Source organism: Lytechinus variegatus, chromosome 9, assembly GCF_018143015.1.
Source record: "Lytechinus variegatus isolate NC3 chromosome 9, Lvar_3.0, whole genome shotgun sequence".
NCBI lineage: Eukaryota > Metazoa > Echinodermata > Echinoidea > Temnopleuroida > Toxopneustidae > Lytechinus > Lytechinus variegatus.
Genome location: NC_054748.1, coordinates 4,555,069 through 4,699,247, shown reverse-complemented (window position 1 = coordinate 4,699,247; position 144,179 = coordinate 4,555,069). Strand labels below are relative to the sequence as shown.

The 144,179-nt window shown below is 37.6% G+C and overlaps 8 protein-coding genes across 8 annotated transcripts; 2 read left to right on the top strand and 6 right to left on the bottom strand.

The window, feature by feature from the left end:
* Positions 1–7,246: 7,246 nt before the first annotated feature.
* On the bottom strand, positions 7,247–21,330 carry LOC121421784. Its single transcript, XM_041616582.1, has 8 exons — positions 20,906–21,330; positions 19,410–19,600; positions 17,828–18,027; positions 14,094–14,253; positions 11,191–12,262; positions 10,422–10,622; positions 7,915–8,296; positions 7,247–7,441 (listed from the first exon to the last, which is right to left on the bottom strand). Exons 1-7 carry the CDS (start codon positions 20,984–20,986, stop codon positions 7,952–7,954), a joined length of 2,250 nt encoding a protein of 749 aa, XP_041472516.1. The 5' UTR covers positions 20,987–21,330; the 3' UTR covers positions 7,247–7,441; positions 7,915–7,951.
* A 4,358-nt stretch (positions 21,331–25,688) lies between these two features.
* On the bottom strand, positions 25,689–62,801 carry LOC121421228 (serine-rich adhesin for platelets-like). The gene is made up of 13 exons (XM_041615891.1): positions 61,665–62,801; positions 56,671–60,675; positions 51,966–55,676; positions 50,266–51,045; positions 49,294–49,436; positions 47,704–47,941; positions 46,466–46,522; positions 45,373–45,512; positions 43,141–43,381; positions 41,635–41,854; positions 40,122–40,299; positions 28,607–28,672; positions 25,689–26,844 (listed from the first exon to the last, which is right to left on the bottom strand). Exons 1-13 carry the CDS (start codon positions 62,773–62,775, stop codon positions 26,800–26,802), a joined length of 10,935 nt encoding a protein of 3,644 aa, XP_041471825.1. The 5' UTR covers positions 62,776–62,801; the 3' UTR covers positions 25,689–26,799.
* A 1-nt stretch (position 62,802) lies between these two features.
* Positions 62,803–66,627, bottom strand: LOC121421227 (mucin-2-like; the record flags this gene model as incomplete). Its single annotated transcript, XM_041615889.1, has 2 exons — positions 65,268–66,627; positions 62,803–63,830 (listed from the first exon to the last, which is right to left on the bottom strand). Coding segments are annotated over exons 1-2 (2,388 nt in total), but the record flags the coding sequence as incomplete, so codon positions are not given.
* A 44-nt stretch (positions 66,628–66,671) lies between these two features.
* LOC121421226 lies at positions 66,672–71,770 on the top strand. The gene is made up of 5 exons (XM_041615888.1): positions 66,672–66,679; positions 66,711–66,724; positions 66,795–68,265; positions 69,025–70,586; positions 70,677–71,770. The coding sequence occupies exons 1-5, from the start codon at positions 66,672–66,674 to the stop codon at positions 71,768–71,770; spliced, it is 4,149 nt and encodes a 1,382-aa protein (XP_041471822.1).
* Positions 71,771–72,103: 333 nt separating this feature from the next.
* On the bottom strand, positions 72,104–73,957 carry LOC121421225 (putative GPI-anchored protein pfl2). The gene has a single exon (XM_041615887.1). The coding sequence runs from the start codon at positions 73,955–73,957 to the stop codon at positions 72,104–72,106; it is 1,854 nt and encodes a 617-aa protein (XP_041471821.1).
* A 2-nt stretch (positions 73,958–73,959) lies between these two features.
* Positions 73,960–74,989, bottom strand: LOC121421224 (putative GPI-anchored protein pfl2). The gene has a single exon (XM_041615886.1). The coding sequence runs from the start codon at positions 74,986–74,988 to the stop codon at positions 73,960–73,962; it is 1,029 nt and encodes a 342-aa protein (XP_041471820.1). The 5' UTR covers position 74,989.
* A 31,237-nt stretch (positions 74,990–106,226) lies between these two features.
* LOC121421665 (CD63 antigen-like) lies at positions 106,227–112,134 on the bottom strand. Its single transcript, XM_041616430.1, has 5 exons — positions 111,936–112,134; positions 111,314–111,487; positions 109,177–109,302; positions 108,723–108,806; positions 106,227–106,508 (listed from the first exon to the last, which is right to left on the bottom strand). Exons 1-5 carry the CDS (start codon positions 112,017–112,019, stop codon positions 106,422–106,424), a joined length of 555 nt encoding a protein of 184 aa, XP_041472364.1. The 5' UTR covers positions 112,020–112,134; the 3' UTR covers positions 106,227–106,421.
* A 7,722-nt stretch (positions 112,135–119,856) lies between these two features.
* Positions 119,857–124,045, top strand: LOC121421444 (carbohydrate sulfotransferase 1-like). The gene is made up of 2 exons (XM_041616136.1): positions 119,857–120,234; positions 121,939–124,045. The coding sequence occupies exon 2, from the start codon at positions 122,003–122,005 to the stop codon at positions 123,467–123,469; it is 1,467 nt and encodes a 488-aa protein (XP_041472070.1). The 5' UTR covers positions 119,857–120,234; positions 121,939–122,002; the 3' UTR covers positions 123,470–124,045.
* Positions 124,046–144,179: the final 20,134 nt, after the last annotated feature.

Genomic DNA, 144,179 nt, shown 5'->3' with positions numbered 1-144,179 from the left:
TTATTATTATTAATTCTTTATTTTTGTTACTGTTATTTTCATTAGTATTGTCAGTGTCACAGTAATCGTCGTCATAATTTCTATGAATTTCGCGAAATTCTGTGATATTGTCTCTTCTTGTTGTCACCCAATTCCTAAAGGGGTACTCCAGGCTGAAGTAAATATGATGTGAACAGATAAAGACATTTCAGGGAAACAAAACACTTAAAAATTTAATCAAAAGCGGACAAGGATTAACACAATTATGTCATTTTGTTTTTCCTTTTTTTTTATTTTTCCAGTGAAGCAGTTCTAAGCATGTCTTCATAATATTCAATGAGCAAATTTATGATGTCATATCCCCTTTTTGTTCTTTTGTATTTTATTATATGAAGTTAGGTTTAATAAGATTCATCCCTCCAAGAATTAAAATACTTGGAATGACATTTGATTTAGTGCATGAGATATGCAGTACTGTAACTTGTTTCATCACAAAGGAAACATATCACTCACACATGTATGAAATGATGAAACAATTATGATTTCATGTAATAACATAAGAAAAGGGAAAGTGGGGATGTGACATCATCAGCCCACATAATGAATATTCATGACGATGTCAATATTTGTTTTTACAAAAAAATTGCTAAACTTGAAGATTCAATAACTTAAGTATTTGTTTTCCGATTTTGATGAGATTTTACCCTATGTATTCAGATATAAATATTTTCAGCCCGTAGCATCCCTTTAACGTTCTGATTACCAATTACATGTTGCGCGAAACATTTAGTAGCATGTTCATTTTCGTTCTTAGATTTGTCATCTGCCACCCTAAAACCAACAATAAGTGGCCGGGAGAATCCGTATTAATAGCCAAAATAGTAAGTTGGCATTGAAGAGGTAAACATTAAAAAAATAGCTTATCTAAACGAGTGAATTCTTATTCATACTGTCAATCTTTGAAGTTGTAGAATTAAATGATGGACGACATACGAGATTTGTAAACACAACTTTTTCCTGACTGTTTATAAATCTTGCATTGGGATTGTATAGTGAACCTATACCATGCTTGAGGAAACCTTGCACTCGACAAAATGAAGTGAAAAAAATTACCCAATATTGGGTAGAAATGGAACATGTTTGCCCAATATTTTCCCCAATATTGCTAAAACTGCAATTTTAAAGGGTATATCTAAACGCAACACTGCCTAAGGTTTGCCAAGTATTAGGTTTCATTTTACGCAAGAAACATACATGTCCCCATTTTACCCGATATTGAGTGTTTTTTTTAGAGTGTATATTATTTTTTTAGAATTATATCAATCAATCCCTGTTTTCTCCTTATTTTTGTACCTCTCTTTGGATTTCTTCTACAGTCAAGCAAATACATGTGGGGGTTATTGTTTGTCGAGCTTAGAAGTTATACACACGTATAATTTTAAAGCTTACGTGTTTTCTTTGTTCTTTCAAGCCCAAGGGAAAATCTCTCAACTCATTTTGTGCGACTTATCGTTGGTTTCGGGATGGCTGATAGCAGTTGTCTTTTTAACCATTTTCTTAATATTATCAGCAAAATTCGATTTGGTTTTATTTCAATTATCACAGTTATTAGATAAATTTATATGAGATCGATATTCCTAAGTACTAAGTGTGTATCTATTCATTATGATATATATACTGTAATTCACATGTATAAAGGTCTTTTTGTTATACCCCTTGTACATAATTCGGACATGTTGTGTCTGATTTATACACTATTTATATAAAAGAAAAATACAAGTAGTTAATATAATATTATATTATCAAATACCATTGTAACAGTAACAATGACTATCATACACAATTATATATCATGCTTGTTGGTAAATGTTTATCGATACTACATAAAGATGCATATACAACAAACTATTAGTCTGTGAGCATGTTGTTATTTTACGATGAAGAGTTTTTTTAACGGTGGAATAGTTTATTAAACAGTGAATTTTAGAATGTTTGAAGTTGAAGTTCGCAGCAGACACCTGCCCATTTTTTATAAACAAAAGTACAACAGTGCGTGTCTGGCTTTAGGCAATTGAAAATTGCATATTTAAATAATAAATTTGAAAATTATCCTTGATACAAAAAAAATGCTCTTGCTCAACCTCATTTTCAGGGAAATAAGAAAGTAAAATGCGTCAATAACCCCCCCCCCCCCTCACTTATCATACAATATAGAACAAATTGTAAATTGAGTCTTTAAATACATGTAAAACCATATGATTATTTTGGCTTTGATCTGTGCGATTTCGATAAAGCTTTGTCCATGGCAATTCAAGTATTAAGAGTGTGTAGATTTTGAGATGCCTTCTTTTTACATGCAATCCTATTTAATGATAGTGGCAAATTGACAAAATGGGAACAAGCAAATTCTTTCATGATTAAGTACCATAGTTTTGGTATTTTGTTTTACATTTTCAAATGAAATGGAACTATTCTAAAGTCCATGATAGAAATAAATGCCAAGGAAGTAGTAAATGGCAAAATATATTTGTAGCCGCTAGCCTTTTTGCATAACAATGTTTTGATGAGTGGAACTAAGTTTTAAAATTCCATGGCTTCATTATTTGTTTAATCAAATTTACTTATTTTCTTTTTGATTTAAATAATCTTCTGGGTTGGACTTGACTCTTTCAGAACTTGTGTTAGTTTCTTTCATTCTTTTTTAATTCCTTTCTTTCTGATTGCCTTTCTATCAATTTTTCTTCATCTTTTTTTTGTCATTTTTCTTGTCTTTCTTTTTTTCTTTCTTTCCTTCTTCCTTTCAATAATTTTATTACTGTCTTTTCTCATTTTCCCTTTTATCATTATTGTACTTTCTATTTTTTTCTCTTTTATTTAATCTTTCTTTCCTTCCTTTTCTTATCTGAGGGTGCTGATTTTGCAGGAAAAAATCGTGTTAACTTTTCCATATTTCTTCTTTAATTAAAAAATTATCAAATTTTGAAGAAAAAAAAGAGTTGATAGATATACTGTACATTTATGAAGCACCTCCCAGGATAAGGGTAGCATTTGTTTAGCGATTTGTGAGATGTTTTATTCAACAAATTATTATCCTACAGTTACTGTAAGAAGTGTATTCTCAGCCAATCAAAATTAAGAAAAGATGCAGATCCGACAGGATCCTGTCCCCCCCCCCCTCCCATTGTTTTTTTTTTTTTTTGGGGGGGGGGCTTGTCCAATTTTTTACTTGTGTCCTCCATAAATTTCAGGTGGACTCCCTAAAGTGTTTGTGGTCCCCCCTCAAATTTTTGGTTGATAAACTTTTTTTTTCTTTCTTTTTCTTTTGTTTTTCTTGTCCATTTTTTTTTACCTGTATCCATCCCCAAATTTAAGGTGACCCCTCCCCCTAAATTTGTTGGCTTCAGCCGAAATTGGTTGAGCCCCGTCTCACAAACAGTTGCGATTGTCCGATAAATCATAACCATGATAAGCCAGCAACGCAAACATCTTAAATAATATTTTGTTTAGAATATGGTCCAGATATCACGTATCACTCGTACATTCCTCGTTCATTTGGGAACCCAGTGTGCTCCACTTTATTTACAAAGGACTTGATGCAATTGGCTGTTGGAAAAAAAACATGAAAACTATAGTTAAGGTTGATTGGATCGATCACAACTCTTTGTAAGACGGAATCCTGGTAGTATTTCTAGAAAAAAAATCATTATTTACTTAAATAATATAAATGAGATACAATACATCAGTGCCTTTACAGATGTCCATGGAAGTTAATGGCAAAAATCTCCACAAAAACGCTACCCTCGTTTTGAAGTTCATTTTCTAAATTTGAACGATGTGCATCTGGAAGAGCTCCGTCTATTACGTATTTAGTTGCCCGGCCAAACTGCAAGTGGTTCTGACAATTCATCCTTAAATGAAGCGAGAGGGCGTTCTACAAAGGGAAGCAATGTTTGTGATTGAGTATTGTCCTCAATACATGGTTTAAGACACAGCTCTCAGCGTAGTGGTTGCCAATTTAAAAGGGGCATTACCCCCCCCCCCCACACACACACACACACTCAAATGGGGAGAAATCGCAGCAGACAACTATGGTGTAATTCTATCCATGAATTTGACTGATTAAAAAAAATAATTATCTTTTATTACCAATAGTATATTTATTGATTGAATGTATTTGTTTTGGTTTTCTATATATAAGCAGTCTCAATTCAATTACGTTTGAGACAATTTATCTTTTTTTCCATTTGTTTTTGTTTAATTTTGTATTTATTTATTTGTTCGTTCATTTCATTTAATTTCGAAATCAATTAAGGAAGATCGGCATTTGAATAAACAAGACCCCTATTAATATGCCAATATCGAAATGATTATTATGAAAATAATTGCACTGCGGTGTCACTTCTGGAACTCTAGCTCCCACCACCAGTTCGGTCGGCCGTACATATTTGTTCAATATGTCTTCGTTTTTAGATCGGCTTGCCCAATCCCAACCAGAAATATCCTGACACCTGCCATAATAAAACAGCCCATAACTAATAAGAGCGAGAGAAAAAAAGGCCTATTTACATACTCATTGAATTAAAACTTCGATGAGGAACATTTCCTTTGCTATTTCACATGAAATCGATAACAAAGCAAAAAACATAGATATGACACAGGCTTATTTCTTTCAGCATAAGATATGAATATATACACAATATTATATACACATATATACATTAGAATGAAAAAAATCAATAAGGCAAATTGATGCAATGAAATTGATAAGAAAAACAGTCTGAAACACAAAATTAAAATCTCAACAAAAATTTGTGTATCGGCATTTAAAAAAAATCAATAAATTGAATGTTACAATAAATGCAATTTTCGCTGTTTTAAGGTATTTTAGCACCGTCTGCAATCGATTTAACTCCTTAGAGTGATTGAAATGAGGTACTTCATATTCAGATTCACATTATATACAGTTGAAAAGAGCCAGAGACCTGCAAACACCCAAGTTTCAATATTAAATATTACATTTTGAGAATACCCTCAACAAAAATTATTCTCATAAACCATTCAGTGTTGTACTTTATCTTGTTATCGACTTCCATTCCAGGAATTATAGATTTGACAGATTTTGGAAGTTTGGAAAGACATTTTTAGAATTGCCGTTTTCGTTTAGCGGAAATGTAACATAGCACAATACCCATGTACATCGTTTTTAACCTAGATTTAATGAATAATTGAAATTGGTCATAAAAATATTGGTTGCATAAATACATGAAGAGGCCTATTGCACATCAGAACACCTAAATCCGACATTTTCAGAGCTCATAGATCGGGATATAATGGGAGGGTATGAGCAAGGTATAGCTCTAAACCAGAAAAAGTGCAGCTTTATTTTGTAGTATCTAATCAGACTTTAAAAATCTTACTCATTTCATTTACAAAACAAATAAATAATAGTGTGTCTAATGTTGCCCCTTGGGGAACTCCATATCTCGCCGCCATTATATCTGATCGACCACTACCAAATAATAGATACTGTTTATGATAATTATTCCATAACAAATAATTATATACAAGAACAGCTTTCTAATTCCATGACTTTCTATTTCTAGGTCTTCATAAATCTCAGAAAAGTAATCTATAAAACAAATCAATAATAAAGGGTCTCATTCCCGATCGCTCTGCCATCATTTTAATAACCGTTAATGAAATAATAGATACTATTATTTCATAAGCAAATAAAACATCCCTCAATCTGTAAGTGTGTAACTTGCTATTAAAGACAATACTACTCTCTTAAAATAGTTGGGGAAAAAAATCCAGATCTGCCCGAATTGGGTGATATAAACTAATAATTGAGTAATACATGTGCTCAATTGGATAATAATTACTCAAAATAAAGATATATTTTCCCCAACATACATCACCCAACTTTATGTGGATTATGTGATGCTATAAGCAGTGTGCTACATAACTTTTTACAAGCACTTGCCCAGTCGGGCAAGTAAATTTTAAATAGTTGTTATATACTTGCCCAAAAATCTATTTCACTTGCCCGAAAAAAAAATCATGAAACAATCTGAGGTCTTTAAAAAAAAGTACAAGTATTGCGGTTGTATAACCATTGACCTTTTCTCTCGAATTGACATGAAATGATCTACCATGTTATTGCATTTCTTTTTCCAAAGTTAATTTATCTTGCCTGCCATGAACAAAATTAGAGTCGATATCATATCATATTGACCTTAATTTTTGTCATTTTACTGTGAGAATTTTGTTTGCCCAATACGGGCAAGTAGTTTTGATCTTTACTTCAAAACACTTGCCTGACTCTAACTTTTACTTGCCCCGGGCAATCGGGCAATTAAGTGCTTATGTAGCACCCTGCTATAAAAGACGGTTTTAGCAATGACACACACTTTTGAAAGTTCCATGAACCTATTATCCCTGATACAATAGCACTTGCTATGAAATATAATAAAGGTTGTTCACACATCTATACGATTCTTAAAAAGAAAACAAAAGTGGAATGTAAAATTGTTCTTAAGTGGAAGTGTATATTCGATATGAATGACAAGCAATGGCAGTCGTATTGCTCTATTGGATTCAGTCGTACTACCGATGTAAATTTACGTTGGTTTCAGTTCAAAATAATGCAACGCATTTTATCTACAAATGAAATGTTGTATAAAATTAATTTAGCTCAACAAAAAGAATGTACTTTTTTAAATGTACATCGTGAAACAGTTACTCATCTGCTTAATGAATGTACATGTATAAAACATATATGGGACAGGTTTGAACGATGGATATTTCTTAACACTGGAAATAAAATACTTTTTTCTCTAATAAAGAAAAGATATTTTGTTTAAGCGGTTCAAGTAATTATGCATTACATTGTTTATTGATAGTGATACGGCAGATGATTTACACTTCCAGAGTAAAACATCAATTACCTGTTTTTGATAATATTAAATTTGCACTTCAGAATTATTTAAAGAATGAAAAATATATCGCAGAGTCGAATTGTAAAATGGTAAAGTTTACAAAGAATTGGTTTCAATTACGTGCCATGTTTACATGAAATGATCTGTTCAGTTTCCCTTCCATGTACAATGATACATATGAATATTATTGTTCATTTACTCCTTGCTCGTTCCTTAAACTGTTTACTATTATGTGAACCTGACAGTTCAATTTATATATTTGTTGCAATTACTGTTGTACTGTATTTCGTTGTTATTAATTTGATTTGTCAATGAAAATATATCTTGTTATGTTTGAATAATAATAAATCCTTGTGGAAGGGAAACAAATTAAAAAAAGAATACATTACCCAACACAGTGGACAGTGTGTTGCCCAACATTTAAAGTGTGTATGTTCCAGAAAATCAAATGCCTAACTATAGTATCCGGTTTCATAAATCGGTAACTTGCTACACAAAACATAATGATCAAGAGAAACAAATGCCTTAATGCTGATGTGGTTTACGGTACACCATGTGGAGTGTTATAGAATCAGTGGATAGAAGAAGAGAAGGAAGAGGATAGGCGAGAAAGTGGGGATTTGAGAATAGAGTATTCTTTCTTCAGAATAGTCCTGAAAAGGACTGTAAACCAGAAGGAATGTTGAGTGAGAACAGCTTGAGTAGTAGAGCTGATGAGGAGATGCTGGCTTGCGTCGGCGAGTAGAGATGATGAGTAGTAGAGAGACTCGACGTTTCGGACAGGTTGACTGTCCGTCTTCAGGACCGTCTTCTTCTACTACTCATCATCTCTACTGGCCGACGCAAGCCAGCATCTCCTCAAATCCCCACTTTCTCGCCTATCCACTTCCTTCTCTTCTTCTATCCACTGATTCTATAACACTCCACATGGTGTACCGTAAACCACATCAGCAATTGTACATGCCACCATGCAAACCTTCAAACAACATCCAAATGCCTTAATATTTCCGGCAATACAGGATGTAATAAAGTCGCTATACATCCGACAAACTTTGCGAATCCATATCGACATCGAGGGAACCATCGTCTACATTTTCGGCAATGTTTACAAGACCACACGCCCTCAACGACTGACTCAGTTTATAGCAGGTGGCATCCTTCCCTTTCATTTGACGCCACGTAAGAAGCATCTGGTACTTCACCTCGCTGACGTCATTATGCTTCGTCTGCAGCTCTTCGATCAGGGATTCGATGTGGTTATCACCGACGAGGAGACGGCGGCATAAATCTTTCCACTTATTCAAGGGAATTTGAACAGCCACTTTTCTCACGAGGGTGGGACTGATGATGCCAGGAGTTGATGACACTGATGAATGGGTCTGGGAATTTAATAATGGATTAAAAGTGAATGCAAGAATAATGAGAGTGTTGCTATCTGTAATGATAGCACTCATAACAACAATGAAAATTGTAATGACGATAATAATATTAGCAAATATAACACTAGTAATGATAATATCAATAATGATGATAATAGTAATAAAAATAATAGCAAAAATAATGATAAAATTATAATATAGCTAAAACAACAATAATTATAACGATGATCAATGATAATGATAATAATAAACTATAGTACCGCTGTTCTCTTAGGATCTACCTAACGTTGACCCCCGTCACATATCACAAACAAATGTGTTTTCAATCATCGATTTCAAATCATATACAAATCATTCACTGGACCCCCCGCCCCCCCAAAAAAAAAGATAATGATATTAAAATAAAGATTAAAAACAATAAAGGCCATCACATAGTTTTGGCATCACCTGTTCATTAGTTTTGAATAGTCTATCAACATTTTGCTTTAAATTATGATATCTATTTTTTGGTGTTGATAGCTATTCTGAAGTCTGAAGTCATGGCTCTGTAGTCTTATTTTCCGAATGCATTGAGGAAATGGGGTTTGTTTATGCTTGAGCAAGCAAGGAAAGTTTCAATCGTCGGTTCAAAAAGAGGCTTGCGCCAAAATGGCAGTAACAATGTTACCATATTAAAGGCTTCTTGTCAATTATCATAGCAGTTTTCCTCTTAGAATTTTAAGAATCTTTGGCATAATTTTCGATGAAAACGTTTAGTGTTCGTTCATGCACAAACAAACCCTATTTCCTTCATGGCTATTGAAAGATAATACTTCAAAGCATCTACCAACACCAACAAGGCAAAGGCCAAGCGTTGTCTCGCCTACATATTGCAGTCATTATGAAGAGACTGCATGTCAAGTCTGAAGGGTGACATTTAAGAAACTTTGACAGCTTTTCTATTGTACCATTGGCACATTTGTGTGATTATATATGGTGCCAAGAACTATGGCTCATCAAATAAATAACAACAACAACAATAGTTTTTAAAGAATAAACAAGCAAAATACAAAATCTGGTTCAGGTATAATAAGTATAACATTATAAAGTTCATGTCATTAGAGGAACAAAGTAGTGGGAAAGTTCATTGACCTTTGATCTTAATCAAATTCAACTCACATTCGAACCTGACCTGCACCCTCAAGAGATGGACCTCTGTTAAAAGTTTGGCGATCCCACCTCGAAGCTATAGAAAAATATTGTGTGTAAAATACAGCACAGTGCCAGTCATGGAAAGTTCATTGACCTTTGACCTTATTCAAATTCGGCCCACAATTGAACTTGACCTGCACCTTCAAGAGTTGGACTTCTGTTATGAATTTGGCAATCCTACCTCGAAGATATAAAAAGTTACTGTGTGTACAGCACAGCACAGTGCCAGTCATGGAAAGTTCATTGACCTTTGACCTTATTCAAATTCGACTCATATTCGAACGTGACCTGTGCCTTCAGGAGATGGACCTCTGGTATAAATTTGTGATCCCACCTTGAAGATATAGCAATTTGTTATGTATACAACATAGCACATTGCAAGTCATGGAAAGTTCATTGACCTTTGACCGTATTCAAATACGAATCATATTCGAACTTGACCTGTGTCTTCAGATGAACCGCTGGTATGAATTTGGTGATCCCACCTCGAAGCTATAGAAAGTAAATGTACAACACAATTTTTGACAACGACGGTGGAAATAGTGATACCTATGTCTCGCTCCGCCGCGCAAGCGAGACAAAAATGAGATATCATAATTTGAAACAAAGTTTTGATATTCTTCTCAAAGCTGTTCCGTTTTTACACGCACTGTTCTATTGCTAGTTTGATAACAGTAAAGTGTCGTTCTGTTTCGCACCCCCTCCAAAAAATAAGAAATAAATAATACGTTGGATATTAGGGGTGTTACATCTGGACACTAAATTCAGGCTAGGTCGACGTTATTTATCTCCTTAAACCATTTTATCAACCATTCCATTCTTGAGAGGAAGAATTTGAAAAGTGGTAATACGAGAACACCTCGCCATAACCTTATCAAATCGAACTACGCTGGCTACAATTTTCAGGTATGGCAGACCCCTTGCTTCAACTCACATTGCAGGCGTGCCCTCTCAGATCGAAGGCAATTGTAATGGGTAGGTCCAAACCGGTCTCCTTCTGTTTGTAAGAAACCGCCGACTCGAAGAGATGCGATGTCATCGACGGGCTGTTTGATGTCTTTGGTCTCAATGAAAACGTCACAAAGTACGGCACGGCATCGGAGCAACATCGAACAATATTCCGCATTGGAATCGCCTGGTTTAAATATATATATATACAAAAATAACAGGTGGGTATGTTTCCATGTAATAATGGTTTAGAGGGAAAGATAAAACATGAATACAATATGGAATTATGCAAGTGACGATGCCTGAATCATTATAAAGCAGCCTACTGGGACTCGTGGCCTGATTTCGTCATTGGAAACTCTTTAAACTACCACTAATACATAATCATCATCTATTCAACATCATGGATTCTAAGGGCGCTACTCCTAAAGATAATGTTAATACTTGATATCCGAATGTTTTCAAGAGGTTAATTATTCCGAAAGGCCATTAATAGGACAATGAACTATTTTTTCAGACGGTTCGTTAGGCCGCCAGTGAATAAAGGATTCGGTCAGAGAAGGCCCGAGAATATAATTAAGAAACCATTGGAAACTTTCTTCGTGTTTGAATTCAAAGAGTAACGTAACGTATTTTTGACAATCGGATTAACGAATAATCTTCAAAATCAGAACTTGCAGTAGTTGAACCTTGTGACTAATCAGTTTTCGGAATGCGAGCTGTAACAATGTAGAGCTTTTAGAAAAATTGCTTACCACTGTTGTTGGCCTATGTCCCCCCAGAGTCCATGGTACCCATTCACCACCTTCTCGTTCAGACTCGCTTTCCGGCAAGAGAGAAACTACAAGTGGCTCTTTGCTCTTTAAATGAATAGGATGCCTCTCCGAGCGAGGGCGCTGTCCTTCGTTTTCATTGACGCGATGCCAGTAGTCTTTGATAGTATCCGCAATGTAGCAGTTCAAATCAACCTGTTGGCGGTTAGGTAGATTCAAATATTTTGCGGAGACCAGCGCCTCTAGATTGAGGTGCCGTTTCTTCCCGCAACCGGAGCAGGCGTATTTCGAGAAGTGCGTGGTTTCTATGACAAAGTGAGTTTCGTTCGTCCGAAAAGTAACATCTGAGTGGAAAGGCTTTAAGGAAAAACTGCGACGGTTCTCAACACCTTCGTCGATTGTTTTCCAAGGTTCTTCTATCTTTCCGTGAGAACGGGTATAGTGAACCTTAAAATTCCAATCAGGGTCCATGCGCGCTCGATGCGGTATGTGGATGACTACCCTGCTCTCGAAAGAAGCAAGTCCAGGCGAAAGGAGTTCAACTACTGGAGACAGGGACACCTCATCCTTCTTAAGCTTGAAGTCGAATCTGGATGTGACCAAAGCCACTTTTGCTACTATCTCTTGTCGCTTTATATCTTGCGGTATGGCCCCGGGTGGAATTTCTAAGAAGACATCCGATTCGTTGCATCGGAGCACGCCACCTTGGGGAGTGAACCAGCCACGCATCACTAACCAGTAAGGGTCCTCTCCATCTGTATTTACATTAATATCTTCAGCCAAAGGAAGATCTAAGGGCTTCATCAGTTCTTCATCTGCCATGAATGAATCCCAATGTCGAATACTAGTAACCGTCATCTGCAAATTCATGTTATCCGTAGGAGTTGTTTCCCAGTCAGTGCTCATTCTATCCATGAAATTTCCGCACCCGTTCGGAACCAAAGCCGGGGGAGTAAGTGTATATTTATAAACCTTCCTTTGGTTTATTGTACTAGGTTGAGGTGGAGATGTCCGTGTACAGCAAAGCTTGTTTGGGGAAGCATTGAGATAACCTCTAACAGAGAAGATTCATAGGGAAAGAGACAAGAGTAAATATAAAAAACATAAGCAACCATGTTATAAGAAAAATCAACACTACCGATATGTATATACAGTTTATGTTTATGTAAATGTATATATATATATATATATATATATAATATATAATATAAAGAGAGAGAGCATGAAAAGGGATTAAGTCGATTTGTTACATTTGGCATTTTTGGACATGTTTGAATAGATATTAATCATAATAATAATATATATAGCGCTAAATGCATCAGAACGACGTCTCTAATAAAGCTTACCCACGTGCATCCAACTGATACATGTATATTTGGACTTTAAAATATTATGTTAAAATAATATATTTATGTACATGTATATATCACTAATTTTTTCTAAAGAGTAGATAGCTCTGGGGAACCTTGATTTAAGCTACGCCTACCATTGTTTTCTTCATCCGTTTCTTGACAATATTCAAATAAAAGAGTTGCCAAAGCTGCTGTACATGTATAACGTCACACATTTGTATATTTTCTCCCATACGTGTACTGTATCAAAGCAATACCTTTGATCCAGCTGAGGCATGGCGGCTTGTCATTTTTCAAAACCCACTTTCACCCGACAAAGTAAATTATAATTGGTAAAGTGTCAAAAATCTGTTTATCTGACGGTCAATCGGGTCGGGGTCGCCCGAGCCACTAATCCGTATATGTGGTCTAGTGGTTAAGGCATTGGCGTTCAAAGCTGGAAGCTCGGGTTCGTTTCCCGGCAGATACATGTGTTTTTTGCATCACCAATTTTTCCAAAGGGTAGATACCTCTGGGGAACCTTGATTTAAGCTACGCCCACCTGTTCTCTTCATCCATTTCTTAACAATATTAAAAAACAAAAGAGTTGTCAAAGGTGTTGCACATGTATAACTTCACACACACACACACACTTATAAACCCCTCAAAAAAAGTTTGGAAATCTGTTTTTGACCATCAATTTCTCCCAACTCCTAATTTTACACAATGCATATTTTACATCATTCAAAAGATCATTCAATTCTATTTAAAATGATACCATTCCTGTTATGATCATGTCATCATGAAAAGAGCAGGATTCAAAAGTGCTGGATCAGGTCTGAACTGAAAAGCGGCAAAACGAGCAGAAATGGTCATGAAGGGCCTATACCAATGATACAGAACATGATTCTTTTGTCTGTGTCAATAGAGATGAAAATCTATTCAAATCAAGCTCCTGCTTCTGTAGTGATGGTTCTGTGAGATAACATGGTTTGAGTTGTGATTTGAAATACCCATGCATGTGTGTTTGTTTGTTATGTTTTTGCTTGGCCATAGGTGTGTTTAATTCCAAGTTAATGTTGAATTTAAGGTGCATGAAAATAATTAAACGAAACCGCTGAGAAACTCACTCATCACCACGGAAAAAGAACAGTGACTGTCAATATTGTGTCATTTTGCAACTTTTAAATTTTGACCTTGCACCACATTTCAAGGCACTGCACCTCCATGCGAACCATAATCATATCATGTAGGGTATCATTTTAAAGAAAATTAAATGCCTTATTCATTATTAGTAATTATTCCATTGATATTGAATAAAATCGATGAGGGATCATCGATAAAAGTCAGATTTCCCAAAGAAATTGAGGAGTTTATATATGTAAGATATAACTGTTGGCAAGTATACGGTTTACGGAAAAGGTTGAAACAGAGATAGACAACTGAGAAAAAGAAAGAAACGCAGGTATAATACATGAATTGACGAATGAGTAGTTTAATATAAATAAACAATTGGTAAAAATGTAATATTGTAAATGAGTTCTATTCGATTACCTTCTACGGGCAATCAAAATGATCGCCGCTGAACCGAGGGCGATAAATGTGACGACTCCCGAAGAGATGCCGAATGCACGAATGGGTGATATATTTCCTTTTGATCTTGCAGTGACGTTCTCCAAAGTAAAGGTTGATACTGTCATTGTTGTCGGGTAATCTGCAGATATTTGAATAAAAATAGGAAATTGGAGTAGATGAGTGACGGACAATTGTATATTAAATCGGTAATGTAATCAAATCATCATTTTTATAATGACCAATTACATATTTTTTCCAATTACACACTGAAAACTTATTCACACAGTCATGACAGTTAAACACGACTCCAACTTGCTGTATTCTTGGCAGAGTATTATGAACATTTCCACAAATGCCAAAAAAAAAATTGAATGACAGACATTTGCATGTAAATATTTGTTTGCAAATTTCCTATTTTATTTGACAATTTCTAACTATACACAACAAAAAAAGTAAGTCCCCCCTAAATCAAATTGATGTAACTTTTGAACCGAATTATTTTGAGATATGATATTTCATGGGTGGTTTTCTACACTCATTGAGCAACTCGTGGGGAAAAATGAGATTGATTGGCTGAGTCATGCATGAGTAATTAAAGATTGAATTAAAAATGACCATTTTTGAAAGTCACAAGAGTCGTTTTTCAGATTGTGCAAATACAAAGTTGGGCAAAAATATTTTTTAGGTGAATTTTATGGTGTTTATGCTGTTTTACTATCCATCATTTAACCACTTCAGACCAAATTTTGATATCGTATGTTCATGGTTGAGTGAGCACGATGTATTGCAGGGGCCGCGGAAGCGGAGGGGGGGGGGGGCTGGTGGCCCCCCAGTTTTTTCCATAAGCAAGTACAAAAATGTAATACGATTGTGATTTTGGGCATGGCCAGCCCCCCCCCCCCCACTTTGAAAACTGCTCTGCGGCCCCTGTATTGTGACATATCATCATAGGGGTTTATTGGTAGTATCTTCTACAACCTGTTAGACCATGTTAAAATTTGAAAAAAGTTGATGGCTCCCCCGATTATAGGCCCCTCCCCCATTTAAAATTCTTGATCCACCACTGATCTGTCCATACATTCAACTGATCCTGAGAAATTGTTAGGAAAAGAATACATTTATGCAGTATAAAGAGTATTCATTCCTAAGTTTTCGAATGTGCTCGCTCAACCATGAAAATGGTTAAAGTTCGGAAAGTGTTTGGTGATAGAAATGATGGATGATAAAACAACAGCAATTAAAGACACATTTTAAACAAAATTTGCCCCCAATATTCACTTTATTACCCTTTAAAATGAGTCTGTGTCATTGAAAATACCAATTTTCCCACTTTGATGCGTGCTCACTCATCCATAAATTTAACAAATCGATTTCATTTTTGCACAGAATTATGCCCATAGGTTGATAAACATTACTGCCAAACGACATTGCTAAAGACAGCCTTGAAAAAAAGTTTCACTACATTGAATAAGGCATTACGTATGCTTAAACATATGCACCCATAATGTACACAAGTCTATGAGAGAGGAAGTCAAAAATTTTAACAAATATGAAATGAGGGTTTCTTTCATGGAGGGTTTTTGTTACTTCTGCCAACAGTTATTTCATGAAACTTCGCACATGGCTTCAGAGTCACACTATCCAAAAGGTGCGCACACCAAAATGACCATTCGATACGGTACAGAGTGGGGCCAAGGCCTTAAACTTTCTTCTCATTTGCATAATTTTCGAATACTGTGTGCTCACTGATGCATTAAACATCGGGATTTTCATGAAAATGAAATCAAATGAACTGTGCAAGGAGTTTTGTGACAGATATCCATAGTTACAAATTGCATTTTTTCCAATAACGTAAAAAAGAGCTAATCACATTCCACATGTTCATTCAAGCGTAAAAGTTTAATTTGACACCTTTGAATCATTGAAGCATGTTAATTGGTCATGATCATAACGAAAAAGTTGAGAAAGATCATTTTCAGTGACCAAAATGAAGAAATACTTGCCTACGATATTTGAAAATCGCATTTTTTGTTTCCAATAAATGTTCATTGAACCGTGAAACGATGAATATTGTTGAATATAGTCTTCCCAAAAATAACTGTCATCTTATTCTAGCATTTTTATTGATAGAAATGTGTAAAAATCCATTTATAGCAAATTTGGACTTGAGTTTATTCAACCGTGAAATTTAGCTAAAAAAGTTGTACCGTCTTTTAGAAAGTACATTTTACAAGCCTTCTGACTATTTTTCATGATGAGAATGTGGAATTAGTTCCAATAAAATGGAATCAAAGTCATGATATTTTGCTTGTGACTTTTGAAAAGTGACATTTTTGCCTTCTGACGGTGCTCACTGAAGCATGACGTAAGATACGTCCACAAAATTTACTCAGAGGGTAGCTTATAAAATTACCTACACGTTCATGTAAAAATATATCAAAAACTCGCATTGGTTCGGAAATTATTGATGTTTGTTTAGGGGGGGACTTACTTTTTTTGTTGTGTATATATTATGTAATGTATGATTGTACTATGCCTCTATGTGGTGTTACCGCAGTTTTAACGATTTATTGAAAATGTGTGTGTGGGGGGGGGACTTACCACTTTAGGTGCCAAACAAAGGTGTCCTAACTTCAAATGGAAAACATGGACCCTAATGACGTATTCAACATAATGCAACATTAATGAAAAATCCCATAAAGGCCAATGAATCCCTCATAATGTCAATATAATATACAAAATATCATAACGTTGGGATTGGATTAAGTTTAATTCATTTGTTTACATTGGTGACTGTATCGACTTGAATATTCTAATATCGACGCCTCTTTAGTGTTGAAAAAGAACCCTTTTTACTTTCAGTTATATGATTTAATATTAAGAGTACACTCACCCTCACCCCCCCCCCCCCCCCCCCCCCCCGCTTGAAGCAGACCAGGCAAAACTGAAACAAAAATAGAATAGTACAAATGAAGAGAGAGTCAGTTTGATAAAATAAGGATGGTTGGCACGTCCGGTTGATGTGTAAGTAAAAGCCTAATTTTGCTAGCTTCTAATGGCATAATCATAACAATAATGACAAAAAAAAAATAATAGTACTATTACTAATAATTATAGTAGTAGTAATAATCATAATCATACTATGTAATAATAATAAGCAATGGACTACTATCGCATTCTTATCAGAAGTCGCAAAGTACTCTACGATTGGCGCAGCCGAATTACCCTGGCTTATGAAACGCAGCTACTGTGTTAAAAAGCGTATGGCGTGCCAGGAAATAATTACCTGCCAGGTGCTCATTTACATGCATCTCTCCTGGGTTGAGTGGAGTACAATTTTCGCCAAAAACTTCTTTTTTTCGTTTTTTAGGGAATTGTAATTGGTTTCAAAATAATTTGATCTTCGCCAAAGGTGTAGGTTATAGCCATATCAATGAATATAGTACGCAGAAAAACCGTGGTGTTACCCGATGTACATGGAGGACCACACCAGCTATTTTACACCGGTGCTTAAATTGGTGGTGTTAGTTTTACACCTATAGGTGTTATCACAGCACCTATGGTTGTTACATTTACACTCTATGGTGTTATGTTTAATGTCTAGGGTGGTATTTTAACACCGCAGGGTGTGGTCCTGTATTAACACCAATTAGTGTCAGTTTTAACACCACAGTTTTTACAGTGTACTATTTGATTGATGTAATGATAATTACCATTGCTCTGGTTGACACTTTGTTTGCTATGGGAGCACTTTTCAACTTCTCCAAGCAATGAGACACATGCCCACAGAGTTCGGTTGATGACAGCACTTGGATCTTCACACTGTTGAGCGCATACAGTATCCATCGTAGAGTTACACTCTCGCATTGTTCTAACACCACATGGGCAGTTTGAACACGGCATACACTCGTGACTACACAAAGATAAGATAAATGCAATGAGTCTATGGGCCTTTTCACACGTGAATCTTGAATCATCATCGTAATGAGATTGCTATTGTAATCGTGAATGTGATTAGCGTTCATGCTCTAAGCATTAGTGTGGTTTCACACGTGCTAATTATTTGCCATAGGCCCTTTTCACTGGAATCATTCAAATTATGATTTTTTTTCTACCGTGTGAAAGGTCGGTTAGATAATGCAAACAAAACAAATAATAATTTCAAACAACAATAATAAATAATTTCGTATTATTTTTGGCAAACAGTAACAGCTCGATGCATAACAAGTTTGAGAGATGAAAGGGCTTTACAATAGGTATTTCATTTATTAGCAGATTTGGCAGAAAGGGAACTATTCATTGAAGCACAATATGGCATGAAGGGCAAATCCACATGTTCAAGGCAAGAATCAAATCTAGTTTCACATCATTATGAGAAAAACCAAATGTTTCCCAGTGAAATGCAAAACATAGTGGGCGGGGTGACGTCATCGACACCGTCATTTATTTATCAACCAATATTTGCTTATTACTATTTTTTGTTAAGATTGTGCAAAACGTAGAAAAAAATTCTTTCATCAATATTGATGATACAAAAATTCTTGTTTATTAAGGCTCTGGTGCACCGCCCCCAGGAGAGAAGGAAAGAGAAAGAATTATGTTTATTCAATGAAAAAAGGACATCAACATAACATCCGAACTGGAATCAGACAAAAGGGGGTATGGCAGGCCCCCAATTTTGTTTGATTCTGGTTCGTATTGGTCTGCCATTTCGGATGACGAGACTTGAATTCAGACTTTGGACTTTGCGCACAAAGACGTCACACTTATATAGGCAAGGCGGGGGAATCCCCTTCAAACATTATCGCGCGGCCTGCCCATTCGTTTCGTTTCTCATGTTGTAAACACGTATTTTTTTTGTTAATGAACATCGATTTATTATATCGTATTGTTCCTATGATAATCGCAGTGATGACAGAGGAGGCACAAGGGGGGGGGGCATTGGCGGTCACCACTTTGACTGACATTAACAGTATTGAAAAGCGATAGCACATATAAGAGAGAGAAAAGGAAAGAACGGATAAAGAACAGTATAATAACTCAGATCTAACATCCCCGGAAAAAGAAAAAAAAAGAAAAGTCACATTCTGGTCATCTTGCAGCTAAAATTTCCGCTAGAGGTTTTTAATTTCCTTTTTTTATTTCTCATCCATCGCATGAAATCTTTTGATTTATGGAAATCTGCCTAACTGCGCATTAAAGGGGGGGGGGTGACGCAGCGTCGAAACAGAAGAATCCCCGTCAGTGGCTGTCGCAAAAAAATAAATCTCCCTGATAATTAAAACGAGAACTTACCTCTCTCGTCCCGATGCCAGGTACGTGATTTTTCTGTAGAAACCTTTGCCACATTCTAACGAAGTTCCATTTTCTCCGAGCGGGATCACCCCCGCTGTAGCCGGGTACATCTGTCTTGAGAATCCGAAAAGAACGATTATGAGAAGCGAGAAGCGGCTCAGCAATTGCACCATTTTCAGGACTTGCGTGGACTATTATAGAATGAGAATGGGTGAAATAAAATGGAACGTTTTTAGTCTTACAGTTGGTGCTCTAATGAATAGCAAGTACAGCTCGTTAGACCCTTCATATTTGAAATTTCCTCCTCATGCCCGGTGGTGTCGAAATATTTTTGTGCCCTGTATGGGGAGGGTGGGTGGGTCCGAGGGGTTGGCCAAGATGACCCTTTCTCGTAGGGCTTGCTCAAAATTGATGTTGAAGGGAGGGATGGGGCGATTTGTATACAATTCTATTTGCCCCCCCCCCCCCCACAACAAAAAATCAGTCACTTGGGGTAGGCTAGCAGTTAGTCTCATCAATGACTTTTATGGCTGCATCTGTTTTCATTTTATTCGTTATACGTGGAATATATTACCCTTTCGCCACTTATTATTATTTCCGACTTATCCATATTTGTTTTCGTTTCCTCTCCATACCATTGGGACCCGTTGTAAATAGCAATTAAAGTAACAGCTTAAAGCTTCTGATATCGTTAATTTTGATTGGTTAATAGAGGAATCTTGCATTTCTTATATCAAAATTAATTTAAGAAACATGGCCTTGTTGATGAATGTCAATTTCGTAACATTTTCATTTTTTTTTTAATTCATATGAACTTATGTATACTCGGATAAAAAGACATAATGCAATTAAAAACATACCTATTGAACTGGGGACGTTTCATTAAAGGACTTGTCAAACATTTTATCCGACAAGTACTTCTTTATCCAACAGTTACCATAGGAAATGTACCTCTCAGCCAATCAAAATCAAAGAAATCTGTCAGATCTGACAACTTTTGAGATGAAAATATTGATGAAAAGCTTCCTTCATTTCAAACTAATATCAAAACACCATAATGAAAATAGTAATAATAATAATAGGCATTTATATAACGCCTCACCTGGGTTGAGTGCGCAGCACAGTGTGGATAAATTTCTTGCTGAAGGAAATTACGCCATGGCTAGCATTCGAACACAAGACCCTCTGTTTCAAAGTCGGAAGACTAATCCACTGGTCCACAACGCTCCACATTGTGCATAAAATCTTTTCAATGTTACTGTCATGTGTAAATTCATTTGGTAAAAATTACAGAAAGTTGGTTTACCTTATAAAACCTTACAAATTCCTATAATTTCTTTTCTTATTTTTTCTCTTTGGTATAAAGACCTGTTTAATTAAATGACGACAAATATATGTTGGAAACATTCCTAGAAATTCTTATTTTTTCTGTAAAGTCTTTTAGTGTATATCATTTCTGTAAAATTATATTTTTTTTATCTCATGTGACTAATCACCTTCTTGGTAACAAGAACAGAACACTCTCTTCGCTGTGGCCAAATGCTGATAAAATCGAAGTCAGAGATCATGCGCCGCATTCGACGTTCTGGTGTCCGTAATGTATAACCAAAGTTTGTTGTATGTTACTTTTGATGTAGACAGTCCTTTAAAAAGGTTTGCTATAATCATGCTAGAGGATACGGTGAACGAGGATCAATTATTTTCCGCAGTACGTGATTGGGTGGAGTCAGCATAATATATACTCATCCACTGAAGCGCATTTTATCCCAAGCTTCCGTTTGAAAACGAAAGCTACTGGTATTGTTAATGCTCTATTTCTCCGCCCAGTGTGCGCACAAACTGGACATACCGGGGAGATTGGCATCCTAAAATAGATCTGGGGGATTTCTGAGGTGATTTCGAAAGACCAGGGTGAAATAGGTCGTCCCGTTGACGTGATAAAGTTATTGTTATTCCAATAACAAAAAAGGAAAATAATTAATAACATGGAATCACCTGACTTTCAATAATTCCCACATTCGCTGAAATTTTGTTGACCGAGCTAGCGGGTTGGTTAAAATTTGAAACTCACATCTGTTGGTCAAGGAAATTCTGCATTCATTTGCATGCACTAAGTTTCTTGTCACCAATATTTTAACTAGCCACATATATTATTGTCTTGAGAGTAAATTAACTCACTTGTGATCAAAGATTAAACTTCAAAGCACTATGAACAAGAATTAGCAAGAGAAATATAACATCTTATTCCAAACAAATAAATCCCTCACACCTTCCCTAAAAATTCTATTGATTTGATTTTAGTTAATGTAATTGATTTGGACGTTGAAAAATGGATATGAAAATACAATTAACAAAAAAAAGAAATAAACTCAATTCGAACAGCCTCTCCTGTGCAACCGGGGGTATATCTTATTAATTTATTTTTTTTATCTTAGATAATTAATTACATATCTCAAATGGTAGACATATCCTATAACATTTATTACGGGAGCAACAGATGGATATGAGAAACCTGAAATCGAAAATTCTCTGGCTGCAGGAAGCAATATTACACTGCAAAAATTCCGGTGTTGATTTACCACCAGCCCGAAATCTATATAAATTCACACCAGAGAAGTATGAAAACAACACCAGTTTAGAATCAAATCGATACTGTTTTAATACTAACTGGTGTTGTATAAACACCTATATGATGTTAGACCAAAACCAAACTGGTGTTTGGTTTAACACTTTTCTGGTGTGGACATAATAGATTTCGAGCTAGTATCAATTCAACACCAGCGTGTTTTGCAGTGCACACAGCGTAATTTATATAAGGTGCACAAACACAGAAGAAATCAATGGTACATGTATGCCATTTGTAAATGTGTTATATTTACTCAGTCTGGGTTACTAGGTTCACCAGTGTGACTGTGACACAAAAGCTATAAGGTCAGATAGTTGACAATAGTTAGATAATGATACATTTTATTTGGATTTGGGTCTGTACATCGCTATTGAAAATCGATTGAAAGGGACATGATGATAAAGCATAAAGATAACACTAACAAAAGCAATACGAATAGCAGAAGCAGTTATAGCAGTATCACTAGTAGCATACTTGGTGGTGGTGTTAGTTGTAGAAGCAGCAGCAGTAGTACTAGTAGCAGCTGGAGTAATACTCACCCTACGCACCCTCCCCCCATACACACACACCCACTCGTGTGCGCGCACACGTGCGCGCTCCTCAAACATACACACAAAAACGAATAAAATAACGATACACTTTTGCAAGATCGCAACAATCTAACATGAAAAAACAACATGAACTGAAACGATTCCTTGAGAAAATTTCATCATAGCAAAAGGTTACACCCAAAGTGTATAAGGTCATTCCCCCCCAAAAAAAAAAATACAGGCAAAAAAAAAAGAGGATAGCCAATTCTTAAACTGAACAAAATTATTTCACCACATATTGCAATATACTACCGTTCACCGAATTGAACTTTTACTTCTTTATCTATTCTTCATCTTTCAGGCAAGTTGGGGATTCCCCTCTGCTGGTAAAGGAGTAATTGTGTGTAGAAACCAAATATGCTCACTGCCCGAAATCGGGCAGATTATTTTGGAACTTTCTAGGCTATCCTTCTTTCGCTTTATCAACGGCGTTATATTAACATATATATTTGTCCTAGCTCTACAACAGTTAATGATTATGGAACATTGTGAATAATTGAGTATTAGCAATATTTTCTTCTTTATTATATAACGGGAACATCAGAGCTTTGTAAAGCTCTGGACATGCTGGATATGGAATGCTCATAGCTATTCCTCCACCATTCCTTCTACAAAGAAAGAAAGAAAGAAAGAAAAAAAGAACAAAGAAAAGGAAAAGAAAAGGAGACATAATATATGTTTTTAAGAGAGGATAGCCAACAGTCACTAGCGTACCTATGGGGAGGGGTCAGGGGGCAGACCCTACCCCCCCCCCCCCCCGACGAGAAGTTGAAGACCTTCTTTTTTTGCGCTTGTCAATTTATTTCCTGCTGCAAAATGACCTTTGTATCCCGTCGAGGACCTTTTTTTTTGTCAATTTTAAATATTTACTTGTGGTTGAATACCTTTTTGGGGGTCATTTTTTGGCGGGCGATTCCCCCCCCCCCCTGTGGTAAATCCTAAGTACGCTACTGCCAACAGTGGTAAATAACCGAGCAAATTATGTCACCGCATATTTGTCTAGCGTTGTGTGACGTCATCTTCCAGGCAAGTTGGGGATTTCCCTCTCATGGTAAATGATGAATGACGCATTGTATGTAGAAACCGAATATGCTCCACTGCCAGAAAGCGGGCAGATTATTTTGGAATTTTCTAGGCTATTCTTCTTTCCCTTTATCAGCAAGCCTTTAAGAGATATATTTGCACAAGCTCTACAAATATCTAACAATTATGTATAATTGTGAATGATTGTAAGATCTTTTTTATAACGGGAATGTTAGAGCTATTTATAGCATTGGTTATGAAATGTTCATCGCAATATACCATTTTAATCCTACAAACCAGTCTCTAACAATTACATCACTTTTCCCTCATCAAGATCTAAACCAATTTTCTTTTTAGTAAAGTATTTTAGAATAATTGCGAAAAAAGAACCGTTTTGGGGGAGGGGGTTAATAGCCCCATTTCGTAATACTATCGATTTTCCGTGGCCAAGTGGTCTAAGGCGAGCGCTTATAGATAAAAAGTCTGTGATTCGATCCCCGTCCGCGACAACTATGCCTGTGAGCAATGCATTTAATATGCAATGCTCTTTTATCCTGCTTTCAAATAGATAGAAATGCTATAGGCATTATTGGTAACTTGGCGTGCAAAAAAGGATCCTTTGAATATTTGTTTTTAACACTCTAAATGAAACGAAAATTGGCTTGTGATCACTACTAAGAACGCCATGATTGAACTTTAAGCCCAAATTAAATGTATGAAAAAACGTTTTGTAGTTTGTTATTTCATAATTTTTTTTCATTTTGATATTTATTTCAGTTTAGTTTTATAGCTACCCGATTCCCTTATTGACACTTTGCTATTGGGTATTGATAGATGCCTTGATGTATCGTGTCTCCTACGTGGGTTTTATGACGATCTTTCATGATGCATATTAATGTACTAATCAAATCTAAATTTGAATATGAGGTTTGTACTGGACAGGTTTCTACGGTATCTCTCTCTCTCTTTCAACCCCCTCCTCACGCCTTCTTCCCCTCGCTATCTCACTCTACACACATCTATCGGTTTCTCTCCCTCTACCCGACTCTCTCGGTCTCTTCCTCTTTCCCGTTCTCTCTCTCTCTCCTATCTTTCCTTTTCCCCAACTTGTTTTCTCTTTGCCCCCCCCCCCCCCCCTTAATCACTTCATTAAATAGCCGCTCTTAAAACCTTGACATCAAATAAGCAATATGCGGCCATCTGGCTAGTTAAAATTTAATTTGAATTTATAGCTAAAGAACAAAGATTGATCAAATGCATTCCAAGACTGATTTTCATTCCAATATTTCTATAACTCGAATGTCCCCGTTTTAACACTTCTACAAACTTCCATTTGCTACCGTGGCTTTAAAGTGATTGGTTAACATTGGTTTGACTTTTAAAAAATCTGAGCTAGAAAGTCACACTTGTCTCCTGTGTCTGTGATGTGTTCCAAAAATGAAGCCCAGAAAAAATTGCGTTCAAAAATGATCATTTAGTGCTTCAAAAATTGAAATATAAAGTGACCGGAAACACCATCTTCATTTCATCCCATAAACTTATGTGTACTATTTAGGTGTCTATAAGACGCCTATTTACAAAATCGGGGTTTGCCTTGTAGTTTTAGCTTTTCATTCTCAATAATGGTTGTTTTCAGGGTTTATTAGTTCTAATACATGCAATTGTACACATGTTTCATCTTGGTTTGAGAATTTTTTAAATCGGCTGCTCACAAAGTTAAACAATACCTTTAAAACCTGTTATAAGCTTTGATAAAGATCAGTAATGCTAATGAGAATCAAGTACCATCTAGCATTACAATATTACAAGACGAAGGTAAATTAGACAATATGGACATTAGACCTACAGTAATGCCAGTTAGACCAAATGAGCATTAGACAATTAATAAATGGATAAACTGCTAGAGAAAGAGAGTTTAGCCATAATGGCTCTACCCCCTTTACATGCTTTAGAAAGCCGTCTAACTGCAGACCATGTAGATGTATATTATCTTTAACATACTGCACTCATTTGAAAAGAAATTAAACAAAAAGTCACGATGGAGAGAAAAAAATATCTTTATTTAGAACGTAATATTACAAAAGAGAACAATAGTTGCATAGCACATAAAGAAAACACAAATATATCAGTTCTAGAATAAATAAATAAGTTTTAACATTTGATACGTAAACCGCTTCGGTTCATTATCTGACATTACCGGCTGAGTCTAAATAAGCCTTACCTAAGTTTAAAACGATGTAGATTGAATGTAAAGTAATTCTAAGGATGTCGTAAAACGATTCCACATTTTCATTAAAACTAGAGCAGTTCACGAATATGAATCATTATACAAAAATCAATACTGTAGTAATTTTTTATTGAACCAAAATTATTGTCAATAACATGCATCAAATACATGTTTTTTATCATTAAAGCAGCAATTGCCCTATTCGGAACATGAGCTTTTTGTCAAGAAAATAACACACAGTCATTTCATAGATTGCGATAATAAACAAACAAAAGAAAACTACAAATTTTAAAATCATAAATTCATGATCATATATTTTTTTTTCTGAATAACCGTAATGCCCGAAACTTGAATACAATTAAGATAGAAATAACACGTAAAATTATATTTTGTAATCCTCAGGCGATATAACTTTAAAAAATATATGAACTCATGTTTTTTTCTGGAAGTCCTTTACATGAATTTAAGGTCACTCAAAGACACAGAAAATAACTTCAGTGTGTGGAAGACTTTACATTTAATATGGAGTAGCTTTTTGATCACCGATAATTAAGTATACTATTTAACGATTCGTTTTTCTGTTTCTAAATGTGTACACATATTTACTACCAGGTTTGCATAGACATATACTTATTTATTATCAGAAGACTATTACATTCCATTCATTTTCATGGTTTCATGGGAAAGAAAATCAACTTACAAAATATTATTAGAGGAGTGTTGTATATATTACCCTTATTAGATAAAGAATACAAAATATTATTCAATAAACTTTCAGTCTCTATTGACATATATTTCATCACTTCATATAGCGCATCATTGGTCTAATATTTATCGCATTATGTACAGTATCAATAAATAATTACACATCCCTCTCGATGTATGGTAGGAATAAAAATCGCATTTTGGCACTGCGTATTCCAATTACCACATGTGTGAGGCAGGTAGTGGGTTCCTTTCAATGGCTTCCTGTAAAGAAGAGGGTTTTAAAATGCAAAGGTCGTTAAAATAATTTTGTTGAATATGAAGACTTAACAAGTGGAATGCCTCTGGCCGTCTCACCTGCATCACGCGGTTCAATATAGCAGCAGTGCTGACTTTGAATACTACTCTAACTCGCACAAGATGTTCAGCGATACATGGTTACTCTTATGTCCACTTTTTATGAACTAGACCAATAAACTTACAGAGATATGATGGTTATTCAACAAAAAACCCCAACATGGCCAAAGTTCATTGACCTTACATGACCTGTGACCTTGATCATGTGACCTGAAACTCGCACAGGATGTTCAGTGATACTTGATTACTCTTATGTACAAGTTTCATGAATCAGATCCATAAACTTTCAAAGTTATGATGGTAATTCAACAGATACACCCAGTTCGGCCAAAGTTCATTGACCTTTGACCTTGGTCATGTGACCTGAAACGCGCACAGGATGTTCAGAGATACTTGATTACTATAATGTCCAAGTTTAATGAACTAGACCAATAAACTTTCAAAGTTATGATGGTAATTCAACAGATACCCCAATTCGGCCAAAGTTCATTGACCCTAAATGACCTTTGACCTTAATCATGAGACCTGAAACTTGCACAAATGTTCAGTGATGCTTGATTACTATTATGTCCAAGTTTCATGAATCAGATCCATAAACTTTCAAAGTTATGATGGGAATCCAACAGATATCTGCAATTCGGCCAAAGTTCATTGACCCTAAATGACCTTCGACCTTGGTCATGTGACGTGAAACTCGTGCAGGATGTTCAGCGATACTTGATTAACCTTATGTCCAAGTTTCATGAACTAGGTCCATATATTTTCTAAGTTATGATGACATTTCAAAAACTTAACCTCAGGTTAAGATTTCGATGTTGATCCCTCCAACATGGTCTAAGTTCATTGACCCTAAATGACCTTTGACCTTGGTCATGTGACATGAAACTCTAATAGGATGTTCAGTAATACTTGATTTACCTTATGGCCAAGTTTTATTAACTAGGTCCATATACTTTCTAAGTTATGACGTCATTTCAAAAACTTAACCTCAGGTTAAGATTTGATGTTGACGCCGCCGCCGCCGCCGCCGCCGCCGTCGGAAAAGCGGCGCCTATAGTCTCACTCTGCTTCGCAGGTGAGACAAAAATGAAATGAGAAATTATTCTAGTCCCGGTGTTTGGATTCACCATGACCATGATGACGATCCACTCCCTCCCTTCTCCACCCTCTCTCCCTCTATCGCTTTCCATCTATCTGTATAACTATTTCAACAGCACTTTGAATATTCAACACTCACTCTAAAAAATGGAATGTTAAATCAACATTTTGAAAGGTTGGAGGAGTGACAACATTTTCTAAATGTTGCATTTACAACTTTAAATGGTTCTACCCAACACTTAAAATGTTGGATTTAGCTTTATACAAAGTTGGATGTAACATTTGGAAAAGGTTGTCACTCCTCCAACCTTTTAAATGTTGATTTAACATTCCATTTTTTAGAGTGAACTAAATTTGAAGACAAAGGATTGATATTTCTTACTCCGCTATAAGTCATCCTTATCATTGATTTAACCTCATTCCTAAACAGGGATTTGGATTAAACACCTTAAACAAACACGATGGCAAGGTATTCCAGTAAACATGAAAACTGATGGCATGATGATTATTTGCTTTATAATATTATTCTAATATCTCTAATTATTTACAAAGTTACTATGGAAGCACTCACCCCATCCATGCCGTCCGTGACATAAGGTCTTATGTAATTCTGAGCTCCAAATCCTTCCGATGTATCCTGCAAAAAAGCATAATAGTTTTTAAAAAAATATTACTGATAAATTAAGAAAATAGGTGTCAGAAAGCACATTTTTTACTTATCAACTATGCAAATAGTACGTGTTTGAAGTGTGTCTGTGGAAATGATTTTAGATTTTTGTTTACAGTGTGAAGACATTGTAGAACGCAGCGTGTCATGATATATTATTCTAAGCAGGAATTCTCAGCACACCACAACCGGGCGCTGTGGCGTGCGCCTGTAATCCGAGCTGTGGGGAAGTTACAAATTGATGCAGAGGTTCGAGCCCTGATCACGTCTATCGGATGGTGACGTTAAAGGTCTGTCCCAGACGTAAGTAATCATACCTGATTGATACACGTCTGACAAAACTTTAATACACACATACACAGGGATACAGATAAGTCCTACAGGGGGCTAAAACGCATGGTGTTCTACTATGTATTCAAACTGTGGAACAGAATATGAAATCGCGTTCACATAGTTAAATTTGAACCTTACGACAGTGTGAATCGCATATTTACTTAGTCGACCATGTGAGCACGCTGTGAACAGTCCCACTGTTTACGTGCTCAGAGCATGGGCGGAAATCCAAGAGAGGGGGGGGGGGGCGTCCTTCCACCATAATTGTAGGGGGGAACAAATATCAAATGTCTTCCACTTTTTTAGGATGGAAAGAAATACATCATTAAAAATGGAAAATGAAACATATATTTTGAACGAGATTACTTTCTTTTTTGGGTGATAACCTTTTTATCTATTTTTTTTTTTTTTGGGGGGGGGTGTTACACCCACAAATGTAATAATCGCCCACAAATGTAATAACGCCCACAAATGTAATAACACTTTACCCACAAATGTAATAACGCCCACAAATGTAATAACACTTTACCCACAAATGTAATAATTTCACCCACAAATGTAATAATGCACTTTACCCACAAATGTAATAATTTTTGATCGCCCACAAATGTAATGACTTTACCACAAATGTAATAAATTTGAAGGGATTTTTGGCAAATCCGTTCTAAGCTAAAATCGTATAGTAATGCGTTCATTTAGCACAAACGTGCAAAGTCTCATTTCCCGACCCGGTTAATTAACAAATTATAATAAAAATCCAAAGTCTTTATTCCAGACCCGGTTGTTTCAAAAATAATAATATGAGCCCAAAGTCTTTATTCCAGACCCGGTTGTTTCAAAAATTATAATATAAATCCAAAGTCTTTATTCCAGACCCGGTTGTTTCGAAAATAATAAAATGAGCCCAAAGTCTTTATTCCAGACCCGGTTATTTCAAAAATAATAATATGAGCCAAAAGTCTTTATTCCAGACCCGGTTGTTTCAAAAATTATAATATAAATCCAAAGTCTTTTTCCAGACCCTGTTGTTTCGAAAATAATAATATGAGCCCAAAGTCTTTATTCCAGACCCGGTTGTTTCAAAAATAATAATATGAGCCCAAAGTCTTTATTCCAGACCCGGTTGTTTCAAAAATTATAATATAAATCCAAAGTCTTTTTCAGACCCTGTTGTTTCAAAAATTATAATATAAATCCAAAGTCTTTATTCCAGACCCGGTTGCTTAGAAAATAATAATATAAGTCCAAAGTCTTTATTCCAGACCCGGTTGTTTAGAAAATAATAATATAAGTCCAAAGTCTTTATTCCAGACCCGGTTGTTTAAAAAATAATAATATAAGTCCAAAGTCTTTATTCCAGACCCGGTTGTTAAAAAAATAATCATATGAGCCAAAAGTCTTTATTCCAGACCCGATTGTTTCAAAAATGATTATATAAGTCCAAAGTCTTTATTCCAGACCCGGTTGTTTAAAAAATAATAATGCAAGTCCAAAGTCCTTTTCCAGACCCTGTTGTTTCAAAAATCATGATATGAATCCACAATCTTTTTTCCAGACCCGGGTGTTTAAAAAAATCATGATATAAATCCAAAGTCTTTTTTCCAGACCCGGTTATTTCAAAAATTATAATTTTAGTCCCAAATGAGATACATTAATGATATTCCAGTGGAATAAAAATGCTAATGGTAAATTGAAAATCAAGCATAGTCTTTGCTCCAGACCGGTAACTAAAAGCTGAAACTTTATAGTAATGTGTTTATATGGCACATAAATGCGAAATATTTTTTCCTGACCCGGTTAATTAAAAAATTATAATATAAGTCCAAAGTCTTTTTTCTAGACCCATTTATTTCAAAAATTATAATAATTATAAAAAAAACAAAGACCCACGATCCTATTTATGTTGAATAACATGGAAATGTAGCTTAGTCTTTCTGTCAGACCCAGTTATAAAAGTCATTAGAAAACACAACAACAACAACAAAACAAAGACCCTGCAACCATTAAAGGTCAAGTCCACCTCAGAAAAAATGTTGATTTGAATCAATAGAGGAAAATCAGACAAGCACAATGCTGAAAATTTCATCAAAATCGGATGTAAAATAAGAAAGTTATGACATTTCAAAGTTTTGTTTATTTTTAACAAAATAGTTATATGAACGAGCCAGCTACATCCAAATGAAAGAGTCGATGATGTCACTCACTCTTTCTTTTGGTTTTCATTGTTTGAATTATACATTATTTCAATTTTTACGAATTTGACGATTAGGACCACCTTGCCTAAAGCACAAAATGTTAAAATAATAAATTTCCACGTGTTGCAGGGAGGAATGAAACTTCATTTCACATGACAATGACGAGAAAATAAAAATATTTCATATTTCATTTAAGAAAATACAAAAGAAATAGTGAGTGAGTGATGTCATCAGTTCCTCATTTGCATACCGACCGAGATGTGCATATAACTGTTTTGCGAAATGAAGCGAAACATTAAAATGCCATAACTTTCTTATTTTACATCCGATTTTTGATGAAATTTTCAGTGTTATGCTTGTTGATTTTTTTTCTTTTTATTCATATCAAGTTTTTGTTGGGGTGGACTTGTCCTTAAAAAATAATTTCTTGTATATTCCTTCCTTTTTTCTTTGAAAAAACCTAAATAACAAAACATTAAAAACATATATGAAAAAAAATAGGAAATAAGATATCAGTAAAGAATAGGGGATTACTTCCCGAAAACGATAAAGTTGTTGATTGACGATCTATGATATATTATATAAAAGAAAAACATTCTAACAAGAGGGGATAACCATTGCATTCCATGTTTTTATTTGGCAATAAGTCATGATTGACTATTTTTGCCACCCACTGTATGAGAAGTAGGGTAACAATTTTATTTAGTATTATTTGTATTACTTCTTTTTGTCTCACCTGCATAGCAGAGTGAGACTATAGGCGCTGCTTTTCCGACGGCGACGGCGGCGGCGGCGTCAACATCAAATCTTAACCTAAGGTTAAGTTTTTGAAATGACATCATAACTTAGAAAGTATATAGACCTAGTTCATGAAACTTGACCATAAGGTTAATCAAGTATTACTTAACATCCTATTAGAGTTTCACGTCACATGACTAAGGTCAAAGGTCATTTAGGGTCAATGAACTTAGACCATGTTGGGGAATCAACATCAAAATCTTAACCTGAGGTTAAGATTTTGAAATATCATCATAACTTAAGAAATATATAGACCTAGTTCATTAAACTTGGACATAAGGTTAATCATGTATTACCAAACATCCTGCATAAGTTTTACGTGACATGACCAAGGTCAAAGGTCATTTAGAGTCAATGAACTTTGGCCGATTTGGGGGTATCTGATGAATTACAATCAAAACTTAAAAAGGTTTTGGATCTGATTCATGAAACTTGGACATAATAGTAATCAAGTATCACTTAACATCCTGGGCAAGTTTCAGGTCACATGGTCAAGGTCAAAGGTCATTTAGGGTCAATGAACTTTGGCCGAATTGTTTTTTTTTTGTTGAATTACCATCATAACTTTGAAAGTATGTTGGTCTAGTTCATAAAACTTGGACATAAGAGTAATCAAGTATCACTGAACATCCTGTGTGCATTTCAGGTCACATGACCAAGGTCAAAGGTCAATGAACTTTGGCCATAATGGGGGTATCTGTTGAATTACCATCATAACTTTGCAAGTTTATTGATCTGACTTTTGAAACTTGGACATAAGAGTAATCAAGTATCACTGAATATCCTGTGCAAGTTTCAGGTCACATGATCAAGGTCAAAGGTCATGTGAGGTCAATGAATTTTGGCCACATTGGGGGTATTTGTTGAATTACCGTCCTATCTCTGTAAGTGTATTGGTCTAGTTCATAAAACGTGGAAATAAGAGTAACCAAGTATCACTTAACATCTTGTGCGAGTTATAGTAGTTTTCAAAGTCAGCACTGCTGCTATGTTGAATCGCGTGATGCAGGTGAGACGGTCAGAGGCATTCCACTTGTTTATTGTTATTATTTCTTGTATATTCATTCCTTTTATTATGAAAAAAACACACAAAACCTTTAAATACATATAAAACAAAAAACTGAGGAATAAGATATCTGCACACAATATGGGGATTACTTCCCGTAAACGATAAGGTTGTTGATCGACGATCTATGAGATATTATATAAAAGAAAATCATTCTAGCAAGAGGGGATAAAGTTTTAACAAGTTCTTCGGTACTTTAAATTTTCAGTGTACCAAGCACCATTTGTAATATATTCAGCATTTTTTTTTATTAGTTACAATTCCAATAATCTCAGTGGCCTAATATATATTTTCTGTGGTTATATTGACCCGTTAAGTAAAGAGAGAGAGAGAGAGAGGATTTATGTGATCAAGAAGTGATAAGATAGGAAAACAAGTGGAATGCCTCTGGCCGTCTCACCTGCATCACGCGGTTCAATATAGCAGCAGTGCTGACTTTGAATACTACTCTAACTCGCACAAGATGTTCAGTGATACATGGTTACTCTTATGTCCACTTTTTATGAAGTAGACCAATAAACTTACAGAGATATGATGGTTATTCAACAAAAAAAACCCAACATGGCCAAAGTTCATTGACCTTACATGACCTTTGACCTTGATCATGTGACCTGAAACTCGAACAGGATGTTCAGTGATATCTGATTACTCTTATGTACAAGTTTCATGAATCAGATCCATAAACTTTTAAAGTTATGATGGTAATTCAACAGATACACCCAATTCTGCCAAAGTTCATTGACCCTAAATGACCTTTGACCTTAATCATGAGACCTGAAACTTGCACAAAATTTTCAGTGATGCTTGATTACTATTATGTCCAAGTTTCATGAATCAGATCCATAAACTTTCAAAGTTAAGATGGGAATTCAACAGATATCCCCAATTCGGCCAAAGTTCATTGACCCTAAATGACCTTTGACCTTGGTCATGTGACGTGAAACTCATGCAGGATGTTTAATGATACTTGATTTACCTCATGTCCAAGTTTCATGAACTAGGTTCATATATTTTCTAAGTTATGACATTTCAAAAACTTAACCTCAGGTTAAGATTTCGATGTTGAATCCTCCAACATGGTCTAAGTTCATTGACCCTAAATGAACTTTGACCTTAGTCATGTGACATGAAACTCTAATAGGATGTTCAGTAATACTTGATTAACCTTATGGTCAAGTTTTATTAACTAGGTCCATATACTTTCTAAGTTATGACATCATTTCAAAAACTTAACCTCAGGTTAAGATTTGATGTTGACGCCGCCGCCGCCGCCGTCGCCGTCGGAAAAGCGGCGCCTATAGTCTCACTTTGCTTCGCAGGTGAGACAAAAACTGATTTGAAATGACTGAAAGAGAGACAGGCAAAGAAAGAAGAGCCCCCTCCCACACCCGTACCAGAGTTACGGAGTTAGGCTGTCCCCTCGGTGGATTCAGGTCCATCAACATCTTGAGGTTTAATCTTTCCAGGGGGCAAACGTGTGTGGGTGTGTGTGTGTGTTTGAGTTTTGTCAGACGTGTCTCAATCAGATATGATTATTTACGTCTGGGACCGACCTTTAACGTCACCATCCGAAAGACGTGACAAGGGCTCGAACCTCTGCATCAATTTGTAACTTCCCCACATAGCTTTGATTACAGGCGCACGCCACAACGCCCAGTCTTTAAATATGGTGTAGTCTTTGCTCTAGACCCATGCAGTTATTTCAAAATAGGAAATTATTAGAAACGATAAAAACAGACAAACAATATTAACAAAGACGCCACAATATCATTGATGTAGAATAACGTTTTTGTTGTTGTTATTTTGGGTTTTTAAGGCGCGTACCATTCAGATCTGAATATTTACACCTTTTATTAATTTGACGTTTTCGTGGTATTCAATTCAATTCAATTTTATTCATTTCACTTCCATCAAACAAAAACAAGTTGTATACCAACTTACGGTATGCCTTATCAAAGGGCTTTATAGTTTGAGAGATGCTGGTGTCTAAGTTTTTAGATTAATCTTTTGCTTAATTTGTATTTTAAGAGAACTGGATGTGGGGTAAAGACAACTCTCTAAACCCAAGCATTTTAACTGGGTTTAATTTTAAAGATTGGTCTTAGCTTTGATTTTTTCAATATTTGTTTATCTTATAAATAGCTGGGTCTAGACGAAGGTCTAAGCATAATAATAATGATATTCAACAGGAATAAGAATATGACAAAGTCTTATGTTTTTAAGATTGTTTGAATTAATTTGTAAATGACTGGGTCTGGAATAGAGACAACGCTCTAAACATGTGCTTTTGTACTTGGTCTTAATTTGGAGGATTGTTGGTTCTTAGATTCGTTGTTGGGGGTTGGGTTTTATTGTTTTTTATTCTTGAAATAATTGTGTCTGGAGGAAAGTCTACAATCGACCTCCATGTTATTCCACAGTAGTTAGATTATTGGGTATTTGTTTTAGACAATTTTATTTTTAAATAATAACCAAGTCTGGAAAATGGACGTTTTCTTTGCAAATGCATAACTACAATGTTTTGTAGGGGTCTTAGTATTATTATACAAAAGAATCTGGGTGTGGGGTACAGACATATTTTTTACTGGGTATAAATTTTAAAAATTGGTTTTAGATTTGATTTTGTTTTTTAATTAATTTCTTAGATAACCTGGTCTGGAGGAAAGAGTACGTTTTACAACTCATGTTATTCCAAGAGAATATGATAGGGTCTTATGTAAGAAGATTTTTTTTCGTAATTTTTGTAATGATTAGGTCTGGAATAAAGACAACATTCTAAACCTCTTTTTAAGAACATGTTCTTAGGTTCAAGGATTGCTTGGTATTAGATTTGGAGTTATTTATATTTTTACTCTTAGCCTTATTTTGAAAAACAAATGACTGGGTCTGGCTGAAAGACTACGCTATATATCCATGTTATCCAGCATTAATAAGATTATGGGGTCTTTATACGGTTTTTGTTGTTGTTGTATTGTTATTTACAATTTTTGAATAACAAGGTTTGGAGAAAAGCTAAGCTCGATTTTCCTTTTTTCCACTGGAATATCATTATGGTATCTTAGTTTGGACTTATATTATAATTTTTGAAATAACTGGGTCTGGAAAAAAGACTTTGGACTTACATTATAATTTTTGAAACTACTGCGTCTGGAAAAAGACTGGACTTTTGTGCTATATGAAGGCATTACTATATAGGGTTTTAGTTTTTAGTTTTAAATAACCGGGTCTGGAGAAAAGACTATGCTTGATTCTCAATTTACTCATAGCGCGTATATTCAAAATACGTTCAGTATAATTTAAAACAACAACAAAGACTTTGATTCCACCAGTTTTAATTAACTGGGTCTGGAGAGAAGACTAGGCTCGATTCTCATGTTTATTCCACCGGAACATCATTATCGTATCTTAGTTTGGACTTATATCATAATATATGAAACAATCGGGTCTGGAATAAAGACTTTGGACTTATATCATTATTTTTTAAACAACCAGGTCTGGAATAAAGACTTTGGATTTATATTATAATTTTTGAAACAACAGGGTCTGGAAAAAGACTTTGGATTTATATTATAATTTTTGAAACAACCGGGTCTGGTGAAAAGACTTTGGACTTGTAATATCATTTTTGAAACAATCTGGTCTGGAATAAAGACTTTAGGCTCATATGATTATTTTTTAAACAACCGGGTCTGGAATAAAGACTTTGTACTTATATTATAATTTTTTAAACAACCGGGTCTGGAATAAAGACTTTGGACTTATATTAATATTTTTTAAACATCCGGGTCTGGAGAAAAGACTTTGGACTTATATTATCATTTTTGAAACAATCGGGTCTGGAATAAAGACTTTGGATTTATGTTATAATTTTTGAAACAACAGGGTCTGGAAAAAGACTTTGGATTTATATTATAATTTTTGAAACAACCGGGTCTGGTGAAAAGACTTTGGGCTCATATTATTATTTTTGAAACAACCGGGTCTGGAAAAAGACTTTGGATTTATATTATAATTTTTGAAACAACCGGGTCTGGTGAAAAGACTTTGTACTTATATTATCATTTTTTAAACAATCGGGTCTGGAATAAAGACTTTAGGCTTATATGATTATATTTTAAATAACCGGGTCTGGAATAAAGACTTTGTACTTATATTATAATATTTGAAACAACCGGGTCTGGAATAAAGACTTTGGGCTCATATTATTTTTTTTTAAACAACCGGGTCTGGAATAAAGACTTTGGATTTATATTATAATTTTTTAAACAACCGGGTCTGGAGAAAAGACTTTGGACTTATATTATCATTTTTGAAACAATCGGGTCTGGAATAAAGACTTTGGACTTATATTATTATTTTTTTAAACAACCGGGTCTGGAATAAAGACTTTGGATATATATTATAATTTTTGAAACAACAGGGTCTGGAAAAAGACTTTGGATTTATATTATAATTTTTTAAACAACCGGGTCTGGAGAAAAGACTTTGGACTTATATTATCTTTTTGTAAACAATCGGGTCTGGAATAAAGACTTTAGATTTATATTATAATTTTTGAAACAACCGGGTCTGGAATAAAGACTTTGGATTTATATTATAATTTGTTAATTAACCGGGTCAGGAAAAGAGACTTTGCACTTTAGTGCTATATGAACGCATTACTATACGATTTTAGTTCAGAACGGATTTGCCAAAAATCCCTTCAAATTTATTACATTTGTGGGTAAAGTCATTATTACATTTGTGGGCGATCAAAATTATTACATTTGTGGGTAAAGTGCATTATTACATTTGTGGGGTGAAATTATTACATTTGTGGGTAAAGTGTTATTACATTTGTGGGCGTTATTACATTTGTGGGTAAAGTGTTATTACATTTGTGGGCGTTATTACATTTGTGGGCGTTATTACATTTGTGGGTGCAACGGGGGGTCTGGTCAAGTTTTCCAGCCCCTGGTTCCCCTTCCTTTTGGGAGATATTTCCGCCTATGGTCGAGAATATGAAACTATCTTTAAACTGTGGAATTTAATCGTTTCAAAAGAGTGAATATTTTCGCCTTATCCACTCTGTGCTCACATTGTATTCTTTTCAGGAAGGATAGAGATTGGAGTATCGATCGGCCCACTTGTTATAAAAATAAACACAATAATTGCACTCATGTATGTGCACGATATCGAATACCCAACTCTATACCTTTAATTACCAACGATTGAAATATTTACTTCAATTTATATCTAAAAAGGGCTTGCCAATGCAAGTTCTTCTCTTTAATAAGTCAATCTTGTTTACTTTCTCTTTTGTTTTGTTAATTCTAATCTTCATTCGTCCTATTTATCCAAATGCAGAATGCAAACAGAAAACTGTAATATTTTTTAATTTTTCTACGGTACCATTTACAATTTAGACACTAATATGTCTATATTCGTTTGTGCATTCATATAATTTATCTTTGTCAGGATTGTGGTCGTGGCCGGCCCAAATGAAGGGTCGGAAATCTCTCCCAAAAAGTAGGGGTACAAGGGGCTGGAAAATTTGACAAGCAAAAAAAAAAGGTTATCACCGACAATTTTTGGTCATTTCTTCGACGAAAATGATTTGACGGGCAAAAAAAAACGGTTATCATCCCCAAAATACGGTAATATCTCGTCGTAAAATACACGTTTTACATCGATTTTGAATGATGTATTCCTTACCATCATGAAGGACCACAAATAGTAGGGGGACACTGTATATTGTGTCCCCCCCCCCCCTATTTTGAGTAGGGGGACCTGGGATTTCCGCCCATGCCCAAATGCCAAAATCTGCCAGTCATGGACTTGGCCTCGGGCCGACTCATGACTATGGGAGAGGATTTTATCTAGCTTCAGCGTGACTAGGTAATCAGGTAATCCGTGACTAGGCAATTATTTACCACGGGGGAAACTCTCTACAAAGCACCGTTTCCTTGGAAGATGCAATTAAAATCACAACGGAGAGCTGACAGGCTTGTCTAAAGTTGGTGGACGGGGGAAGCAGATTATCCGAAGATATGCACCGGACGAACAGTTGCAAACATGTTATACTGAGTCAATCCCAGTCCACCAACTTTCGACAAAAGCCTCTCAGCTATCCGTTGTGATTTGACTTGTATCCCGTTTAGATCTACCACCAAATACGCTACAGTGCAGGTCGCCCTTGTCCACTTTAGATCTTAACGGTTTCGGCAAAAATCACAGAGCACGAATCTCAGGTAAACGCAAGGTAAATATTACCCTAGACAGTCTATCACAATCGCGAGGTCACACGGCGTGATCCTCTTTTGGTCTGTAGATCTAAACGGTCTCGGAGTAAACTCAGCGGAGAAAGCGAAAGTGCTTTATCAAAGAGAGCTTGTGCAGCTCGCGCTTTTCCTCTTGGTTGACAAAGGCTATTCGCGAGTCCAAATGGAGACGATGCACATCGCGATCACCGCAGATGATCTAACCGGCCCCAGTGTGCGCCTCGTGCGTTGATAAGGTATTTCATGTCGTGTTCGCTCCAGACCATTGTCTAGTGTGACACCAGAGAGATATATAGATCCAAACGGGGTATTGTATTTTCAAAGGAATTGGCGCGTTGTAAAGAGTTTCCCCGTAGTAAATGCGAAAAGCCTGGAATACCAGTCACGACTAATTCCTAGTCTGTTGCGCCAGCCTTTCGCTCGACTTAAGGCCCTGGTCTGAAGATGCAGGCACATGCGGCGGAGCAGAGGATTATCTTTTGTGTTTGGGGGGGGGGGGGGCGCAACAATAGCCTCCCCCCCCCCCCAAACGCAAAAGTTAATCCTCTGCTCCGCCGCCAATGGATGCAGGCTATAAGGCATTGCGCATAGAACGCCCCAAACGCAGCAATTCTTATGTGGTCTAATAACTGCGTGGAGGTCCATTTGTTGGTCAAAGTTTTATTCACTGTCTCTACCGGCAGACTAACTAATAATCCCTCAGGCTTGTTGTCATGTTGATTAATTAATTGAAAATGAAAAAAAAAATCTGAAACTGAACTATTTACCTGTGAGTATTCCGACATCGGGTAACTCGTTTCACCCATCCTGCGCAGGGCCTGGCCTACCACGAACCTTCTATCGTCCAAGGAAGAGCCGCCGGAAAGGTCTTCAGAGTAGAACGTCTCATCTTCGAGGAAGCTCAGATTATCATCGTAGAATGCCCGATTGGGTTCACGACGTCCACTGGTGGTGGCATGCAACGATTATAATAATAAAAATGATGATGACAATGATTAAATACTAATGATAGTAATAGAAATATTAATAATGATAAAAATAATAACATAAATAATAATAACAAATGATAATAATAATAATAATGATGATGATGATGATAATAAGCATTTATATAGTGCCATCTATCTAAAATAATCTATTTCGAGGCGCGTTGTTTATCATCATTATCACTACCCCGGCTTTAGTTCGAGTTGCCTCGAGCAGATAATTATAATAATAATAATAACAATAATGAACAGTTCTTGTATAGCGCATATCAGAATTATGAATAATGTCTCTATGCGCTTCCAAAGGACTTGGATATTATTACCCCAGCTGTAGCTTGGCTGCCGTAATAACTAAGATTAGAGCGCACACGCATTTCAAGGAATAAATTCCTGCCAGGCAACCATTCACCTCACCTGGGTTGAGTGCAGCACAATGTGGATAAATTTCTTGCTGAAGGAAATTACGCCATGGCTAGGATTCGAACCTACGACCCTCTGTTTCAAAGTCCGGAGACTAATCCACTGGGCCACAACGCTCCACAATTATGGCAATTGTCGTGTTAATAGTGTCGCATACGCGTCATCACAGAGGGTAATTCTTTTTTTATGGGGGGGGGGACATCTACTATTTCGCCCCACCCCGCTGATGTAGCCCACGGGTAGTGATAATAAATTATTCATTTCTATCATCAGGATTCATAATTCTTGTCATTATCGTTATCATTATCAATATCTCAATAACATTTTACCTTAACTTAGCTTTCGACTGTATTGTCTATGCAATCATCCTCAAAACCAGTTAATTAGGTCCTTAACTAGTTGTATGCCACTTTCAATAATTGATTAAGTGTAATATACGCCCATTATTTGTATCTTTGTTATCATTATTATTAACAGTATTGTCCTTTGTATCATAATTTATGTTACTACTCTTGTTATGAACATTATTAATATTATATTAATACTGCTATTATTATCATTGTTATCATCTTAACCTTGCTAAACACATGCAGGGAAACGAACGTATAATTCAAGAAACCTAATGATTTATTTTCTGCCCTTAAAAATATCCTGAATCTTGAGATTAAATTCCAAATTGATTAATCCACGACCGAAAAATAGCAACCACAATGACAACAACAATAAGAATAACAATGAGAAAAAAACATAATAAAATAAATAGATGCATATAGGTGGAAATAAAGCAAAAAATAAATAGATGCATAAAGGTGGAATTAAAACAAAATAAGGACATTTAATTAAAAAGACCAAGAAAGGGAAAAAAACTGCTTACGCAATAAGAATCTTTTCCTGTTGAATTCTCCTTATGCTTGCGATGAAACAGGTACAGAAGAAGATAACGACGATCATGACAAATGCCAGGACGCCAAGCACAATACCCACAATGGCTCCAACCGAGATAGTAGATGAGTCGACAGAGGGCGCTGTACCCACCGTAGTTGTTGGAGCTTGCGTTGTTGGAGCTTGCGTCGTTGTAGGTATTGTAACGGTTACTGCAAGAGAGAGAGAAAGAGAGAGAAGGAGAGAGAGGGACAGAGGGAGGGAGGGAGGAGAGAGGGGCACAGTGCAGGATGATAAACATTAGAAAAGAAATACATTTATCATAGTATAAGATCATTAACATATTTCAACATATTCAAATCTGCGTTAAAATATGCATTTAAGAAGCAAATGGCCTTACACAAATATTGTTTTTTCACACGCATAGAGACTATCAAAATGATAATACCCGAAAATAATTGTTAATACAAATAAATACTTTTATAACAAAAATGATACCTCAAAAAAGCCCAATTTAAAAAAAGCAAATACGTATCATGGACACAAAATTGTCATATATGACTAGAAAGAGAAATCTTCAACTATTAAATATTTGATACCTATTGCTATGTGTTAATGCTTTGGTAATTTCGATTGGCGCCGAATTCATGTATCGCGTGATTATGATAAAGAATCCAGATCTCAGCCATGTTATAATCATGCCACAATATACAAAGGTTGCATTAAAACTCATCGCATAAAAAAGATTTGCAATCATTAACATTTAGATTGTTAAATGCACGTTTTAGTATTAATTCTCAGGCAAATTTTATTTAAAATTGATTTGCAAAATAAATATTTTTACTAACTCATGCAGGATTATGGCATCACTGACACCTGAATTCATTTATTGAGCCATGCTTTACTTTGGAGCTTATCTATTAATCTTTATATCACAATGAAAAACCCCTCTAGATTGTCCAAGCGTTAGCACATACTGCATAAGTATGGTACCAAATTATTTAGGGGAAGATACTCTTGAAGACGATTATTATGAGTTCAGTATTTCTTCTGATATTGAGGAATTGAGAGGTGTCGAGTTCTTTTTTGACTACCACGGAATATACAAATCACACTTTGCAATCGGGTCCAATATTGCGATTCCTGGTGATCAAATGATTTTAAGAGTATATCCAACCGATAGTACATTTAAATCATGTTCAAATAATGTTCATGCATGCTGGACATTATATATCAATATTTATTGTATATTTGTTTTTAGTTTTAGTTTTATGTAATCAGGGTGGCCTCATCAGTTAACAAACTGCTGTCCTTGAGGGCCCTGAGAAAGAAAGGATAATTAACTACAGTTGAACTTAGACTGTAAGTCCAACCCAGGGGAAAGGGAAACACATTGCCACTTAAGACAGGTAAACTGGCTCTTATAAACAGGTACCAATTGGGAGTGAGTTTTTGTGGCGTATCATATGCGCATCAATAAAAAAGTAAAGAGGCTTACTTGTGTAAGAGGACCCAACTCCAAAGATGGTTCCATTCACTTCTATTGATGTCGGGAATGCTATGTTCTCTAAGGTCGCTATATTTTGCAATTGTGCATCAGTAACTGTTCCCCGTATGGCCGTCAACTCCGCCAGAATAGTCCCGATGACACTACCCGGCTCGAAGCTAATGGCAGTACAATCGAAGGTAATGATCGGGTCGAGTTCCGTCGATAATTGAGATCTAGAGACGTTTTCAACCTGCATTTGATGCGAAAAGATAATAATGCAAGAGGTTTACATGACGGACCAATCTGAAGTTATAATCGAACTTATGTATTGACGTGATCGGGCCGCCATCTCGGAAGCTGAACCTTCGCCTTGCGTTGATGATCTGAAGCTGGTGCATCTTTGGCAACGCCATATACGCTTTCCCCTATATCCTCTGAGTGAGGGCACTATATAATTATGCATAATGCTAATAAATGCAAAATTATAGATTCTTTCGGATAACCTCCATCCCCTGTTCATGACACTTTTCTTTCTTTATTACTTTGACAATTACTGGAATGGCAGGTGTCACATGGAACTAGTCAGGGGTTGGTGTCCTTTTTTTTCTTACAGTTTTCTGACAATTGAAGAAAGGGGTGAACAAGTGAACTAATCATTATTTTGAGAAGAAGGCATGATATCGCAACTGTATGATGTCCTTTATTTTTTTATATATTGAAGCGGAGAAGTACCCATTGAGATGACCCATCTCTCTCGATTAAACCATCAGGAGGCCCGCTACAACGCGCTTTAGAAAGATTTGGGCTTACAAGCCAAAACGATAAAATAAGTAAAGAATAAAATAAAATCCTAACTGTGCGAATTTAGTTGTTTTATAAACTTGATTTTTTTTTAAAGGGGAAGTTCACCCTGAAGAAAACTTTTTTGTAAAAATAGCAGAAAAAATAGTAAAAAATATTGGTGAAGGTTTGAGGAAAATCCGTTAAAGAGTAAGAAAGTTATTAGAGTTCAAAGTTTTGAATTTGTGACGTCATAAACGAGCAGCTGTCCCATGTGTTATGTAATATAAAATGCATGAATTTCAAATTTTGTATGGTTGCTGGTGACTTAATTTTGTTTTCTATTCATGATCGGGTGTGAAATGATTTGTCTATTGATATACAAAAGTTACAGTGAAAACCTTTTTCAATTTTCTGAGAAAATGACATTTCATTGATTTTTTACCATTCGCTATGTAGGAATGCTGCTCGCATATGACGTCACAAATCAAATAATTGAAATTCTAATAACTTTTTAATTATTTGATGAATTTTTCTCAAACCTTCGGCAATATTTTTCATAATTTTTTCTGCTATTTTTACAATAAAATTTTTGTCAGGGTGAACTTCCCCTTTTAATCGATTTCATGTATTTATGCAAGTAGACAAAGGATACACCGACCTGCCTAGGGGACAGTGAATAGAAAATGTTATAAAACATGAGAATAAATGGAAGCGATTACATGGCTTATGCCAGTGGGGTAGATGAATATCTAAAGCCACAGAAACACGGCAGCATCTCAAGACTAACACTATACCGACATCTGGTTTCCTATTCAGGATGAAAACAATCGGATCATGTAGTCTTCAAGATTGTACATACTTGAATTGTGAGTCAAATTCTGTCAAAAGTCTACGATCATTTTTTTTTTCTTTCAATTCAGTTTCAGTTGAAAAGTCATAATTTATTATATAAAACTTTTTAGATTCAATGAGTTTAATGCCAACTCGCCTACCATCAGTTCGTCCACTTTCCATTTTGTCTAATTGCAAATTCGTCCACTTACAACCTTGTCTAATAACCAACTGGTTAAAAGCCATTTAGTCTATATGCCGTTTGGTCTAATCGGACCATGTGTTAATTAGGTGAAATGATTGAAAAAGGGGGTATTAAATCAAATGGTTGTGAAACAAAATAGTCATAGACTAAATAAAGGTAGACCATGTGATGAGTGGATGAGTTGGTAATAAACGAATCGACAATCCCCCCCCCCAAAAAAAAAAAAAAAAAACAATAACAACAAAAAAAAAATCATTATGAAGTCAGCGTAACAGGACTGAATAAAAATAATAGCATACGGGCTGTAATATGAGTTTCCCCTGTAACCAATCGCCTACTGGAACCAGGTGATCAATGTATAAAACTTATGGGAATAAAGTAATTTCGGTAATCTATGAGGAAGAATCTTTAGGTAGACTTACGGCTCGGCAGAAATAATCTTGAAGTTCAAAAAAGCGAGTTGAGGTTCTGTTGTAGAGGTCGTCGGTGAAGTTGAGTGGTTGTCCGTCCTGGGTTTCATATGCCAAAACGAAGGTAACAGAAGCAACCACCTCTACCACAACTGTTGCACGAGGAAATTGAGAGGAAAGGGGAGTTAATATATACTATCTAAAAGTATATTTGATATAACGTTATGACAAAGCATGGTGGATCAGCGGTAGAGCACCCGCCTCATGAACGGAAGGTCATGGGTTCAATCCCCGGCAGAGTCATGCCGAAGACTTAAAAAGCAAAACCCTTTCACATTCTTTGTTATTTAAAGTGGAAAGGGTGAACGAAGCAGATACATGTACTGTTAACGGGGCCTGCTATCAAAGCAATTATTACATGATATAACTATTACGTATATGTAAATATATACAGTATATTATATATTCATATTCTAGAATGATGTGAGAAGTCACCCTCCATCTCATAGACATTACAAAATTACTTTTCTTACTAACACAAAATAAAGTGATAATAATAATGAATATCTTGAACCACCATCATGTCGAATTGATACAAAGATATTCACACAAAACAATGAGGATATACAATGCTTAGAATAATAGACGCGGATAAATTAATGATAGCTTAGGCATGTTAGGGTATATTATCATTCTTTTCGATCATCAATGAAAGGGTGACGATGTCATCAGTGTGATAATTATTTTAACACGGGAAACCTCAACAGTGTGACTGTTTACAGTGTGTTCACACGGTTGACTCTTTTTGTTTGTTTCTTTTATTTATTTATTACTACATAAAAAAGAATAACATATATACATGATCAAATTTAACAAATTGTCAACAAAATTGGAATTGCCCATTTCAGCCATATTAACAAAATATCATTGTTCTTACTTACGTGATTCACACTGTTGAAATACTCAAATTCAACTTTGTTAAGTTGATTTTATTTCATATTTTACATTGTGAAGGCGTTGTGGCAAACCAAGTGCGACAGTGAGTTCGTCCAGAGGTTTTTTTTTTTTCAAATTACGTATTATCAAAAGAAATATGATTATTTACCAGGCGTCGCTGGAGTTGTAGATGGAGCGGGCGTCGTTGTCGGTATCGTAACATTTGCTGTTAAGAGAGACGAAATGAAGAGGGAGAGGGGGAGAGAAAAGAAGAACAAGAGAGGATGAAAAATGGAATACAATAGAGAGGATGAGAAAAGAAGGAGAAGAAGAAGAAGACAAACAAGGAGAAGCAGAGAATGAAGAATGGAGAAGAAAATGAGAAAAAAGAAGCAAAAGGAACAGAAGAAGATGGAGAAGGAAGAGAATAAACAAAAGATCGAGAATAAGCAGGAAAAAAGGAAGAAGAAAGACAAAAAAGGAAAGAAGACGGTCGATTTGAGGGTAAAGGAGAGGGAGAAATGAATTTGATGTGTTACTATTTGTTATAGCATTTGTTGTAAGCATGCAGGAGCATACCCACTTTATTCTATGATTCATCTTGATAATTACACCACGATCATGAAAACAACGAAATGGTGACAATATTCATATTTTTTGCTGATATAAGGTTTGATCAGAAGTAAAAACCAAAATTGATTTGAAAATCTTCCTCTTGCTTACGATTTCTCACTCGAAAAGTCTTAGAGAGATATTTCAAAATCAGGAAAATTTAAGATATTCATGATAGCTTCTGTGGTTATAAACGGCTGTGATTGTGTGTGTGATGGTGCATTTGGTGAGGTGTACATTTATGTCCAATTCAAGATTTTTTCCTAATTAATATTAATGATAATAAACAGTTATTGTGTAGCGCATAACACATTGAGTCATGTCATTATATATATATATATATAATAACATAATTATAACGATATTGTTCTCATAAATGTCCAATTTCAAATCACAATTACTGCTGAAGGAAACTAAAAAAAAAATTAACATAATGTGTACTTTCACGATGAGGGCCCGTAAAGTATCCCGTAAAGGCTTAAGCTCAATTCAAAAATGTGTTAGTGGTTAATTATTATGTTCGTTTGAAGTTTCCGTCATTCAGGGCGGAAATTTATTTGGCAATTCATATCCTCAAATATCTGCCCTCTAAAATAGAGTAAAAAAAGAAATTGCCCAATATTGGGTAAAAAGGAATAAGTATGTTTAATGCGTGAATTTTTTTCACTTATACTGGGTAATATACAAGTTTGGTCGCGCATGGTATCAACTCGTCATGCTCGTCAATGTAAGTGGGTGTTTTCATTGGTTGAAATTCAAGTTGCGTTTGATTTTGAACTTGTCTGCTATACTTACTACTTAATGATCCTACGGTAAATGTGGTGCCATTGACCGAAATAGTATCAGGGGCTGTTGTGTTTTCCAATGCGGTAATATTTTCCACCTCTGCCTCGGTAATCGTTCCCGACAGCGCCGTCAGCTCGGCTGAGAGGTCCGCTATCACACTGCCTGGAGAGAAGCTGTTTGCCACACAGTTGAAGGTGAGGAGGGGATTCAAAGAGCTGGACAATCTCGATCGGTAGAGGGCTTCAACCTGCATTTGAGAAAAAAAGGAGTTACGAACAAAACAGAGCAGTGCAAGATAACACCAGCGCATTGTCAAATATGTTCTTGTATTTTCAAATCAGTGAGTGGGAAAGCTTTCAGCTTTTTCTCTGGGAGTTAACACGAAGTCAGGCATTATACAATCAGGTGTAGTGAACGCCAAGACGAGTCTTTAAACCTTGCAAAAACTTGCAAAAAAAATAAGCATGAGTTCAACACAAATTGAACAATTATTTCTTGGCATCACTTATTCGGGAAAAGAAATATGTTCAAATATGGAATGCAATCTGAATTTCGTATTCGAAAGAAAATTAAGAACTGAGCAAAATCGAGTGATCTTCTCTGAATATGCCGTCAAAATTTTAGCATTTCAGTGATATTTCTTATTACAACATATATATCCTACATACATTAAATCCTGTATGCTGATTGGTGTAAATAGCATCATGTGACAAAAATATTCTCACTATTTTGACATGATGTTAAAAATGAAACGGCTACTAATACGCGTTCTGCGCGCTGAGCGCGTGGCTTCAGGGAAAGTAGGACAATCAGTGCTGCGGGTTATCTATATTTAGTTCAGTTAAAAAAAGGATGAACTAATTGTTCAAGAACTAGATTATCACGATAGATTGCACTAGCCTATTAAATTAATATATGAAAATAAAATATAACAGGCCTTTATTTCGAAAGTGTAGAGGGTATTATTCATTCTCAGTTGGACTGGCAAAATCACTATTTGTCAGTCTATATAGAAATATAGAAATGCCAGTCCAACCTCGGAGGCATAATTACTCAAAGCCTGGTATATATATATATATATACTATATATATATATACTATATATAATGAAAGGGGCGTGGATATATATACCAATCGCTTTGATCATTGTTTATAATATATGTGTGAAGAGTAGAGTAGAGACAAGGATGAAGCAAAGTGTACACTATGTTGTAAAGCTTTCGGTCATGGCCTTTAAATATATATATATATATATATATATATACCACTACTTTCTTGTACTACAGTCACACCAGAAAGCATACCGATAAAAAATTACGTTATTGCAAATGTCATAATGATAGTGGATTTTGAGTTGTTTTATGAGGTATAAACATTTAAAAAAAGTGATTGGCTAACATTGATTTGACATTTTACAAATCTGAGCCAGAAGGTCACCCTTGCCACATGTGTCTGTGTCTGCTCAGATATAATCAGAAGTCACACGGGCAAAATCGGGCCGAGACTGATCAAAGTGACCCGACTTTTTAAATGGCACATCATTGTTCGATTTTGTTGTCACGTTTCTTTGTCTGACTGTGTCACATTTTAAAGTCTTACCCCTTCACAAAAGAATTTCTCGAGCTCCAAAAAGCGAGCCGAAGATGAATCATTGAGGTCGTCTGTATAGTTTAGTGGCTGGCCGTCTCGCGTTTCAAACGATACCACAAAGGTGACAGTAGCGACGATTTCGACAACCGCAGCTGCCAAAGTAAAACAAAGAAAAAAATACAAGAAAGGTGAATGTTACTTCTGTTACTAATGCCTGGCTAATGTTTGGTTGTGCCACGTTTGCTTTCTACCCCCGTGAGTTAAATAGGCGCCCGGTAGGATGTGCAAACCAAGGAGACTAGATCTGCGCCTGTGTATTGGAAAACATTGTTGTTTGACAAGATCGTGCAGATGCTCCTGGTTACGTGTGGAACAGCGGTTCATCCGATGACCGAATAATGATAATAATAAAAAAGATACCTGTAAAGCGCTAAAAAAATGCAAGCGTTAACTAAAGCGCTATCTACCACAAACCGTAAAGATGGAAACATGGATTATTTCTTTATTCCTACTCCCATGACTGTGGAGGGGTAATGATGTCCGGAATTTTTGTAGTGACTTATTTTCTTTTCTTTCAAATCAGTTCATGCCTAGAGAGCTACGACAAAGTTAAGTACAGACGGATAATTCCAAGCTTTAATAAGATGAGGTATTTAAAAATAAATATGTTTTTTTAAGCAATTAGCTGTCTTAGGCCGTTTGATTTGCGCATAAGTTGCGGGTAAATTTGTATGGGAAGGTAATGGGCCAAACTTAAACGACCGGGTTAGTGGAGCGTAAGCTACAGTCTAGGTACTGAATAGCTGGCCAAATTTGCCTGCAGTTAGAATACAGATCTCAGGATTTTCATGGCTTGATATATGGGTATCATGATGCCCACAAATATAAACTGGGAGCGTCCATAATCTTGATGACTTTTTCTGAACCTCATTAATTTTAAAAGACCACTAAACGTAAGAAAAAAGAAACAGATATCCTTACCAGAACTTGAGGTGGTCGATGTCATTGACGAAGTAGCGGATACTGTCGTTGCTGTTGCTGAAGAGCTAGGAGTCATTGTTGATGTAACACTCATCGTCACTGACGGTGTAGCAAATGTTGTAGTGCTCGATGCCATTAAGGAAGTTCCAGTTGTTGCTGTAGTGATCGAGGTCATTGGCGATGTAGCACTGGTTGCTGCAATACTAGGGGTTGTTGAGGAAGTTGCAGCTGTCGCTGTAGTGCTTTGTGTCATAGAAGAAGTGGGAAATGTTGTTGTAGTACTTGGATTCATTGATAGAGTCGCAGTTGTTGTTATAGTACTCTGTGTCATTGAAGATGTAGCAGTTGACATAGACGTTGAAGTCATTGATGATGTAGCAGTTGATGAAGTACTCATCATCATTGCGGACGTTGCAGTTGTAGCTGCAGTACTCGGGATTATTGAGGAAGTTGAAGTTGTAGTTGCAGTACTAGGAGCCATTGAAGAAATCACAGTTGTTGCTGTAGTACCTGCGGTCATTGCGGAAGTTGCTATTGTAGTTGTAGTACTAGAGGCTATTCCGGAAGTTACACTTGTAGTTGTAGTGCTAGGGGTCGTTGCGGAAAATGTACTTGTAGCTGTAGTACCAGGAGCCACTGAAGTAGCAACGGTTGATAGTGTAGATAGAGTGCCTGGCGTCATTGAGGATGTTTCAATTAATGCTGTACTTGTGGAAATTGCACTTAATGCTGTACTTGTAGGTACCATGGAAGACGTTGCCGTGGCTGTTTCCTGTACTGCTGTAAAAAGAGGAGAATTCAAAGATATGTATAAAAAGTAATAAAACAATATCGTACCACAAAAACAAGATAACTTTCAAAAGCTTATTTTGGGGTTGATATTCAATAAGCTTTGGGGTTTTATTGTTGGTGCCGTATTGCACGTGGTATTTGATATGTATTTTTTTCCCCATGAAAAAGATAAGTAGTTACGTAGTTAGTATCAAAATGATTATTCAGCATGGCAATTATCAGATCTGTTTTGGTTGTTGTTCGTCATTTCTGTTGTTGTCGCCATTATCAACATTACATCTAATACCATAGCATTGAGAAGCGGTAACCCATAATGCCCATTGCAGTGTGAAGGTGCTATGTAATATGACAATGTTAGTGATCGAAATATAAACATCCCTTTTCGTTGATATCAGCAAATGATATCATATCGCTATGAATAGGCCTATAATTATTATTGATATTGTTATTTCTTTAGAATTCAAGAACTCACGAGAACATCGGAAAAACTCTTACTTTTTAAGTTCTATGACTAATTTCAATAGCGGCATTAGCTTGCGTAAGCTGTCTATTAAATTTAAAGCTGTGTGGCATATTATATATAAAAAAAGGCAATGGGTTAGGACTATCTTGTATTGTATAAACCTAACATGTACGTATTACATTACCAATTTTTGCGACATAATGCTCAAGAACGAGTTCAATGCATGAAAACGTAATATTGTCAATTCAATTAATAATTTTTCGGTAACGGAGAAACATCAAATATATATTTCGAATATGCGTTTCATTGTTGTTCCTTTTGCTCAAATATGTGAAATAGTTTTGTAGAGCAACAGATCAAAACTGTTAAGTGATACAAAACTTTCAAAAGATATTTCACGCTTAAATTGGATTTCAGATAAAAAAAATAACATATTGATTCTTACTAGAACCTGTGGTGGTCGCTGTCAATGATGAGGTTGCGGACGCAGCCATTATGGTTGTTGTAGTAGAGCTAGAAAGAATCGAGGATGTGGCAGCTGTTGATGTTGTGCTCGGGGTTATTGAGGAAGTTACTGTTAAAGCTGCAGTACTAAGGGTCATTGAGGAAGTAGCGGTTGCTGTAGTACTACTTGTCACTGAGGAGATAGCAGCTGTAGCTAGAGTAGCAGGTGTCACTGTTGCTGTAGTACTCGGGGTCAATGCCAAAGTTGCAGTAGTTAAAGAAGTGCTCGGGTTCGTCGGGGAAGTTGCAGTTGCTGTACTTGTTGAAGGGTTCGGGGTCATTGAAGATGTACCAGTGGTTGTTGTAGTGCTAACTGCCATTGATGAAGATGCAATCGCTGATGCAGTACTCATTGTCATAGAGGAAGTTGCAGGTGAAGTTGTTGTACTAGGTAACATTAAAGTTGTGGATATTGTAGTACTAGTAGTCATTGAAGAAGCAACTGTTGTTGCTGTTGTGCTCGGGGTCATCGAAGAAGTAGCAGTTGTTCCGGTAGTACTAGAGGTCACTGAGGAGGTAGCCACTATTGATGTAGTACTAGGTGTCAATGTTGCAGTTGTTGCTGAGGTACTTGCGGTAATCAATGAACCAGCCATTGCTGCTGTACTAGGATTCACTGAGGAAGTAGCAATTATTGTAGTTGTTGTAGGGCTCGGAGTCAATGAAGATGAAGCAGTGGTTGCTGTAGTGCTAGCTGCCATCGATGAAGATGCAATTGTTGATGCCGTACTTGTAGGACTAGTAGTCATTGAAAAAGCAACTGTTCTTGCTGTTGTGCTCGGAGTCATTGAGGAAGTAACCGCTGCTACTGTCGAACTTTGGGTCATTGAAATTGTTGATAACGAAGTACTAGGAGTCATTGAAGAAGCAAATGTGGCTGCTGTTGTTGTCGGGATCATCGAAGAAATAGTAGTTGTTCCAGTAGTACTAGAGGTCACTGAGGAGGTAGCCACTGTTGATGTAGTACTAGGTGTCAATGTTGCAGTTGTTGCTGAGGTACTTGCGGTAATTAATGAACCAGTCATTGTTGCTGTACTAGGATTCAATGAGGAAGTAGCAATTATTGTAGTTGTTGTAGGGCTCGGAGTCAATGAAGATGAAGCAGTGGTTGCTGTAGTGCTAGCTGCCATCGATGAAGATGTAATCGTTGAAGCCGTACTTGTAGGACGACTAGTCATTGAAGAAGCAACTGTTGTTGCTGTTGTGCTCGGAGTCATTGAGGAAGTAACAGCTACTACTGTAGTACTTTGGGTCATTGAAATTGTTGACACCGAAGTACTAGGAGTCATTGAAGAAGCAACTGTTGTTGCTGTTGTGCTCGGAGTCATTGAGGAAGTAACAGTTGCTACTGTAGTACTTTGGGTCATTGAAATTGTTGATAACGAAGTACTAGGAGTCATTGAAGAAGCAAATGTGGCTGTTGTTGTTGTCGGGATCATCGAAGAAGTAGCAGTTGTTCCAGTAGTACTAGAGGTCACTGAGGAGGTAGCCACTATTGATGTAGTACTAGGTGTCAATGTTGCAGTTGTTGCTGAGGTACTTGCGGTAATTAATGAACCAGTCATTGCTGCTCTACTAGGATTCACTGAGGAAGTAGCAATTATTGTAGTTGTTGTAGGGCTCGGGGTCAATGAAGATGTAGCAGTGGTTGCTGTAGTGCTAGCTGCCATCGATGAAGATGCAATCGTTGATGCCGTACTTGTAGGACTTGTAGTCATTGAAAAAGCAACTGTTGTTGCTGTTGTGCTCGGAGTCATTGATGAAGTAACCGCTGCTACTGTCGAACTTTGGGTCATTGAAATTATTGATAACGAAGTACTAGGAGTCATTGAAGAAGCAAATGTGGCTGCTGTTGTTGTCGGGATCATCGAAGAAGTAGCAGTTGTTCCACTAGTACTAGAGGTCAGTGAGGAGGTAGCCACTATTGATGTAGTACTAGGTGTCAATGTTGCAGTTGTTGCTGAGGTACTTGCGGTAATTAATGAACCAGTCATTGCTGCTGTACTAGTTTTCACTGAGGAAGTAGCAATTACTGTAGTTGTTGTAGGGCTCAGAGTCAATGAAGATGTAGCAGTGGTTGCTGTAGTGGTAGCTGCCATCGATGAAGATGCAATCGCTGAGGCCGTACCTGTAGGTCTAGTAGTCATTGGAAAAGCAACTGTTGTTGCTGTTGTGCTCGGAGTCATTGAGGAAGTAATCGCTGCTACTGTCGAACTTTGGGTCATTGAAATTGTTGATAACGAAGTAATAGGAGTCATTGAAGAAGCAACTGCGGTAGCTGTTGTTGTCGGGGTCATCGAAGAAGTAGCAGTTCTTCCGGTAGTACTAGACGTCACCGAGGAGGTAACTGCTGTTAATGTAGTACTAGGTGTCACTGCTTTAGTTGTCGTTGAGGTAATGGCGGTAATTGATGAACCAGTCGTTGTTGTAGTACTAGGATTCACTGAGGAAGTAGCAATAATTGTACTTGTTGTAGGGTTTGGGGTTATTGAAGATGGTGCAGTGGTTGCTGTAGTGCTAGCTGCCATCGATGAAGATGTAATCGTTGATGCCGTACTTGTAGGACTACTAGTCATTGAAGAAGCAACTGTTGTTGTTACTGTCGTGCTCGGAGTCATTGAGGAAGTAATCGCTGCTACTGTAGTACTTTGGGTCATTGAAATTGTTGACACCGAAGTACTAGGAGTCATTGAAGAAGCAACTGTTGTTGCTGTTGTGCTCGGGGTCATCGAAGAAGTAGCAGTTGTTCCAGGAGTTCTAGATGTCACTGAGGAGGTAGCTGTTGTTAACGTAGTACTAGGTGTTATTGTTCCAGATGTTACGGAGGTACTGACGGTAATAGATGAACCAGTCATTGTTGTAGTACTAGGATTCAGTGAGGAAGTAGCAATTATTGTAGTTGTTGTAGGGCTCGGAGTCAATGAAGATGTAGCAGTGGTTGCTGTAGTGCTAGCTGCCATCGATGAAGATGCAATTGTTGATGCCGTACTTGTAGGACTAGTAGTCATTGAAGAAGCAACTGTTGTTGCTGTTGTGATTGGAGTCATTGAGGAAGTAACCGCTGCTACTGTCGTACTTTGGGTCATTGAAATTGTTGATATTGTAGTAATAGGAGTTATTGAAGAAGCAACTGCGGTTGCTGTTGTTGTCGGGGTCATCGAAGAAGTAGCAATTCTTCCGGTAGTACTAGACGTCACCGAGGAAGTAACCGCTCTTGATGTTGTACTAGGTGTCACTGCTGCAGTTGTCGTTGAGGTAATGGCGGTAATTGATGAACCAGTCATTGTTGCTGTACTAGGATTCAGTGAGGAAGTAGCAATTATTGTAGTTGTTGTAGTTACTGTAGTGCTTGGGGTCATTGAAAAAGTTGCAGGTGTAGCGGTAGCACTTGGAGTCATTGAAAATGTAGCAATGGTTGCTGTTATGCTATGGGTCACTAAGGACGTTGCAGTTGTTGCTACAATGCTCGAGGTCATTGAGGAAGTTGCAGTTGTAGCTGTAGTACTAGTAGGCATTCTTGTTATTGTAGTACTAGGAGTCATAGAAAAACTAATTGTGCTTGCTGTAGTGCTCGGGTTTATTGAGGCCGTTGCAGTTGTTGCTGAACTCGCTTGTGTCATGGATGATTTTGCAGTGGTTGATCCAAGTATTGCTGTAGAAAAAAATAGAATGAGAGGATATTAAAAATGAAAACAAAATAGATTACCAAAAAAAAACGTGTCACAAAATCAAATCCGTAATGCAGTGGATTCACAATACGGTGTGCCATCTATCGGGCGGAGGAAGAATTCCCCGATTTTTTTTTTTTATTTAGCACAGAATATGCGGCAAATTCCTCTCGCATCTCCTGGACCATGGAAAACCGCAATATGCAAGTCAGCCAAGGCACGTTGGCCAGAGAATCATTTACACCGTATGCACTACTACTAGGGCACGCAACAGATGCCGCCTTGTTCCTAAGAGGCATTGAAAATTTCGACCAGTCCATTGCACCCCCTAAGTGGCGCACAGTGTTGTGAATCTACCGAATTAAATTTGCAAACCTATTTTCTTATTTTGATGATTGAATAAGCGTTGGATTTTTGTTGTTAGTGCCCTCTTGCACGCGGCATTTGATATATATTTTTGAAGGGGAAAAATGCTGCATATTTGGTTAGTGTTATAATAATTATTCATCATGACAATTATCATATCTGTTTGGTTCTTGTTCACTGGCTTTTGCTTAATTGGGTTGTATGACTAATTTCCACAGCGGCATTTATGTGTCCATATTCAAAATTAAAATCGTTGAACATTTTATTTAAAAGAGGGGATGGAATGAGAGTCTGTTGACTTTTTAATACCTGACATGCATTTGAAAAATGTTGCGACAAGAAAAGTTAAATCATATGAAATATTGCACACACTCAATTTGACTAATACTTTTTTTAACATCAATGAAAAATTCCAAACATGAGTTTCATGGCGTTCCATCGTTCAAAAATGAGTAGAATATCGTTGTAGAAGAGCTCAAATTTGTTAAATGATATTAGAATTTTTAAATAGATGCTTCAAACTTATACTGGATAAATACTTAAGAACCACCTTCTTTTTATTCGGGGTTTGGGGGATAACTCAAAATGTATGAACAAAAACGTGATTCTTACGAGAACTTGTGGAGGTCGCTATCACTGACGACGTAGCGGATGCAGCCGTTGTTAGCGTTATTAAAGATGTAGCAGTTGCCGTAGCGCTCGGGACCAATGATGAAGTCGCTGTAGTGCTGGGCAACATGGAGATCGTTGCAGTTGTTGTTGCAGTACTAGGATTCATCGAGAAAGTTGTTCCTGAAGTACTAATTGCCATTGAAGATAAAGCAGTTGCTGTAGTACTAGCCGTCACTGAAGATGCAACAGTTATTGATGTAGTACGCGACGTCATTAAAGATGTAGCTGTTACTGTAGTGCTTGCGGTAATTGAAGAAGTTGCTGTTAATGATGTAGTAGAATGATTCATTGAAGATGTTGCCGCTGTTACTGTAGTACTCATAGTCATTGAAGATATAGCAGTTGCTGCAAAACTAGGAGTCAATGAAGATGTTGCGGTTACTGATATACTAGGGGTCATTGAAGATGCAGCACTTGCCGTAGTGCTCGGAGTCATTGAGAACATTACAGTTGTAGCTGTAGTGCTGGGAGTTAAAGTTGATGTTGTTGCTGAAGTACCCATTGTCATTAAAGGGGTAGCAGTTAATGTAATAGTAGGCGTCATTGAAGATGTAGCCGTTGCAGTAGTGCTCGGAGTCATTGAGGAAATTACAGTTGTAGCTGTAGTGCTGAGTGACATTGACGACATTGCAGTTGCTACTGAAGCACTAGGATTCATTGAAGAAGTAGCAGTTATTACAGAACTGTCCGAGTTCATTGGGGAAGCTGATGTTGTTGCTGTAGTAGGAGTCATTGAAGATGATGAAATTGTTGTTGTCGTTGTTGTAATACCCATTGTCGTTGAAGGTGTAACAGTTGCTGGAGTACTAGGATTCATTGAAGATGTAGCAGTTATTGCAGAAGTGCTTAGGGTCATGAAAGAAGTTGCTGTTGTTGCTGAAGTACCCATTGTCATTGAAGAGGTATCAGTTGATGTAGCACTTGGCGTCATTGAAGATGTAGAAGTTGCTGGAGTAGTGGGACTCACAGAGGAAATGGGAGTTGTAGCTGTAGTACTCGGAGTCATTGATGGAGTAGCAATTGTTGCTGTAGTGCTCGGGGTCATTGAGGAAATTACAGTTGTAGCTGCAGTGCTGGGTACCATTGACGAAGTTGCAGTTGTTGTAGTAGTACTAGGAATTACTGAGGAAGTAGCAGTTGTTGGAGAAGTGCTTAGGTTTATCGAAGAAGTTGCTGTTGTTGCTGAAGTATCCATTGCCATTGAAAAGGTAGCAGTTGATGCAATACCAGGCGTCATTGAAGATGTAACCGATGCAGTAGTACTAGGATTCATTGAAGATGCAGCAGTTGTTGACGTAGTGCTGGGCGCCAATGAAGACGTTGTTGTTGATGCTGCAGTAGAACTAGGATTCGATGAGGAAGTAGCAGTTGTTGCAGAAGTGCTTATAGTCATCACTAAAGTTGATGTTGTTGCTGAAGTACCCATTGTAATTGAAGAGGTAGCAGAAGATGTAGAACTAGGCGTCGATGAAGATGTAGCCGTTGCAGTAGTACTCGGGGTCATTGAGGAAATTACAGTTGAAACTGTAGTGCTGGGTGACATTGACGACATTGCAGTTTTTACTAAGGCACTAGGATTCATGGACGATGTAGCAGTTGTTACAGAACTGATCGGGGTTATTGGGGAAGTTGCTGTTGTTGCTGTAGTAGAAGGATTCATTGAAGATGACGGAGTTATTGTTGTAGTAATACCCATTATCATTAAAGATGTAGCAGTTGCTGTAGTACTAGGCGTCATTGAAGAAGTAGTAGTTGATGTAGTACTAGGCGTAATTAAAGATGTAGCCGTTGCAGTAGAACTCGGGTTCATTGAGGAAATTACAGTTGTAGCTGTAGTGCTGGGTGACATTGACGACATTTCAGTTGTTACTGAAGCACTAGGACTCGTTAGAGAAGTAGCAGTTGTTACAGAACTGGTCGGGTTCATTGAGGAATCTACTGTTGCTGTAGTAGAAGGATTCATTGAAGATGATTGAGTTGTTGTTGTTGTTGTTGTTGTACCCAATGTCGTTGAAGATGTAACAATTGTTACAGATGTGCCTAGGGTTATCGAAGAAGTTGGTGTTATTGCTGAAGTACCCATTGTGATGGAAGAGGTAGCAGTTGATGTAGCAATTGTCGTCATTGGAGATGTAGACGTTGCTGTAGCAGTTGGACTTATTGAGGAAATGTGAGTAGAAGCTGTAGTACTTGGAGTCATTGTTAAAGTAGGAGCTGTCGCTGTAGTAAAAGGATTTACTGAAGAAGTAGCGGTTAATGCAGAAGTGCTTAGGGTCATCGAAGAAGTTGTTGTTGCCGAAGTACCCATAGTCATTGAAGAGGTAGCGGTTGATGTAGTACTAGGATTCATTAAAGATGTACCCGTTGTTGTAATACCCATTGTCATTGAAGATGCAGCAATTACTGGAGTACTAGGTGTCATTGACGATGTAGCAATTGGTGTAGTACTAGGCGTCATTGAAGATGCAGCAGTTGTTGCAGAGGTGGTTAGGGTTATCGAAGAAATTGATGTTGTTGCTGAAGTTGATGTAAAAGTAGGTGTTATTGAAGATCTAGCCGTTGCAGTAGTGCTCTGGGTCACTGAGGAAATTACATTTGTAGCTGTAGTGCTGGGTGTAAATGACGGCATTGCAGTTGTTAGTGATGCACTAGGACTCGTTAGAGAAGTAGCAGTTGTTACAGAACTGCCCGTGTTCACTGAGGAAGCCGCTGTTGTTACTGTAGTAGAAGGATTCACTGAAGATGAAGTAATTGTTGTTGTACTGCCGATTGTCATTGAAGAAGTAGAAGTTGCTGCAGTACTAGGCTCCATTGAAGATGAAACAATTGATGTAGTACTCGGATCCGTTGAAGATGTAGCAGTTGTTGTAGAAGTGCTTAGGGTCACCGAGGACGTTGCTAATGTTGCTGAAGTATCCATTGTCATTGAAGACAGAACCGTTGTTGCTGTAGAGCTGGGAGCCATTGACGACGTTGCGGTTGTTAATGTGGTACTAGGAATTACTGAGGAAGTAGCAGTTGTTATCGAAGTGCTTAGGGTTATCGAAGAAGTTGCTGTTGTTGCTGAAGTACCCATTGTCATTGAAGAAGTAGCGGTTGATGTAGAACTAGGCGTCATTGAAGATGTAGAAGTTGCTGTAGTGCTCGGAGTCATTGAGGAAATTACAGTTGTAGCTGTAGTGCTGGGTAGCATTGACGACATTGTAGTTGTTACTGAAGCACTAGGATTTATTGAAGAAGTAGCAGTTGGTACAGAACTGCTCGGGTTCAATGAGGAAGATGCTGTGGTAGCTGTAGTAGAAGGATTCATTGAAGATGTAGCAGTTGCTGTAGTACTAGGCGTCATTGAAGATGTACCAATTGATGTAGTACTAGGATTCATTAAGGAAGTAGCAGTTGCAGAATTGCTTAGGGTCATCGGAGAGGTTGCTGTTGTTGCTGAAGTATCAATTGTCATTAGAGAGGTAGCAGTTGCGGTAGTACTAGGCGCCATTGAAGATGTAGAAGTTGCTGTAGAAGTGGGACTCATTGAGGAAATGTGAGTTGTAGCTGTAGTACTCGGAGTCATTGACGAAGTAGCAGTTGTCGCTGTAGTGCTTTGGGTCATTGAAGATGTAGCAGTGTTTGCTGAAATACTAGGGGTCATTAAGGACGTTGCAGTTGTTGTTATGATGTTTAAAGTGATTAAGGAAGTTGTAGTTGTAGCTGTAGTACTAATAGTCATTGCCGTTGTTGACATCGCAATACTAGGAGTCATGGAAGAAGTGACTGTGTTTGCTGTAGTGCTCGGGTTCATTGAGGCAGTTGCAGTTGTAGCCGTAAAAGCAGTAGTCATTGAGGAAGTTGCAGTTCCTGCTGCATCGGTCATTGTCATTGGAGGAGTTACAGTTAATGCTGTACTCGTGAGTTTCATGGCAGATGTTGCAGTGGTTGTTCCCAGAATTACTGTAAAAAGAGGAGAATGAGAGGATATACAAAAATAAAATAAAGAAAAAAATAACGTACCACAAAATTAAATCCGCAATTCAGTAGATTCACAATACGGTGAGCATTCTATCGGCTGCCTCGGACAGGTCAATTTCTAAATTTGGGGTCGACAGGCAGCGCATAGTGCCAGTGTACTATTGTGTGACAGTGATGCTTAAAAACTGTGAAGGCGAAAGCGGAGGAAAAAATCACTGAAATTTGTCTAAATTTAGCCAAGAAATATGTGGCAAATTCTCTCCATCCTAGACCCCCTGGTAAGCAGCATATGCAAGGCAGCGAAGCATATAAATTACATGCATGTACTAATAGTAGCACACGCAAGCGATGTTTACTTTTTCCTAAGAGGCATTGCAAATTTCGGCCTGTCCCCTGCAACTGATAAGTGGCGCATAGTATTTTGAATCTGCAGAATTAGATTGGTAAATCCATTTTCTTATTTTGATAATTGAATAAGCGTTGAGTTATTGGTTTTAGTACACTCTTGCACGCGGTATTTATAGATATTTTAATGGGGGGAAATCGTTATTATTTCTTTTATGTCACATATTTAGTAAGTATTGACATATTTATTCATCAAGTCAGTTATCATATTTTGGGGGTTGTTGGTCACTAACTCTAGCTTCATCTGGGTTGTATGACTAGTTTCCACAGCGCCATTTGCATGCACATGCTCTCTGTCAAATTGAAAGCGTTGAGAATTTTATTAAAAATGAGGGGATCAATTGGGAGTCTATTGTCCTTTTTTACATGTATTGCACTAAAAATTGTTGCGACAAGACCCAGCTCAATCCTTTCATAGCCGTTCACCTTGTTCAATTATGCACAATTCTTTGTGGAAGCAAAAACTCTAATTTTTTCATTGACTTTACAATTTCGTAGATGTTTTAAACTTACACTGGAAGGCTTTTGAGAGACCTCGAAAAGTAAGGGGGAATGCTTGTTCTTACCAGTATTTGTGGAGGTCGCTATCTCTGATGACGTAGCGGATACGGCCGTTGTACTTGGTGAAGTACTTGGCATCATTGAAGATGTAGCAGTTGCTGCAGTGCTCGGTGTCACTGAAGATGTTGCAGTTGTTGCCGTAGAACCCATCGTCATTGAAGATATAGCAGTTGCTGAAGTACCCATCGTCATTGAAGATGTAGCAGCTGCTGTAGTGCTCGGAACCACTGATGAAGTCGCCGTAGTACCTGCGGTGCTTGGCGCCATTGAGGACGTTGCAGTTGTTGCAGTAGTACTAGGATTTATTGTGTAAGTAGCAGTTGTTGCAGAGGTGCTTTGGGTCATCAAGGAAGTTGCTGTTGTTGCTGCAGTGCTTGGCGCCATTGACGACGTTACAGCTGCTGCTGTGGTACTAGGATTCATCGAGGAAGTAGCAGTTCCTGCAGAAGTGCTCGGGTCCATTAAAGATGTTGCAGTTGTTCCTGTAGTACCCATCGTCAATGAAGATGTCGCAGTTGCCATAGTGCTCGGGGCCACTGATGAAGTCGCCGTAGTACCTGCAGTGCTGGGCACCATCGAGGAAGTAGCAGTTCCTGCAGAAGTGCTGGGGTTCATTGAAGATGCCGCAGTTGTTACTGTAGTACCCATCGTCATTGAAGATGTAGCAGCGGCTGTAGTGCTCGGAACCACTGATGAAGTCGCCGTAGTACCTGCAGTGCTTGGCGCCATTGGCGACGTTGCAGCTGTTGCTGTAGTACTAGGATTTACTGAGGAAGTAGCACTTGTTAAGGAGGTGCTTTGGGTCATCAATGAGGTGACTGTTGTTGATGCAGTACTTGGCGCCATTGACGACGTTACAGCTGTTGCTGTAGTACTAGGATTCATCGAGGAAGTAGCAGTTCCTGCAGAAGTGCTCGGGTTCATTAAAGATGTTGCAGTTGTTCCTGTAGTACCCATCGTCAATGAAGATGTCGCAGTTGCCATAGTGCTCGGGGCCACTGATGAAGTCGCCGTAGTACCTGCAGTGCTGGGCACCATTGACGATGTTGCAGTTGATGCTGTAGTACTAGGATTCACTGTGGAAGAAGCAGTTCCTGCAGAAGTGCTCGGAATCATTGACGATGTAACAGCGGCTGTATTGCTCGGGGTCACTGATGAAGTAACGGTGGAACCTGCAGTGCTTGGTACCATTGAGGACGTTCCAGTTGTTGCAGTAGTACTAGGATTAAATGAGGAAGTGGCAGCTGTTGCAGAATTGCTCGGGGTCAGCAAAGAAATTGCTGTTGTAGCTGAAGTACCCATTGTCATTGAAGAGGTAGCAGTAGATGTAGTACTAGGCGTAATTGAAGATGTAGCTGTTGCAGTACTACTCGGAGTCATTGAGGAAATTAAAGTTGTGGCTGTAGTGCTGGGTGACATTGACGACACTGCAGTTGTTACTGAAGCACTAGGATTCATTGGAGAAGTATCAGTTGATACAGAACTGCTCGGGTTCACTGAGGAAGCTGCTGCTGTTGATGTAGTAGAAGGATTCATTGTAGATGATGGAGTTATTGTCGTTGTTATACTCATCGCCACTGAAGATGTAGCAGTTACTCTAGTACTAGGCGTCATTGAAGATGCACCAATCGGTGTAGTACCAGGATTTGTTGAGGAAGTAGCGGTTGCAGAAGTGCTTAGGGTCATCGGATAAGTTGCTGTTGTTTCTGAGGTACCCATTGTCATTAGAGAGGTAGCAGTCGCGATAGTACTAGTCGCCATTGAAGATGTAGAAATTGCTGTAGTAGTGGTAATCATTGAATAAATGGGAGTTGTTGCTGTAGTACTCGGAGTCATTGATGAAGTAGCAGTTGTTGCTGTAGTGCTTTGGGTTATTGAAGATGTAGCAGTGATTGCTGTAATACTAGGGGTCATTAAGGACGTTGCAGTTGTTATAATGTTCGAGGTGATTAAGGAAGTTGTAGTTGTAACTGTAGTACTAATAGTTATTGTCGTTGTTGATATTGCAGTACTAGGAGTAATGGAAGAAGTGACAGTATTTGTTGTACTGCTTGGGCTTATTGAGGATGTTGAAGTTTCTACTGCATTGGTCATTGTCATTGGAGAAGTTGCAGTTAACGCTGTACTCGTAAGTGTCATGGCAGATGTTGCAGTGGTTGTTCCCAGAATTACTGTAAAAATGGGAGAATGAGAGGATATACAAAAATAAAATAAAGAAAAAAAAACCTACCACAAAATTAAATCCGCAATTTAGTAGATTCACAATACGGTGCATATTTTATCGGCTGCGGTGGACAGGTCAAATTTTAAATTTCGGATTGACAGGCAGCGCATAGTGCCAGTGTACTGTAATGTGACAGTGATGCTTAAAAACTGGTAACTATAAGGCGAAAGCAGAGGAGGGAAATCACAAAAAAATGTCTTACTTTAGCCAAGAAATGTGCGGCAAATTCCTTTCCAATTCCCTGGACCCTGGTAAGCAGCATATGCAAGCCAGCGAAGCATACAAATTACATGCATGTACTAATTGTAGTACACGCAAGCGATGTTTACTTTTTCCTTTTAATAGAGGCATTGCAAATTTTGGCGTGTCCACTGCAACTGATAAGTGGTACACAGTATTTTGAATCTGCAGAATTAGACGAGCAAATCTTAATTCTTATTTTGATAATTGATAAGCGTTGGTTTGCAGGTGTTAGTACTCTCTTGCACGCGGTATTTGTAAATATATATTTCAATGGTATAAATCGGTGTTATTTATTTCATGTCACATATTTAGTAATTATTGAAATATTTATTTATTATGTCAATTATCATACTTGTTTGGTCATTAGTCACTGACTCTCGTTTCATTTGTGTTGTATGACTAGTTTTCACAGTGGCATTTGCGTGCTCATGCTCTCGGTCAAATTGAAAGCGTTAAGTATTTTATTCAAATTGAGGGGATCAATTGTGAGTCTATTATCCTTTTTACATGAATTGCACTAAAATTTGTTGCGACAAGAACTATCTAAATCCTATGGAATATTGCACATATTCAATGCATTTCATAGCCGTTCACAGTGTTCAATTATGCGTAATATCTTTGTGGAAGCAAAAGCTCACATTTGTTAATTGACATTACAATTTCATAGATGTTTTAATCTTATACTGGATAGCTTTTGATAGACCTCAAAAAGTAAGGGGGAAATACTCATTCTTACCAGTACTTGTGGATGTCGCTATCCCTGACGACGTACCAGATACGGCCATTGTACTTGGTTGAATACTTGGCATTATTGAAGAGGTAGCAGTTGCTGCAGTGTTCGGAATCATTGAGGAAATTACAGTTGTAGCTGTAGGAATAGGTGACATTGACGACATTGCAGTTATTGCTGAAGCACTAGGATTTATTGAGGAAGTAGCAGTTGCTCCAGAATTGCTTAGGGTCATCAAGGAAGTTGCTGCAGCTGTTGCTGTAGTACTAGGATTCATTGAGGAAGTAGCAATTCCTGCAGAAAAGCTTAGGGCCATTGACGAAGGTGCTGTTGTTGCGGTAGTACCCATCGTCATTGAAGATGTAGGAGCTACTGTAGTGCTCGGAACCACTGATGAAGTCTCCGTAGTACCTGCAGTGCTTGGCGCCATTGACGACGTTGCAGCTGTTGCTGCAATACTAGGATTAACTGAGGATGTAGCAATTGCTGCAGGGGTGCTTTGGGTCACCAAAGAAGTAGCAGTTGTTGCTGCAGTGCTTGGCGCAATTGACGATATTCCAGCAGTTGATGTAGTACTAGGATTCATCGAGGAAGTAGCAATTCCTGCAGAAGTGCTCGGGTTCATTGAAGATGCTGCAGTTGTTGCGGTAGTAACTACCGTCATTGAAGATGTAGCAGGTGCTGTAGTGCTCGGAACCACTGATGAAGTCGCCGTCGTACCGACTGTGCTGGGTGCCATTGAGGACGTTGCAGTTGTTGCAGTAGTACTAGGATTCATCGAGGAAGTAGAAATTCCTGCAGAAGTGCTCGGGTTCATTGAAGATGCTGCAGTTGTTGCGGTAGTAACTACCGTCATTGAAGATGTAGCAGGTGCTGTAGTGCTCGGAACCACTGATGAAGTCGCCGCCGTACCTACAGTGCTGGGTGCCATTGAGGACGTTGCAGTTGTTGCAGTAGTACTAGGATTCATCGAGGAAGTAGCAGTTCCTGCAGAAGTGCTCGGGTTCATTGAAGATGCTGCAGTTGTTGCAGTAGTAACTACCGTCATTGAAGATGTAGCAGGTGCTGTAGTGCTCTGAACCACTGATGAAGTCGCCGTCGTACCGACTGTGCTGGGTGCCATTGAGGACGTTGCAGTTGTTGCAGTAGTACTAGGATTTACTGAGGAAGTAGCAGTTGTTGCGGAGGTGCTTTGGGTCATAAGTGAAGATGCAGTTGTTGCTGCAGTGCTTGGTGCCATTGACGACGTTGCAGCTGTTGCAGTAGTACTAGGAATTACTGAGGAAGTAGCAGTTGTTGCAGGGGTGCTTTGGGTCATCAATGAAATTGCAGTTGTTGCTGCAGTGCTTGGGGCCATTGACGACGTTGCAGCTGTTATTGTAGTACTAGGAATAATCGAGGAAGTAGCAGTTCCTGCAGAAGTGCTCGGGTTCATTGAAGATGCTGCAGTTGTTGCGGTAGTACCCATTGTCATTGAAGATGTAGCAGCTGCTGTAGTGCTCGGAACCACTGATGAAGTCGCTGTAGTACTTGCAGTGCTAGGCGCCATTGACGACATTGCTGTAGTACTAGTATTCATCGAGGAAGTAGCAGTTCCTGCAGAAGTGCTCGGGTTCATTGAAGATGTTGCAGTTGTTGCGGTAGTACCCACCGTCATTGAAGATGTAGCAGCTGCTGTAGTGCTCGGAACCACTGATGAAGTCGCCGCCGTACCTACAGTGCTGGGTGCCATTGAGGACGTTGCAGTTGTTGCTGTAGTACTAGGATTCATCGAGGAAGTAGCAGTTCCGGCAGAAGTGCTCGGGTTCATTGAAGATGCTGCAGTTGTTGCGGTAGTACCCATCGCCATTGAAGATGTAGCAGCTACTGTAGTGCTCGGAACCACTGATGAAGTCGCCATAGTACTTCCAGTGCTTGGCGCCATTGACGACGTTGCAGCAGTTGCTGTAGTACTAGGATTCACCGAGGAAGTAGCAGTTCCGGCAGAAGTGCTCGGGTTCATTGAAGATGCTGCAATTGTTGCGGTAGTACCCATCGCCATTGAAGATGTAGCAGCTACTGTAGTGCTCGGAACCACTGATGAAGTCGCCATAGTACTTCCAGTGCTTGGCGCCATTGACGACGTTGCAGCAGTTGCTGTAGTACTAGGATTCATCGAGGAAGTAGCAGTTCCGGCAGAAGTGCTCGGGTTCATTGAAGATGCTGCAGTTGTTGCGGTAGTACCCATCGCCATTGAAGATGTAGCAGCTACTGTAGTGCTCGGAACCACTGATGAAGTCGCCATAGTACTTGCAGTGCTTGGCGCCATTGACGACGTTGCAGTTGTTGCAGTAGTACTAGGATTCATCGAGGAAGTAGCAGTTCCTGCAGAAGTGCTCGGGTTCATTGAAGATGCTGCAGTTGTTGCAGTAGTACCCACCGTCATTGAAGATGTAGCAGCTACTGTAGTGCTCGGAACCACTGATGAAGTTGCCGCCGTTCCTACAGTGCTGGGTGCAATTGAGGACGTTGCAGTTGTTGCAGTAGTACTAGGATTCGTCGAGGAAGTAGCAGTTCCTGCAGAAGTGCTCGGGTTCATTGAAGATGCTGCAGTTGTTGCGGTAGTACCCATTGTCATTGAAGATGTAGCAGCTGCTGTAGTGCTCGGAACCACTGATGAAGTCGCCGTAGTACTTGCAGTGCTAGGCGCCATTGACGACATTGCTGTAGTACTAGGATTCATCGAGGAAGTAGCAGTTCCTGCAGAAGTGCTCGGGTTCATTGAAGATGTTGCAGTTGTTGCGGTAGTACCCACCGTCATTGAAGATGTAGCAGCTGCTGTAGTGCTCGGAACCACTGATGAAGTCGCCGCCGTACCTACAGTGCTGGGTGCCATTGAGGACGTTGCAGTTGTTGCTGTAGTACTAGGATTCATCGAGGAAGTAGCAGTTCCTGCAGAAGTGCTCGGGTTCATTGAAGATGCTGCAGTTGTTGCGGTAGTACCCATCGCCATTGAAGATGTAGCAGCTACTGTAGTGCTCGGAACCACTGATGAAGTCGCCATAGTACTTCCAGTGCTTGGCGCCATTGACGACGTTGCAGCAGTTGCTGTAGTACTAGGATTCACCGAGGAAGTAGCAGTTCCGGCAGAAGTGCTCGGGTTCATTGAAGATGCTGCAGTTGTTGCGGTAGTACCCATCGCCATTGAAGATGTAGCAGCTACTGTAGTGCTCGGAACCACTGATGAAGTCGCCATAGTACTTGCAGTGCTTGGCGCCATTGACGACGTTGCAGCAGTTGCTGTAGTACTAGGATTCATCGAGGAAGTAGCAGTTCCGGCAGAAGTGCTCGGGTTCATTGAAGATGCTGCAGTTGTTGCGGTAGTACCCATCGCCATTGAAGATGTAGCAGCTACTGTAGTGCTCGGAACCACTGATGAAGTCGCCATAGTACTTGCAGTGCTTGGCGCCATTGACGACGTTGCAGTTGTTGCAGTAGTACTAGGATTCATCGAAGAAGTAGCAGTTCCTGCAGAAGTGCTCGGGTTCATTGAAGATGCTGCAGTTGTTGCAGTAGTACCCACCGTCATTGAAGATGTAGCAGCTACTGTAGTGCTCGGAACCACTGATGAAGTCGCCGTAGTACTTGCAGTGCTTGGCGCAATTGACGACGTTGCAGCAGTTGCTGTAGTACTAGGATTCATCGAGGAAGTAGCAGGTCCTGGAGAAGTGCTTGGGTTCATCGAAGATGCTGCAGTTGTACCCACCGTCATTGAGGATGTAGCAGCTACTGTAGTGCTCGGAACCACTGATGAAGTCGCCGCCGTACCTACAGTGCTGGGTGCCATTGAGGACGTTGCAGTTGTTGCAGTAGTACTAGGATTCATCGAGTTAGTAGCAGTTTCTGCAGAAGTGCTCGGGTTCATTGAAGATGCTGCAGTTGTTGCGGTAGTACCCACCATCATTGAAGATGTAGGAGCTACTGTAGTGCTCGGAACCACTGATGAAGTCACTGCCGTCCCTACAGTGCTGGGTGCCATTGACGAAGTTGCAGCAGTTGCTGTAGTACTAGGATTCATCGAGGAAGTAGCAGTTCCGGCAGAAGTGCTCGGGTTCATTGAAGATGTTGCAGTTGTTGCGGTAGTACCCACCGTCATTGAAGATGTAGCAGCTGCTGTAGTGCTCGGAACCACTGATGAAGTCGCCGCCGTACCTACAGTGCTGGGTGCCATTGAGGACGTTGCAGTTGTTGCTGTAGTACTAGGATTCATCGAGGAAGTAGCAGTTCCGGCAGAAGTGCTCGGGTTCATTGAAGATGCTGCAGTTGTTGCGGTAGTACCCATCGCCATTGAAGATGTAGCAGCTACTGTAGTGCTCGGAACCACTGATGAAGTCGCCATAGTACTTCCAGTGCTTGGCGCCATTGACGACGTTGCAGCAGTTGCTGTAGTACTAGGATTCATCGAGGAAGTAGCAGTTCCGGCAGAAGTGCTCGGGTTCATTGAAGATGCTGCAGTTGTTGCGGTTGTACCCACCGTCATTGAGGATGTAGCAGCTACTGTAGTGCTTGGAACCACTGATGAAGTCGCCGTAGTACTTGCAGTGCTTTGCGCCATTGACGACGTTGCAGCAGTTGCTGTAGTACTAGGATTCATCGAGGAAGTAGCAGTTCCTGCAGAAGTGCTCGGGTTCATTGAAGATGCTGCAGTTGTTGCGGTAGTACCCACCATCATTGAAGATGTAGGAGCTACTGTAGTGCTCGGAACCACTGATGAAGTCACTGCCGTCCCTACAGTGCTGGGTGCCATTGACGAAGTTGCAGCAGTTGCTGTAGTACTAGGATTCATCGAGGAAGTAGCAGTTCCGGCAGAAGTGCTCGGGTTCATTGAAGATGTTGCAGTTGTTGCGGTAGTACCCACCGTCATTGAAGATGTAGCAGCTGCTGTAGTGCTCGGAACCACTGATGAAGTCGCCGCCGTACCTACAGTGCTGGGTGCCATTGAGGACGTTGCAGTTGTTGCTGTAGTACTAGGATTCATCGAGGAAGTAGCAGTTCCGGCAGAAGTGCTCGGGTTCATTGAAGATGCTGCAGTTGTTGCGGTAGTACCCATCGCCATTGAAGATGTAGCAGCTACTGTAGTGCTCGGAACCACTGATGAAGTCGCCATAGTACTTCCAGTGCTTGGCGCCATTGACGACGTTGCAGCAGTTGCTGTAGTACTAGGATTCATCGAGGAAGTAGCAGTTCCGGCAGAAGTGCTCGGGTTCATTGAAGATGCTGCAGTTGTTGCGGTTGTACCCACCGTCATTGAGGATGTAGCAGCTATTGTAGTGCTTGGAACCACTGATGAAGTCGCCGTAGTACTTGCAGTGCTTTGCGCCATTGACGACGTTGCAGCAGTTGCTGTAGTACTAGGATTCATCGAGGAAGTAGCAGTTCCTGCAGAAATGCTCGGGTTCATTGAAGATGCTGCACTTGTTGCGGTAGTACCCGTTGTAATTGAAGATATAGAACCTACTGTAGTGCTCGGAACCACTGATGAAGACGCGGCCGTACCTACAGTGCTGGGTGCCATTGACGACGTTGCAGCAGTTCCTATAGTACTAGGATTCATCGAGGAAGTAGCAGGTCCTGGAGAAGTGCTTGGGTTCATCGAAGATGCTGCAGTTGTACCCACCGTCATTGAGGATGTAGCAGCTACTGTAGTGCTCGGAACCACTGATGAAGTCGCCGCCGTACCTACAGTGCTAGGTGCCATTGAGGACGTTGCAGTTGTTGCAGTAGTACTAGGATTCATCGAGTAAGTAGCAGTTTCTGCAGAAGTGCTCGGGTTCATTGAAGATGCTGCAGTTGTTGCGGTAGTACCCACCATCATTGAAGATGTAGGAGCTACTGTAGTGCTCGGAACCACTGATGAAGTCACTGCCGTCCCTACAGTGCTGGGTGCCATTGACGAAGTTGCAGCAGTTGCTGTAGTACTAGGATTCATCGAGGAAGTAGCAGTTCCTGCAGAAGTGCTCGGGTTCATTGAAGATGCTGCAGTTGTTGCGGTAGTACCCACCGTCATTGAAGATGTAGCAGCTGCTGTAGTGCTCGGAACCACTGATGAAGTCGCCGCCGTACCTACAGTGCTGGGTGCCATTGAGGACGTTGCAGTTGTTGCTGTAGTACTAGGATTCATCGAGGAAGTAGCAGTTCCGGCAGAAGTGCTCGGGTTCATTGAAGATGCTGCAGTTGTTGCGGTAGTACCCATCGCCATTGAAAATGTAGCAGCTACTGTAGTGCTCGGAACCACTGATGAAGTCGCCATAGTACTTCCAGTGCTTGGCGCCATTGACGACGTTGCAGCAGTTGCTGTAGTACTAGGATTCATCGAGGAAGTAGCAGTTCCGGCAGAAGTGCTCGGGTTCATTGAAGATGCTGCAGTTGTTGCGGTAGTACCCATCGCCATTGAAGATGTAGCAGCTACTGTAGTGCTCGGAACCACTGATGAAGACGCGGCCGTACCTACAGTGCTGGGCGCCATTGAGGACGTTGCAGTTGTTGCAGTAGTACTAGGATTCATCGAGTTAGTAGCAGTTTCTGCAGAAGTGCTCGGGTTCATTGAAGATGCTGCAGTTGTTGCGGTAGTACCCACCATCATTGAAGATGTAGGAGCTACTGTAGTGCTCGGAACCACTGATGAAGTCGCCGCCGTACCTACAGTGCTGGGTGCCATTGAGGACGTTGCAGTTGTTGCAGTAGTACTAGGATTCATCGAGGAAGTAGCAGTTCCGGCAGAAGTGCTCGGGTTCATTGAAGATGCTGCAGTTGTTGCGGTAGTACCCACCGTCATTGAAGATGTAGCAGCTGCTGTAGTGCTCGGAACCACTGATGAAGTCGCCGCCGTACCTACAGTGCTGGTGCCATTGAGGACGTTGCAGTTGTTGCTGTAGTACTAGGATTCATTGAGGAAGTAGCAGTTCCGGCAGAAGTGCTCGGGTTCATTGAAGATGCTGCAGTTGTTGCGGTAGTACCCATCGCCATTGAAAATGTAGCAGCTACTACTGTAGTGCTCGGAACCACTGATGAAGTCACCATAGCACTTCCAGTGCTTGGCGCCATTGACGACGTTCCAGCAGTTCCTATAGTACTAGGATTCATCGAGGAAGTAGCAGGTCCTGGAGAAGTGCTTGGGTTCATCGAAGGTGCTGCAGTTGTACCCACCGTCATTGAGGATGTAGCAGCTACTGTAGTGCTCGGAACCACTGATGAAGTCGGCGCCGTACCTACAGTGCTGGTGCCATTGAGGACGTTGCAGTTGTTGCAGTAGTACTAGGATTCATCGAGTTAGTAGCAGTTTCTGCAGAAGTGCTCGGGTTCATTGAAGATGCTGCAGTTGTTGCGGTAGTACCCACCATCATTGAAGATGTAGGAGCTACTGTAGTGCTCGGAACCACTGATGAAGTCGCCGCCGTACCTACAGTGCTGGGTGCCATTGAGGACGTTGCAGTTGTTGCAGTAGTACTAGGATTCATCGAGGAAGTAGCAGTTCCGGCAGAAGTGCTCGGGTTCATTGAAGATGCTGCAGTTGTTGCGGTAGTACCCATCGCCATTGAAGATATAGCAGCTACTGTAGTGCTCGGAACCACTGATGAAGTCGCCATAGTACTTCCAGTGCTTGGCGCCATTGACGACGTTGCAGCAGTTGCTGTAGTACTAGGATTCATCGAGGAAGTAGCAGTTCCGGCAGAAGTGCTCGGGTTCATTGAAGATGCTGCAGTTGTTGCGGTAGTACCCATCGCCATTGAAGATGTAGCAGCTACTGTAGTGCTCGGAACCACTGATGAAGTCGCCATAGTACTTCCAGTGCTTGGCGCCATTGACGACGTTGCAGCAGTTGCTGTAGTACTAGGATTCATCGAGGAAGTAGCAGTTCCGGCAGAAGTGCTCGGGTTCATTGAAGATGCTGCAGTTGTTGCGGTAGTACCCATCGCCATGGAAGATGTAGCAGCTACTGTAGTGCTCGGAACCACTGATGAAGTCGCCATAGTACTTCCAGTGCTTGGCGCCATTGACGACGTTGCAGCAGTTGCTGTAGTACTAGGATTCATCGAGGAAGTAGCAGTTCCTGCAGAAGTGCTCGGGTTCATTGAAGATGTTGCAGTTGTTGCGGTAGTACCCACCGTCATTGAAGATGTAGCAGCTGCTGTAGTGCTCGGAACCACTGATGAAGTCGCCGCCGTACCTACAGTGCTGGGTGCCATTGACGACGTTGCAGCAGTTGCTGTAGTACTAGGATTCATCGAGGAAGTAGCAGTTCCTGCAGAAGTGCTCGGGTTCATTGAAGATGCTGCAGTTGTTGCGGTAGTACCCATCGCCATTGAAGATATAGCAGCTACTGTAGTGCTCGGAACCACTGATGAAGTCGCCATAGTACTTCCAGCTTGCTTGGCCGATTGCGTTGCAGCAGTTGCTGTAGTACTAGGATTCATCGAGGAAGTAGCAGTTCCGGCAGAAGTGCTCGGGTTCATTGAAGATGCTGCAGTTGTTGCGGTAGTACCCATCGCCATTGAAGATGTAGCAGCTACTGTAGTGCTCGGAACCACTGATGAAGTCGCCATAGTACTTCCAGTGCTTGGCGCCATTGACGACGTTGCAGCAGTTGCTGTAGTACTAGGATTCATCGAGGAAGTAGCAGTTCCGGCAGAAGTGCTCGGGTTCATTGAAGATGCTGCAGTTGTTGCGGTAGTACCCATCGCCATGGAAGATGTAGCAGCTACTGTAGTGCTCGGAACCACTGATGAAGTCGCCATAGTACTTCCAGTGCTTGGCGCCATTGACGACGTTGCAGCAGTTGCTGTAGTACTAGGATTCATCGAGGAAGTAGCAGTTCCTGCAGAAGTGCTCGGGTTCATTGAAGATGCTGCAGTTGTTGCGCTAGTACCCACTGTCATAGAAGATGTAGCAGCTACTGTAGTGCTCGGCACCACTGATGAAGTCGCCGCCGTACCTACAGTGCTGGGTGCCATTGAGGACGTTGCAGTTGTTGCAGTAGTACTAGGATTCATCGAGGAAGTAGCAGTTCCTGCAGAAGTGCTCGGGTTCATTGAAGATCCTGCAGTTATTGTGGTTGTACCCATCGTCATTGAAGATGTAGAGCTACTGTAGTGCTCGGAACCACTGATGAAGTCGCCGTAGTACTTGCAGTGCTTGGCGCCATTGACGACGTTGCAGTTGTTGCAGTAGTACTAGGATTCATCGAAGAAGTAGCAGTTCCTGCAGAAGTGCTCGGGTTCATTGAAGATGCTGCAGTTGTTGCAGTAGTACCCACCGTCATTGAAGATGTAGCAGCTACTGTAGTGCTCGGAACCACTGATGAAGTTGCCGCCGTTCCTACAGTGCTGGGTGCCATTGAGGACGTTGCAGTTGTTGCAGTAGTACTAGGATTTGTCGAGGAAGTAGCAGTTCCTGCAGAAGTGCTCGGGTTCATTGAAGATGCTGCAGTTGTTGCGCTAGTACCCACTGTCATAGAAGATGTAGCAGCTACTGTAGTGCTCGGCACCACTGATGAAGTCGCCGCCGTACCTACAGTGCTGGGTGCCATTGAGGACGTTGCAGTTGTTGCAGTAGTACTAGGATTCATCGAGGAAGTAGCAGTTCCTGCAGAAGTGCTCGGGTTCATTGAAGATGCTGCAGTTGTTGCGGTAGTACCCATTGTCATTGAAGATGTAGCAGCTGCTGTAGTGCTCGGAACCACTGATGAAGTCGCCGTAGTACTTGCAGTGCTAGGCGCCATTGACGACATTGCAGTAGTACTAGGATTCATCGAAGAAGTAGCAGTCCCTGCAGAAGTGCTCGGGTTCATTGAAGATGCTGCAGTTGTTGCAGTAGTACCCACCGTCATTGAAGATGTAGCAGCTACTGTAGTGGTCGGAACCACTGATGAAGTTGCCGCCGTTCCTACAGTGCTGGGTGCCATTGAGGACGTTACAGCTGTTGCAGTAGTACTAGGATTTGTCGAGGAAGTAGCAGTTCCTGCAGAAGTGCTCGGGTTCATTGAAGATGCTGCAGTTGTTGCGGTTGTACCCACCGTCATTGAGGATGTAGCAGCTACTGTAGTGCTTGGAACCACTGATGAAGTCGCCGTAGTACTTGCAGTGCTTTGCGCCATTGACGACGTTGCAGCAGTTGCAGTAGTACTAGGATTTGTCGAGGAAGTAGCAGTTCCTGCAGAAATGCTCGGGTTCATTGAAGATGCTGCACTTGTTGCGGTAGTACCCGTCGTCATTGAAGATATAGAACCTACTGTAGTGCTCAGAACCACTGATGAAGACGCGGCCGTACCTACAGTGCTGGGTGCCATTGACGACGTTGCAGCAGTTCCTATAGTACTAGGATTCATCGAGGAAGTAGCAGTTCCTGGAGAAGTGCTTGGGTTCATCGAAGATGCTGCAGTTGTACCCACCGTCATTGAGGATGTAGCAGCTACTGTAGTGCTCGGAACCACTGATGAAGTCGCCGCCGTACCTACAGTGCTGGGTGCCATTGAGGACGTTGCAGTTGTTGCAGTAGTACTAGGATTCATTGAGTTAGTAGCAGTTTCTGCAGAAGTGCTCGGGTTCATTGAAGATGCTGCAGTTGTTGCGGTAGTACCCACCGTCATTGAAGATGTAGCAGCTATTGTAGTGCTTGGCACCACTGATGAAGTCGCCGCGTGTACCTACAGTGCTGGGTGCCGCCGTTGAGGACGTTACACAGTTCCTGCTAGTAGTACTAGGATTCATCGAGAAGTAGCAGTGAGCCGTTTCCTGCAGAAGTTGCTCGGGTCCATTGAAGATCCTGCAGTTATTGTGGTTGTACCATCGTCATTGAAGATGTAGCAGTCTATCGTGTCAGTGCTATGACGTAGAACCATACGCGTATTGCCTGTGAAGTGCTCGGAACCTGTAGTACTAGGTCATCGACGTGTTCTTGCAGTGCTTGTTCCATTGACACGTTGCAGCAGTTGCTGTGTAGTACTGAATTCATGGAAGAAGTAGCAGCACTCCTGAGAAGTGCTGGGGTTCATTGATGATGCTGCAGTTGTTGCGGTTGTACCCACAGTCATTGAAGAGGATGTAGCAGCTTCTGTAGTATGCTGGAAACCACTGATGAAGTCACTGCCCGTCTCCTACAGTGCTGGGTGCCATTGCAGACGAGTTTCGCAGTTGCTGTAGTACTAGTGATTTATCGAGGAAGTAGCAGTTCCTGCAGAAGTGCTGCGTGTTCTCATTGAAGATGCTGCAGTTGTTGCAGTGTTGTTGAGATTAGCCCCACAGTCATTGAAGATGTGTAGGAGTACTATTGTAGTGCTCGGTATTCAGCACCGCTGAGAAGTCACTGAAGCCTACCTACAGTGCTGGGTGCCATTGACGAAGTTGCAGTTGTTGCAGTAGCAGTAACTAGTACTATAGGATTCATTGAGGAAGTAGCAGTTCCTGCAGAAGTGCTTGGGTTCATGCATCAGTTGGATTGCAGTGTTGCAGTATGTAGTATTGATAGCAAGTACTGCATTCTACAGTGCTCGGATCTACACAGTGAGATGGCAGTCCGAGACCCGTACATTGAAGTGCTAGTGCTTACTGTAGTGCGACGTGCAGTGAGTCTGCCGTATACTGCGAGTTGGTTGCATTGACGAGTTGCAGGCATTGCTGAGGTACTAGGATTCACGAGGAAGTATCAGTTCTGCAGGGCTCTGGGTTCATTGAAGATGCTGCAGTTGTTGCGTTGTACCCACCGTCATTGAAGATGTAGTCATTGCTGTACTACCAGGCGTCATTGAAGATGTAGCGGCTGCTGTAGTACTAGAAATCATTGAAGATGTAGCAGCTATTGCTGTAGTATTAGGATTCATTGAGGATGTTAAAGTTATTGCTGTAGTGCTAGGAGTTATTGAGGTAGCAGTTGCTGCAGAAGTGCTTATGGTCATCGAAGAAGTTGCTGTTGTTGCTGAAGTACCCATCATCATTGAAGATGTAGCAGCTGCTATAGTGCTCGGGGCCACTGATGAAGTCGCTGCAGTACCTGCAGTGCTTTGGTTCATTGAAGATGTTGTGCAGTTGTTGCTGTAGTACCCATCGTCATTAAAGATGAAGCGGTTGCTACAGGACTCGCTGTCATTGAAGATGTAGCAGTTGAAATAGTACTAGGAGATATTGATGATGCAAAAAGTGTTGCGGTGGTACTGGGGTTGATAGAAGACGCAGCAGTCGTTTCTGTAGTACTTAGACTTACTGAAGTTGTTGCTGCATTACTCGCTGTCATTGACGAAGTTCCAGTTGTTGCTGTAGAAACTCGTGGTCATGTAGATGAAGTGGTTGTTACCACAGTATTTGTTGTTGTTGTTTGAGTTAACGTCTTTGACACTGTAATGATACGAAGAAGAAAGAAGTCTATATAAATATCATGTCTATTTTATTCTAAGTAATACAATTTTTGATTTCAAAAATGTTTTGATCCTATTTTACATTTCGTATGTAATTTTTTGGCCCAGAAACAAAAAAAATACACACACATAAAAATATATATATATAAATATATATATATATATTATATATATGTGAATGTAATAAATGAATATCTATGCACCTGAGCAAATTTTAGGAATAACTTATAGTAATTTTTTAGTAATATGTTGTTTATCATATTCTTAACGCTACAGCAAATCCTTACCAAGTGATCTTTAATTCTGAAATAATCCGTAAATTTTCAAGGAATATCATTCTGAAAATTAAGTTTTCAAATACACATGTAATTCATTCATGCCTCATACAACGTCTCTAATAATAATGTCCACTTGTTTTATGATTTGATTGTATTCTATGTAAAAAATAATAATAAAAAAAAATTCAAAGCGTATTTAAAAGGAAAAAAAACGTACAACTATACTAATTGTTTAAACATGCATCATTCGCTTACCCGTTCAGTAATAACAAGGATGATAAAAAAATAAAACGCCACCATCGAGGTTCGCCTTCCATCGAAGTTGGTTTTCTCAAAGCCATCCTATTTTATCTGTTGAATAAGCAAATAAAAGAAATTAATTAGTACATCAAGGAATGATGTGTGAGAGGGAAATGAACACAAAAAAATATATGACCATCGATATGAAAAAGATGGATAGAGCCAAAAGCGCCTTTTGTGGCCAGTACTTCAAAATGTCATCTCTCCTCTTTTCTCTCTATTACATGTCTATTTCTCACAAGTGCGTGCTACTTACTTGTTGGCTGTTGGCTTTGGCCCATCATCCTTACCTAAAAATGTGCCAGGAATACCTTACCGTAGCTTCAGCTTCATCGGTTTGTGCGGTATTTTACAACCAGCTCTATCCAGATATTTGATATCGATGGGTTATTATTTTGTGTGGTACACTCGCACAGCCTATATGGATTTCGAACCATCAATACTTATTGTCATTTTATATATTACTGTTATTCGAGTTTTTGTGACCATTAAAGGAGAAAAATACAATAATCAATACGAAAATACCCAGCCCCCCCCCCCCATTTAAAGAAGAAAGTCGATAAATTTTTCTGCAATTTAAAGTGATTGGTTAACATTGGTTCGACTTTAAAAAAATCTGAGCTAGAAGGTCACACTTGTCACCTGTGTATGTGATATGTTACAAAGTGAAGCCCAGAAAAAAATAAAAATTGCGTTCGAAAATAATTATTTAGTGCTTCAAAAATTGAAATACAAAGTGACCGGAAGCACCAACTTAATTTCATCCCTTGCAATTATGTGTAGTTATTTAGGCGTCTATAAGACGCCTATTTACAAAATCGGGGTTTGCCTTGCAGTTTTAGCTTTTCATTCTCAATAATGGTTGTTTTCAGGGTTTATTAGTTCTAATACATGCACTTGTACACATGTTTTCATCTTGGTTTGAGAATTTTTTAAATCGGCTGCTCTGAAAGTTAAACAATACCTTTAACAGGCCATGTCAATAAAAAGGAAAAAGTTTTATTATATAACATTTGTAAGGTTTAAAACACCAACATGCATCATTCTATAACTTTACGCAATTCATGTAAGATCTTCTTTATTTTTTTTCGAGAAATAAGGGTTGGAGGGATGATAGGTAAAGTTCTAGAACTACTTTTTTAAATTTCTCCTTCTTTCCCCTCAAATCTTGTTCTACTTGCTATTGTTCGTCTTTTACTTTCTTTGAATCATTTTCCTTCTATTCCTTTCCCATTTTCTTCCTGGTTCATTTTAACAGGACTCGGTGTTTCTTGTGCAAATGAATGAAAATGGCGTGGATATTGAACCAACTGGTTAGCCTATGAGACGAATTGGTCATAGACGAAATGGTAATTAGACGAACTGTTGGTGGACGGAATGGCATTAGACTAAATGAAAGCAGACCATGTGGTGAGCAGACGAATTGGCAATTTACCAAATAACGGATCATGACGTCGAAGTAAGATTTAAAATCAATGCCTTTAAATGCCTCTCGTTTGTTCTAACTCGTGCAACCACTTGGACACACCCAATAGGGAATTATGACCACAGGGCAAGTCAAGCGATGCGACGGTGCAAACGCAAAACTATGTCCGCTCAGCGTAGTTCAGTAGTAATCGGAGCAGTTGAAAGGCAATAGAAAGTTTTCGCAATTACTCCGTACCCCTCTCTCTGCAACGCACCATTTTTTTTTAATGCAAGTCAAATCAAACTATTACTAATGAAAATACTACCAACATGATTATATAGCGCATATCACTGTCAAATGGGTCCCTATGCGCTTTTTGAAGAAGACAAAGCAAAAGAAAATATAGAAATTTGCTGGCAATCGTGGCACTAACTTTTTTTTAATATGTATGATTTCCAGGTGGATTTAAACTTGAGAGTAGAAGAGTTCTTTACACATGAATGGGTGGAATTTTCAAAGTGAAGAGAAAGCATGCAGTGAGCAAAGGGTCGTCCTCCATAAAACTGGGTCTGAACACTAAATAAATTTAAAATATCGTTCTAAAATTTTGAGATGGTAGATGCATTACCATGGTGGTAAAAATAGAGGAGAGAGACAACTACTAGGACATTATTTAGAAACAAACCTGTCATATCCTTTGGCATAATATTATAATTTGGAACTCACTTAACAAGCTGTGAGAAATAAGCCTACAATTCATAGTTTAAAGAGATCAAGAAGAAATATAGAAAGTATACTGAACACATAATAGTTATACTGAACATATGGTTATTGATCAGCAGTTAAAATGGGACAAACATATTGAATACTTAACAGTAAAAACGAGCAAAGAAGTTTTTTCGGCCGCCTTCGACACAGTTTTTACAAGGCTTGATTCAAATTTATCTATACCAATTAACTATTCTTCCTATTTTGGACAATGCTGATGTAGTGTACGATTGTAACGAAGGATGTTTAACTAAATTGCACAAATTTGCAACACGGAGCTTGACGAATAATACTTTTGATAAGTCCATTTAAACCGATATCGAATTGTGATATTCACCAAATAGTAAACTGGGAATCCATGATATGTCGTTGACAAAAACATTTTAACTCCATGGTTTTGAAAATAATTCATGATATCAATGCCTCTTACTTAAAAGAATATTTTGATACTATTTATCACAACTATTCTTTACGCTCAACTGGAAACTGATCTTTACCTAATGACCTATGCATGTACTGAATCGTGTCGTCGAATGATACCGTGGGGCCTCGCAGTTCAATTATTTATCCCCTTTTATATATAAAAAAATCATCTTCTTATTATAATACATTTTTGAGGACACTTAATGATCAAATCCCAAAAACTATTTTCCTTTAAACCAAAGATGAAAAATATGATTTTGGGGTACTTTTGGGGTGGGGTTAGGTGCTAGGTTTCTACTGTAGGTCGGGGTGCACGGGTTTGCTGTTCTTTCTCCCTTTAACTGATGATGCTTTGTATTTGAAGAGCTCACTTGCAAAGGGGTTAGGTCAATTTTTCATTAAATTTGATTTTTATGTCTTAATGTATAGACTATTAATAGCTCTATAAGATGATACCAAAGAAAAGTTGAAATTTCTATTAAAAAGTGCACTAAAATGGCAAAGAAAAAACACTTTTTTTCTTCAAGAGGGTTTAGGTCCATTGCAGTTTAGTTGCAAAAGGAGATAGGTTCACATATATTTTTTTTTGGAAAAGAATATCTTAAAAAATATGAAGACAGGTGAATTTCTCCTATATCCAATATCCAATCATATGTTCTCATGGTAGGGTATCATGAAAATTCAGTTTCGCATAAGAATAATGCAATATGGGAGAATTAAAAAAAAATGGTTTTCTTGGAGTGAACCTAACCCCCTTTTGCAACTAAACTCTTTTGAAGAACTCATTTGTCAAAATTGGTTAGGTTCATTTTTTTTTAATAAATTTTATCGTTTTCTATCTCTAAACCTCGACATTTTTAATCACTCTGGTGTTACCAAAGAAAAATTGAAATTCAAATGAAAACGTGAATGAAAGTGGCAAAGAAAAATCAATTTTTTAATCAAAAGAGATTGGATTATTTTCAGTTTACTGAAATTATTGCAATAAGAGAGAATAAAAACATGGTTTTTCTCGGAATGGTCTAAAGTGGACCCAACCTCTTTTGCAACTAAACTCTTCATTTATACAAATTTGTTAATTAATTTTTTTTTGTAATATGAATTTCACCTTGTTTATTTAATATAGCTTGACCCCTCGGCAGAACAGTTGTGATGTAATAGCGCAGCTGATTAGGGTGATGCATTCAATGTTTATTTTCTCATGTGTTATGTTGCAGTTTTATATGCATTGTTATATTGGTAAATCAAATCAAAGCATTAAAGTAATTTCATTAATCGTGATAGAACTCCTATTATGCTTTATGTTTAGCATATTGTGAGGTTCTACTATTCTTCTATATTCTTATTCACCCCCCCACCTTATTCTGTATCTATCTCTTTTCATTCTATCTACCTGTGCAGTTTTGTGTTTTATTTGTTATTCTTTTGTTTATTTTTTTCCTTTCACTCGTTTGTTTGGTCCTTTGTTTTATTATTTGTGTTATAAATGTACTTTATCCCACGTTGTAGTTTTTTTGTTATGTCTTGTTCGTGTATAGTTTTTGTCATGCTTTGCTCTTGTACCGTTCTGTTATGTCCTGTTCTTGTAACGTTTTGTTTCTTGTGTCCGTCTCACATATTTGTCATACTTTGTAATATTGTTCAGCCTTGTTTATCTTTTACCCGGGAGAATAGGAAAATAGATTTATATTTTTCAATGATTTATGTTTAACTTCAACCATAAAGATATGATGTAGTTGTACAAATATTGTACATAATTGAAACTTCGTAACTTGTATTATGCCTAATGTATCTCAATTTGTTGAAGGAAACCTTAATCAAAGGTCAGGCCAACCTCAGAAAAATGATGATTTGAATCAATAGAGGAAAAATCAGACATGCACAATGCTGAAAATTTCATCAAAATCGGATGTAAAATAAGAAAGTTTTGACATTTCAAAGTTTCGCTTATTTTTTACAAAATAGTTATATGAACGAGCCAGTTACATCCAAATGAGAGAGTCAATGATGTCACTCACGCACTCACTATTTCTTTTGTTTTTTATTGTTTGAATTATACAATATTTCAATTTTTACGAATTTGATGATTAGGACCTCCTTGCCTGAAGCAAAAAATGTTAAGATAATGGAATTCCACAAGTGCAGAGAGGAATGAAACTTCATTTTACATGGCAAGACGAGAAAATCCAAATATTTCATATAAAAAAAATACAAAAGAATAGTGAGTGAGCGATGTCATCAGCTCCCTAATTTGCATTACCGACCGGGATGTGCATATGACTGTTTTGTGAAATGAAGCGAAACTTTAAAATGTCATAACTTTCTTATTTTACATCCGATTTTTATGAAACTTTCAGTGTTATGGTTGTTGAATTTTTCTCTTTTTATTAAAATCAAGTTTTTTGTTGGGGGTGGACTTGTCCTTTAACAAGCTTTGCTTTTCACTGTTCACTTTCCATTTCATTTTATTATGCTATTATAATTCGCTTTATATTGTAATTTTGTTTAAAGTTTTCGATTGAAATAAATTCGCTATCACTCGATATACGAATAGCTTCCAATTTCCAAACAGGTACAAAAAGAACACGCAAGTGCCCTGTAGCAAGGGGTGGCGACCTGCGATGCCGCTAATTTCTTGCGAAAACTGAAAAAACTGATTGTCTTGAAAATATATAGTTTGAATATTTCCATTTTTATTTGAGAACAAAACATACATTGAACACATGGCGAAATATACTTTAACAGCTTATTGTGTCCTTGAATTGGGCGAATTATTGAATGATAAAATGTAATTAAGCAAGTGATATGACATTTTTTTAAAATATTTTTGTAATCACACACACTTCATGTTTAGTTTCTAGGAATATATTAATAAATGATGCTATTTTTTAGAACTGCGGCCCAACGCGGCCAGTCGAGTAATTTCAAATCATATCAAAAATATATTAAAACATTTATTTTTTTTTGTATCCTATAAAAGTGAGCAATGTCTCTGCTCATGTTTGTCCAACCAGAGGTAGCGTAAAGTAATTATCATTGCAAAAGCATGTTTCATTTTGCAATTCGCTTGTAAGTCTGAAAGTAAGGCAGGATTTTCTGGTCTACAATCTGCAAAAATATGCAATTAAACACATGTGTAATAATACTTTATCATTGCGGCATCAAAGTGGATTTAAAGGGAAAGTGTTGGATTGTTCTCCATGTCCCAAAACTCAATGACTTAACTAAAAATTCAATAATATATTCAACAATATCAAATTTAAAAATTGAGCAATGGGTTGGCTCGAATGAATATCTGATATGCCTGTCAATTATAGTTAGGCCCGTGAAACCCAACGAAATGTTATTCCTCTAAATTATTCCGTTCAAAAGTTACAGCATTTTGATTCAGAGGGTACTTACTTTTGTGTGCGTATATTTTGTCCAGATCATTGAGATTTACCAAGTAGAGATAGAAAACGGAGATCTTGGGAAGTATTCGTCCTCAGGTAGTATGGCAAATTTACTGTGTTCCCAAAGGTTTCGTTATCATGGTTATAGTCGGAATAAAAACACAATTACCGGACCAACCGTGGGATATAATTTAGACACGGATGGAGAGTGTCGGACCTCGAAACGCTTGCAATCGTCCAGAAGGGTCAGCGGTAGAATTGGTGGACTCTTCCATTCATTTCAGCAAAAATATGATAAGCGAGAAAAACTATAAAAAAAAAGGAATCTCTGATATGGCAAGATGTGCAATAGACCAGTTTGAAGTTAAGGTGACTAGAATAGCACACCAAGGAACACTCTGAGAAGGTATTTGTTACATTTTTACTTTGGACGCATTACCATGATCTTGTCAGAACAATGTACTTGGCCAACTGTCGCGAGTGGACGCATTGTTATTTTTTTTATGTGGATCTGATGAAAAACACAATTCAAAAGAATAAATGAACAATCAAGACATTAAAGATGGTGCTTATCTCATCAAACCACCATGTCACTTCAGTACAAATGACCTTCTTCTGATGATGCTCAGAAAGGAACGCCGAATTGAGGCATTCCACATGCTACTGCGCCCATCATTCGTGACCCCGGGAAGCAGGGGTGACGGGGGCACTTAATCGCCCCCCAAGATTTTCGTGGGGTATGCGTGTATTATTCTTCATAGGCAGCACCCCCTGGAAATTGGTAGGTGGGGGGACAATGGAGAAAAATATACGAGCTGGCCTCCCTTTTGGAGTGGAGCTCTTCTTATTTTGTGCTTGTCAAATTTCTTGGGACCGAAATGGCCTTCATTTTTGTAGTGAGGGGGGGGGGAATTTACATCACCCCCCCCCCCCTCTTGAAAAAAATCCCAGGCCCCTGCCACCATTAATTTTTTTTCCGGAACCGTCGATACATCACCAGGTACGCGGTTCTGAAATAGCGGAACATTTTAGTTGCATGTCAGACCGAGATTGCTATTAAAAACCGTGGATTCGTGTATAAACTTAATGCAAATATCGTTCTGAGCCAACGTTCATAAATGTACTATTGTCACTACTTTCAAAGATTGAACTCAATTAATTTCATCTTGTTTATGGCCAAAATATAATTGCAGACGAATTTCACGAAGAGCAATAAAAAACCCACAGAAACATATAACAACTATAAAACAACTATAAAACAACTATATCCATTCAGTTTACCTTAAGACAAAATGAGATATCAAACTTGTCAAAAAGTAGGTCTAATTTTGACCAGAATCCTTAAAAAGGGTCTTTAAATAAAAAACAAAAATATCAGATTAGAGCAAATCAATTAATCAGAGCAAATTTTGAATTCTACGCCATGCCATGGGTAACGTGTGTGCCGAGTTTCATCGGGATGAACGGCCGAAAAGCACCCTAAACCCGTATTTTCCATATTCTGAAAATGCACCCCTTAACAAGTATTGTCATGTGAATCCTACCCTTAACAAGTATTGGAAACAAAACGATACTCTTGGCAAGTATTCCCTGAAATGAACTATTAAGCAAGTACAGCAATATTTTATTATTATATCACAGGTCCGTCGGTCGTCGGTTTTACCTTAAAACATAATTTTGTTAGGTACGGCCCCACCTTCCACATCAGTTTAATCTTGTTTAATCATCCCCGCAAATTTGACCCTAAGCACGTAACTTTCCTAGCGAAATAAATACCCTTTTTTTATTATTTTTGTGTTTTTGACACCCTTATCACGTTACGTACGTAACGTGCCCTATCTTGAAAAAGGCTTCCTTTTTACATTTTTTTTATGATCGCGCATGGTATCCACTCGTCAATGTAAGTGCCCCCCCCCCCCCCCGGCCACGCGGGCCTGGCGCTGGTAAAAGCAGCACCAAAACAGCACGCGCCAGTGTCTGAAAATTTTACGACTTGTCCGGATCAACGAGTTACCCCGGCAAGCTACTAATGGCGGTATAGCCCAGACTTAACGATTAACGGTATTGTGTCTTATTTTGGGGACACACCCAATACCCTTTCCAAATTCTTGTCTGAACCCAATCCACCCTCCCCCTTCATTTCTCCCCAAGGGTATCTTGCAGAGACCAGTGAAGCGGACACTCCATTCCCTGCTGCGAGCATTCTGCAAGCCGCTATGAGCATGGGGAGCCTAGATTGGGTGTTTTTTTACACATTGTTGGTATGTTTTGCATGACTAATAAATCAAAGGAATGAATAGCTGTATTTACGTACATAAACTTCCTCTTCTTTTTTTTTCGGGTGGGGGTGCCAGTGCTGTTCTTCCTCTTCTTTTTACTTTTGTTCATATATTTTTGTTCATTTTCTTCTTCTTCTTCTTCTACTACTACTACTACTACTACTTTTCTTCTTTTTTTTCTTCTCCTCCTCCTTATTCTTCTTCTTCTTCCCTTTTTTCATTCTTTCTTTATTTCCTTCTTCTTCTCTCTTTTTGTCTCCTTCTTTCTCCTGTGGCTCTTCTTGCCTAGCCCTGTTCTTATGATTACTTTATATGCAAACATGATTTATTAAAGGCATTTAGTGTAGCAATCTCTACTGTTTCAATTAAATTCGAATCTTTGAAAATGGTTCATTCCACAGCAGGCCATAGAGCAATGTGCACATGCGTTGCAATTGCACATTTATAACATTGAAACATTAAAACCTTAAAATCTGGGACATCATATTCACACTTAGAATAAAATACTTACTCATGGTAATTGTGTGATATCTAAGTTTAAAAGAGCGCAGAGATGACAGGAATTTGCATTTATTAAATTCTGGAACATTTAAATAAAAAGAAATAAAAATACCGAAAAGAAAATACGAAAACTATATACAAGATTTTTTTATTGCAAAAAAGGTTAGATCCACTTTTCACCATTTCCGAGAAAATCCTGTTTTTTTATTCTCCTCATATTGCAATATTTATTATGGACTGTTCAAAGTGATCTGCCTAAAAAACAGAGTTTCGAGATCTCTTGTTATCTTTACACTGTGTAACCTTACATGCGTATTTGTGTAAAACTACAGAAAATTGGTATTTGGCGTATGTAACCTAACAAATTTATTCCCCTCTTTTTAAACAGATCTGTTCGGTAAATTTGTAGGAAAAAATGAAAAGCAAAGTTCCTGTTATAACAATTCACAGAATAGTTTGGTTATTTCTTCTTGTGAAATCTGTTTTTAATTGTTCTTCTGTAGAATATTCTGTTATTTTAACAGTGTGCGAACTAAATTGTCATGATAAACTACCCTACCATGTTAACATGAAATTGGCTAAAACAGAAATCTACCAGTCTTCATATTCTTTAATTATTTTTTTTTAGTACCATTATGGATCTGCCCGCTTTTGTATACAAACTATATTGGATCCAACCGCTTTTGATAAAAAAGGGATTTTTCTTTGCCGTTTTCATCCAGGTCTTATTTGGAATTTCAACTTTCCTTTCCTGTCATTAAAGCGACTAAAGATCTAAACATTGAGAAAAAAATCAAATTCTCTGAAAAATTGATCTAAGCACAAATGAGCACTTCAGAAGAGTTAATTTTCAAAAGGGGTCAGATCCACTTTAGACCATTCCAAGAGAGAACGTTATATATATATATATTGTTCTCTTCATCCATTTCTTTACACAATATATATATATTCCTATATTACAATGTTCTTACGCGAAACCAAATTGTTATGATATCCTGCCATGTAAATATAATATTTGGTATGAAATAAATCTTCTTCCTACTTAAAAGAAATCCAAGAAATTACAATTGTGGATCTAGGCCGTTTTGCAAAAATTCGGTTCACTCTTTTAGGAGAATTTCAACTTTTTGGTATCATCTTATAAAGCTACTCAAAATATATTCATAAAAAATCAAATTTGATGAAAAATGGATCACACCCCTATATATATATATAATATCCTTGAATTTTTTTTTCAATTGTACGCTCCTTAGCAAATTTTTGGACTTACCTTTTCTTAATCATTGACAATATCGACCGGAGATATCTAAGCAATCACAAAACGTTACAGTTATTTTCCTTGGTTCATATTTAATCCATGATGTAAATGTATCCAATATTGAAAAGGTGTCTGAAAAAAATATATAAAATTATTTCCACCATTAATGGAAATCGTCAAATGTGAGTACGTTTCAGAATGGAATGGCCGTCTTTGCAAGTGCCTTTGTGATTTTAATGTCTGTATTCCACTGTCTGGTGGTATCATTCGATTTCTTTTTCTCGTTTCCTTATTAATAGTAACTAATCACATTATGCGGTGCACTTGATTCCATGAAGGCGTACATTTCAAACTCGCTTCATGGGTTGCCAACATACCGCACCACCTTCCTTTAGCGTAGATGCTCAACAAAAGTTAACTCACAGCGCGAATCTTAGAGTCCGGCTGCTCATCCAAAAAAAAAAAGAAAGAATCGTTCCCATTTCATACTGTCATGAAATAGCACAAATGAAATTCACGCCGGCAGCGATAATGGGCCATTTGTGGCTTTTCAACCGTGCAATCAAAGCATTCATGACCCCCGTTATATTTATTTTGCGTGGGTCACGCCCAATGGAAGTTTCTCTTATTGATGTTACAATAATAATGATGATTTCAAGGGTGAATATTTCAGGGTATATGCAGTGTGTCGTTACAGAAATGAAAACTTACCTGATTTCCAATTGCTTTCTTTTTTATACCTCAGTCACATTTCTCACGGGCGGCCGTACGTACGGCTAATCGAAAATGGCAATTTTATTTCATTTTTTGTATCAACTACACATAGGAGGTTTGAATGAAAATGAATAAAACTGCTGTTTTTTTAAAAGACGTAGGGCAGCCGTAGGGGAAATGTGACTGCAGTATTATTCCTTTAATACAGGTCAATTATATTTCCCTTTATCTCTTATAATGTGTATTTTTTTATTATTCATTTTCCAACACATGGGCTGGATAGCCCTCTTCAGCCTAACGGCTGTTCTTCTGAGGGGTCCAGATTTCCATAGTAATCACGAAGCAAACAATCCGTCATAAGTAAAATTTTATGAACACGCTATAGCAAACTAAATCTTTCATGTTCTCAAAATCTTAACTATTGTGTTGCCGTTTGGGGAACTTGCGATCGAACGAATCTAGACAAATTATTTAAATTTGAGAAAAACGCCCCTCGCAACTTGCATGGGATGCCTTTATCATACCTACTCTGCGCGCCCTACTGCTTAGAAAACTTAGGTCTCTTGCTATTTTTTATTTGTTCTATTTCTCTATTGCTCTACTCGGTTTTGTTTATTTTCAGAATAATTACCTCTTAATGTCCATGACATGTTTTCTCTCAATCATTATTTCTACCATCACGATCTCCCCTTTTAAAGATTTGTTTCACTTAAGGCCTGTTTTACTGATAACGTGATGAATTACACAATTTCCCTGTTTTTGGAACTCGACCCCTTAATATATGACTGATGTTAGTTGATTCCTTAAACAACAAAAATAGATATTGAAGCGGCTTCTTCATCTGAAGCATGCGTAATCATTTTTTTTTAATTGTCATTTCTTGTTCTTTTGTCTCGATTTACTTTGCTTATATTATGTATTTTGTCCTGTCATTCTTTACGTTGTATTTTACAAACTTTGAGAACTGCACATGTACAAGGCATTTCGGTTTTTATTAAGTTCCTCATTTTATTATATGCACTGAATAACACAGAACTGAACAAAACAAAACGATACAAATAAAGTCTTAATAAGTGCAAAGTAAATAAAGAGTAACGAAAAGGATAGAACAGAAGGGTAACAATAAAACAACGAACGGGCGGGATAATGAACTAAACGAGATACATGGGCCTGAAGAAGCCCCATGGACGAAAGGCAGCCAACGATTCAAAGCTACTTCTGGCGTCCATGCCTGAATGCTTTTACGTCTACATAGAACATGATGCGCTGCAACATACGTTGTGCGATGGGCCCTCTTTCTTCAACATTTGTAATAAAATGCTCATTGAACTAATGAACCATAAACTACAGACATTTGAAGTATGTCATTTGTGTCAGCTTTGAAAACCAGCCATGCACTGACTGATCCATTTCTTGCAATTTTTTTTTTACTGACATTGCTATTGTTTAAAGCTTTTAACCATCCATGCATGACTGTTCACATGAAAATGTCATGTCATACTGGAAGAGGAATATTGTCTGGTCGTGTTGACATACAATAATTTGACTTTAATCAAATATCTATATGCAATATTTTAACTTTTATAAGTGTCCAAGAACTTTCTTTTTGCTGAGTGTATATATATATATATATACACACACACACACATATATATATTTATAGATATATATAGTATATATAGAGTGGTTTGATTTAAATCTAAATTGAATAATAATGGAATGAGAGGGGTAGAGGGAGAAAACAAAAGATCGCGGTTTATGAAGTTCTGCTAGAATAACGATTCCCAATGACAACGTCTGGAAAAGTTATTACAAATAACAATACACCATTGTTCTAACATCCCAATGTTTCAAACGCCAAGGGAGCATTAAACCAATTTTCATCCATGCTTTTTTCCAAAAAAATCATTTTGAAATGTATGATTTAAATGTATATACTGCGCATAACATTTTCTGAGTAGGAAAAGTGGGCAAAGAGTATACCTATTCTCAAGAAGCCCACGCTTGGAAATTTAATAACAAGTGGAATGCCTCTGGCCGTCTCACCTGCATCACGCGGTTCAATATAGCAGCAATGCTGACTTTAAATACTACTCTAACTCGCACAAGATGTTCAGTGATACATGGTTACTCTTATGTCCACTTTTTTATGAACTAGACCAATAAACTTACAGAGATATTATGGTTATTCAACAAAAATCCCCAACATGGCCAAAGTTCATTGACCTTATATGACCTTTGACCTTGATCATGTGACCTAAAACAGGAACAGGATGTTCAGTGATACTTGATTACTCTTATGTGCAAGTTTCATGAATCAGATCCATAAACTTTCAAAGTTATGATGGTAATTCAACAGATACACCCAATACGGCCAAAGTTCATTGACCTTTGACCTTGGTCATGTGACCTGAAACGCGCACATGATGTTAGTGATACTTGATTACTCTAATGTCCAAGTTTAATGAACTAGACCAATAAACTTTTAAAGTTATGTTGGTAATTCAACAGATACCCCCGATTCGGCCAAAGTTCATTGACCCTAAATGACCTTTGACCTTAATCATGAGACCTGAAACTTGCACAAAATTTTTAGTGATGCTTGATTACTATTATGTCTAAGTTTCATGAATCAGATCCATTAAACTTTCAAAGTTATGATGGGAATTCAACAGATATCCCCAATTCGGCCAAAGTTCATTGACCCTAAATGACCTTTGACCTTGGTCATGTGACGTGAAACTCATGCAGGATGTTCAGTGATACTTGATTAACCTTATGTCCAAGTTTCATGAACTAGGTCTATATATTTTCTAAGTTATGATGACATTTCAAAAACTTAACCTCAGGTTAAGATTTCGATGTTGAATCCTCCAACATGGTCTAAGTTCATTGACCCTAAATGACCTTTGACTTTAGTCATGTGACATGAAACTCTAATAGGATGTTTAGTAATACTTGATTAACCTTATGGCCAAGTTTTATTAACTAGGTCTATATACTTTCTAAGTTATGACGTCATTTCAAAAACTTAACCTCAGGTTAAGATTTGATGTTGACGCCGCCGCCGCCGTCGTCGGAAAAGCGGCGCCTATAGTCTCACTTTGCTTCGCAGGTGAGACAAAAACCTTTGTCATAATATTAATTTCACATTATTATTGGTCATTTCATGCACTAAAACGTTAATTGGCAATTTTGAATAAATTACTCACCACATAATTCTCACGTTGCATGATGTGTCATAGAAAAGGAAATGTGCAAAACCGATCTGAATGGATTGAAATAAAAAAAGGAGCATAAAGAGATAAACACAACTTCATCCGAATGCAGATATATATTAAATGATTACATCGCGCGTTGCATGTTATTAACAATTTGAACATAGACAAAGAACAAAATAATATTTAATGAACATAACTAAAATTCCTCCCCTTAAAAAAAAAACCGTTGCGATTGCACTGCAAAAACGCCGTTGTTAATCTAACGCCAGCCTGGTATCTATATCGGCTTACACCAGACATGCCAGAGATTTAACAGCACGAATTTGGCATTTAATCAACACCAATTAGTGTTTAATATGGGTTTGAATCTTAACTGTTCTTGATTCAGCGCTTCTGTGATACTTGGCTGGTGTTAAGTTGACACGGGTGGATTTTTTTTGGTGTCGTGTGATGTCTAGCCTGTACTGTGCAGAGTCGTTAGGACTCAACAGAGAAGGATGTACCGCGGTAGTGATTCTTCGCGGTTCTTATTACGTACTCAAAGTGCAAAATCATATTCTGTTGTTACAATAATGTTATGATTAAAACAGGGATTGTTATTCTTCTCACACAATGATAAATGTAAATGGGTGTAACTTGGTCTTGCGAAAGGTGCATACGTCAAACGACATCGGTCTCCGACGGCATTGTAAAAAGGTGAAATTAGACCAATCCATTAGAAAAGACTCAGTCACCTACTATTGACCAACTACGCCCAATTGCTAGCGTCTTTGATTGAAAATTGCTATCATTGTTTGTCCCATGGTTTTTTGAAAGAAAAATATCAAGCTACTATACATTGATTATTGAAGACAAAAATAAAGAATAGAACATAACATTTTAATGAACGGAACATGTTTCGAGGTGTCGCACCTCATCCTCAGCCTGAAAATTATTAACAGAGTCATTGGTAATATACAGATGGGATGAAAATTAAAAAATTTAAGAATGTAGTTACACTGGATTACAAGGTATGAATTCAATTGTCAAATGGAATGAAGTAAAAAAAATTACAAAGTCTATGGATTTATCAGATAGGGGTGGGTTAAATTAAATGGATAACAATATTTGGTAATTGTACACCTGTTGGTTTAGTTGAGGTTTAGTTGAAATTCTGTTTGAGCAGTATCGAGAATTTTGAAACAGTGGGTACTGCATTCTAACAAGCGTTTGGTGACGATTGCAAGTGTCTCCAGCCATGGGAGTTTTTGTCCTTCCCCAGGTGCCTCTGTACTCGTGTCTTATAATGACGCTTGGTTTGACCAATATAGCGAGCTTTACATTAATTAGTAAAAATATGGTTATTTGACGAGGGTCTGTTTCACAAAGCTGTTCGTAATACTACGCGTGACTTTACCAGTGATTTGTGAATTTACCCCCTTATAATATTTTTTCAGTTAACTTATGCGTAAATTTATAAACAGCTTTTCATACATGTTAAAAAAGTACAATAATACATATATCTCAAAATGTATAATAATGCATAGATCTCAAAATAATGCATATATATTTTGAGATATATGTATTATTATACATTTTGAGATATATGTAGTATACAGCACACAATATGTCTACATACTTCCAAAAAAAGTTTGTATTAAAATTCTGCGTAAGCTTGATTGATTTTAATAGCTATTGGATAATCCTAATTAAACATTACCGATGTAAAACATTTTCTTTTAAGATATACCTATATAGTAAAATTAATCCAAATATATACATGGTACATGTAAAGCCATTATGTCTTTTACACCTTCCGATGCCTGAAGAAGGCCCAACTAAATGGCCGAAAGCTTGTACTAATAAAAGTTGAAGATATGCAGGCTACGTCTCTAGCTTCAATGCTTTTTGAGCTTCTTCGCCAATATATTACTCACTGAAGCACGAACGCAATGTTTAGATCCTTGCGTCCTTGCTCATCACAATTATATATATACATATACATGTATATTCATCATTTCCTGATGAAGCCCTATGGGCGAAAATTTGATCAACTTTCTATCTACGGTTGTTTTATTAACATTGAATTTTGCTTATTACTACCACAACCGACGCAGGACCTTCATTTTTATACATGTATATATATATATATATATATATATATGTATATGTATATGTAAATACACAAAAAACACCCACACGCACAAAAAAAAATGTCCCTCTGATATATCGGTGAATTTTTCCAAAATTGAATATTATTCTGAATTAAATGTGAGGAAATAGGGAACTCATTTCATGTTCTAACTTCTAAAAAAAAGAAGAACCCATTGGTCGAGCTTCAGCAGCTTTGAATACATGATCTATTATGTAATAGTGGTACTTTCAGCCCAACATGCTGCACTATGTAGCATATCAACCACCTTTGATCGTCTAAATATGACCAGGGAATTTCCTGATCTGACCCAAAACATGTCCATGATCCAGCAAGTCTCGTCAAATTGCATCCTAAAGCATGTTCAGAAAGGCAACAACAGTGCTTTACATTCCAATTCAAATCTAATAATAAGAAATGCACAATCGGGCGGACGCAACAGGTAATGACTCTTTCATACCAAATGTCAACAACTGTATTTCGTTTTACTGTTACTATTTTCTTATCAAGTTACTGGACTCAAGTTAATTCACTGTAAACGCACTTGTTTGAATATAAAAAGTAAATTCTACTGGCAATGTTTGCTATCTCAAAATGTGATACTTTTGTGGTTTGCCTTCATTGTACAGCCTTTAGTACTAATCCATTATTCAAAATTTCGTTCTGGTTTTTGCACTGATTATCAATTTATTAAATAATCTTTATTCTGGATGTTTCTTGCTCTTCAGAACATGCTCAACTTTTTGATTTGGTATGCCTGGATAGATCAGGGAGCTTTCCCTGCTCAGATACTGGATGCTAAAATGGGGTTAACATTTCAAGTATAATGCAGAAATACGTTAGTGTTGCAGCCTTGGAATGGACTAAAATGCACCGCTGTTATTTAACAGAGTGTAGATTCATAACTGCTAATGCGAGACCAATGGAATTTTGATACAATTTAGAACATGAAATGACATAGTCCTGTACATAATAGAGTGCTATCATGTTTTGGAATAAATTCAGCGCTATGTCAGAGGGGGATCTGGAACGCACTATATATATAAATATATATATATATATATATATATATATATATATATATATATATATTATATATATATATACGAAAAAATGACAAGACGATTGGCGTTGCTGATAATTATATACCACATATTATTCCAAGCTTTCGGATTCAAGCCTTCTTGAAGGGTTATATAAAGGCAAATTTAAACGAAATATATAAATAGTGCAAAGGGTACAACAGATAGGCCTACATGATTGCACAGATGTAATAATCATGATAATAGATATAATAACACTATCGTATAATATATATATATCAGTATAAAGTAATTTTTACCTGGGTTTTTCGGGCTGACGTGTGCAGGATGTCATGTGTTCGGGTTACCGGTGTGCTTATACTGTTAAGCATCATGGAGCGTGTCTTAAGTTTATTGAATCGGAAAAGTAGGATGATCGTGGTGGATTATAGGTTTAAACTACACATTCTTATCACGTTGTATATATCTCAAACCAGAATGCCCATGTCTATGAAATGTCGAAAGGTTAAATTATAAAGCAAATAATGTAATTTGTTTTTATATTAAAAAAACATTCGAACTTATAAATTCCATAGACGGGGACATTTTGTTATATAATACACATAATGACCTAATAATACCTCGATCGTCCCACTTTATCGGATTCAATAAACTCAGGTCACGCTCCATGACTCTTCGCCTACCGATCTACATATTTCTTCGTCTAACGTATTCGGTACGAGACATAGAGTCATGTTAAGTAGTAGATGCATGTTCATACACACAAGATTTGGGTCACATTATTCTATAGAATTAGAGTAAGACCATAGATAATCAACTTCTGTTATAATGCTCCTCACGGAATGCATAACATGTTTACACCTGGGTATTTAATGATATATCTCTAAAGCGCTGAGAAACACAATTCTGATGTATTTATGTATATATATATATATATATATATAATATATATATATATATATAATATTATATATATATATATATATATATATATACACATATATAAATGTAATTATTGTAATTAATAGCATTATTATTGATGTAAGATTTCTTTTAAAAAATCAGGTTGAATGCTAACATTATCATAGCAATTACAAATTGCAATTTGACTACCCGCCTTTCTATCAATTTTTGTTCATTTCTACACGACGGTACGGAATACAAAGACTTTTGCGAAGGACGCTTGTTCTTAAGATAATATTACGTCTTTCGGCTCTATTGTTGATATGTTTTGGTGTGGTCCGAAGGCCTACTTTTCTATTGTTGGAAGGAATTGAATAAAAACAATTGTATAAAGCCGTCGGAACAGGATTGTTTTATTGTGTGTATGTTTTTTTCCGATACGCCATCATAAAGATATTTTTATTTTTTTCACTACGCAGGTCCCACCCCCTTCTCCTCATACACATATTTTAGAAATACATTTTTTTTTAATTCTGTGAAAGGACCTTCATCAAATATGTTAAGGAAATATACATATCATCTCATGATGTATACACTATAAAAAACGATGAGCTACTTTAGCTCTTAAAGAGCGTGTATAGTGACTGCACTTTTATCGAGTATACCGTATGGGCACTAGTATTCAACCCGGCATAATTCAAAGAATTTGACATATTCCCGAAAATATTTAGAAATAGGGAATTTATCTTAATTTCATACCTTTGTTATTTCCAGGGTAATCTGTTGTCGGTATTTTCTTTATCAATCTGTCGACTGTATGCGCGGCAGATCGAATTATGTGGCGATCCCCTTTTGCACTGAATGGCACTAGTATTCAACTTAGTGAGGATAGATAGCAAATCTCAAAAGGGTTTAGATTGCTAAATTAGATCTAGATCTATTTAAGTCTCTGGCTTTGATTAATTCCCCACTTGGTCTCATCTCAAATGGTCTAGTCCATAGTCAGATGGGACAAGGGCAGATCGAGAGACAGGGCCATCTTAAATCACTAGGTTGAATACTACTGCCGACGGATTGAATACTAGTGCCAAAAACGATCGCCGTATAATTCGATCGCCCGCGCACACAGTCGACTGGTTGAAGAAAAAAAATATGGACAAAGAATAACTAGCATTTGCTCTTGGAAATAAGATGGGTCTGAAATTCAGGTAAATTCTGTATTTCTATATATTTGAGGAAACTCTTCAAACGGGTTGAATACTAGTGCCCTTACGGTACTGAATTGTCTAGTTCAAATTTAAGAGAGTAAAATCAGCACTCCGAAGTGCAGTCACTGTACACGCTCTTTAAGAGCTCAATTGACTACTCGTAGCTCTTCATTTTTAGAGTGTATTTTGTCACATCATGCGCACTGACGAATTGTGTGACTTTACCTTTCATTTTTGAGAGCTATTCTCCTTTTAAAATCTACGATTTTATTTCTACGGTATTTACTAAACTATTTGTGATTATTTTATTCCACATGCCGAAGCAGGCTTATTCTATTTTAATCAGTCAATTTCATTGCTAAACCTCGATTGTTGGCGGTGACACTCTTTTCAGATTTTCCTGTTTTGGAGCCGGAGATTCGCCATGGTTATCATTGTTATCCTGCAGTCATGGCAACGCCTCCTTACATGCGTCTTTGACAGTGCGCACCCTCCATCTTCAGCGCATAGATTTCTTTGAAAGGAATATTTCACATTCCGTATGCCCATGAACAGACGTGTTGTTTACGGCTGTTTCAAAAAACAGATTTTTAATTATCTTTTTTTTGTCACATCATGGGCACTGACGAAGATTGTGTCCTTACCTTTAATTTTGGAGAGCTATGCTCCTTTTTAAGATATGAGCTTTTATTTATACGGCAGTTACTAAACCATTTGTGATTATACACACACACACAAACACACATACGTATACATATATATATATATATATAATATATATATATATATATATATATATATATTTGCTTGTTTAAACCATCGCTGCGCCCCCAGCAAAATAAGCTTCCAGTGAATGGCATTATTTTGAAGAGTGCATAATTTTTATATTTTTCTGACAATATTCATATATAGCTCTTCTTCTGGTCTATCCATACTATAAAGAACACATTGAAAGTAATGCACAGTTTAATGCTTGCCCGTCATCATGGTCATGATCAGTGACGACATTGATGATGGAATAGTGGACGTCTATTCATTAACGCCAAGGAATAGCAGTTTTAGTGGGCGTTTTATTTCAATATCATCGCAAAAAACATAAGATTATGTTTGGTCATGTGATGTTATTTAAATCAATCAGCATTCATGTTTTAATCTATGTAGGATATAAACTTAAATATGCCTACACCCCGGGCCTATTCCTCTAGGAATCAGCTGGATCAATATTAATTTAGTTTTTCTAATGTTCAGCATGCTTTTGTGTTAAATTGAGGGAGTTGAAATTGTTCGAAATGTCAACATTAAAATTGAATATTTACTCACTTATTTTTCATGGATGCATTATGCAGTTGGTTTATACTTTCCACGTTGTCAGGATGTGGTTGAAGTCAGATACCGTTCAAAGCTTGCACCTTATTAATAATCGGCATTTATCATGTTTATCCTACCACAGCAATGGCAGTTGTAGACGGCATGTTTATGACAAATGGTCTATGATTAATTTGATCACTGATAGAATGGCTATTTTTAGCTGCTGTTCTGGTTTACATCGGTAAAATATGAAAATATATGATAGGAGCAGCCAACTATATTCCGTTGCACTGTATTGATTTTTTCTCAGTCCTTTGTCGCTAATAATATTCGTTTACAATGGCAACGCATTGATTTTATATAGTTATTTCCTTTGTTTTTCTAACACAGGCATCATTACGCAGTGTGTGAACATGGGTTAGTGTTACAACATGCATGACATGGGAGAGCGTTACAACAACATTCTGCTTTGTCTGTAAAGTTGTTAGCTCAGACACATTTCTTTGAACTTGATTGGCAGAGAAGCTTAGTTCATGAGGGGACTACGCGATAAAACATACATTGTCAGTCTTTTATGTTTCACTGCACAAAATATTGGGTAGAATTTCAACCAGCACGAGGGTAATTACGTGTCCAACATGTTTTGGGCAGTACTTTACCCAATGCGGGTAGCGTATTGACGAGTAAGGTTAAAAATAATTATAAGCAGCAATTACTGTAGAATGGGGTAATTTTCACCACACTGGATAAATAAAATTATCCCCCCCCATTAAAGCCCAATGTTGGTTAAACACAAAATTACCCTCATGGAGCATTTTCACCCAATATTTTTTAGAGTGTATGCACTTTCTCAGTCATGACAGCCATTCAGCCGCAAATTCCCTGGTCTTAAAACAAAGTGAAAAAAATTCACAGACTACTACATACAAGTAATTTACATTTCCGCATTCGATATTTATAAAAGAATTGGACATAATAACAAGGATTTCTTTTATCATGAGTATGATAGTAATAACCCCTGTCAGTACGGAGAAAATAATACATACCAACAGTCTTTGTAAGATTTACAAACCAATTTCAAGGGCGAAAACTACCGATACGGCATAAAATATAAGTAAATTAATCAAAAGAATGGATCGGGACAATAATGAGTTGTGTCATTGAGACGTAAAATATTAGTTGGACTTCCATGTGGCCTTGTCTTCCCTGACCATCGTGTGTGACTCAAGGATCGCCGAAGCTGATTTAAAGACAAGACAAAAATTTCAGATGAAGATAACGAAAGAGACAGAGAGGCTGCACTACCTATCATCAGCATGATGCAGCCTCCTGTTGGGTCCCACATGCTATAAATGGACCAATGCATGTTTTTACTCGCACCCCTGCATGCTCATTTTTATTGTAAATATGTGAGCCAACCCAAATCCTGCACCTTGTCACCTCCATTGGCACATGACATTATTGACATCCCAGTATAGCTTCCAAGGAGCTGCGTTTTGGGATTATTGCGACAAGTAACAAGTTATTATTTGTAAAATCACAAGCAATTCCCCCGGTACACTTCTAACCTGCACATTAACACATGATGGGTCCATAGTAAGTATAGTGTTGAGGGTGGGGTCGATGAATTTGTAATCTTTAGGTGATATATAATAAAAAAAATGGTCCCTTACTCATCTTCCTAACGGTAACTCCACATAAAAATAAAATAAGGAAAACCTGAGCCTAAGGTCGTCGACCCCCCCCCCCCATTATGTTAGTCGGAAAAATGTCACCGGTCCTGACTGCCTCACCCTTTTCTTACTCTCTTCCTCTTTTCTTTTTTTTTCTCCTTTTCTATACCCCCCCCCCCCATTGGGACCCTCTCTATATAATTTTCCATTATTCCATGGACCTTTTATGACTATGATTATTCCTTTTACCCTTTCAACTCCACCTTTTCCAACTGATCACCTTCACGGGATTATGTATCTCTCATTCTCTGCCCTCGTAAAGGTGGAGTGAACTGTGTGGTAGTCATTCACTGGCTGTGTGTTATGAATACATTGTCTTAGAATATACATTTTCATACATCTACTTATATTAGCATATAATTGTATTTTGAGAGAAACTAAAATGTTTTGAGAGGAAAAGTATTTTTTTTACTACTTGGTAGCATGGCTACTGCGGTATAAATGTATTGAGTAGTCAATTGACATGTAATAATTCAAATGGGTCTATATTTACTAGACTACACTAGCATTATGGGGAAGGTGTGTGTATTTGATTTTTGCCAGACGTGTATCAATCAGATATGATTATTCACGTCTGGGACCGACCTTTAACGTCACCATCCGAAAGACGTGACCAGGACTCGAACCTCTGCAATCAATTTGTAACTTCCCAACAGCTTGGATTACAGGCGCACGCAACAACGCCCAGTTATGGAAACTGACCAGGAATGAGGACTCGAGATGGCGCTATTGGTTTGTACCTGCTTTAAATTCCAACCAGTCCGCCCCGAGGCCTCCCCTTGCAATTTGAAAACAGTAACCTCTTTTCTCCTAAGAAAGTGACACTAAAATATACTCATACATACACAAGCAAGTAATATTTTTTGAAAGACTATTTATTAACATATATACAAGATCAATTAAATAACAATAAATTATACGCGTTAAATAAGCAGTAACAAAAGTACAAAGGAAAACAGCATTCAGTATAACGCCAAAGTCACACCAAGGGAAAGGAATCTTAACCGACAAATGGTATACCGATCAGTATAACGCAATGATTGTGATCGATCGAGAAACGACTTCGCCAATGTTACGGGTCGTGTGGTCCAGTGGTTAGAGCATTGGACTCATAATCGCAAGGTTGTGAGTTCGAATCCCAACTCTGCCATTGTCTCCACTTTGATGAAAAGGCCCGAGTGATATCTGTCGTCTATAACGTCAGCCACTATGACTGATTAACCTAGACGTAAAACGTTTCATAGGTAATTGGGAATATGCCAGCTTGGCGTTTACCAGCTAAAAATGCTATCCTGCCGAGTTCCCACGGAGTTACCACAAACAGAAACTGCAGCCAAAAAAAGGGCGCCTCACAATCGCGGTAATAAGCATCTACCTCATTCACATGTCTCCTATGGAGAGTCGAAAACAACTGTTGTGTTCATTTTTATTCAAACCACCAATACGTAGCTATTACAAAAAAATGTTAAAATGGCTGTTTTCGACACTTTTACGGCCGCCGTAGAGCAAATGTGACTAGGGTTTAAGTTACAACATCAACCTCTTGTTTCGTTTTGTTTTGTTTTCTGTGTACAATCACAATAACTATACTCTCCATTTCATAACCAGATGACAGAATTAGAAGCTTAATTTACCGGATTTTTTTAGGAAACAGAAGAAAGGAAACTATTCGGATTCTTTTGCTGAAAAAATAATGTAGATATAAATGATCAGGCATATGCATTTAATTTTGCCCACACAAATAGCCTGTAATCGCCATGCTGTCATGATTGTTGGTGAAACAACTTGCAAACGCTCATTAATTAGAATCTTTACGGGTTTTTTTTCTTCCGTGGAGCGTGGTGGCCCAGTGGATTAGCCTCCGGTTGAATCCCAGCCATGGCGTAATTTCCTTTAGCAAGAAACCGATCCACAATGTGCTGCACTCAACCCAGGTGAGGTAATGGGTACCGGTAGGACGTAATCCCTCAAGAAGTTGTATGCACTGTGAACGCCTAGCTTAGCCGGGTAATATAGGAGCGCTTTGAGCACCTTACAAGGTGGAAATGTGCGCAATATAAATACCGTATGTTATTTAACAAAAAATATCAAGCTATTTCAAATGCTTTGTATGTATACTAACATCTTCACCAAATAAAATTTCTTTTAAACGTCGCCCTGATAGCAAAAACATTAATTCTATACCCAAATGTGGTTAATAAAGGGTTAACGATACACGAGTTAATTTTGTTCCGATAAACATTTCCCACGTTTGCCTTTTTCACTTTAAAAAAACATCCTTCCATGTGTTTGCTATTTAAAAACATAAATACATAATTTAGTACGCAACAAGCATACTGTTCATTTTTTCTCAACACAGGTTAACATTTTAAAGTCTTTTTTCTGATCGCGCAGATAAGCACAGATTGCATGTTTCATGGGGGGAAACATATTTCGTTTTGAGAAAATGGAAATCAATAAAGAACATGTTTAACAGATACTTCCTTCTTTTCCTTGAGTGCTTCGGCAGTTAATGAACGGACAAAAATAAAAATAAAATAGGGACTAGGGAAGGACGAGCCAAATAATAAATCAATAAAATGTGGACGATTTTTATAATTTGTTGTTCCTTTCCATGTACCAAATCAAATTCAATGTAAAATCTGCTTAGCAATAGATATTGCTCCTGATCATCTTTAGTGCTGAAACACAAACACAAAAGCGCCCTCTTTATTTAATGCATTTGGCCTTTCATACCAAAAGATGCAGAAATGATGAGAGAAACCTTCCATGACATTTGCCCCGGCGACAATTTCTCCGCTCTAAATTGCACGCACTAATCGAATTCAACATTGAGTGTAACACTACACCTTACCCAAAACCTAAGCCTAAACCCGCATACATTCGTAATTCCGAAGCTTCGTTATTCCGAAGGTTCGTTATTCCGAAGGTTCGTATTTCCAAAGGTTCGCAATTCCGAAGGTTTGTTAATCCGAAAAAGAAATGAGGTTCCTAATTTCGATGGCTCGTTAGTCCGAAAACTAAATGATTAACTAACCTTATTTCGTTTTCGGATTATCGAATCTTCGGAATAACGAACCTTATTTCGTTTTCGGATTATCGAATCTTCGGAATAACGAACCTTCGGAATAACGCTACAGATGTTCGGATTAACGAACATCGAGGTATAGGCAATTTACGAGTTTCGGAATTACGAACCTTCGGGATTACGAAGTGTAACCCCCTAAACCTAACATACAATCCTATTGTAACCCTAAAGCTATATCTTAGACGAATTAAGCCCGGAACAATTGTCGCAGGAATAAATGTCTTGTCACCGAGAGGGTCAAGTAAAATGCTTGTATTACGACTTACATGTACATTGTCCAGATTTGGATTAGTTGACAATAACTTTGTTTCAACTCAATCTATAACCCCCTACCCCTCGAAGTAGAAAATAAGTGTATCCATTTATTACGCCATTTTCCTGTATCGTGTGAACATCATCTTCTCTTAAACATGTTGAAAGTAAAAAAAAGTAGTTGCAGCAGACAACTATTTCATTACAAAGTTTTTTTTAAATCAAGGTTAATGATATTAATACAACAGTAATGGTCTTTATTAAGCATCAACACATCCTTGGCAGCCAATGACTGAATTATAAATGTTTGTACACGGTAAATACAAATGTTTTTTTACACGGTAAAAATTACCGCCTTATTATCCTAGATCTGTACAACTCATCTTTGTGAAATCATAAAAACTTAGCTGAAAACCGATGGTTCTAATAATGACTAACACGAAAAGGCATAGGTGGGACAGCGTATCAATATCGCTGGTAAAAATACCCGACATTTTGTTTAAGACTTCTGTTCTTATTTTGCTCATTTCTCAGCAATTACACATTTTCCCTACAGCCAATTGCCACATTATTATTATTTTTATCATCTTATTTGGCATTTAAAAAACAAAGAATACAAACAGATCAGAGACAAGATCAATCAAACTTGTACATAATAGAGAAAATAAGACCTGGATGAGAGTTGGAGAGGCTGCCTGGGTATGGAAAAGACTAACTTAACAGCCATAACCCACAGGTTTTCCTCCCCAAACCTCCCAACCCCATCAGGCAGGTAAGACATAATTATTTATACATACAAACACCTGGGTAGTCATTTTCACTGGATTCTGTTTGAACTCATTTTAAGATCATTATGAGAAATGGTGTTCATCTTTAATAGAGGTCCAACCCCGAAAAAAAAGAAAAAACTACGATAAGTACATGATAGAATCTTAACGAGAAATAATCTAAGAGGACTATAATACTGCAATACAAACTGAAATCTTGATAGGAATATTTTTTTCACTATGAGACTGATTTCTATTGTCATGATTGTTCTCATCTAATACGGTCTGCCCCCCCCCCCAAAAAAAAAGAAAGAAAGAGAATTAAAAACATAGAAAATAAAATCAAGAGCCCCACGCAATGAATAATTATATCGCCACGTTCACCGCTAGAGTTTCCGAAAACGTGACAAAAAATCTCTTTCCGAGTGAATGATTCTTTCAATTAGCCCAATTTACCAACAATGGAACAAAATAGCGATATGCATGGACGGTCATTGTATTGAGAACGACAAAGCCTCGATAAGGGCGATTCATCTAAATTCGTCCGTGCTTACTGTATGAAGCGTAAACGCATTGTCCATTAAAGTGCTATTTTTATTTAAGTTGATATCCTAATAAATAGGAAGCCGTGATGTAAGAATTCTTTAACGCCCGAAGTGGTGTATACCTCGGTCACATTTACTCTACGGCGGCCGTACGGCGAGTCGAAAACAGTCGTTTTAACATTTTTGTACCAGCTAAATATAGGTGGTTTGAATTAAAATGAATAAAAGTAATAAAGAAGCTGTTTTTGACTCGCCGTACGGCCGCCTTAGAGCAAATGTGACCGAGGTATTACTATGAACTAGGCCAAAGTACCCCCCCCCCTACCTCAAGTGATGTTCGTGCACGCTCCACCCCACTTCATACCGCTACACTTCGTTACACCTACAACCCCCATCACACTTATTCCGAATCAAGCAGAATTGGCCGGAATGAAAGGACTATTGTTCGACCATCTGTTGGTCATTTAAATCTACTTCGAACACCGTTCGAAAATATACCCCTCGAATTCTTTGAACATGACCAAAACCTTCCAAAAGAAATGACAAAAATATTTCGAATGCACTCAGAATGCAGTCAGGATATGTAAAATGCGCCTAGAATGTCCAAGAATGTCATGAATGGAGCATGAAATCATTAATCTGACTCCATTGCGGTTCATTTTGACTAGTGTATGATGATTCACCTGGTCAATTTACTGAATTTCAACTCCAGTTTGGTGACTTCATAAGTTCCTCTAAAAGAATCTAGATTTTTTTTTTTTTCCGTTCTTGCTTCTGTTTGATTCCTGCTGATTCCGAATAAGTGTGATGGGGGCTTACCCGAACATCAAGGTCCAAAACTAGCTCTGACACTCCGAATGGCAAAGGTTGGACAAGATACATATTTGTTGTAAACATCCTACACCGAAACTAATGTGCGATGTTTTAAAACCGTCAGCGAATTATTTATACGTGTGAGGAACTCGGTGTTGGCTTAAATCACCAATTTTGAGGCTAACTGGATGATGGATATGGAGTAAAATTAGGATGAAGAGTAAAAAAATAAGCTTCGAATACTTGTTAAAACTAGATTTGGTGTATGATTTTTACAAGAAATATTTTTTTTCCACCTTTGCCGCTTGGAGTATCAGAACGAGTTTTGGACCGTGATGTTCGGGTAGGTATAGCGGTAGTAAAGTGGAGCCTGCAGAAACGAAAAAAAGAAGCTGAATGATCGAAACGACTACCCATGTAAGAGGATATATATAGTGCACACGGTAAAAACACAGTATAATTTTTGTTATAGATGCTTGTTTTAGTAACAGATTTAATTTTCAATGCATCAATGAATTGATTATTTAAATTGCTAAACAACTACTGTAATTTTCATTTAGTAAACAACGCTGTGTAAGAGATCAAACAGCGTGTTCATTGTCACTGGGACCAACAGCCGACTCCATACCGATCACGCGATTTCGAATAGTATACGATCGGTCGGTTTGGATGCGTTGATGAGCCTGGGAAGTAGATTGGCATTCACGATGTATGCATTTTATAAAGATGGCATACGTCCTTCGCGTTCCATAGTTGAGATTGACTGGAACAATCGGAGCTAGCTGTGAGACGGGGCCCTCGTTTCATTGACTTGGTAGTTCTATATAATCTAGATTGTCCGATCATGCTAAGCATTGTAAGGTTTCTCGTCGTCTTCATCCAACTCTCGTCTTATTCTCCTGCATAGAAATACCGTTAAGATCATCGCAAGTACCTGGAGAGGAGCCCGGGAGAGGAGGAAGTATATAGTTTCGTCACGTAAGATTTATTATTTATTTTATTTGCAAGCTGCTTGATAAATCACCACATTAACAATACAGCGTTTGTTTAGATTACATATACATGTTTGACTAAAGTATGATACTAAAACGAATTGAAAATCACAACCCATTCAATAATTAGGAGATGAAAATAAATTTGTTGTAATGAAAATGTAAAAAACAATAATGAGCATTCCAGAAACTTATTTTTTTTCCAATCCATAAAAACAACAGTCATGTGTTTATCCAATAGTGATATATTTCAAATGCAGGGAATTCAGACAGCATGGTATATATCCATACATGAAAGAGCACATGATCACACAATGTGTACACAGTGTGGGCTGTTGGAGGGTGAAATTCACATTTTGTTATACTGCTGGAGTAGATAATACTCTGTGGACACATCCGCACTGTGGGTGTTGAGAGTGTGTCAAGAGTGAACTAAAGATGTAATTCACTCTCTTAAAGGACAAGTCCACCCCAACAAAAACTTGATTTGAATAAAAAGAAAAAAATTACAAGCATAACACTGAAAATTTCATCAAAATCGGATGTAAAATAAGAAAGTTATGACATTTTAAAGTTTCGCTTCATTTCACAAAAAAGTTATATGCACACATCTCGGTCGCTATGCAAATGAGGGAACTGATGATATCTCTCACTCACTATTTATTTTGTATTTCATTATATGAAATATAAAAATATTTTGATTTTCTCGTCAGTCAAGAGAAATGAATTTTCATTCCTCCCTGAACATGTGGAATTCCATTATTTTAACATTTTGTGCTTCATGCAAGGAGGTCCTCATCATCAAATTCGTAAAAATTGAAAAAAAAATTAATTAAAACAATAAAAAACAAAAGAAATAGTGAGTGACATCATCGACTCTCTCATTTGGATGTAACTGACTCGTTCATATAACTATTTTATTAAAAATAAGCAAAACTTTGAAATGTCATATCTTTCTTATTTTACATCCGATTTTTTTCTGTTGATTCAAATTAACATTTTTCTGAGGTGGACTTGACCTTTAAAATACACAAATTTAGCTATATGAAGATGAATAATACGCACACCTCATCTGTGTCGACAAAGTGCACCATGTGAATTTACAATGCACACTCTTGCAATTTAAAAGTGTGAAGAGTAAAGACACACTGTGTATATCTTCACAGTGTGGGATATCACAGTGTGACCACATATGAGGGTGTGTGTATATGAATATCTAATAAATACTGTTAACCTGATAGAATATAATGTCACACTATTGAAACTTCTACACAGTGGGAATTAATTGTGTTCACATATATGTGTGTGAGAAGATGTCTTTTATACCCTTAAAATGCTAAGCTGTAACAATATAGAGATCCCGCCACACTTTCATGACTTTGGGCACATGTACAGTGTTAGTGTAAAATGAGTTCCCCATTGTAGAAAAACTGTGCATACACTGTGAAAACGACGTAGGACACACTTCAGATAAGCTGTGGATACATCGTTGGGCACACAGTGAACATACTGTACACACACCGATAACACCACTGTGAACACAGTAGCTTATAGTGTAAAGAACAGTGTTCTCCTGTGTGTTCACAGTGTCGAATGCATTGTGGAATCGTCTTCGCTCTGTTAAATATGAGCATTTTAACAGTCTGAATCCCATAATCACATGGTCTTCTATGCCAACAAAATGTGAACATCCACACCATACATGCCATAGAGGAAGCCACGGTGTGAAATTCTTTTTCGTACTTCTAAATTTGATTTATTGAATAGTGTGAATAAGATGATCGCACTGTAACCATGGTAACTGGCGAAAGTCTTTCCCGAAAGGTAGGGGGGGGGGCAAGGGGCAGAAAAATAATATGACAAGCAAAAAAAAGGAAGGTTATCACGCCAAATATGAGGTCATTACGGCCAAAATAAATTTGACGAGCAAAAAAAAAAAGAAAAAAGGGGGTATCACCCAAAAGGTAAGGTAATGTCGTCAAAAAAATTAAAAATAATGTTTAATTTCGATTTTTTTTTCGTCATAGAAGACCGTAGGGGACATTTGACATCGTGCCCCGGCTCCCCCCCCCCCACTATTTTGGGTAGGAGGGACGCGTCTCCCTGGGATTTTCATCCATGGCTGTGACAGTGTTTCTCCTTCGTTAGCTACTCACCTCAACCAACGCAACAGTTGCACAAGCTACGCCTACTATGTACAAGTTCTGTTTGAGTATGTCGACAATCTTTACTTTACAACCCTGAAAAGATATATTAAAAATGATACAGATGTTAGTATAAATCCATGAAAAAAAATCATTTGTTAGATTTTATGTTACGGCACTGGCGTATAAGTTTTAAGAAATAGGCATATTGAGGAAACTCTCTGCAAATAGCTAACAGCAAGCGAAGCAATCTAGAAACAAAGAAAATAATAAAAAAAATATATACATATATATTTTATTTAATCTCACACTGTCATAATCGGATTATTTTATCTTTTCCCTATCATTTCTGGGAGAGAAAAAGAAGTGAATAAAAGGAGGAGGGGAGGAGGGGAAGAAGAAAAAAGAGGAGGGGAAGAAGAAGAAAGAGAAGAAAAAGATGAAGAAGAAGAATGAGTAATCCTACCTCTTCATACAGACCCTCATTAACCGTGTCGTAACATCCTTCGGTACAATTCCTCCCGCAAGAATCTGGAATAGGTTGGTTTGATAACGTCCAGTCATCAGGACCACTGGCTCCACAGCAACGAAACTACATTTTGAGAGAAAGCAGGGGACATGGGGTGGGGTACATCAATTGATCTTGAGATTAACCCTATCTAGGCCGGGGTATTTTGGGAGTTCATATGGCCGGGGGGGGGGCCTCCCAGGCCCCCCCTTAAGATCTCGGCCGTCGACCGCGCGATCACGCCGAAAATCGGCACGCGGGTTGCCTGGGACATAATCTACAAGATTGTACAGTAAGATTTTTCATGCGAATTGCTATTAAGTAATTATGCTAATTTATGCGTAATTAGTATGCGAAATCATTCTTTTTCCTCTAACTCCCTAAATAAAGCTCCAAATGTACTAATTTTCGGTATAGAAACTCTTTGTGGTGTTCTTAGCAAGTGTACATGAAAAAAATTGCGATATCAAATCATTTTCTTATGTATTATATTGTTTTTTGCAATTTCTTATGTATTTCTTTGTTTTTTGACCTTTCGTTTTTCATTGTTTTTTCAATGAAATTTGTTGGGGACTCTTCTGTGATCATAAAAAGCATAAAATAAATACATTTAGACCAGCAAAACTAAAAATAATCATGCATTTATGAATTTTGGTTGAAAACACAATTTGCATTGACTTCGTACACGAAATCACGTTTTTGAGCAATTTTTGGTCTGACATGCACTTACATAATGTTGCGTAATTTCGGAACCACGTACCCGGGTGACGCAAAATTGGTCTCAAAAGTTGCGCAAGACTTTAGAGTAAAAAGTCAGCGAGCGGCGCGGTCAAAAAATTTTGCGCGGTGAAAATATCGCGCGATTCTTTGAGGGGGGGCCTCCGAGGCCCCCCCCCCGGCCTAGATAGGGTTAAATATTACCTACTGTTATGTGTAATACACCACTATTCATGCACATCGTACTTATACATCTAATAATATTTATTCAAACAAGGATATTTTCCCTTTTTTATAATTCATATTTTTTGTATTTCTCTTAGTGGGGGGATGCAAATTGCAAATTCCCAACGAAATTTCATACGTTTAGAAACAACATTTCAATTTGCATTTTTTTAACATTTCCTACGAGAGGGAAAACAGGTATATTTTGCCCTCTTGAATATAAAAAATGTTGTCCTTGAAATTGGTGTGAAAAGCTTTGCATTTGTTCAGTTATTATGTTTCCGCCAATATGATTTCTTTTTCTCTTTTTTTCCTGTAATACATGCATGTACGCATATAGTAAGTCGACTATAATTTCTTCTTTTCCAAGGGGGATCCACAATTTTACAAGCTTTGCTTTTTAGTGGATCCCCCTCATTTCCATATCCATTTATGCTCTATATTTATACTGTTTTTTTTTACGAAGTAAGAATGCCCTTCTGTAAAATTGTATTTGATTTGTATTGTTTTTATATTACTTTGTATTATTTTTGAATGGAAATGAAAAATAAAAGAATTGAATTGAAAAAGAATTGAATCGAAATTGAATTGAATTGGGCATAATCAACTGTATATAAAATACAATCATTTATTTACTGGGGCATGTGTTATTCGCATAAGCTGACCAGCACCAAATGCTGGAGGGTTTCCACTCATCTTCGATTCGTGAAAATATTTGCCCAAATATTTCTAGTATTTCATTCTGAGCCATCCTTTATAAATGGTATAATATCATATTGGCTACACCCGTTCAGTAAAATACACATTTGGTGTAACTTTACTCTTTGTCTGCACTGCACTTGGTTAAATACAAAGTAAGCGTAATATTAATTTAGCCTTATATCCCAAAATGGACTATTCCTCACAATAATGATACTACTACTACTACTACTTTAATACTTTAACGATAACATTCTGGAGCGAAGACTAGACACAGAACTCTATATCTGTACCAAAACATAGAGCCAGCCACAGTACATAGTGAGTCCAGTTTCGCAAATTCAGACTCTTTAGGCCTAATATGCACTATGAGAATTACTTAAACCTGGGGTCTGCGTATGCAGACTAATTTACTGATGCGTGGTTTGTGCATATCAGGGGGGGGGGGGCTTACCCTCTTTTGCGTGTAGTCTACCAGTATTTGCACGGAAACATCCCCGCTGTATTTCTCTTGTACTAGTTTGTCGAAGTACTCCCCGGCCGAATCCCCTATCTTATCCTTCTCTATATACATCCAAACCCCAGCTGCTATTTCCGCGCAAAATATGATGAACACGATGACGAAATACTGCAAAGAGAAAATGCAGAAATACACACATATTTTACAATTATATAAAAACATGTCATTGAGTGCATTTGTCAGAAAGTTGAGGGCGTTTGGAAAGGTAATTAAGACAGTTATTAATCAATTTATTAATGTATTCATTTATTTATTCTTTTGATAATTTACTCTCCCACAGTACAGTACATTCAATTTAAAGCTGCTTTACAAGAAAGCTCTTTCAAAGGTTACGAGGGCATGTAATGTGAAATTTAAAAATGTAATTTATTGAAAAGTATGATGTTCATAAATACCACCAAATTATCCCCCCCCCCCCCCCCATAAAAAACCCCAGAATATTAACACATCTGGTTGAAATGCGGGAAGCAGCAGTGTCCCTACCCCGTCCCTCCCCAAAATAGGGGGGGGGGGGGCTTGTCTAACGTCAAACTAGAGACCCCATTAGTATCCTTACCGTAGATAGCTGACATACACTCTCTCTGATAGCACCACAGCAGCCGAAAAATCCAACAACCATTATAGCTCCCCCAGCGGCCATGACTATATAGGTTCCATCGTAAACTCCAATGCCAGCATCCTCTGGTATTTGCTTGAAGAAGTCTTCATTAAATCGAATCCATATTGCGAAGCCTAGAATTGTTCCTCCTGCGCACTGAAATAAAGTATAAAATTATGAATCATGTTAAGAGGTATTGAACTACGTAATGACACCACAGCTGTAGCCACAAAATAATCAATATTACGAGTCTAGTGTTCTTCCTGCAGCATTAAAAATGAAGGAATATTAGGAATGTTGTACCGGTAACTCATTGGAATAATGTTAAACTTTTTTTTCAAATTATGTAATCACTCCTGTACCCTGAAAAAAATGTTAACATTAGACAATAGGAATAACACATACTGACAACAGATTTTTATTGATCTGTAACGATATGAATGATAAGGTCATTTCCATAGCTTTAAAAACAAATATTATTGACCATCTTTGTGCTTAAAGGGGAAGTTCACCCTGAAGAAAACTTTGTTGTAAAAATAGCAGAAAAAATAGTAAAAAATATTGGTGAAGGTTTGAGGAAAATCCGTTAAAAAGTAAGAAAGTTATTAGAGTTCAAAGTTTTGGAATTGTGACGTCATAAACGAGCAGCTGCCCCATGTGTTATGTAATATAAAATGCATGAATTTCAAATTTTGTATGGTTCCTGATGACTTAATTTTGTTTTCTTTTCATGATCGGGTGTGAAATGATTTGTCTATTGATATACAAAAGGTACAGTGAAAACCATTTTCAATTTTCTGAGAAAATTAAATTTTATATTTTATAGATTTTTTTACCATTCGCTACGTAGGAAAGCTGCTCGCATATGACGTCACAAATCAAATAATTAAAATTGGAATGACTTTAATTATTTGATGAATTTTTCTCAAACCTTCGGCAATATTTTTTATTATTTTTTCTGCTATTTTTACAATCAACTTGTTGTCAGGGTGAACTTCCCCTTTAATGAATTAGCAATGTACCCCCTTGTATTTTCCGATCATGGGTTTATCTCAGTATGCTTCTATTAAAGGGGAAGTTCACCCTGAAGAAAGTTTTATCGTACAAAATAGCAAAAAAGTAATGAAAAATATTGATAAAGGTTTGAGGATAATCCGTCAAAGATTAGGAAAGTTATTAGAATTCAAAGTTTTGGATTTGTGACGTCATATGCGAGCAGCATTCCTACATAGCGAATGGTCAAAATTCAATGAAATGTCACTTTCTCAGAAAATTGAAAATGGTTTTTACTGTGCCTTTTGTATATCAATGGACAAACCATTTCACACCCGATCATAAATAGAAAACAAATTAAATTCATCGGGAACCATACAAAATTTGAAGTTCATTAATTTTTTCACAATTCGCTATGTAGGAATGCTGATCGCATATGACGTCACAAATCCAAAACTTTAAAATTCTAATAACTTTCTTGATCTTTAATGGATTTTCCTCGAACCGTCACCAATATTTTATGTATTATTTGTCTGCTATTTTTACAACAAACTTTTCTTCAGGGTGAACTTTTAGGAAAAACAAATATGCCTTGCAAAAAGATTTAAAACATTTTAGGAGATGTGAAAACAAGGAAATGGGAAAAAATAAATGCAGAATACTCCTAATTTGGAGAAACGTTTAAGAATTTCGGAGCGTTGTGACCCAGTGGAGCAGTTTCCGGACTTTAAAACAGAGGGCCATGGGTTCGAATCCTAGCAATAATATATCCATATTGTGTTGCACTCAGCCCAGGTGAGGTTAATGTGCAACCATTGTAGAAAAGTGCGCTCTAAAAGGATTGATGGGTTACAGTCATGGTATTATTTTTTTTAATCAATATCAATTGTTTCTTTTGGGAACCAGTATGTCTAGAAGCTATGCTTTTTAAATAGGGTTATCACATAATTCACTAATTTCATATGACTTAATATTTTTCTGGAATTCGAAACAATAAATAAAATGAAATCAAATGTTATCATTGTAACTATTGTTATATTCATCATCATCATCATAGTTACTAATAATTATCACTGTTATAATTATCTGTATTGTTGTCATATCATATTCTTCATCCTCATCGTCATCGTCATCATCTTTGTGCATGCAGAGCCATCTGAGGAGGTTACGGATCAGGGTCGCCCGAACCACTAACCCGTCTCTGTGGTTAAGGCACCGGCGTTCACAGCTGGGGGCCCGGGTTCGATTCCCGGCAGAGACATTTTTTTCGGCATCACCAATTTTTTTAAAAGGGTAGATAGCTCTGGGGAACCTTGATTTAAGCTACGCCTACCATAGTTATCTTCATCCATTTCTTTACACTATTTATATATATATATATATATATTATATATATATATATATATATATATATATATATATATATATATATACAGCTGGAGGGGTATGTTACAATCCAGGATGAAACATTTTTTGACGGGGGGGGGGGGCGTCATCTACACAAAGCTCAGCATTCACCGTAGAACCTTATTTAAAAACAATTGATTGCATTGACTGCATTGTACAAATAATCGTGAAAATCAAGCGTACGTTTGATTGCTAACATTTGTCTTATGAGACTCTGGTGTTGCTTTAGCACGAGACAGACACTCCATATGCTGATGCAATGTTTACTTCTATCAATCAATAAATCAATCTTGCTCTTGAACGTGCAAACAGGATAAGTCTTTATCATTCACTGCAATAGGGTATTCAATCCACTTAGCCTCACTTTTCAAGTGTGAAATACAACTGTAATGTATAAGTCTAGACCTGCTAATGATTTCACAATGTTCCTATTTTTAAGAACGTGAAATTATGATGTTGCAGCCTTTTCATCATGTTAAATGATATTATTAATGCCGGGGAGTTAAAGCAGCTTTGTTCCCCAAATTCAGTGTTTGTAATGTCATGAATTATTTTTTTAATAATATTGAATGGAACATGTTTATGAAAATGCTCCGAAAGACCTTTCCATTTTTATGAAAAACATCTTATCTGAAACAGGAGTGAATTATTAGTTAGACATCAGGTCCATCTCAGAAAAATCCCTAAAATGAATAAAATGCATATTTTATCTTAGAATGAAGAACTTGGAGAAGGGTGCTCTTAAGCAATATAAGTCAAACGTGGCGAAAGTCGATGCATTCCAGCGATGAAACATACAAGAATACTTGCTGAATGTTAAACTGCTTTTGCGTGTGACTCCCTTTCTTAAATCATGGATCAATACTTTCCAATTAGTACAATTAGATTAAATACGAGTGAAAATATCAGCTCTCCCGCACCGTTCGGCGTTAAAGGATACCATATAGGAAAACATTATGACCTCGTGCTGACTTTAGCCGCTGTCCATACGTGTTATCTTTATCGGACGGATAATTGAAAGTGAGCTAACGATTTGGCGCTTGCTTAAAGATAAGGTGGGCGTGTGTAAATGATGAGAAAAAGAAAAAAAAATCACTAACTTTTAGTTTCACTCCCCAAAAATAATAACAAATAAAATAAACAAATAAAAAAATCCACGACTAAGAAAAATAAGGAAATGAGAAAGGGTAGAATATGACATATTTTCAAATTTAGATATACGGTCAAAATTCATCACGAAATTAGGTTCTTGTACTAAACATGTCAACATTTTCGATTGCTCAGGACTTTTTTGTTGTTGAAATATTGCACCTCTCTTCATGTTTTCCCTATCAAAATCTTTGGCTCGATTATTAAACTTAACTAGGTGTATCATTAGAGTTCAGAATCGCTGAAATGATAAGATCAAAATAGCCTGTTGAATTTATAAACTGCGCGCTAGTGCTGCTGCTGCTACCACTACTTCTGCTACTATAACAATAATATTGATAATACCTGTAATAATGATAATGATAATTGTAATCATTAAAATAATTATATTACTACCATCATGACAAAAAAAATCCTCACTCACAAGGGAAAAAATGCTAACCACTAATACTACTACTTCAAATTCTGCTGCCTATATTTGCCTACTACATATAGGACTACTCTACTACTACTACTACTATACTACTACTACTACTACTACTACTACTACTACTACTACTACTACTAATACTCCTACTATACTACTACTACTATTAATCAACTAGCGCATGTAAAACGTGGTTATCGCAGCTTTTACTACGAGTAAAAACAACTTGGTCTCCTTCATTTTGTTAAACAGTCAAGTATCGATGGAAAAGAAAGCAAAATGCAAATTGGTCTTTAAGACTGTGGCTAACCTTACTGTCTTTGCTAGGATGAATCCAGGGGGCCGTTTCATAAAGCGTTCGTATTAAATTTAGGAGCGATTTTAAGAAAGACTGGTGGTCCTATCTGGTGGTAAATGATATGCACCATTAAATGTCCGTTGGTGATTAAAGCGCGTGAGAAAGGCTCACCATTCGTTCTTAAAGTCGCTCTTAACTTACGATCAGCTTTATGAAACACCCAACCGGCTTAGCATCCTGATCATAGTGATGATATCTCATGTCACGAGCTACCTAAGATTGACGTAATCAGAGGTCTGAGGGGTGCATAGATATATTGAATTGCAACTTGAAAGAGGTCACATGACTACCAACGAGAAATAGGCGAACATGTATCATCAGCGCAACGACATGGTATGGGTAGATGGGGGGGGTAGGGGGGGGGGGGGGGGGATGGGAATTATTATCATTTTATTTTGATGAAAGATAAAGCGGATCCAGGATATTCCAAAAGGGGGGACATTTTTCAGGGAGAAATTTGACAAACAAAAAAGGGGGTACCCAAAAATTTAAAATATTGCGTCCCGAAAAAATCAACAAGAAAAAGAAAAAAGAATCGCTCATAAGGGGGGGGGGGCACACTTTTGTCTTATCGGCATTTAACATGACAAATTTTAATATTGCTTCCCAAGAGGGATCCGTTCGGTCACGTGAAAAAAAAATCTTTAAAAATCGATATAGTTATACACGTTTGTTGTTTTGGGGTGTCTTACGGATTCGATTTTAGAAAAATCCCTCGGAGTGTGATGATTTGTAATGACATAGAAAATTGTTTGTGTGTGTCTACTCCTTATCACACAGCATTGGATTCTATCAAATATCCATTTGTCTACACACTTCCCTCTCACTACTTGTTTATACAGAGAATCAAAATATCAAGTTAATTAGAAAGTGTATGCAGCAAATAAATCTTATAAATTGACCGTCGTATGAGAAGCGAAAGTAGATAGGCCTATACAGAGAAGCCAGTGTATGTGGAAATACACAAATACTAATAATAATGTAGGATTTTTAGCGCTCGTATCCACCTTGTTAGGTGCTCAAAGCGCTCCAATATTACCCTGGCTAAGCTATATTCTACCGCCAGTTCCGGTGCTCACATCTTTTTGAGGAATTACCTCCTGTCGATACCCATTTACCTCACCGCTGGGAATCGAACCCATGTCCCTCAGCATGCTCAGATTGAAAGACGAGAATATTAACCACTAGACCCGGACCCCTTCCATGTCGTGTTTGTACCACAAATAAGACGCAAAATTGGAGATACCATTCGCATCCTCTCGACTTTGGGAATTATTTCTTTGTACAAACCACTTCCTTTTATGTCCGTGGTACAAACACAACGACCCTCCTTGAGAAGACAATAAGCATGCACTCAATCCAAAGTGAAACATCCCTTACACATTAACAGCCAATTCCCCGGGACTCCTTTGTTAAATGGTCCGCATAAGATGGCAATTGACTGGGGTAATATTATTGATTGTTAGTCTACGTCTAACTGGTGTAATTGTTATCAAGAGGGACGTACACCTTTTTAATCTCTTGGTCTTTATTGATTTATTTAAGTCTGAGTCTGGTCTAGCAAGCAAGCCAGGGTGTGTGTGTGTGTGTTTGAGTTTTGTCAGACGTGTATCAATCAGAAATGATTATGCATGAAAGGGCCTTTACAAGGATCGTCCAAAATTTGCGTGTCGTCGATTTATTACAACGCAACGTATACATGAGATGCCCCTCGACTGGTCATTTGCAAACATATTCCAGCTCGAGGTAACGAAAAATGTAGTGAAAAAAAATGTAAAACGTTGGTATCCAGTGTTGAGTGCGAATCATTCTCTCACTTTTGACATATGTAAACGGCTCGACAAGTTGTATATTTCAAATATTACTCATATATAATATTTGTTATTCATTTTCTAAGACCAAAATTAAAATTTTCAAATTTGTTTCAAGTCGTCAAAGTTGATAATCAAATAAACATAATTCACAAGGATAAAGATAATTATTCTTAACATGTCTATACATAGAGTATCTACCTTTTGTGTTTTGCTGTACTACGCAGAAGCGGCCAATGTAGGTTGGATACGCAATTACCTTCATGGAACACTTTTACCCAATATCTTTTTTACAGTGTGTAATTCATATAAGCCCGCAATATCTGACGTGTTAATTCATTAAGTAAAGATATACATGTATGTGTAAAAATAATGTTCACTATATATATTCATCTAATGCCAAAGCATATCTATAGATTAATTGACAAAGTACAGTTTAGCCAATAATCCTTTGGCGTGACCAAATGAGATATGATGGGTACGTTTCATCAAATAAATTGTAATTTATTCATTGCAACCATGACAGTTGGATTAGTGACAATTCAAAGAAGTACAATTAAATACACAATTACATATGAAATAAATATTTAAAAACCAGTGACAGTTTTGTAACAATATACACTGTACATTAATACCAAAAACAAACAGGAAATAATCAGTATAAGAAGGAAAACGGAATATAAAGAATAAGCAGGAAATGAAAACAAGAATATCTATTCAAAGTTGACAAAATACTCACATGAAAGAGGGAGGGGGGCAAACAACCTGAACTGCAATGGTCAATAAATGGTCAAACCAGATCATTCAGAATAAATTAGGATAGTTAAAGAAGGAAAGGTTATTTCAGGAACCACACTTTATCCGAAACGGACTTGAAAGGAATCCTCTAAGATCGAAATAAATGCCGAATTCAGACTTCAGCCAATTAATAAATACATAATGGATGAAAATATAAGGACATTTAAACATTAAACAGAAGGAAAAAGGAAGAAAGTCCGTGTTGTCGCTATTTTCAATTGGAAACAGAAATTATGTAAGTGATGATTATCTTTTGTAAAAGGAGGTCATCGCATTACCTGCATCAAAATACAGGCATATTAACATATTTATTCTCACAAATGTTATGCATGGAGAACATCTTTAAATACTCCTTATGCCGTTCGTTTCACACTTAAACAATAATTAGGCTATATCTATACGTTTAACCCGACAAGGGACTTACGTTACACCATGGATCCTTCTAGTAGGGTCTGTGGTTGCACAAGCCTGCGTGGCTTCTTATTATTATTTATTTATTTATTTATTAAACAATATTTCAATAGGGTGCCCTTTCAGCAAAAGCTGGTATCAAAAGGGGCACTAAAAGCATAAAAACAGAAAAAAATGTAAAACAAGGTAAAAAATATAAATCATACATATCAGAAGACAGAAAGGCATAAAAAAATAATCATTAAAGTATTTGTGGTACAAGAATCGTTGACATTTTAACATTTGCTGGACATTATATATGATTTCAGTTCTTTTTTAAAACTAGAGTGTATAGGGTTTTTAAATGAAGGGGCAAGGAATTGAACATTATCTTTTCTCTTTTCTTGTGTTCTTCTTAAGCCGGGCAGTGGGCAGGGGTGACACGAGATTCAGAATTGAAGGCTCGTTTGCCAATTTAGAGTCTTTGAAAAAAGGCCACCTAAGAATAGCAGTGAAAGCTGACGTTGTGATGTATGACGTAACAATGGACTTATAATCTTACTCCCTTCTTCACCATGATCCCTTATGCAATCGCGTATTACAAAGCAAGCAGACTATGAACAATAAACCTTCGACGGCTTCGGAGGAGAATGACGTCTTCCGCATCGGTGCTAAGACAGATCGTACTAACCGACTCACACAGTGTATACCAATAACAACATATACGTTTTACCACGGTAGGTCCATGGTTCTACCTCTCGAAATAGTCGACCGCGAACCGAAGAAATGGACGGGTAAAACTCACGGTAACTTATCGTATCATTATGCCTTGCAGTGATTTGTGTTTGTGTTTGCTGGACATGCTGGAAGTACATTGGGAGATGGTTATGGAAGATTCCCTGCAAACTGCTATCAAAGATTAAGGTAAGGATAACATGACGCCACGTACATGCAGTGATATATATATAGAAGGACATTAATCTTATGCTACTCTCTCACGAATAAAACCGACGCCAAAACCACACAATCGATGGTATGGCATTGGAAATGACGTTAAAACAAATTGGCTAGGGTCCTGTGACACAAGGCAGCGATTAATCGTACGCGTGATTCTTATGATTGATTGTATATTGTATTCAATGCAATCAATCGCAGAAAAAAGCTTTGTGATACGATACTTCGTGTCGGTTTCAGCATTGAGACATGTGCCATGGTTATGATGGACTACAGCTTCTCATTGAACATAAGTACCTAGTTTGAGAAACGACCTTTGTGCTAGCTTTCATTCGCTTTAAACATTTCGACCTTTGAGTGTATAAGTAGGCATATATCATCTGTGTAGCTGCTTCTGATTCTTTTTCAAAACCTTAATTAGTTATGATTATTATATGGGAATATCATCTTCTTATTAACAATGAAAAAAAGTAAAAGGCAATAGTATTAGTAGTAGTAGTAGTACTAGTAGTAGTAATAGTAGTATTTGTTGTAGTAGTAGCATTAGTAACAATGGTAATGATAATAATTATGAAAAAAAATACTCACAGTAATACTGGTAATAATATTGATTATATTAATAATCCTTCTAATAAATATGGAATAATGGTAACAATAACAATACAATGATAATATTAATAGTATTTATAATCAAAATGACACTATCATGGAAAATGATTTACCAGTGCATAATTCGCATCAGATGTCATACATAAAACAGATGAGGCATCTTAGCCATGCGATCTGAGGAAACCCGGGGGAAATTGAATCATACTTTACTACAAATTGTGATATCCGTTTTGATAAAAAGGCTCATCGAAAATTGACACTAATTCCAAGACATAAATTTATATAGCCATAATGGCCAAATGATATCAAATTATTATGCGTTTGCATTTGACAGTTTATTTTTCGATAAAATACACATTTTCATATTTTTTTACAATTATCACGTTAGTTTTCAATGCCTAATTTTGCTTAGCTTTAAATGCTTATCACTATCTCAGTGAGGTTGAACTATAGCACCTGCGCATTGTTTGCATAATTAATCGTCAAACACAAAACAAGTTTTACCACGCATTGGCCTTCGAACATCAAATGAACCAATGGTGGATGAAAATAGATCACGATGAAATTACGGCTCCTCTGCCATGTCTGCTAAATAACGGCATATGCCACACATTACTGATGATTTTCATCGTCTTCTGGTTGGAAATTGCGTAACTACTCAATTAGATCGAAAAGAAGGCAAGTAATCCCAATCGTAGAAATTGCAAAAAGAAAAGTGATATATGTTAGGAATTTACCTATTACCGGTGTGAGTGTGTTTGTCAATTAAATTAAGTTTCATCTTTGTGTTCATTAAAAAAAAAATCCTCATTGGGCAGAGTTTTGTTATATACATGTATTTCAGAAACGCTATCGCTACTCAGTTACATGCTATTCATTGTACCCACTTTAGTATGTTATTTCATTTTATCTGTATGCTATATTTTCTGATAAAATTCGATCAATTTAGTTTCACGGATGACATGTGTAGGTTTTCGCAAAGCATGATGAAACATTTCCTTATTTACTATTTTTGTTTTCGCAATTTCATTATTCCTTTCTGTATTTTTTTAAATTATTATCCAGGACTCCCGAGCAGCGTTCCATACATCATTTCTATGGAGGTGGGAGAATAAAAGTGACCGAAGATATGAGGGTTCTTTTGCATTGTAGACGTGTATTTCTGTCAAAGTGGAGTACCGCCGTTGCATTATCCATCGCATTTATTTCTATCTCCCTGATGACAATGACCTATGGCAAGTTTACTCTTTACAGCAATGGCAAGGACGGTCAGAGGAGGGCGTCACACGGCACCGAGGTAAACTCTCGGCAAATTTCCCAGGTAATTTTTCAACATTTTCACAGCACAAAACCAAACAGTACGCCAAACAATAATGCCCGGAATTTGTCTGAGGAAGATAACTCAAATCTGCCAGAGGGAAAATCCGGAAATATTTTCAACGAAAATTTTCGAAATATATCGAGAAATACTTTGAAAGAACGTGAATCAGTGGAAAATATCACAAGTCGGAAATCTGGACTTCCAGGAGTCTCAGACGAGGGCAAAATTAGAGTCCGCACTGAAGATCAGGGAGTGGTCGACTTCCGATCGACAACATCCATATCCTCATCGTTGAGGGTGTCATCGACGTTTGTTGTCATCCTGGCGCAGTGGCGTTTTGGCTCTTCAATCATCGGAGAGCTTTTCAATCAAAATCCAAATATCTTTTTCCTCTTTGAGCCGTTATGGTTGCTTGATAAAATTAGAAATGAAAGACGGCTTCCATTTTCACCGTTTCCGCGGGAACTTTATGAATACTCGACGAAAACTCTAAGAGATATTGCGGCGTGCAATGTGACAGAGGAGTTTGTCCGTTTAACCAATCCTTGGGGCGGTCTTATCAACAACCGTGCGATATGCCAGGCAACAGGAGAAATAACTCAATGTAAATTTCGAAGTTCTGACATGGTAAATAATCTTTGTACTTCATACAATGGGATCATGGCTACGAAGATCATCCGGGCTGATCTCGGGAATATAAAACCCTTGGTAGACGAGGACAAGGTCAATGTCAAGGTCATTCACTTAGTGCGTGATCCAAGAGGGTCAGCTGCTTCGCGTATCCACTATTACTTTGAGGAGTGGAGCGACCTGGTGCGAGCGCATGAGGCGGAGTTCCAGACGAAAGGCCGGCTTGCACCCCTCGGGCTTACAAACTCTACCGAACGTATCAAAGACGGCATTCCTAACATGTGCAAATGGATGCGGGAGACTCTCGAAGAAGCAAAAACCATGCCAGACTGGCTCCGGGGCAGGTACCACCTTCTCAGGTATGAAGACTTCGCGGCAGCGCCTCTCAACACAACGGAGGACCTCTACCGATTTGTAGGGTTACCCTTGCCACAGAGCGTCAGGGAATGGGTCCGCAATAATTCACAGGCAAAAGACAGCGATCCTGGAACGTTTTCAGTGCATAAGAATTCGCGTAAGACCGCTCAGAAATGGATGAAGGATCTCAGAGAGCTTGAGATTGAACAGGTTGAACATGACTGCGGAGATGTCATGAAGGATCTTGGATACCAGAGATTCGCAACGCTCAAATTGGCACAACCATAGGACCGGATCTTAGGCCTACATAATCTATCCTTGCAACAACAAAAAAAATCCGAAAGACGGAGATAGTATCTACAGCTCATAATTTGAACTCAATTTTTGCGTGGATTATGTGTATTACGTTTTGACAATGAGCTATTAAAGGTCAGCCATACGTAGTCGTAAATATTTAGTGATGTATTAAAGTCTTGTATGTTACACTATTGTTTATATTGTATGTTTGGTAAATTGGCGACCGCAACACTCCTTTTGGTCTAAGTCAAGCTATAATATAAGCCTTCTCATTCGACACAACTTAATTTTATTTAACTTGAAGAACTTTTTTTAACACAATGTTCACTTGAAAAAGTAAAAGAAAAATTATGCGAAGTGGGACCAAGATCAACTGGACATAATGTTGATTGAGAGTTAGACCAGAGTCTTGTCTCACGGAGAGCGGGATGATCCGATTAACCTCAACTAAGGAAAGCCAGTAACGCCAATATCTGAAATGCACATTGGACTGCGGGTGTGTGTGTGTGTGTATATATATATATGCATATATAAACTCCTCAAAAAAGTTTGGAAATCTGAGTTTGGCTATTGATTTCTCCCAACTCCCAATTACATACAATGCATGTTTGACATCATTCAAAAGTAGATAATTTAATTCTCTCTAAAATGATATCATGCTGGTTATGATCATGCCATCACGAAAGAGCAGGATTCAAAAGTGTTGGATGAGGTCTAAATTGAAAAGCTGCAGAACGAGCAGAAAAAAATGTTTGGAAATCTGAGTTTGGCCATTAATTTCTTTCAACTCCCAATTACGCACAATGCATATTTGATATAATTCAAAAGATCATTTAATTATCTTTAAAATGATACCCTGCTTGTTATGATCATGCCATCACTAAAAGAGCAGGATTCAAAATTTGGATGAGGTCTGAATGGGAAAGCTGCAAAACGAACAGAAATAGTCATGAAGGGTCAATACAGGACATGATTTTCTTGTCTTTGCCAATATGGATGAATATCCATTCAAATCAAGCCCTGCTTCTTCATTTTCGATGTTTTGTTGTGGTTTATGTAGTGATGGTTCTGTGAGATAACATGGATGAGTCGTGGTATGAAATACCCATGCATGTTTGTTTGTTTGTTATGTGTTTGCTTGTGCAGAGCAGAGGTGTGTTTGACTCGATGTTAATGCTGATGTTAAGGTGCTTGGAAACGATTAAAAGAAACCGCTGAGAAACTCACTCATCACCACGGGAAAAAAACTGTGACTTCCAATATTGTGTCATGTTGCAACTTTTGAATTTTGACCTTGCCCCACATTTCAAGGCACTGCACCTCAATGTGAACGATCATCATATCATGTAGGGTATCATTGTAAAGAGAATTAACTATTCTATTCATTGATATTAATAAGACATTAATATTTACTAAAACCGAGGAGGGATTATCGATCAAAGTCAGATTTCCAAACTTTTTTTGAGGAGTATATATATATTTATATTCATATATCGACAATTAAGTGTGCCTTTTTTCTTCTTTTTTGACAAAGGACGTGGTGCAAATTTCCTGCATGGAATATCACGACAAGTATGGATTTCCACATTGTTGAGGTTTATCACATCATATCACTACTCTTTGTAAGAGGGGGCCCAAGATATACTCTAGATTTTGTCCAATCAGTATTAGTCTAAGAAGTAGACCAGGTGGAAATAACCCCTATGTTTTAATGAATTCGAGGCAAGTCGAATTCTTTGACATGGTAATGTGTAATAATTACTGCTGATCTAATCAAACCTCGCAACTGTAATACATCTGGCTCTTTATACGTCGTCGTCCAGTGGTGATGACGTTTTATTGTTCTTACTTTATGTTCTACAATACAAAAAAAATCTTGCTCATACATGTGTAATTGACGACTCTTTTGACTCACTCGGGTGGCGATTTTTGTAGTATAATTTGCCATCTAAATGAATGAGATAAGAGAAAGAGAGAGTGGGAGAAGAAAGTGATAAGGGAGGGCTTGGTCATTATGGAGGGAGATATAGGGAAAGAGAGAGGAGAAGAGGGCTAGAAGGAGAGTGAGAGAGGGGGGGGGGGGGGGAGAGGGGGGGGGGGGGGGGGGAGGGGGGGGGGGGGGGGGGGAGAAAGGGAGACAGGGGAAATGACAATGCATTATATACATGTATCAATTCGTTACATCATAACTCTAAAAAATGTTTACACAATATTGGGTTAATTGAGAACATGCATGTTGTTGGGTAAAATTTTACGCAATGTTGCGTTGAAATAGCCATATATGGGGTAAAAAAAAATACCCAGCAAACATGCATGTTCCCTTTTTACTCAATATTGAGTAAAACTTTACTCAGTGTTTTTAGAGTGTACTTTGTTGCGTCTCCTAACAGAGGCCTCCAAGTTTTTTATCTCACCCCCCCCCCCTATGTCCGATCCGCGCATACCGCCATCACAACTCTCGTATTTTGGTCTTCGTAAATTTCGATCAATCAATATAATTTCATGGTCATCAAGCGTGGTGTATATCCCATGAGAAATAACAGATCCGCAAACTATAATTTCTGTACAACATGGTTTATTTGCCTACGAAATGTCATATGTAGCTACCACTTGAAAATAAGGCGACACTCCGGCATTATTTGAGCTTATAATCCTGTTCATCGTGCTTGATTAATCATATATATAGCACTCATGGTACACATTTCCATTTTCAAAGGAGTTCAATTTGATAATTTATGTATATTTTTTGTTTGGGCTTTAATAAATGGAGAAAATTTAACTTTTGCGATTTTATATCCCCTTATATATTTACATTTATATATATTTAAAGTTATATTTATTCATAACGGTACACGTACATCAGCCAAAGGCTGTTCTTCAAATCATCCATGTACAGTGCGTCCCCCCAAAAATATACACTTTTGAAATGGCTGCCAAAAAAAATAATGTAGCACTTTGGGGAAAAGACTTAAAGATATGGAAAGCCAATGAAGTCAACTTTCAAATGACACCCAAAATTTTTGATGCTTGAGCGACGGAATGCAAATTAGGGTGGGCTGGAAATAGCCGTCCAATTTCTTTCGGGTTTTTTTTTGTTTGGTACTTGCAAAGTTGAAGGTTATTTGGTAAAAAAAGGATCAGATGTGATCAGGTTGTTGTTTGTCAAAATTTCATTCGTTATTAAATTGATATTTAATGCATGAATGATCATGAATTTCAATTTTTAGTGCAGCTTCATCATGTGGATCTAAACAATGTGTTCATGACAGTCAGGAGAAGAGGGGGTAATATGACTTAGTTAGGTGAAGTAAGTTGATGGGATAAAGGTCAACAGAACATTTAGCAACCCCTTCCTCCATCTCTACCCCCTCCCCCACTTCTCTCCTCCTGAGAGACTAAGCTTGGCTAGGCTGGGCAGGAATTAGCCTTACAGTTTTTTGAGAGGTTAGTCCTTTGTACAAAGCTAAGGGTGTTATGCTATTCATAAGTTAAATAAATTTTGGTTTTAATAGGCAAATTTCATGAATTACTAAATTGAAATGTAATGCATGAGTGAACAGGAAATGTAATTTTAGTGTAGCATATTCATCTTGTTGACCTCAGAAGTGTGTTCGTGGGAGTCAGAGTAATGTGATGGTACCTGTTACAAGCAAGAGGGCGAGATATGCTAAGACTTGGTTAAAAGGGTATTCCTATTCTTTTTGTCCTTTTACAAATTAAAAGTCATATGTACCCTCCCCTCTCCACCTCCATTTCCCAGACCCCCCCCCCCACCTCCCTCTCTCTGTCTCACTTCCTGGATTGTAGCCTATTCAAAACTTAACTGCCAAGTGACCGGTGGCTGAAGGTCAATTTGAATGATTACCAAGAAATTTGATGATTATGATGATTAATGAAATAATTTATTGGGAAAAAAATGAATGTTTGATTGATCAAATTACACACTGGGTTGATTTACTGATCAATTGTTGATTAAATGATTGATAAGAAAAATCATTTGATGCCCAAATTCAGAATTTATCATTAAATCAACATTCTGCTCTGGACTTCACGCGTACATGACAATAGCCATCAGTCTCTCAACAGGAGGGGAGGGCAGGAAAGAGGGAAGGGGCGGGGACTGAATGTTCTGTTGACCCTTATTCCATCAACCTATACTTCTCCCACTTAGGCCCCATCTCACCCCCTATTCTCCCGACTGGCCGGCTCCCATGAACACATTGCTGAGACCCCCATTATAAAGTTGAAATGTTGCCCAAAAACTGTAATTTGTGTTCACTCTTGCATTAAAGTTCAATTTGATAACTTATAAAATTTGCTTAAGCTATCAAAACTGATCACGGTTGATCATTAATGTATCACAACGCCCTTAACTTTGCAAGTTCGAAAGGATTTGCCTATCAAAACATCGATATTACACAAAAGAGAAAGTATTAAAAAAAAACAATTATATATATATAAAAAATTGCTAGTGATGAGTATATTCATGATTAGACTCATGATGCTAGTCAGTTTGCATGGTTATAGTATATATTACATAATATATCTTTGCCTTTGTGCTCTCCGGAGCGAAACAAAATAAAAAGCAAAACAAAACTGTTACCTTGTTCACTTTGTTGAATTGAATCACACAATTTCGTTAAAGCTTTTTTAACTTGTCAAATAGGCCAATTGTTTTTCTTTTCTGAAAGTAAGGAAGTGATTTATAAATCCGTAAAACTGGGGCAACATGTGCAAATGGCCGTTCATCATATAATATCGTTTGTCCAAGATTGGACGAACAATACAGCAAAATATGTATTTCGTCATTGGATAACATCTATAGTGTGAATGGCATTTCACAAATGGGGGGGGGGGGGAAGGGGGGGAGTAACAGTTCTAAAGCCAGTGCAGACAATAAGAAGATCATCAATCATTTCTGTCTAATCTACTGTGCAAGTTAAATATCAACACGAATGACACGACAAGATGTGGAAACCGTTTGGTGGTGAAATAAATAAACAATAGTGACATGGCTAATTAAAGCTATGTGTCATCAACGTTTGGCGAATGTTTTCACTGTTTATCTCGAAATACCCTGCATGCTCGTGTCTTTTCGTATTGATACTTTAAAGCGCCATCTCCTTTGACGGGGTGGCAAGATGTTATATCTTGCCATTAAATAGGAAGTTCACCCTGACAAAACGTTTATTATAACAGCAGCATAACAGCAAAATAAAAAAAAAATGGAAAAATTGATGAGAAAATTCATCAGAAAATAATAAAATTATCAGAATTTTGATCATGTCATTTGTGACGTCATGTAATCGTTTTATACAAGGTTACTTTTCGAAATTGTGAGATAGATTTATGTTACCTTGCCAAGCTGAGTTATAAAATAAAGGAATGCCAACGTGACGTATCAAACACTGTTCTAATACTGTACCCCCCCCCCCCGCCCCTACCGTCCTTCTCTTTCTCTCTCTCTTTCTTCTTCTTCTTTTTTCTTTTCTCTCTCCCTCAACTTTGCCCGTTGGCTGCACTTTCATATCACGTGGAAGACATGCCACATACATCAAATACATCAAGCTATCATCAGCTTATCATAGTCAATTCACCGACCCCTGACAGATTAGCTCGTCCAATCGCTTAAATATACCTAGGGAAATAGTCCCTTCTGGTATTGTGACGTCACAGTGACTCTGTGCGATAGCACTTGCTATCTGCTGTAGGGAAAATACATGCGCAAAGGAAGATAACATTTGCAGCAATTTGATGCTATTTGCACGCATGCACTTTTTGTGTCTGAACTTATGTAAAGTATTACACACATTTCTGCTTAGATACCTTGTCCATACCATGAATAACATTTAAAATAATAGAGGGAATAATATACACTTTTCATAATTGTTCTATAATTATAACGGATGTTATATTCTCTTTTCTAATGTTATGAATCTTTAGGCTATTCTTTCCACAGATCCAAGCCATGTATTATTTTTTAATATAAATCATATTACATCCCACGTTGATAATATGATTTTAAGTAGATGTTTAGTTTTGAATAAATGTTCTTATTCTTCGTCTATTTTACGAGAAAATATCATGACGACTTATTACGCTCCGTGACGAAATGGCATAAAAATCGAAATAAAACTGACCAGATTATGTCTATGGTTATTAATATCTTAAAAGCAGTCATATAAGCACTCAGCATGTCAGACAAGTCATCATATTAAAAGTCAAAACCACAAAAATACAAAGATATTCGTAAAACCTTGTACAACTGATATATATTGCTATAATTTGCAATTATCATGATAAGTGTTCCATGATCGCAACGCAATATGTAATATATTTGTTTGAATCGTTCTTGGGGCGTAAAATGTACCAATTGGGGGCGTAGTGTTGGTTGGAAATAATGTTAAGCTAATAAGGGACCCTTAGCTACAAGTGCATGCATACAACGGCAATGGGCCATCTTGTGCGTCGCGTGAACATGAAGTAAACATACGACATGTACGAAGAGAACATACATCTAAATGTCACCTCATTCAATAAACTAGACACTGGACTTGTGTGTTAACCTGGTAATGAAAGGATGGGGGTCGATCAGGAGATTATGTGTTGCATTTCAGGAGGTATCGGCGCTCGTGAGCTGCCTCAAATCATCACTGCTTTAACCCCACACAAATGGGTATTACGTTGACCTTAAATGTACGTATATTAATTCATCCTAGAATTCGTTGAAATCTAATAAGTTGTGTATTACACTATAAAAAGGGATTAGCCAAAGTTCGTTGGTGAATCAAACCTCTCTCTTACAAAATAATGATAAAAACTAGCACAGCATGTCATTATATCCACGGCCATAATTCATTTTATTTTTACCATCGTCTGGTATAGGAGATGGACATGCATGTACCTAACAACCAACATGTTCGCATGTTAACCTATCATTTTTTTTTGTTTATATACCTGACACATTACACAGGCAATGGTACCCACTTTCATCTTCTGAGTTGCGAGGGTAACTGTACTTTGGTGTCCACACACGATCACGACTGAGCAGAATCAATCCCTAAGGGGGTTTATATAATATACTATTCGACCTTTCCCGCAAAATACCTTCTCACTCGAGGAAAATTCCTTCCGACGTAGAGTTTCATATAAAAAAAAGCTTTCGAGTTATTTTCAGAGCTTGGAAACTTATTGCTCCAGGTGTATTTCTAAGCCAATCTTAGAATGCGTATTTGGCATGCTTGTCTCCATGCAGCAGCTTTTCGTTGAAGAGAGCTTGCAGCCCAAGGAGTGTAAACATTCAGGTTACCTCCTAATATCTAATTATTAGAATTCCAGGAATCGCATACTATCATCATGGTATAAAGAATGCAGTGTGCCAACGTGTATGATATTGGGCTACTTTCGGGGGCACTTCGAGGACGCTTTCTGGAACGTTGAGAGCCTATGGAAAATGCCCGTCAACCCACAATAGAGAGATTGTCGGCAGTTGATTGACCGGAACAGCACAAAGGTTTTAAAATTCGGAAAGGACGAAACAAATACAAACATGTTGTTTTTCCAGAGATAAATACGGCACTGTTGCTTTGATTCACCTACTTCCGACAAAGATTGTTGTGAAGGGATTTCGACATCTGATGCGTTATAGACAGCGTCTTCGTAGTAATTGCGAAAATTCCCTAATCGCATTCTCAATGATACGTCAAAAGTAAGACATCAAATCGCCACTGTATCGTATATCAAAGTCCACTTTAATGAATACCGTATTAAGTGCATTTGAAGTATTGCATTTATCTTGTACAAACAGAATGTAAAGCTACGGAAAGGGGCGCTATTCAATTTTTTTATAAAGAACCAACATAAAAAAAATCGGCAATACACTGTTGATTTGAACATTACATGATACTCGAATGTAATTCGTACCACTGGCGGATCCTGGGGGGGGGGGTTCAATGCCCCCTCCCCTTTGAAGTTAAGACCTACTTTTCTTGTCAATTTTTTCCTCGGGGAAAAATGTGCCCCCCCCCTTTGGAAAATCCTAAATCCGCCCCTGATTCGTATTATTGACCATGTACTATACAGCTTTGGGCGGGAGCACTCACATCCCAAAAACGGACCCAGACCGACAGCTGGTATGCCATTCAAATTTATGATTGGTCTAGAGTTTTTGTGACTGTAACCAAAGCCCTGGGAATGATTATTTGTTGGTTTGGACAATAATGAATATTGACAAAATATCAAAAAGCTCCAAAATGGAGGTAATTTGCTTTACAAAAATCTGGATCCCAGATAAAGGGATTTCGGTCAAATTTCTACTTTTTAGCATTACTACGAAATAACCAGGGGTGCGGCCGATGGTGTATAACATGCGTATGTGTTGTTTTAGCATCCCATTCGCTCCCTATTCTCAGGGCCATGATTGTAACCATAGACCGAGGTGCCGTTGTCCTCACATACCCTTATTTTCATTTTCGCCCTACGAGTGTCAAAATTGGGAGAAATATGTCGCCTAAACGGTGCGGTGGCATTTTGTGATTAATTATGATCAAGACTAGCTGAGTTCTTCTCCGTGATCCCCGGGATTGTTTATCAGTAAGATGTCAATCAGTGCTGGGCTCATCATCGAGCTAATCATCGTCGCAATCATCCTCCCTCGCTGGGAGTATAATGACACATTCACGGTGCATCAATCCAAGAGAATAACTTGGTGGATGACTAAAGGGGGTCTCCAAGCGTGACAATCAATTAAAAACAAATGACTCGGACGAATGCATTATTTCTTCGTTTGTCCTTTATAATTATCACATATTATAGCACTATTTATCTTTTAGTCATTCATTTATTATAATTCATTTTTTTTAATTTATTAATTGATTTTTTTTCATATTCATTTATTTAATTATTTATTCATTACAGTTTTATTTATGCAGGGTAAAATATATTTATTAATCCATTTCTTCTATATAAATGTGTTTATTAATGTGTCTATACATTCAATCTTTAAATTATTGATTTGTTTTCCCATTTATCTTTGAATTCTTTCAATCGGTATATCATTTCTTCATTTACCCAGTATTAACTTATCCATCCATTCATGTAATATCCATTGATCCACTTATTTCATTTATCTTGATGTATTTACTCATTCCTTTATCCATTAATTGATTTATTCATTCATATATTTATCCAATCGTTCCTTTATACCTCACGCCAGTCAGTCATCAGAATTAGTAGGATTGTGCTTTGTATAATTATGGTTGGTAAATGAGTGGTTTCAACTCTAATTTTCTGCATAATACATGTAATAAGAACACTTTAAATGTAGAACTAAAAACCTGCATTCGTATCAGATATTTAGGGGGATAATCAATAATCATTCTAACATGGTAGTGTATCGTTACTACAACTTCCAACTCAGTCGTTTATTGAAAACGGAATGAAATATACCAAACCAAAACAATAAATCCAGTGAAATTAATTGCCGGAATAAAATTAATATGATCATCCTTCTTCTTGCTATCAATCATAGACATTGAAATCGGGTTATCTCATAAACATGTCTGCATTAAAGTAGTCCGAAATTGAATTAAACTGTAAATTGAAGAACCGCCTACGTTATCTGCCAGCCTCATTTGAATTTGGAATTCAAGGCTTCAGTGTTATTAGAGGGTGAAGAGATATTAGATCTTTTTCATGTTCTGCCCTTCTACATCGCTATCTTTACCATGTTTATGACTCTCCGGCGTGTTTTGGTTAAATACTATGGCCCGAATTCACAAAGGTGATTTTGAAAACCACGGTTGAGTCCATGGTTTTTGCAGATTTCCTGTATAAATTACGCTTAATTTAGCGCGTATCGGGCGCGTGTATAAAACATGTCCAATGCTGATGCGCGCTTTTGTCACAGTGCGCCAAATTGACGCCTGGACGCTATTTTATTCATGAGTCCACTGTTTGAAGAGTGGACTCATGAATAAAATAGCGTTGATAACCACGGCAACTGGCTTCACGTTCGTCATAGCACAAGATAAATTATGCTTTTATCCTCGAAACGAATAAATAAGCACCAAATGGATGAATCATGCAGTTTCGTCATTTTTATTGTAATATCCTTTGCATGTATTTTTAGCATTAATGATGTTTGTTGTGCATTTTATGTCTATTTTTCATTGAGAATGTGGACATAAATTCAATAAAAAATTGGTAACAGTGTCGTCGTCTTTCTAATGACGCTGGTGTTCGGTTGACTTACCAAGAAGTTGTCTTTTCATGAAGACTACGTTCTACCGGTAGACCCACTTTTTTTAATTTGGGCATTCACCAAAGGGTCCTGATGAACTGTTTGCCCCTTTAACTTGACGTAGCTACTAAAAGACATAAATGAGTATAAACACTGGCGGATCCAGGGGGTGGGGGAAAAGCCGGGCCGCCTGCCCCCCCCCCCCCTCCACTCGTTGAGAGGCACAATTAAAATTTGTATTGTAAAAATTACATTAAGTCATACGTGTTTTTTTTAAGTGAAAACCCTTTTTTCATGTTTTAAAAACTTTTTTCCTTGTCAATTTTTTCGTGAACGAAAGGTCATTATTTTGGTTGAAAACCTTTTTTTCCGTGAAAGAAATTGTTTGAAAGCCTCCTTTTTTTGCTTGTCATTTTTTTCATCGGTAAAATGTGCCCCCCCCCCCCGGCCTCCGTGGAAATCCTGGATCCACCCCTGAGTACAAATCAGTACTTGTATTGGTTCGGCACATAAAATACAATGCAATGTAAATATCCTAATTCATTCAGTTAGGTGGTCAATGGTATATTCTTAGATTGAATTTGATAATTTGAAAATACAATGCATAATCTCCGGATTCATACCTGAACTTACCACAGACCATGCATTCTACATCAGGGCTGAATATCATTACTGCTTTCAATAAATTGTACAAATAATTATAAAATAAAATTTTGTGGAAAATTTTGCAATATTTTTGCTAGTCGATAACCCGGTCTGTACTGCTTTCCAGATATGGTCGCTTTGCATTTGTAAAAACACAATTCGGTGTTGTCAGAGCAGTGCAAAAAAGTAGGTGCTAAAACTCATACACCAAATAGTGTTAACAAAACACTATGCAGGTGCTATTGCATTGATCATAGGTAATTAACCCGGAGGCCCCTTACATTGACGAGTGGATACCATGCGCGACCAAAAAAACACGTAAAAAGGATGTCTTTTTCACGATAGGGCGATAAGGGTGCCAAAAACACAAAAATGATGAAAAAAGGGTATCTATTTCGCTAGGAAAATTACGTGTTTAGGGTCTAATTCGCGGGGATGATAAAACAAAATTAAAATGTTTTATAAAGGATGTCATTTTTGCCCCAACACTTCGTGTTTAGAGTCCGATTTGCGCGAGGTGTAGAAGTGGGGTCGTACTAAACCAAATAAGGTAAAGCCGAAGACCGAAGGAACCGTAACAATAAAACATTCCTGTACTTGTTTAGGGGTCCATTTTCAGGGAGTATTTGCCAAGAGTATCGTTTTTTATTCCAATACTTGTTAAGGGTAGGGTTTCACACGCCAATACTTGTTAAGGGGTTCATTTTCAGAATATGGAAATTACGTGTTTAGGGTGCTTTTTCGAGACCCCTTGGTCGCGCATGGTATCCACTCGTGAATGGAAGTGCCCCCCCCCCCCGGGGTAATTAACTAACACCACTGAAATTCAGCACTGGTGTAAAATCTTTGGTGCTGCCATTTCATTACACCATTTGGTGTGTAACACCAATGGTGAGGCAGTGTTCCGGAGAACCAGACATCTCATCAATCTAAATTCTATTAAATCCGATATGAGCCATCATTAAACATTCTATGTTCTGCTCATGAAAACATTATTTTGTTTTCTAGACATCCCCCACTGTTCCGTAAATTGGCAATGCCATTTTGCCTTGTCAATCACGAGGACACCCGGCGAGAGGACGCACGACATTTTAAATTGTTTTTGGTGCCCCGTTTCGGGATGACGTCATAATAACATTTGTCTTTCAAAGAAGGATGTTTATATAGATGTGGCGTAAGGTGTGGTCTAATGCACAATGGAACTTGTGTTTTTATTCTTTACTTCGTAGACAAGACAAGACAATGTTTGCATTTTTTTACAGTATAGCATTTATTAACATGTTATGCTAACCTTGTTTAAAAATCTAGCATGCTACATTGGCACATCGTGGACTAACAATACTCATCAGTTTATACAGCTTTTTACGCCATGATGGCTATAATCCCCCCCCCTCTCTCTCTCTCTGTCTCTCTCTCTCATTCTCCTTCTATTCCTCGTCTGTTTCGATTTCTTGTTCTCTATTATCATGCTTATGCGGCCCCCCCCTCTCTCTCCCTCTTCCCATTTCTTGCTCACACACCCCCCCCACGTCTTCGTTTCGTCCAACATCAATAAGATGTCCATTATCCTCTTCTGTGATATCAACATTGGTTCCAAGAAGCTGGTCCTTGTTGGCATCTTCCATCTCTTCTATACACCCCCCCCCCCTTCCATGTCATTTCACATATGACACATCCACATAAATTAACACACCAAATAGCGATTTCGGTGAAAATGCACAATAAATTGATATCATGTACTCTTAGATTGTTATATAGTTAATACAACTTTTCATTTATTTTTTTGAAGGGGACAACATATTTTAATGCCTAAAAAGTCCGTATTTAGAAGTGAACTGGGCACTATGTTTCAATAAAGTGGGAACAAATAAGACCAAGTTGCGAGACAACCTCTTTACCCCTACTCTCCAATGATTAAATTATAGGCTATAATTGTAATCTCCCATTATCCTGATTAGGTTCTGTCATCGACTCCATGGTCCGCTTCTATTCAAATTGACCTAATTATTCGGAATCTTTATTCATAGAAATGACAGAAATGGTTTAAACCCACTCCAAAGTTGGTTAAACTATGAAACAAAAAAATGTTTATATTAATATCATTTTACATTCAATTATGATTTAGCCAGACGTTGGTAGGTTCACATGTAAACAAACGTGCATGGTTAAACATTTATTTTTTAAGTTTAGGCTATGATAAATTCATCAGGACCCCTTGTATAAGAGTTACCAGTACTTTGCCATGGAATGGTAATGTAACACTCTTAATATTAGTAGCGTGGTAAATATCTGGATGAGTGTTAGCTAGTAGAACAAATGATGAAGCACAGTCATAATAGTTAATATTCTGGAACATTTATTATAACGAAGTCATGAAAGTGGATGGACCCAATATTTACCTCTTACCACATGAGTTTTAGAGACAGGTCTACACCTAATGAAGGTGGGAAGTAAGATTGATCTATCCTTGCTTTCCCTGTATGATTATTATATATAAGTCTCTGTTTATCCAGTTACTATATCTACAGACATGCTAATTAGCCAGCTGTACCAGTATATGTTAAGTGTGAATAATAGATCTTTTATATAAAAGAACAGCTTTACATTATGAGTTGAGCTAAAGCTTTGTAGGCTGTGCACACAAAGTATTGTGTTTTAAATCCTAGTATTATAACTTTTATCCTTTGAGTATTCATTATGGTGTTACTCATTAGTAGTTCATTGTTATACCACTGAACTCTTAACAGTATAGTTCAGTGGTTTATACTGTACACAACCTTTACAGGTTTTACTCTTACAGTAACTTAAATGAAATCCTTGATTCTGATTGGCTGTTGATCAGCGTTACCATGGTAACTACCAATGGAAGGCAAAATTACCATAATGGTAACTTTTATGCAACCGGGCCCCAAAAATAACGTCTTATACTTAAGACCTGCATTCATATACGATAAAATTTGGTAATAATTTATTCATTTTAGTTATTTGTATTTTTTTTAATTAATTTATGTTTTGGGGCGGGGTTATTTTCATTCTGTATAAATAACGTTTGAAAACTTGATCACTCCTATGAGAATAGCATACCACCGCCATTGACAAAATTATTTGGAGTCCTACCGCGGGTATAGACGACATCATAATTCAGTAACTGAAGAAAATACATTGTATCGTGAAGACTTAATACCCTTCAATTATTGGCGTACAGAATGGGGAACCAAGAGAACACCTCCCACAAAAATATAAATACTACTACTACTTCTTCTTCTACTACTACTACTACTAATGATAATAATAATGATAATAACAATGATAATGATTTTAATAATAATAATAACAATAATAAAAACAATAATGGTAGTAATAATAACAATAGAAATGATAATAATAACAATAATTACAATGATAGCAATCAATAAATTAATTTAAAAAAAAATAAAAAATGAATTGAATAAGTAAATAATGAATGAAAAATGAATGGAAAATACAAACAAAACTAACAAATAGTAATAATAGCAAAATGATCATTATAACAATGACAATAAAAAAATAGATAAAGAGGACGGGTAAAATGAACATGAAAGAAAATATATTTATATAATTATCATATCATTTTCTCAATTTATGTCAACAATTGTTACAAAATTGCATCAAACAAATTTATTTTTATGCTCGTTCACTTCACTCCCTTGCAGCATTTGTTTTAAAAAAATTGACCCCATGCAACATGTTTGCCCCCTTGAAATTCCCAGCTCATTACGACACTGCCTTCATTTAATGTAACCTTTAAACAAATGAAAAAGAGTAATGTAGGCCTTCCATCGCTGCTTGCACCAGCCTTTCAATGACGTCACATTAGCTTGATAACAACTGACATCGCTTATCCCTTCGTCATCACGTGATTAACCATGCATGGGACTATGGCTAATCGTTTTGAAATTAATACTTCATCATTATGTAGCAAGCGAAGCGTGTCTCGGTGAATGCATTCGTGCAAGATACCAAACTCTATTATTATATATATTTCAAATGTTAAATTGTGTAGGCCTGCATTTCAGAAAAACACAATGAGGTCGGTCAGTATAGGAACATTCCAACTTTTGATTAGAAGAAAATAATCATAATTATTATTATATAATATTATCATTAATATTATCATTATTATTGTCATCATTAATATCAAGTCCTGTTGATACAGAGTAGCCCCATCGATGACACACACTGTTCTCTCAAAGGGCCTTTTACATGTAAACACATACAAATAAAAAAAAATATCAAAGGATAAAAGAAGAAACAAACAATAGAAGAAAAAAAATGTGTATTAAATCTTGGGCTTAGGTCTGAGGGTAATCCAATATATTACAATTAAGGATTATATTAAACTTTAAAGTTGCTGCATTTCTTATTGCAGTTGGAATATTATTCCAGAAAATTGACCGTGTACGGATATCTTTTTCTTGGATATTATTTTTTTTAATTGCGTGTAAAAATAATGGCTTTTTTTAAACCAACAGTAGGGAGGCTCATATGTAACCGATCTGGTAGGTTGGTTGAGACGTTTCTGAGAGGGTGCATGACCTAGGCGCCCGTTGTACACAGGGATGCAATCAATCACAGTTCTAAATGTCATACACAACACGGTATGCAACCAGTCGAAAGTGCACGTTCAAAACTTGTGCTTGAGCCCCCCCCCCCCCCCTCCCACACACACTTTCTGTATTTCTTTATTTTCTTTAGAAGAGACTATTCCGGCAACGGTCCGTAATTAAGGCATGAAAAACGAAAACATATTTATTTTAATTTATTTAATACTGTGGGATAGGTCTGTTCAATTTAGAATAACTGCTCTACAAAGGCGCCTGCAATTAAACATTTAACATGAAAATATCCCTCATACAACATTATAAACTGTAAACAAATACATCATAATAAACATCATAGCTTCATCCAAAAAATGAAAACTAAGCAATAAGAATAAATAAATGAGAAATAAAACTGTTTCCGTTTCAAGTTTTCCTGAACTCTTACATATAAGTAAATTTACTGGTAATTAATTACTTACAATTTAAACATGGTGCGAAATGTGCAACTTGAAATGCATTATCTCTATATTTAACTGCATAAAACCTGAAGACAGTTTTCTTATTCCATGGAAATGGATTTAAAATGTGAAATCACATTGACTGCGTTTTGGGCAGACGATATTGCCATGAGTCTGACTTGAATGTTGAAGAATCACATAAAATTCTGAAAATTTCAAGAGAGAAGTAGAAATCTCCCTTATTTCGCCAAAAACTGAAACGGCGTTTTCCAAGGTTAAAGCCGTGACAATAAAAAACAGTTATAGGTGTTAATTTTTTGTCCGGAAAAAAACTAGTAGGTCCATGGTTACACTAAGGCCCGTATTCTGAAGTCAGGTTTAACTTAGACCATGGTCTAACTCTGTGTTAAAATTATGGGAAGTCAAAAGTGTCAAAATTTTTATTCAGTGTATTATTCTTATGTTTACTGTGCTCTTTCCTGATACATCTATGATGGAGACAATCATCATTTTATATATACTTACTTACATATTATGAATGATTTGAGAGCCAAATGAGCTGAAATATGACATATCTAATGTTAATGATTTATGTAACAATTGGCTATCCATACTTAAACCACAACTTTAAACCTGTTAAGTTAAACCTGACTTCAGAATACGGGCCTAAGAAAACAAATTTCGAAGGGAACGATAACATGCCATTGGAAAAAATGTTGATATCGCTCTTTTTTGGGGGGGGTTCGGTCTAGAGTCAGCTTCGTGGGGTGGCTTTAGTATTTCTGCCGTCTTGATACAATGTCCTCGCTTCATTGGTCGACTAATGGTGGTCAATTTCAAAGCTCATTTATAATTTACCCCAAATAGGTCATGTGGATGAGGACGAGTAATTTGGAAATTTGCAGGCAGACAACCTTTCACACTAAACAGTGAATCAATCCCAGGTGGGTGTTTCATAAAGCTGTTCGTAAGTTAAGAGGAACATTAAGAACGACTGGTGAACCTTTCTTGTTGTAAATGGTATATTTATTGGCGATAGTTATGCGCGTAAGAAAGGTTCACCAGTCGTTCTTAAAGTCGCTCTTCACTTACGAACAGCTTCATGAAACGGTCCCCCTGTCTAATATTATTTCGCAATTAAATTGCGTCAGTGTTTTCAGCGGACTATAATGAGCCAAGTGTTATATCAATTACATCGCTCTAAAATCCCACGTAAATCCCTGTATTCGAGTAAGTTTTCTATCGTGTAAAAAGCATGCCAGAATTACAAAAATAAGAAGGCTTTTTTTAACGAAAATTATCTAAATAGTCCCCACCCCGTTATCAGGGGCGGCGTCGGGATATTTTGATAGACAGCAGGTGCAAGACTATTTTAATAAACATGCCTTATTGTCTTCTTAAATGAATTATTATTACTCTTCCTGCTCTCTGTCATATATGCTTTTATGCCAGTCTATATTTTCTATTCGGTATTTGTCACCCAGTACACAAGTATTTTCGGGTCTTTGATGTATTATTAATAATACATGTACACATATTATCACTGTTTTTTTCTGTAACTAGTGTATTTGAAATAAGTTATTTTAAGCATTTTCTGTAGTTTGATATACATGTATTTGTTTTATGTTATCAGGACCATGTTGAAAATCACGTATAATCTGAACATGTCATTTTGTGTAAAGATGTTGTGATAAATGAATAAATAAACTATTACTATTATCATCGTTAGTAGTAGTAGTAGCACATGCACCTGGACTTGCATGTCAATACATAAAATAAATCTAGCCCACTAGAATGCAATGGGCAGAAATGGTTTACTTAATAAAAGTGACATTAAGTCTTTTGCAGGAGTAGCCTGCCATAATAGCCAATACCTTTCCTTTCCATGCTAGTTTTTCTGTTATGTCCTCCCCTCGCCTCTCACTGCTTAAAAATCACAGGGGGGCAGTTGCCCCTGTCCCCAGTATTACCGTCCTTGCCCCGTAACTATACGAGCACGCTTTGGTTTTGAACGAACCGTTACGTCGCCAATACTTCTTCTCGTTTACATCTTACCTTCACGGGATAGACTGATTGATGACTATCCTCGGTGGTTTTCGCAAACGATAAATCATCGTTCTAATTGATAAACACAAGACAATCAAGACGCGAATTGCATGAATAGGATGGTTCAACGAGGAGAGTTAGTGTGTACCGAAGATTGCTATAAGCTATTTCCCGGTGATCATGGTTATCGGGTATTGTCTGTCGGTAGGTTTATGTAGTTCATCTCCGCACCAATGTTTTTTGTTGCTGCTGCTTTTTTTAATGAAGAGGCAGATAAATGGGGAGAAAGGGCAGAAGGCAAAGATAAATTGGAGAGGGTGAAGAAGGAAAGGAGATGAGAGGGGCAAGGGTTTTGGTATTTGATTTTTGTTTTACCTTTATTTTTTCCCGTTTTTACTTGATTAATTTTTGCTTCAAAATCTATAATTCGAAAAAAATATGCAGGAAGACCAAGTGAACATGAGAAAGAACTAGAGATATTGGTGTGGAGGGGTGGGACATAGACATGACCAATGGGGAAGGAATGGAGATAAGACGGAGAGAGGGGGAAGGGTGGGGGAAGCTCTACAAGCGGAGGAGAATCCTATCTCTTTGTTTACCGAAGTTGTTTGAAAGAGGATGTCCATGTTCCCAGTGTCGTCAGCACACATTAGAAAGCGGGAGACTATTGACTTTCAGGTATCCCGAGCTGTTGAAAGGTGATCTCAGTTTCTTGGCAAGTTCCCAATCTTAAAGGCACCCTACTCGCCGGGCTATTATCGTGAGGGAGAGTTTCATCAACACTTGTTGGCTGACAAATTGTCAGATATTATATTTCTTTGGTTTTGATTTGCTGAGAATAGTTTTGCTATATGGTAGCCCGCGGATAAAACGTCAGACAATTGATTGCATGAAACGCTCCCGGCTAAATTAAGATTCGCGGGTAGCAATCTCTCTTAAGACCACAGGAAAAGCATGTAACAATGACTCAAGAATCCCGACATCCCTCGCACAAATTCATTTGCCTGCTTTGGGCCTTGCCGGGGAAAAATAACATAATAGTAATAATGATATAGGGTATTTATATTGCGCACATATCCACCTTGTTAGGTGCTCAAGGCGTTCCTATATTAGCCGGATAAGCTAGGCGTTCATAGCGCACACAGCTTTTTAAGGAATTACTTCCTACCGCTACCCATTTACCTCACCTGGGTTGAGTGCAGCACATTGTGGATCAGTTTCTTAGTAAAGCAAATTACGCCATGGCTGGGATTCGAACCCACGACCCTCTGTTTTAAAGTCCAGAGACAAATCCACTGGGCCACAACGCTCCACATAAATGAAATTCACATGATTGAAAGACAGCATTACACCCTCTACATTTTACTACATCACAGGATTAACCAAAGATAAGTATGAAAGTACATAATTAAAATACATATACAAATATATATACAAAAAAATAAGAAAAAAGAATAATGTAATTAGTAATCGGAAAATAGGCTTTTCAGGAGTTTCTTATTTAGAGTTTAATGATTCAATGAAGAAGAGAATGTTGATCTATTCTTCAGATGCAGTTGTAATGCGATGTGACATCACCATATTTGTACGAGTCTTTGGAATGGCAAGCAGAAATGAGCCTTCGTTTGCCAAAGGAAATCATTGAGGGAAAAAATGAAGGAAGAAGAGGAAGGGGACGAAACAGGAAAGCTTGATTGGAAATATTGAGAAGATGACAGCAGAAAGCTGTGAGATACCTAGCACTGGACAGAGAAAGATGGAAAACCGTGACGCCCAGCATCTTTGTTAAAGAGAAGGAACGGCGGTAAATTAAGGTAGTAAAAAAACAGGATTGCCAGTGCTATCAGGCCAATAATAGGTTATCACAACTTGTTTTCACCGCAGCAATGTGGCCAACAGTGACGATGGATCGGGATTTGCGATCAGTCACCACTTCGATTAGGGATCACTCTGTATAAGCCATCACCAATGGTGGTTGCATAATATCGCTATCCATGGAGATTGGCGATCTTTTCTGAGAGTTGGGCAATAGACACCAAAAGGCTAGAAACACGATCACTCTCTAAGTTAGATGTGAACTTGTGAACTTACTCTTCACTGTAAGTATAATAAGCTACCGAGATTGCCTTTAATTCCAGCTAGCTATAGTTAACATGACCAGTGCTACTATGTCATCATTTAGGACTTATTGTTCTTCGCTGTACCGATGTGACCCGAGTGATAATATATTATATGTTTAATTTTTGTGTATTCATATACCTTTTATGTAAAACATCCCTGCCGGAAAGAACACAGTGTCCCACAGTGTAAAACACAGTGTGAAATCATCTTCACACTGTTAAATTGGAGCGTTTTAACATTGTGAATCACATCTTCACATTGTGAACGAGTAAATTCGCACTGTGAAATCAAACATCACTATGTGAACACTCTGTGGTAAACCACACTGTGGAGGTGTCCACAGTGTGAAATCATCTTCACACTGTTAAATTGGAGCGTTTTAACATTGTGAATCACATCTTCACATTGTGAACGAGTAAATTCGCACTGTGAAATCAAACATCACTAAGTGAACACTCTGTGGTAAACCACACTGTGGAGGTGTCCACAATGTGAAATCATCTTCACACTGTTAAATTGGAGCGTTTTAACATTGTGAATCACATCTTCACAGAGTCGACTATGTGAACACACTGTGAACACACTGTGGGACACTGTGTTCTTTCCAGCAG

Excerpts from the sequence above, each read along its gene's own strand:
- LOC121421444 (XM_041616136.1), top strand. The coding sequence starts at position 122,003 with ATGAGGGTTCTTTTGCATTGTAGACGTGTATTTCTGTCAAAGTGGAGT.
- LOC121421665 (XM_041616430.1), bottom strand. The coding sequence starts at position 112,019 with ATGGCCGCTGGGGGAGCTATAATGGTTGTTGGATTTTTCGGCTGCTGT. Across the intron at positions 108,807-109,176 it reads ATGAGGGTCTGTATGAAGAG|GGTTGTAAAGTAAAGATTGT; the intron begins GTAGGATTACTC and ends ATATCTTTTCAG. Across the intron at positions 106,509-108,722 it reads CAACTGTTGCGTTGGTTGAG|GTACTTGCGATGATCTTAAC; the intron begins GTGAGTAGCTAA and ends GCTCCTCTCCAG.
- LOC121421224 (XM_041615886.1), bottom strand. The coding sequence starts at position 74,988 with ATGGCGCAAAGCACTGCAAGTACTACGGCGACTTCATCAGTGGTTCCA.
- LOC121421228 (XM_041615891.1), bottom strand. The coding sequence starts at position 62,775 with ATGATTCCGAGCACTTCTGCAGGAACTGCTTCTTCCACAGTGAATCCT. Across the intron at positions 60,676-61,664 it reads AGCGACCTCCACAAATACTG|TAATTCTGGGAACAACCACT; the intron begins GTAAGAACAAGC and ends CTCTTTTTACAG. Across the intron at positions 28,673-40,121 it reads CGATGTCGGAATACTCACAG|GATACATCGGAAGGATTTGG; the intron begins GTAAATAGTTCA and ends GCTTTTTTGCAG.
- LOC121421225 (XM_041615887.1), bottom strand. The coding sequence starts at position 73,957 with ATGGGTACAACCACAATAACTGCAGGATCTTCAATGAACCCGAGCACT.
- LOC121421226 (XM_041615888.1), top strand. Across the intron at positions 68,266-69,024 it reads GCTACTGTAGTGCTCGGAAC|CACTGATGAAGTCGCCGCCG; the intron begins CACTGATGAAGT and ends AGTGCTCGGAAC. Across the intron at positions 70,587-70,676 it reads CGCCGTACCTACAGTGCTAG|ATGCTGCAGTTGTTGCGGTA; the intron begins GTGCCATTGAGG and ends GGTTCATTGAAG.
- LOC121421784 (XM_041616582.1), bottom strand. The coding sequence starts at position 20,986 with ATGCGGCGCATGATCTCTGACTTCGATTTTATCAGCATTTGGCCACAG. Across the intron at positions 19,601-20,905 it reads CTGTTCTTGTTACCAAGAAG|TCCACGCAAGTCCTGAAAAT; the intron begins GTGATTAGTCAC and ends ATTCTATAATAG. Across the intron at positions 10,623-11,190 it reads GACATAGGCCAACAACAGTG|GCGATTCCAATGCGGAATAT; the intron begins GTAAGCAATTTT and ends TATTTAAACCAG.